We start from the raw sequence: 144,179 nt of genomic DNA on the forward strand, positions 1-144,179 counted from the left end.
TCTCAAAAAAAAAAAAAAAAGAGAATGGCATGAGAGGACCCAGCACTTTGGCAGGCTGAGGTGGGCGATTGCTTGAACCCAGGAGTTTGAAACCAGTCTGGGTAACATGGTGAAGTGAAACCCTGTCTCTACAAAAAAAAGAAAGAAAGAAAGAAAAGAACGAGAGAGAGAGAGAGAGAGAGAGAAAGAAAGAGAAAAGAAAAATTAGCTAGGCCTGGTGGTATGTGCCTGTGGTCCCAGTTATTTGGGAGGCTGAGGTGGGAGAGTCACTTGAGCCCAGGAGGTTGAGGCTGCAGTAAGCTGTAATCATGCTACTGCACTCCAACATGGATTACAGAGTGAGACTCCGTCTCAAAAAAGCAAAACAAAACACAAAAGAAATATTCAAAAAAAAAAAAAATTCAGAATGGATGCAAACCATGTCACATAGCAGGGGGGCCTGGAGGCCCCTGATGTGCCTGTTGTTGTTCCTGTAGTTAGTTGTTTGATGGTGGGGAGGCTAAGGAAGCTACTTAGGCATCAGGAGGGTGTTCCAGGAACTCACACTGGAGAATTTACCTGCAGTACAAGTATCTTTCAGTATTTAAAAAACAGTATATCAAGGATAGGTGCGGTGGCTCTCGCCTGTAATCCCAGCACTTTGGGAGGCCGAGACCGGTAGGTAGATAATAGGAGTTCGAGACTAGCTTGGCCAACATGGTGAAACCCTGCCTCTATTAAAAATACAAAAAGTAGCCGGGCGTGGTGGCTCGCACCTGTGGTCCCAGCTACTTGGGAAGGCTGAGGCAGGATAATCGCTTGAAACTGGGAGGTGGAGTTTTCAGTGAGCTGAGATCGCACCACTGCACTCTGGCCTGGGTGATAGAGCTAGACTTGGCGGGGGGGAGAGGGGAAGAAACTTCATAAAACCAGTATGTCATATTTGGGAGATCTCCGCAACCATACTTCCTGTCATGTTGTTATACTGCCTTTGTTATAATTTACTTTAAAATACCTACTTATAAACACTGTAATGTACTTGTGTGTAAATTAACTTTAATCTACACTTGAAGGGAGGTTAGTTATTATTAGAGTTACTCTATTAGGAATTCACACCCTGGGGCTGGTTGGTTATAGTTTGAAGTGCCCTAATCAGGAATCCGTACTCCCCAGGTGGCTACTTAGGCATTTCAAGGATTTTTATTAAAATTTATACCGGAAGGTTCAGTAATTAGCAAAAGGGATGTTAGAAATAATTTTTTTTTTTTTTTTTTTGAGACAGAGTTTTGCTCTTGTTGCCCAGGCTGGAGTGCAGTGGTGCAATATTGGCTCACTGCAATGTCCACCTCCCAGGTTCAAGCGATTCTCCTGCCTCAGCCTCCTGAGTAGCTGGGATTACAGGCATGCACCACCACTCCTGGTTAATTTTTGTAGAAATCCGTTTTCATTGGTGAAATGTATGGTGTTCCAGATATATGGGAGGGTAGAAAGATTTCACAGTCTGATAACTCTTGTGTGAAAGAGGTGTAAGAACATCTGCCCAGGCCGGGCATGGTGGCTCATGACTGTAATCGCAGCACTTTGGGAGGCCAAGGCGGGCAGATTACCTGAGGTCAGGAGTTCGAGATGAGGCTGGCCAACTTGTTGAGACCCTGTATCTACTAAAAATGCAAAATATTAGCTGGACATGGTGGTGCACGCCTGTAATCCCAGCTACTGAGGAGGCTGAGGCAGGAGGATCACTTGAACCCGGAAGGCAGAGGTTGCAGTGAGCTGAGATTGTGCCACTGCACTCTAGGCTGGGCAACCGAGTGAGACTCTGTCTCAAAAAAAAAAAAAAAAAAAACAAAAAAAAAAAAAACAACAGAACATCTGACCAGAGTATAAGTTTCACGAGAGCAGAGTTATTAATTGGCTTTATTCACACCTATATGCCCAGTGCTAAGAGCAGTGCCTCATACATAGTAGACACTCAGTATATTCAATATGTGGTGAATAAGCTGCTAGAAAACCCAGCAACCATCTACTTTCCAGGTCTAAGTTCTATTTGATTCTGTGTTGTTCATCCCTTCCCAATGCCTTCAATTCAATTTTTGGAAGCCTCTCCTGACAGATCTGAATAGAAGATTGGCTGATCCTGCTATTTGTATGGGAGTGAAGCTCCCATACAAGATGCTTTAGGCATGCTTGAAGACAGAGTGAGGATTTCCGCAAGCTTACATGAGCAGATGAGATGAGGTTTTTTGGGCCCACTTGCTAATATAAGTTTATACATTTAGAATAATTTGGACTAAGACTAACTTGCATGGTAATCTACTACCTGATATCAAGGTCGCAGGGGCAGACATGTTTAGCTTCCACTTACATAAATCAGTGGATGCTATTGATCTTTACCAAAATAATCTGACAGCTGCTGAAGGGCCACATAGGCTGAGGTTAATTTACAATACATGAGAGGGGCTGGGCACCATAGTTTACGCCTGTAATCCCAGCTGCTCGGGAGGCTGAGGCAGGAGAATTGCTTGAACCCCTGAGATGGAGCCTGCAGTGAGCCAAGATTGCACCCCTGCACTCCGGCCTGGGCGACAGAGTGAGATTCTGTCTCAAAAACAAACAAATAAATGAATAAATAAAAAATAAAATACATGAGAGGTGTCCAGGCCTCCTCATGTTATGTGAGACAGAAACACACACAATTTTGTATATTGGTCCCAGTATAAATTAAGGGTCCCGTATCTCAAGGAGGCATCAGTATTGTACAGCAGCAAGGAGAATGAATCTGGGAGGCTCTCAGCAGAGATCAGAATCATGAGAATGGATGTTCTTTACCAGGAAGACCTTGTAGAATAAGAAGAGAGTTGGGCCAAGTAGGTAGACTTGGAAATCAATACTTAAAAAGCAAGGAGATCAAGAAGAAACCATGAAAGCTATAGATAATCGAAATGAGTGTGGTATCAGAGAAATCAAGAGAAGAGTGGCAAGGAGGGAAAAGGAGAGGGGAAAATGTGGCAAAGCATGCAACACAGAAAAGACTTGATCATGCTCATGAATGGCAGAGAAGGAGCCAGTACAGGGGGCAGTGTTGAACACATAGTAGAGGAAATGAAAGATGTTGGGATCAAGATGCAGAGTAAAGGTTTGTTGAGTAAAGGCTAAGATGTCATTTTTTAAAAAAGGATCCTAGCTGGATGCAGTGGCTCACACCTATAATCCCAGCACTTTGGGAAGTCGAGGTGGGTGGATCACTTGAGATCAGGAGTTCAAGACCAGCCTGGCCAACATGGTGACACCCCCATCTCTACTAAAAATACAAAAAATTAGTTAGGCATGGTTGTGCGCACCTGTAGTCCCAGCTACTCAGGAGGCTGAGGCGGGAGAATCACTTGAACCAAGGAGGTGGAGGTTGCAGTGACCTGAGATTGAGCCACTGCACTCCAGCCTGGGTGACAGTGTGAGACTCCATCTCAAAACAAACAAACAAACAAGACCCTAAAATATAGTAGCTTAAATAAGATAGAGGTTTATTTTTCTCTGACATGTAACAGTCTAGCCACTAAACTGGCATGCAACTTTGCACCACTAGTCACTCAGGGACCCACCTTCCTTCCATATTGTTGCTTCACCAGCTCCGCATGTTGAAGGTGGGTCAATGACACAGTCCTGTTCCAGCACGTGGGAAAGGAAGTCAAGCCAGCATTACATCAGAAAGGGACCATACACAGAGATTACTGCTAATAAATTCTTCTACTGTCAATACCTCTATAACATCATGCTAGCTGGTATTTTGAATGTAAAAATGTGTTTTGTATTGGTGAAGCTAGTGATTTGTTAAATAGCATGATGAATATTAGAAACAGTGGAATTAGGCCAGGCACGGTGGCTCACACCTGTAATCGCAGCACTTTGGGAGGCTGAGCTGGGTGGATCAAATAGGTGAATTAGGCCAGGCATGGCGGCTCATGCTGTAATCCCAGCACTTTGGGAAGGCAAGCTGGGTGGATCACCTGAGGTCAGGAGTTTGAGAGTTCCAAACCAGCCTGGCCAACATGGTGAAACCCCGTCTCTACTAAAAATACAAAATTAGCCGGGTGTGATGGCACACCCCTGTAGTCCCAGCTACTCGGAAGACTGAGACAGGAGAATCACTTGAACCTGGGAGGTGTAGGCTGTAGTGAGCTGAGATCCTGCCACTGCACTCCAGCCTGGCGAGACAGTGTAAGACTCTGTCTCAAAGAAAAAAAAGAAAAAAAAAATAGTGGAATTAAAGGTATTCAAGGTATGAGGATTATCTATAACAGAAGACTTTCCTTATGTTTGCATGAACAGCAAATTTTGTTATCTGATATCTTAGGATGCTTTCTGATGCTTGATTCCTAAACTGTCCTGTGGTGGGATTTCTGTTTTTCTTTTTGAGACGGAGTCTTGCTCTGTTTCCCAGGCTGGAATGCAGTGGCACCATCATGGCTCACTGCAACCTTTGCCTCCCTGCTCAAGCGATCCTCCCACCTCAGCCTCCCGAGTAGCTGGGACTACAGGTGTGCACCACCACACCTGGCTAATTTTTATATTTTTTGTAGAAATGGGGTTTCACCATGTTGCCCAGGCTGATCTCAAACTCCTGAGCTCAAGTGACCACCCACTTCGGCCTCCCACAGTGCTGAGATTACAGGCATGAGCCACCGCACCCGACCCTATGTTGGGATTTCTAATTCCATGGTGGTGACTAGAGGGCACATGAGACTGCTCCTGAAATGTGTTTGTCTGTCTTGAGTGCATCTGTTATTCAGCAGCACCTAAAAAGACAAAGGAGACAGCTGAAATTCCACTGACGTTAAGGAATCGGTTATATTCACAATTCTTTGGTAACTACTGTTATCTACCTAAAAAATTCCACCAGTTAACTAAATATGCTTAGGTTAATTAACTGGGTGTAAGACAGCATAAAAGAGTCTGGGAAATGTGGTCTCCAGCTGCCATGTACCGAAGAAAAGTGTGATGGTTAATTTTATATATCAACCTTGAATGGACTAAGGGGTGCCCAGATAGCTGGTTAAACATTATTTCTGGCCAGGTGCAGTGGCTCACATCTGTAGTCCCAGCACTTTGGGAGGCTGAGGAGGAAGGGTCACCTAAGGTCAGGAGTTCGAGACCAGCCTGGCCAACATGGTGAAATCCCGTCTCTACTAAAAATACAAAAATTAGCTGGCTGTGGTGTGCACCTGTAATCCCAGCTACTCAGGAGGCTGAGGCAGGATAATTGCTTGAACCCAAGAGGCAGAGGTTGCAGTGAGCCGAGATTGTGCCATTGCATTTCAGCGTGGGCAACAGAATGAGACTCAAAAACAAACAAACAAAAAAATCCCAAAATATATTATTTCTGAGACTGTGAGGATGTTTCCAGAAGAGATTAGTGTTGGAATCTGTAAACTGAGTAAAGAAGATCAACACTCATAAACGTGGGTAAGCATTATCCAATTGATTGAGGATTCAATAGAACAAAAAGGCAGAGGAAGTCTGGGCACAGTGGCGTTTGCCTTTAATCCCTTTGGGAGGCTGAGGCGGGTGGATTACATGAGGTCGGGAGTTTGAAACCATCCTGGCCAACATGGTGAAACCCCATCTCTACTAAAAATGCAAAAATTAGCCGGGTGTGTTGGCATGCACCTGTAGCCTCAGCTACTGTGGAAGCTGAGGCAGAAGAATCGCTTGAACCCGGGAGGCAGAGATTGCAGTGAGCCGAGAATGTGCCACTACTTTCCAGTTTGGCCAACAGACTGAGTCTGTCTCAAAAACAAAAAACAAAAAACAAACAAACAAAAAAAAACGCAGAGGAAGGGTGAACTCTCTCTCTCTGTTCTTGAGGTGGGGACATGCATCTTCTCCTATGTTTGAAACCTCTGGTTTAGACTCTGGGACTTATACCAGTGACCCCATCCAAATCTCAGCCTTTGAACTTGGTCTGAATTACATAACCAACTTTTGTGGTTCTCCAGCTTGTAGACAGTAGGTTGTTGGACTTCTATGAGCGAATTTCCATAATAAGTAACATCTCCTATTGACCTTGTTTCCCTAAAAATCCCCAATACAAGAAGGCAAAAAACCATACATACATACATATGTAATCTTTTTATTTTTTTTTTTTAGGACACCTAAGAGTCTGTCATAGTATAAAGCTTTGCCTTTTTTTTTTTTTTTTGAGGTGGAGTCTCGCTCTGTCGCCCAAACTGGAGTGCAGTGGCTGGATCTCAGCTCACTGCAAGCTCCGCCTTTCGGGTTTAAGCCATTCTCCTGCCTCAGCCTCCTGAGTAGCTGGGACTACAGGCGCCCGCCACCTCACCCGGCTAGTTTTTTGTATTTTTTTAGTAGAGATGGGGTTTCACCGGGTTAGCCAGGATGATCTCGATCTCCTGACCTTGTGATCCGCCCATCTCGGCCTCCCAAAGTGCTGGGATTACAGGCTTGAGCCACCGCGCAGGGCCAGCTTTGCCTTTTATAGTGAAGGAAACAATAGGCAAGGACAGAGATGAGTTTATAGATAGTGGGGTGGGAACGACAGGAAATTGAAGGATTTTACTCCTGAGGGCCTCAGTTTTCCAGGAATTAAAAAAAAGCACATTTGTTTGTTTGCTTATTTTACCTGCATTAATTAGGATTTTTTTTTCTTTTTTTTGAGATGAAGTTTTTCTCTTGTTGCCCAGGCTGGAGTGCAATGGCACTTTTGGAGGCTGAGGCTGGTGGATCGCTTGAGCTCAAGAGTTCGAGACCAGCCTGGGCAACATGGCAAAACTCTTGTCTCCACAAAAAAATACAAAAATTAGCTTGAATGGTGGCATGTGCCTGTAGTCCCTGCTACTTGGGAGACAGGGGCAAGGATCACCTGGGTCCTGGGAGGTCAAGGCTGCAATCAGCCAAGATTGTACCACTGTACTCCAACCTGGGCGAAAAATCAAGACCCTGGGTCAAAAAAATAAAAAATAAAAGAGACAAACTGGATAAAAGATTTCTTTCTCCTTACAAAGTTTTCAGTCCACGGGGTGGATGGCATTGCAAAATGAGGTCATCTAGAGGTCCAGGTTTCTTTTGTGGTTCTGTCCTTCTCTAATGTGGTCATGGTATGCATGCCTGAGGCTGCTTCACCCTCACTATCAGGTCTGTGTCCCAGCCCATGAGCAGGAAGGAGATAGGAATCAGATACCTGCTGTGGTAGGGAGGAGGAAGGAGGATTAGCAGGTTCTGCAAAAACAGAAACAAAAGGCTGGGTGCAGTGGCTCACGCCTGTAATCCCAGCACTTTAGGAGGCTGAGATGGGCGGATCACCTGAGGTCAGGAGTTCGAGGCCAGCCTGGCCAACATGGTGAAACCCTGTCTCTACTAAAAATATGAAAAATTAGCTGGGTGTAGAGGTGCACACCTATAGTTCCAGCTACTTGGGAGGGTGAGGAAGGCGAATCCCTTGAACCCGGGAGGCGGAGGTTACAGTGAGCTGACATCACACCATTGCACTGCAGCCTAGGCTACAAAAGCTAAACTCCCATCTCAAAAAAAAAGAGAAAATTTACTTTAAAAAGTCATTTAGGTGGGGCCTGATGGCACATGCCTGTAATTCCAGCACTTTGGGAGGCCAAAGTGAGAGGACTGCTTGAGCCCAGGAGTTCGAGCCCAACCTGGGCAACATGACAGAACCCCATCTCTACAAAATATTTTTTAACATTAGCTGGCTGTGGTGGTGCATTCCTGTAGTTACAGCTACTCAGGAGGCTGCGGGGAGGATAGCTTGAGCCCCAGAGGTTGAGGTTGCAGTAAGTCTCTGCTCTCCAGTCCAAGCAATAGAGCCAGACCCTGTCTCAAAAAAAAAAAATATATATATATATATATATATATATATATATATATATATATATATTTAAGGATTATTTAAAGTAGTTTACCAAGATGTAGACATGACAGATATACAGGCAAATAAAGAAATAAGGGAGAAAGTGAAAAAGGAGGAAAAATAGGGATATGACTAAAGCTAGCAAGGAAAATAGCTGCCATACATACTTAAGAAAGGAGGGCTGGTTGCTTTATTTTGGCTTAAGACCAAGTTAATTTATCCAGACTGCTGATAGACTTCTTATTTTACATTTCACTTATTAAATATTAAGTTTAGGTTTTCCTTCCCTACCTTCCCAGGGATTTGATGAATAAAGTACTAACTGGTATTATGACTTGTATGTTATAAATAATCTGTCAATTTCAAATTTTTAAATAATCGAGAGTTTTGAACATTAAATGAAATTTTTTGGCAAGTCAGATATAAAATACACGAAAAGACAAAAAATGTGGCGGCTGTGCTATTCACCTTTCACATTTTGCCTATCTTTTTATCTGCAGTTTATAAAAAAGGCATTTTACTAAATTCAAAGTGAGAACTACTAATATCACACTTGCATATGACCTCCTTATTGTGGACGGGTGTCAGCCAAAGCAGTTAAGTTTCAAAATGGCTCTACTGATAGACTTTAACTCAAAAACTATAATCATTATTTGGTCACGTTTTGGTTGGATTACAATCTACAGAATGGGAAAACTTGCATCAGATTTCTAGTTCTTTCCAGCTTTAAGATACTATCATTTCCATCATCCTGTAAGACGTTATCTCTTTTTATGCATACTTTCTTTAAAGTCCAAGTCACTCAGAGAATGAGGTCATTATGCTGCTATTGATCTTGCTCACCATGGCAATATCAACACACAGAACCTAAATAAAGGGGCCTAAAATAAAAGTGCAAAATGGAACACAGCTGCCAATTTTAGAGAATTTTTCAGAAGTATCTCATTTGTAGTATAGCAGGAATCTCAGCTCCAGTCTAAGCTGGGTGTGTTGCTGGGCTCAAGCATGTCTGGGCATGTCTGGCAAACTGGCGAGGCAGGACTACAAGAAACCTGCTGCCATGGGGGCTGAAGCTGCTTCCTGGAACAGAACTCATTTTAGTGGAAGAGAGAATTAGAGGAGCCCTACAAGAAAGACTTAGTCATTGGATGGAGAGTAATAAATGCAGCGTGGGGTAGCTGTTACTCAAATCTGTCGCCAATCTAGGCCCATGAAAGCATGTCTGGATCCCTAAGAGAAACAGAGCTCTGAGTAAAAACATAAAGGGCTGTTTCACTGAAAACCATATGATATTGGGCACAAGCAGTCTGCTTCGGGGTTCCCCTAACACAATGATCTCCATTTCTTCTGACTGTACTATGACTTTGGCTGTTTGTTTGTATCCCAAATTTTGGCTGGGGCTGGTGGCTCATGCTTGTAATCCCAGCGTTTTGTTAGGCCAAGGTGGGCGGATTGCTTGAACTTGGGAGTTAGAAACCAGCCTGGGCAACGTGGAAAAATCCCATCTCTACAAAAAATGCAAACATTAGCCGGGCATGATGGCATGTGTCTGTAGTCCCAGCTACTCAGGGGGCTGATGTGGGAGGATGGCTTGAATCCAGAAGGTTGAGTCTACAGTGAGCTGTGATCACGTCACTGCACTCCAGCCTGGGCAATAGAGCAAGACCCTGTCTCAAAAAATCCGAAAGACTAAGTAAACACACACATACAAATCCTGATAGGTGTCTGCAGTACCTAGAATAGCAGAGCAGGAGAAGGGGTCTTGGGAGAGGAGGATTTGAGTTAGTGAGAGACCCTTGCCCTTGTGGGACTCCCAGAAGGCTGGAGGTGTCCTGACTACCTTAGTAGGCTTGGTAGGTAGAAGAACAAATGAAATTCAAATTATTGTTGCTAATTTGACCCCATTAGTGCTGTGGTTGATGAGTTTGAATATGACTCCTAATCAAATAGCTCTTATGCAATAGTGTGTTATTGGGCAACTTACAATTACCTATAGCATCCCACACTCACCAAGCTGGAAAAAAAGAACAGTAAAACAGTGATTCTTAACTTGTGAAAGACCAGTATTTAAAAAAAAAAAATTTCTGAACGGGCACAGTGGCCCACGCCTGTAAACTTGGGACTTTGGGAGGCTGAAGCGGGCAGATGATTTGAGTTCAGGAGTTCGAGATCAGCCTGGCCAACATGGTGAAACTTTGTCTCTACTAAAAATACAAAAAAAAGGAGCCAGGTGTGGTGGCGCATGCCTGTAATCCCAGCTACTTGGGAGGATGAGGAGGACAATCGCTTGAACCCAGGAGGCAGAGGTTGCAGTGAGCCAAGATCTCACCACTGCATGCCAGCCTGGGTAACAGAGTGAGACCCCATTTCCAAAAAAAAAAAAAAAAATTCTGGTGGACCGGTACTTTTGTAAAATACAGTAAAAATGAATTACCAGTGTAATAAAATAAAATAACTGATGACATAGAAACTATTAACTCTAAGGCCAGGCGCGGTGGCTGATGCCTGTAATCCTAGCACTTTGGGAGGCTGAGGCGGGTGGATCACGTGAGGTCAGGAGTTTGAGACCAGCCTGGCCAACATAACGAAACCCTGTCTCTATTAAAAATGCATAAATTAGCTGGGCGTGATGACGGGCGCCTGTAATCCCAGCTACTGGGGAGGCTGAGGCAGGAGAATCGCTTGAACCAAGGGTGGGAGGGGGTGAGGGGTGGCGGGCGGAGGTTGCAGTGAGTCAAGATCACGCCACTTTGCTCCAGCCTGGGCGAAAGAGTGAAACTCCGTCTTAAAAAAAAAAAAGTATAATCTCTAGTTTTTAAATATTTATTTATTTATTTATTTATTTATTTGTTTGTTTGTTTGTTTGTTTATTTGAGATGGAGTCTCGCTCTGTCGCCCAGGCTGCAGTGCAGTGGCGTGATCTCCACTCACTGCAAGCTCTGCCTCTTGTTGCCCAGGCTGGAGTGCAATGGTGTGCTCTTCACTCACCACAACCTCCACCTCCCGGGTTCAAGCGATTCTCCTGCCTCAGCCTCCCGAATAGCTGGGGTTACAGGCGTTTGCCACCATGCCTGGCTAATTTTATATTTTTAGCAGAGATGGGGTTTCTCCATGTTGGTCAGGCTGCTCTTGAACTCGCGACCTCAGGTGATCCACCCCGCCTTGGCCTCCCAAGGTGCTGGGATTATAGTCATGAGCCACCGTGCCCGGCCCTTAGATTAGTAATTTCATGCAGACATAAAACTACTCTGTCAAGTTGTTATAAAAGTTTATGAAAGCTACTTTTAGTACTTATCTCGCTACAAACCAGGAATGCACAGTTTATGAACGGGTACTGAGCTGAGGAGCGACTTTGGTCCTCTGGACCATCAAACCTGTCACCTGATGCTGCCAAAAGAAACTCTGTCACACAGAGGTTCTGCCTGTAGTTCAACACTTCAGTTACTTAAAATTTGAGAGTGAAATAATGACACCTTGTCACTGTGGTTATGGAGGAGAGTGGCCTTGTTCTAAGGAGATGCATGCAGAGCAGTGATGTCTGCAACTAAACCAAGAGGAAGACAGGGAAACAATCCAGTGACGGGAAACACAATTTTCTCCAAAATGCCAATTCCCAGATAGTTCATTTTCGTCTTCAAGTATAAATACCACAGCTAAAATATTCCTTTGTGGCTTTGATACTTGCCATTTCCATGTGTCTAATCTCCGTTTACTTTTCACTCTTTTTTTTCCTTAATAAATCCTTCACTAGAACTTTTTCACGCTTTTCAGCCTATCTCCTATACATTAGATTCTACAGCTGTACAATATAATCTAAGCATATCACACCTTTATTAAAATATCTCAGTACATACCTGTCAAAACTTTTTTTTTTTTTTTGGAGACAAGGTCTCACTCTGTCACCCAGACTGGAGTGCAGTGGTGCTTGGCTTACTGCAAGCCCGGACCTCCCCAGGCCCAGGTGATCCTCCCACCTCAGCCTTCCATAGCTGTGTGTGCCACCATGTCTGACTAATTTCTTTTTTTTTTTTTGAGACGGAGTCACACTCTGTCACCCAGGCTAGAGTGCAGTGGTGCAATTTTGGCTCACTGCAACCTGAGTCTCCCGGGTTCAAGCGATTCTCCTGTGCCTGGCCGATTTTGATATTTTTTATAGAGATAGGGTTTCGCCTTGTTGGCCAGGCTGGCCTTGAACTCATAACCTCAAGTGATCTGTCTGTCTCAGCCCTCCACAGTACTGGGATTACAGGCATGAGCCACTGTGCCTGGTCCCCAACATCAGCTTTTTATTCATGACCTTCTTCAATCTAATATTTAACTATTTTCAGCTTTCTTGCCATGATTTCTTATGGTTAATTAACCTTGTCATGAATAAATGTTGATGCTTTTCCAGGTATTGCTTCTCAGTTTGAGTTCCCCAACACTGAATTCTGTTCACTCTTCAAAATCCAGCTCAAATTAATGAAACCAGATATAGTTATTGTATGTCTTACTATACACTTCGTTGAAATCCTACATTTTTCATAAAGCTTTCCTTGATTAACTCGGCCAAACAGAAACCATAATTTCCAGGGCTTAACACAGTATCTGGCACATACCCTTGTTGGGGCTCAGAAAATGATACCCCAAAGTATGATGCTTTGGCATGCTGAGTTCTTTTGTCAGAGGTGTTCGAACCAGAGCGACTCCGTCTTGAATACAGGTAGGTAAAATAAGGCTGAAACCCACTGGCCTGCATTCCCGGGAGGTTAGGCATTCTGTCAGGGTGAGATAGGAGGTCAGCACAAGATACAGGTCACAAAGACCTTGCTGGTAAAAGGATATGGTTGACCAAAACCCACCAAAATCAAGATGCGATGAAAGTGACCTCTGGTCATTATCACTACTCATTATATGCTAATTATAATACATTAGCATGCTAAGAGACACTCCCACCAGTGCCATGACAGTTTACATAAGGCATGGCAACGTTGGGAAGTTACCCTGTGGTCTAAAAAATGGAGAAACCCTCATTTCCAGGAACTGCCCACCCTTTTCCTGGAAAACTCATGAATAATCTACCCCTTGTTTAGCATATAATCAGGAGGTGACGTAAAAGTGGCCAGCCAGAAGCCCTCAGGGCTGCTCTGTCTAGGGAGTAGCCATTCTTTTATTCCTTTACTTTCTTAATAAACTTGCTTTCACTTTACTCTATGAACTTACCCCAAATTGTTTCTCGTGTGAGGTCCGAGAACCCTCTCCCAGGGTTGGATTCAGGGCCCCCTTCTGGTAACACTTTGTGTTTTGTTTTCTTTGTTTCTTCTTCTTTTTTTTTCTTTTTTTTTGAGATAAGGTCTTACTCTATTGCCCAAACTGGAGTACAATGACTTGATCACTCACAGTTGACTGCAGCTGCAATCTCCTGGCTCAAGCTGTCTTCCCACCTCAGCCTCCCAAGTAGCTGGGACTACAGGTGCATACCACCACACCTGGCTAATTAACAAACAAACAAACAAAAAAATGTTTTGTAGGAATGGGGTTTCATCACATTGCCCAGGCTAGTCTCAGACTTCTGGGCTCAAGTGATCCCCCTGCTTCAGTTTCCCAAAGTGCTGGGATTACAGGAGTGAGCCGCTGCACCTGGCCCTCATGCCAAGTACTTTGAACTAAAGGAGGCTGGAAAGCCTGAGAAGCAAAGTATCTCACTGAACTCCTGTCCTGCTGTCTCCCATCCCTCTTACTCACCCTAAGCTAGTCATAGAAACCAGAACTCCTCTCCCCACAAAGCAAGCCATGAAACCAAGAAGGGTCACTCTCTCCCTTCTCATTTGAAGACTCTCATTCCAGAGAAGTCTGCTCTATACCTGGGTGGAAGGAATGTTACACAGAAAGGTGAAGAAGAATCTGAACAGACAGGCCTTGCTGGGTTTCCACACTCAGTCTATTACTATTAGTTCATTCTCTTTTTGTACACTCACATTTCTACATAGATGTCCACTCTTTGTTGAATCTAAGCATACAAATGGACAGCTTTCTCTGGGTCTTTATTTCTGAAGACTCCTGTGTCACATAAGACTGCCATTAAATTTATTTGTTACACTTTTCTCTTGTTAACCTGTCTTTGTTGTAGAAGTGTTGGCCATGACCCTTATGTTGGGTGAGGAAATGTAAATGATTACAGGTACAAGCCACCCTGCTGGGCTTCTGATAGTTTTAAATTTACAGTTTACAGTGTATTTCACTTTAATACATTCCTTATCTAAGATTGCCTTTGAGGTTTAAAACGTTCGAAGTTAATACCTTACATTGTACGTGCCTCTGAAGGTATCTGTAAATGATAATGTCCCATGTAATTTATTATTTTTGCATTCCCTTAGAGGCAACGTTTTATATAACAGCTGTCCAAAGGCCTAAGGCAGAGGATGTAATCCTGGGTCTCACGGTATATGAGGACTTCCTCAAATGGGAAATGAGCATGGAGGCTGTTTTCAGGCAGTCAGTTCTATCCTCATTTTCCTGGAGTAGAAGCATCCCTAAAATTGACCTGTCCGAAAAATGTATCCTTGGGTCAGGGTGTAATGTGGACTCTTTTCCAGTCTCCTTTATTCCAATGACCTCTACCCTACTTTACAAAAGAAAGGCATAATTCTTCCTTATGCTAAATCTTAGTAAGGTGCAATACCCGGGTATGCAAAAATCTCCAGGACACCAAAGAAAGGCACAATTGACTGGTGAATAAGAATGAGTAACACATCCTTTCACAAGTCAGGTGGTTTTCAGTTGCTTGCTTTCAACAAGTTGAAAGAGAACCTAATCAGAGTTGTCAGCTGACAGATCATTAAAAGTATTTTTTCTTTGTTAGATCTTTATGCGATTTTTGGGCATATAATTTGAAAGGCATTCAAAGAATCGTGTGGCATTACTATAACAAAACTCCATTCATTCTCATCTGCTTTTTTATGCTAACAAATTTTCTCAATACTTACATCCATGGAATTGAAAACTTGGAATAGAACTGATGCTGAACTGTTTCTCAAAAAAAATCCATCCATTGAAGGTCATAATGTATATTAGAAAAAAGTCCACCCAAGTTCATTTCTGCAAGATGCATTGCCAATAAAATTTTGCTTTTGTGTTTAGTACTTACAAACATTTGAAATAGATGTGTTTTGATCAGTTGAAATAAGAGCTGTATGATCACAGAAAATGTAAAAAACAACCCAGATACTTCAATTTATGTACACATTTTTATTACAAGGAAATGTAGTAAGACAACCAAAATAGAGTTCAAATATAAAATATATTATTAGGATAAAATTCTAGAGGGGATATGGAACGTCAATATGAGTTCCAGAAGACAATGTTTGGAAATTGTATTTTCCAAACTGCATTTTTAAAAAATGGATATTAGTGGGTATTAAATCCCTACGGTATTTAGAATCCATTGGCTATACAGTCTTTAAAAAATGCGACAGATGAAATATTTATAAGCCGGAAGAAATGTAGCTGTCATTTTAAACTGTTTAAGAACATACACGGCTTTACAAAATTGTTTTCGAAGGCTCATGAACTAAAAAGTTTGAGGACCTTGAACCAAGATGTTTGCTCTGGGTTCAGGATGTCAACATCCCCAGGGGTATTCAAACACAGGGTGTATTAAAACCTGTCGCCCTATGTTGCGCATATAAATTTAGTACCTTACACCCTAGTGTTTTTTGCCCATTTTAAACGGCTCTCTTCGTAGAATGTAGGCTCGTTCTATTCCTGGCTCAGCGCCTGTACAGAGGGGACACTCCCCAAACACCCCCGGAATGAATGAGTCTATCGTGAGAACTCGGAAGGCTGCTAAAATCCCCGGCCAGCGTTGGAGTTTTCAGTCCGCGTGTCCCTGGGCTTCGAAGCCCAGCACGGCGTGGGAAGGCCCCGAGGAAACGCTGAGCACTTGCCGGGGCCGGGCGGGGGCGGGGGCGGGGGCGGGCGCGGGGCAGCGGGGCGGGCTCCGGGCGGGGGCGCGGGCGCAGAACTCGCAGCCAGCTGAGGTGCCGCCTCGTGCCGCCGCGCAGGCGCGCAGCCGTCTCCGTGTGAGTGCGCGTAGTCGCGCGCCTGTCCCCGCGCGGGCTCCGTAGCGCGTGTGCAGGCTGACGCAGCTCGCGGGCCCTCCTCCTGCTCTGCAGCGGCGTCGGCGGAGTTTTGGGCGTTTGGGAGGGGGGCGAGAGAGCGAGAGTCGAGAGAGGGAGGCGGCGGCGGCGGCAGGGAGGAGGAGGAGGAGGAGCAGGCGCCGCCATGGCCGCCGCTATCACCGACATGGCCGACCTGGAGGAGCTCTCCCGCCTGAGCCCTCTGCCCCCCGGCAGCCCGGGTTCGGCGGCGCGGGGCCGGGCTGAGCCCCCCGAGGAGGAGGAGGAAGAGGAGGAGGAGGAAGAGGAGGCAGAGGCAGAGGCGGTGGCGGCGCTGCTGCTGAACGGCGGCAGCGGTGGGGGCGGCGGAGGCGGCGGCGGAGTGGGGGGCGGCGAGGCGGAGACGATGTCGGAGCCGAGCCCTGAGAGCGCCAGCCAGGCCGGGGAGGACGAAGACGAGGAGGACGACGACGAGGAGGAGGAAGATGAGAGCAGCAGCAGCGGCGGGGGTGAGGAGGAGAGTAGCGCCGAGAGCCTGGTGGGCAGCAGCGGCGGGAGCAGCAGTGATGAGACCCGGTCGCTGAGCCCCGGCGCCGCCAGCAGCAGCAGCGGGGATGGGGACGGCAAGGAGGGCCTGGAGGAGCCCAAGGGACCGCGGGGCAGCCAGGGCGGCGGCGGGGGCGGCAGCAGTAGCAGCAGCGTCGTCTCCAGCGGCGGCGACGAGGGCTACGGGACTGGGGGAGGCGGAAGCAGCGCGACCTCCGGGGGCCGGCGAGGCAGCTTGGAGATGTCGTCGGATGGGGAACCCCTGAGCCGCATGGACTCGGAGGACAGGTCAGTGCTCTGAAGCGTTTCCCTTTCCCTTCCTCCTCTTGAACTCCCGAGCCCCTCAAAGGGGGACCAAGGCGACTTTTTGCCGCGATCCCCCTGCTCCCCGAATCCTCGGCCCCTCCCCCAGGCTCTCAACTCGGAAATCTCTCGCCGCCGCCGCCGCGCCCCTCTCGCAGCGCATCGCGGCTTCCAACTCAAACCGTTCCCCCCCAACTCTCCTTTCCCCGCCCTCTTTCCCCTCGGCGCTTCGCTCCTCACGGACCTCAGGACGGCTCTAACTCGGAAACAGTCCCCAAACGGGCCCAGATCCTCTGGCGGAGCAGAAGAGGGCCTTGACGTACACACGTCGGTACTCAAGGTTAGCTTCATCCAACCGTGTTCGGGAACACTTGTCAGAACTGTAATTGACAAGTGTTTCCAATATGGCTGGTCTCGCCTGGATTTAACAGAACTTCCTTGTCCAGAGGGGAGACCCCAGCTATCACTTTTCTCTACTTAAACAAAAAAGGATTGTTCTTTTGTATTAAATCATTGCTTTCCAAATCCTTCATTTGTAGTCAGTCATGTGGTCTCCAACGTGATTTTAACAATCTTTTCTGTTTTGGGAGCATATCTGGGAAAAAGTTTTAAACACGTATAAATGGTTGTGGAAAAGAATAGTGAATTGATGGCCTTTTAAGATAACTTTGCGGAATCAGAGAGTTGGAATCGTAACAAAATACAGTCTGGAAGGTGCAACGTAGTTTGCGGCTTTATAGTAATGCTTCAATGTGAGAGTCATGATTTTACATGATAATATTTAAAGTCATATATTGGAGAGGTCTCGGAAGGAATGAGTATTATTTTTCTGACTAAAGCTTGTTAGAAGTAACTGGAGAGTGACAAAAATGCGCATTTTTTCAGAACATTTAAAAAGTGTGATAGTATACGTTTCAGTTGTCCTGTCATTACTTTTGGTCTGTTTGGGTTGGTTTTTAGTGTACTTTTAAAAAAACGAGAATCACATCATGCGTATTATGCCACTTCTAAAGTGTATTAGCATTTATTTTGACCATCTGCTTATGTTTTGACAATCAGTAAGATTTTTTTTTTTAAACATGCTCCCCAGAAAAGTATAGCAATGGAAAATTTAGTGGTCGGTAGTGATTTTCATTTAAGAGTTTAATATTCTGAAGTTCTAGGAATTCCGATTAATTGATTAAAAACGAACACCTTAGTATTTAATGCTACAAGTAAGACAGAGTCCTGGAGATTTTGAAAATCTAGCATTAGATTCTGTTTGACATTAACGTCTAGTTAAGAAAGTATCTTGGGGTAAAGTAGACTGTACAAACCTTAGGAAAATTGTGTTGAACTGTGTAGGCATGAGTAGGAAGGAGAATGTCTTCAAGAAAATTAAAAATTGATGTAAACTGCACAATGAAGCATGTGCTATTTTTACCATTTTATTCTCCTCTAATACCATTACATATCTGAAAGTTGACATTAGTTTATAAAATCAGTGTTTTTCATTTACCCAGTATACACGTATACTTGCCTACCACTGTACAAATTCGATGTCTTCCATTTCTTTCCCACAACTTTGGTGCAAGATAGGTATTATTTTGACTTCGGTTTAACAGATCAAGCAGCAAGTTGAGTGTCTTACTCAGGACAGTAAATACAGCATGGAAATGGTGGGCTGCATATGAACAAAGGTTCTCAAGTCCCCTGTTACTTCCACTTAAGAGTTAGAATAATTCACCTTAAATAAGTGGAGGCCGGGCGCGGTGGCTCACGCCTGTAACCCTGGCACTTTGGGAGGCCGAGGTGGGCGGATCACCTGAGTCGGGAGTTTGAGATCAGCCTGGCCAACACAGTGAAACCTTACCTACGTTACAAATACAAAAATTATCCGAGAGTGGTGGCATGCGTCTGTGGTCCCAGCTACTCGGGAGGCTGAGGCAGGAGAATCGCTGGAACCCGGGAGGCAGAGGTTGCAGTGAGCCTAGATGGTACCACTGCACTCCAGCCTGGGCGACAGAGCGAGACTCTGTCTCAAAAAAACGAAGTGATGATATGTGTCAGAGTTTTGTTTTTAGTTAGTTTCTATTTACTACATCACTTCAGGAGACAAATGAATTATTGGTTAAGTACATTTAGGAAGTGGAATTTTGGCTTTTATTTGACATTTGTGAGATATTTACTTGAGTATATAATTTTTATGTCTTATTTCAGAATAAGAAGTAAAATATGGCTGTCAAATCCAACTGAAGTTAAAACTTGATAACCAAGCAAACTTGGTTTTCTTAATGCTTAATTTTAGAGACTACAAAATACTGTTTTAATGTCACCGTTTCAGGGTAATAGATTTGTCACTTGTATGAAGAAGTCTTACTAGTGAAACTGACTTGTGGTCTTAATAATCTTAATTCTGAAACACCTCTTTGTTGCCTTTGAGATTTTTCTCCCAGTTATTTTGAGTTTGGAAAGGATCTATAATTATTATAAATTACATCAATCTGTGGATTTTATAGATGGATATCATGGTAAGAAAACTTCATTTTTGTAACTAATGGAAGGATAATCTTAGTTTTAAAGTGCTCTATAACATTTTTAGGCATTCCTATTACAAGGATTCCATTATCATAATGCCCATTTACCTTCCTATTGTTTTGATTACATTATACTTTTTAGTTTATCTGATATGCCATAGAATTTGTTGAACATCTTTGTTAAATATCTTTTTCTTTTTTTTTTTTTTTGAGACGGAGTCTCACTCTGTCACCCAGGCTGGAGTGCAGTGGCACAATCTCGGCTCACTGTAGCCTCTGCCTCGTGGGTTCAAGCGATTCTCCTACCTCAGCCTCCTGAGTAACTGGGATTACAGGTGAGTGCTACCACCTCTGGCTAATTTTTTATTTTTAGTAGAGATGAGGTTTCACCATGTTGGCCAGGCTGGTCTCGAACTCCTGACCACAGATGATCCTCCCACCTCGGACTTCCAAAGTGCTGGGATTACGGGAGTGAGCCACCACCACAGGCCATGTTAAATATCTTAAGTGTTACTTTTAAAAAGATAATTAGGCTGGACATGGTGGCTCACCCCTGTAATTCCAGCGCTTTGGGAGGCCGAGGCTGGTGGATCATTTGAGGTCAAGGAATTCCAAGACCAGCCTGGACAACATGGTGAAACCCCATCTCTACTAAAAATACAAATAAATAAGCCAGGCGTGGTGGTGCAGGCATGTAATCCCAGCTATTCAGGAGGCTGGGGCAGGAAAATTGCTTGAACCTGGGAGGCGGAGGTTACAGTGAACTGAGATTGTACCACTGTACTCCAGCCTGGGTGACAGAGCAAGACTCCATCTCAAAAAAAGATAATTAAATATAAAGACATAGATATTAGAGGTTGTGACCTGAGATGTCATTTATGGTATTGGAAGGTTTTGTGGTAAAAAGTGACTAATTTATGAAATGATTAAATACCACTTAGTACAAAAACTTGATTTTTCTCCCCCCAGGAGAAAGTTATTCAAAACCAGTGTAAGTTTATAGCGTGTTTATTATGGTAAATTTACAAAATCTTGAAATTTTATGTAATTTTATTTTTACTCTGATTATAAAGATAGGAGGGAGAAGTGTTTTGGTTTTAAAGATAGTAGGGAGAAGTATTTAGCTATGTGAAACTACTAAAACGTAGCTTTTTTTTTTTTTTTTTTTACTTTGAACTTTTTTTCTCTTCAGTGAAACTGAGGTACTTTTTAAAAAGTTACGCTCTTAGGTTAATTTCAGAGGCTATGGTAACTTAAAAACAAAAATAATAAAATTTTTAAACATAATTTTATTTTCATTCTTCCAACACAGTATCATGTAAAAATAGTTTAAAATATAGTTGAATGAATGAGTCATCCAACAAATGATCAAATGTCAACACTTGTTACTGAACGTGTATTTATGCTAAAAAAGTTAATGCCAAGAAAATAGAAGACAGTCTCAATTTCAGGTAGTAAATTAGCTTTTAAATGGAATTTTAATATTTAAAATGCCCGTGGAATTAGTTTACAAATTAATACTAGCTATTGAATCAGTTAATATATGAAAGTATATATTGTCCAGGCATGTGGCTCACACCTGTGATCCCAGCATTTCGGGAGGCCGAGGAGGGCAAATCACATGAGGTCAGGAGTTTGAGACCAGCCTGAGCATGAGCCACCACACCTGGCCTAAATCTTAATATTACTACCTATATTTCGATGTTTGAGTAGTATCTTTGAACTTTAGTTCCTCAACTACAAAACAGAGTTAGGTATTACTCTGAAGTGTTGTTTCGTGGTTTAAGTGAAATAATTTGTTAAAGAGTGCTGTGAACTGTTTTGAAGAATCCATCCACGTTGCTTGAATGTGTGCATCTTTTCTGTTGTAGAATGGTATTTTGGAGGGCAGGAACATTTTTGCTTTTTTAGGATCTTTGTAAGTACCTAACATGTCTTGGGTGTGGTGAATACTCCATTAATTACTAGCATTAAATTGAAAATACCAAAAGTAGTATGTATGTATGCATTTATTTGTTTATTTTGAGACAGAGTCTTGCTCTGTCACCCAGGCTGGAGTGCAGTGGCGCGATCTCAGCTCACTGCAACCTCTGCCTCGCAAGTGGCTGGGACCACAGGCACATGGCCCAACAGTAGTATTTATTTAACGTCTTGCTACTTCAGGTCTGTGAAAGGGGGACAATAATGGTTCCTATCCTGTATGATTGCTATGTGAATTACTTGTAGAGTATTTGGTACATATTTATTAAGTGTTTACTATGTGATGGGTATATTCTGCAGATGTATATGGAATCCCTGTTACGTGACAGGTGCTTTACTTGTTTTGATATAGGGTCTCACTCTCACCCAGGCTGGAGTGAAGTGATGCGATCTTGGCTCACTGCAGCCTGGGTGACAGCCCAATGCAGCCTCTGCCTCCCGGGTTCAAGCAGTTCTCCTGCCCAGCCTCCTGAGTAGCTGGATTACAGGCACATGCCACTATGCCCTGCTATTTTTTTTTTTTTTTTGTATTTTTAGTAGAGAGGGTTTCACCTTGTTGGCCAGGCTGATTTTGAACTCTTGACCTCAAATGATCCGCTTGCCTCGGCCTCCCAAAGTGCTGAGATTACAGGCGTGAGCCACCGTGCCCGGCCTCATGCCAGATACTCTTCTAGATGCTGGGGATGCAGCAGGGTATAAAACGAAGCCCTTACCTCATGAGCGGCAGAGAGAATCACTGCTCAAATGAATTGATAGTAGTTAGCAACGTCTATTATTATGAAGTGCTATATGATCTGGAATGCCCAAAAGTACTGTATCAATCAGGTGTTAGATGTATGGCAAGAGTCTGCAAATGAGTGTTGCAGAAATTTGCAAAAGGATATGGTAGACTAAAATATTTGATTACAGCATGTACATTTTAATCAGTTTTCTGTGACTGTTCTGTGGTGGGCCTAAAAGCCTTCATTTTAAATTGTTTTTAATATGTATGTGCAGCTAGTTATAAAAAAAGATAACTAGTTTTTTTTTTAGGCAATAACTAGCTGCACGTACATATTAAAAACAATTAGAAAATAAGTGGAATGCTTCATGAATTTGTGTGTCATCCTTGTGCAGGGCCATGCTAATTTTCTCTGTATTGTTCCAAGTTTATCATGTGTGCTGCTGAAATGAGCATGCCTGTTATCTATTGGTAAAAAGTTTTGGAATAAGTTTTCTAGTAATGGCAATGCATAGCAGTGGTCTAATCCATGATTAATTTATTTTTATGATGAATAGTTTGCATTTGTGAAAGTAATAATTATATTGGTCTTAAAAACTAAGACCCATTGCACCCCATTTAGTGATAAGAAATGTGATGGTATCTCCTCAGATATTTAGTGTTTAAAGAGCAGGCTAAAGAGATTATTGTATTCTGTTTTTTCTGTAAATTGCGACATGGTGCATTCAAATTAGAACTGGAGGCAGGTATGGTTACTCACACCTGTCATCCCTGCACTTTGGAAGGCTAAGGTGGGAGGATCCCTTGAGCCTAGGAGTTCGAGACCAGCCAGGACAACATAACAAGATCCTATCTACAGGCTGGGCATGGTGGCTCACGCCTGTAATCCCAGCGCTTTGGGAGTCCAAGGCAGGCAGATCACGAGGTCAGGAGATCAAGACCATCCTGGCTAACACGGTGAAACCCCGTCTCTACTAAAAATACAGAAAAAAATTAGCCGGGCATGGTGGCAGGCATCTGTAGTCCCAGCTACTTGGGAGGCTGAGGCAGGAGAATGGCGTGAACCCAGAAGGCGGAGCTGGCAGTGAGTGAGCAGAGTTCACACCACTGCACTTCAGCCTGGGTGACAGAGCGAGACTCCGTCCCAGCTACTTGAAAGGCTGAGGCAGGAGTATCACTTGGGCCCAGGAGTCTGAGGCTGCAAAGAGCTATGATCGTGCCACTGTAGTCAAACCTGGGTGACAGAGCAAGACTCTCTCAAGCACACACAAAAATAACAAAGCAAAAAAAGTAGAGTTGGAACGTGTTGTATAGTCAGTGACTAAGGATTTTGTGTGGGAAGGGGGCCAGATTTTAGGCTTGGGTAAATGATGAGAGAATTCTAGAAAGCCTAACTGAAACATATAGGCAGGAATGAGCATAGCATGTTCAGGAGAATAAAAATTCTTTTTATTCTCTTCACTTTCTGGCTGTATAACTCCCTAGTTCACATTCAAGTCTTACCTCGAACAGGCTGGTTCCTTGTTAGACGTATTGTCAACATTCCTAGTTCTTTATTACCCTCACCCCAATATGGGTAATTGTTTACCATTTATCTCCGCTGCTGGGTTGTGTGCTCCCTGAGAAGAAAAACCATGTCTGTCTTGATTGGCACTTTATCTGTAGCACCTGGCTATGTAAATGTTATTTATTTCTGAATACGTTTTCTTGAGGATTTAATTTGAACAATAGTTTGCATCGTTTTTCCAGACACAACTGTCACTAGAATAACTAAAGGAACATTGAGTAGTGAAAGAGCATGGATGTAATCTAACTTCTCAGAAGTTGCTTCTTTATCTGTAAAATAGGAGTAGTGCTAGGATTAAGTGAGATGACATGTAAAGGGGTTATGTATTTACTTCATAGAGTCATTTATATCCCCATTTCTCATGCAGAGAAGGTGCAGTGGAAAGAATACTCCAGCTGAGGATAAGTGATCAGTATTGTAGTCTTGACTTTATTGCCGTCAGGAAATGTGGCAAATCATTCATTTCTGTGAAGCTCAGATTGATTCTTTTTCTTAAAAATGAGGGTTTTTGACAAAACAGTATAAAGTAATTTGGAGCTCAAATGTGAGGGTACTGCTGTAGGGTTGGCAAGTACTTTAAATACAGTTAAACAAATAGGTAATGTATTATATTCTTTAGACAAACTCAGAATATTGCCGTGTGTGGCTTTGTTATTTCCAAGATCTCAAGGATATTTTAGGTAGGTTCTTTTGGGTTTAAAAGTCACCATATTTCTTAAAAAAAATTTTTTTTATTTTTGAAAATAGAGATTAGGTCTTGCTATGTTGCCAAGACTGATTTTCAACTCCTTGGCCTCCCAAAGTGCTGGGATTACAGGCGTGAGCAACCGTTCTTGGCCAGAAGTCATCATATTTCTACTTCATATTTATGGCGTTGTATTGAAATATCCATTTGTGTTTATTTCCTCTAGGCTATAACATTTTAAAAGTAAAGATCTGGCCGGACATGGTGGCTCACACCCATAATAAAAATACAAAAATTAGGCGCATGCCTGTAATCCCAGCTACTCGGGGGGCTGAGGCAGGAGAATAGCTTGAACCTGGGAGGTGGAGGTTGCAATGATCTGAGATCGTGCCATTGCACTCCAGCCTGGGCAACAGAGCAAGACTCCCATCTCAAAAAAAAAAAGTAAAGATGAGGTCTCATTTATACTTGCAGAACTTGCCTTCTGCACTCACTTAGTATGTTGTTGCCTGTATTCATTCTCAGTAATTGGTTGAATTCAACTGAATGTGGAAATACCTGATTACATATTTCTTTCTCAGTTTCATTAGTGTGGCTGATGAAAGAAAAAGAAAACAGTTGTTTTTGTTTTGTTTGTACTTCGAGACAGGGTCTTGCTCTGTCACTCATGCTGGAGTGCAGTGGTACCATCACAGCTCACTGCAGTCTTAAACTCCTGGACCCAAGTGACTCTCCTGCCTCAGCCTTCCAGATAGCTGGAGCTACAGGCATGCACTACCATGCCCAGCTAATTTTTTCATTTTTTGTATAGATGGGGTCTCCCTGTGTTGCCCAGGCTGGTCTCGAACCCCTGAGCTCAAGCAGTCCTCCCACCTTGGCCTCCCAAAGTGCAGGGATTACAGATGTGAGCCACCACACCTGGCTATCATTACTTTTCGTAAATATTTTTTAAAGTACAAAGAGTAGATGAATTGGCCATAGATTTTTTTAGTGTTTTAAATTAATCTCGGAAATTGTTACTTCAACATGTGTTTTGAGGTGTTGAGTCAAGAATGACAGTAGTCATTCTTGTCAGAAATGTATACTGAAGTTACCTGATGTTTTTCCTCAGAATTTCCTTAGTAAAGTTCTTTTTATGATTTAATACTAATTAAACCTTCAAATGTAATTGCTTCTTTATTAAATGAGTGTTCTTCATAGTGGATTCTTTTTTTAAACATACCATCTTTGTGTATATACATTTCTCTGGAAATGTTTGTAAAAAGGTAAAGATAACTTCCTTAGTGTAATTGTGTTGAAGTGGAATGTTTCTAGTGTTTGTAAAGATATCAATGGCTGGCTGATACTTTAAGCTGGATGAAAAATGTGGGTGAAGTAATCTTAAAGGGTGATAGATTTGATAGGACAAATTTAAAGTAATGTGCTCAGTGCATAGTGTGATAAAAGAATGTAGCCTACTTGTTTTCCATAGACTATATTTCATCATTGTTGCATAAAGTCCCTTTTGGCCAATTTAATGAATGCTGCTGGGTCTTCAGGAAAGAAAAAATCGTTTGTCTTTAACCAGAGAAATAATTGTGAGGATAGAAAGTAGTCTTTTTCTTGATGATAAAAATTCATTCTAGCTTTTTAAATTACAGTGATAATAGCTTGTAATAATAGTGATAATATCTTGGTTTTGGCTAATGATTTTTAGTGTGCTTCCAGTTAATTTTTTTTTTGAATTATTTTAGTGTGACAAAGCCATATATTTTACTTGCCTTAAAAAATACTACTTAAGTTTTTTGCTAAAAATGATGAGCATTTACTGTGTGCAAGGCGCTAACTAGGTTTGGGAGTTTACTCTGAATAGAAGTTTATAGGTGACAATACAAATTAACTGGATCATGTGGGAGCAGAATTCCTTCCACCTTAGATGAATAGGAAGGGCCTTAGGGAAATTTGACTTATTTGTAACACACACACGAAACACATGTAATAAAATAGGCACTTGTCTTTACTTTTTTTTTCCTATTTGTTTGAGTTTATAGACCAAAAAGCCTACAGCACCACCGCAGTTTTGAAAGCAAAATCAGGTGGCCTTATAGAATCTGTTGTGTCTAAATTCCTTAATCCTGTTTAAGACCAGTTTTATAATTTGCTCTTTGTCCTTCGTAAATAGAAAAAGTGACTACCCCATTGCCTTGGGAAGGAATGTTTGGAGTTGGATTTGATGTTGTCATTGTTAGGCTCAAATCTGTTTCAGTGACCTAAGTTCTAAATTTGGGACAATTTCTTTGTACCCTCAGTATTGCTTTCTATGACTGACCTTGAATTTTTATGACGTTAATTGACTTGTGGGAATCAAAATTTAATAGTTTATCTTGTTAGTAAAACTATCTGCCTGAATGGGTCAAATTTTATGTAGATGTTAAATATCTTTTGTATTATGCACTATGAATGTAGAAAACCAAAGAACTTTTGCTTGTGTGCTACACTAGATGAAAGTTTTGCATACTAGATGAAAATGTCAGCCTGGCACAGTGACTCATGCCTGTAATCTCAGCATTTTGGGAGGCTGAGGAGGGAGGATAGCTTCAACCCAGGAGTTTGAGACCGGCGTAAGCAACATAGTGAGATCCCATCTCTACGAAAAAAAAAAAAAAAAAAAAAAAAAGAAAGAAAACAGCCAGATATAGTGGTGCATACTTGTAGTCCCAGCTACTCAGGTGGGAGGATCACTTGAACCTGGGAAGTTGAGGCTCCAGTGAACTATGTTTGTGCCACTGTACAGAGTGACAGAGTGAGACACTGTCTAAAAAAAAGAAAATGAAAGAAAAGAAAAAATATGTCTTTTTTTTAGTTGCACTAAAGAAGTATTAGTGCCATTTTGATGTATACTATAGGCTGTATTTCAGTTATTTCTTCATTCAAGTTTCTCCTTTGAATGTATAGTAGTATGACAGTTTTTTTGGCATTACTGTTTTGCACTTGTTTGACTATGGGCAAATCTTAGTTTATCTGAAAGAAAAGGATATGAATAACAGTTTATTAGAGTTGTGAGCATTACAGAGTTAATACACATCGAACATTGTTCCAGTTATTTCGGCTGCCTGGCAGCCCTTTTCCAACATTTAGTGGTTTAAAACTACAGCATTTATTTAACTTACGAATCAGTGATTTGGGCCGGGTTCTGCAGGGTCAGCTCATTTCTGCTCTACTAGGTATCAGCTTGTGGAAGCAGCTTAAAGACTAGGGACTGGAATCAGAATGCCCACTGACTCATGTCATGTATCTGTCACATGTCTGGTGCCTGGGCTGGGAAGACTCAAAACAGCTGGGACTCAGAAACAGCTGGGGCTTCTCAGGCATCCCTCTCTAGCTCTGTGTATGTTCTTCACAGGATCTCTTCAACTTTGCGGCTTCAGGGGAGGCAGATTTCTTAAATGGTAGTTGAGGACCCCCAAGCTGAGTGTTCCAAGAGCGAGCCAGGCTGAAACTGTATTCCCTTTTGACTTAGCCTTGGAAGTCTGGCAACATCACTTCTGCAGAAGTCTTAGGCCTCACCAAATTCAAGGGGAGGTAATACAGACAACACCTATTAGTGCTGTGTAATAAGAAGAGGAATAAGGATGGGGTCTTTCAAAAGTGACCATCTTTTAATTTTTTTTTATTTTTGAGAGACAAGGTCTCGCCTGCTGGGTTGACCAGGCTGGAGTGCAGTAGCTATTCACAGGCACAATCATGGCATACTGCAATGTTGAGCTCTGATACTCAAGCCGTCCTACCACCTTAGCCTCCTGAGTAGCTGGGACTACAGTTGTGCCTCACTGCACCTGGCCTAAAAGTGGCCATCTTTTATTTTATTTATTTATTTTTGAGATAAATTCTTGCTCTGTCATCCAGATGGGAGTGCAGTGGCACAATCTTGGTTCACTGTACCTCCACCTCCCGGGTTTAAGCGATCCTCCCGTCTCAGCCTCCTAAGTAGCTGGGATTACAGGTATACTCCACCACACCCAGCTAATTTTTGTATTTTTAGTAGAGGTAGGGTTTCACCATGTTGACCAGGCTGGTCTCGAACTCCTGATCTCAGGTGATCCACCCACCTCAGACTCCCAAAGTGCTGGGATTTTTGTTTTTTATTGAGATGGAGTTTCACCATATTACCCAGACTGGTCTTGAACTCCTGGGTTCAAGTGATGTGTCTGCCTCAACCTCCCATAGTGCTGGGATTACAGGCAAGAGCCACTGCTGCTGGCCAAAAGTGGCCATCTTTAAAAAAATACAATCTGAGGCCAGGCGCGGTGGCTCACGCCTGTAATCCCAGCACTTTGGGAGGTCGAGATGGGCGGATCACGAGGTCAGGAGATCGAGACCATCCTGGCTAACACGGTGAAACCCCGTCTCTACTAAAAATACAAAAAATTAGCCGGGCGTGGTGGCAGGCGCCTGTAGTCCCAGCTACTCGGGAGGCTGAGGCAGGAGAATGGCATGAACCCGGGCGGCAGAGCTTGCAGTGAGCCGAGATTGCGCCACTGCACTCCAGCCTGGGCAACAGAGCAAGACTCTGTCTCAAAAAACAAACAAACAAACAAAAAAAACAACAATCTGACACAAGCACATAGAACAATTCAGGATATATAGCAAATGCTCAGTGTTAGCTGTTAATATAAAAAGTGGAAACACGATTTAGAGTGCCTTTTGCTATTTTATATAGTAGGTTACATAACTGTTTTTTTTCGTTAATAGTCATAACTTGTAAGAGGCAAGGTTGTTCACGGTTTTCTTTTTCTTTTTTTTTGTTGTTGTTCATGGTCTTCTTGAAGTACATGTTTGTTTCATTTGGTTGTTTTAGCTTTTAATCCCTTTGTCAAGCTTAGAATAAATATTAGGGCAAATAATTATAATCTGTTTCAATGAATGGAGATGAGAAATGGTAACTCAAGTAAAGAATTTTTACTCTTAGAATTGTGCATTAGGTGTACAATTTCAGAGTTCTTAAGATATAGGGGATTCTTAAATGTTTTTGCAATGTTTTGAATTTTACCCTTTAAGAAATTGATTATAAGGGCGGGAGAGACATAGTGTAATTTTTCTAGTATAAGTGGCAGTTTTATAGATGAAAGGAATATCACCTGTTAGCTGAATGATAGTTTACCTGTTAATATGATTAGAATAGGATTTCCTTTGTATTGTTGTAATGTTTACCTAGTTGGATAAATAGGTTTTGAAAAACTATATAGACTTAACGTTCCTTTTTTAAAGTTTTTTTGTAGAGATGGGGGTCTTGTCATGTTGCCCAGTCTGGTCTCGAACTTGTGACCTCAAGCAGTCCTCTCACCTTGGCCTCCCAGCGTGTTGGGATTATAGGCATGAGCCACTGTGCCTGATCTATATATATCTATATATATATATAGATATATATATATATAAAAATATATATAGATATATATATTTTTTTTTTGAGGAGTCTTGCTCTTTTTCTCAGGCTGAGTGCAGTGGCTCGATCAGTCTCAGCTCACTGCAACCTCCGCTTCCTGGGTTCAAATGATTCTTCTGCCTCAGCCTCCTGAGTAGCTGGGATTACAGGCACATGACACCATGCCCGGCTAATTTTTATATTTTAGTAGAGATGGGGTTTTGCCATGTTGGCCAGGCTGGTCTCAAACTCCTGACCTCAGGTGATCCACCCGCCTTGGCCTCTCAAAGTGCTGGGATTATAGGCGTGAGCCACCTCACCCGAACAAATGAATTTAAATTTGAAGTGGATGTTTGTGGATGATACATGTTTATGTCAGTTTTAGCATCCAATTTCTTTCTTTCTTTGTTTTTTGAGACAGTCTTGCTCTGTCACCGGGGCTGGAGTGCGGTGGAGGTGGGATCACAGCTCACTGCAAACTGCACCTCCGTGGCTCCAGTGATTTACCCCACCTCAGCCTCCCAAGGTGCTGGGATTACAGTCTTGATCCACCGTGCCTGGCCCCCAATTTATATTTTTATTCTGTTTTGGCTGCTTGGTCCTGCAAATCTGATTTGGAGATGTGGACAGTCTCCATGTGTATCTTAGTTTGTTCTTTTTAAAAAATAGGGGTGGGGTCTCGTCATGTTGCCAGGCTGATCTCCAATTCCTGAGCTCAATTCGTTTGCCGCCTCTGCCTCTCAAAGTGCTGGGATTAACAGGTGCGAGCAACTGCGCTGACCACATTAGTTCTACTGATTTAGGAACAGGGATTAGTAGTAAGGACATTTTATTTGGAAGACAACATTGCTTAATGACCTTAATTGTTTTTACTTCCTGTCACAAATGCAAAAGTGACTAGAACCTCACACTGAGACTCTTAATACTGTTTTATGTCAACTTGTAATTGTTACCCCCCACACACACACACTTGTCTAGACCTGTAAGTGAAGGGACGATTCACAAAGTAATTGTGGGGAAAGGCCTTTAATTGGTTAAGGTATAAGGTATATGATTTGCAGGCATGATTTTATGTAAATGAAGAAGTGAAGGCGTAAATTAGGGTGGTAGAAACACCAGTGCAGCAGAGCCGTAGCCTTTTTATTCAGTGATGTAGAAAATTCTGAAATTCGTAGATTTTAGTTTTTTTGAATGTCAATAAATTATGCTTGATTTCAGGTTATACACTCTCAATCCTTCAAGTCCTTGTCCTCTACCTTCCTTTAAAGTTAGACATTTCAGTGTTTGCTTTGGTGGCACGTATACTAAAAAAAATAAAGTTGGACATTTCAGTAGGCTAGACCTCACTAAAGGTATGACAGGTGGGTGGAGGGGGGAGAATGACCCAAAATTACCAAGGAAAATTTACAACACAAATAAATTTGCTCATAGAACTGAAAAGAGGACTGCCAATAAGGCTTGCCCCTATCCATTTGACCTCAGACTGAATTTCAAATTCAGCAGTTAACCTCAGAATAAAATAAAAGTATTCCTGTTTAGAAACATATTCTTTTGATCTGTTTTAGGGAGATGCTCAAGCTTTGGTGGTTCTCAGATTTTTGTTGTTTTTTTTTTTTTGAGATAGAATCTTGCTCTGTCATCCAGGCGGGAATGCAGTGGCACAATCATAGCTCCCTGCGGCCTCGGACTTCTAGCAATCCTCCCACCTTAGCCTCCTGTGTAGCCGGGATTACAGGCACGTACCAACATGCCCAGCTAATTTTTCCTTTTTTTTTTTAGAGACAGGCTCTTGTTATGTTGCCCAGGTTGCTCTTGAAGTTCCAGCCTCTAGAAATCCTTCCACCCCAACCTCCCAAGTTGCTGGGATTGTAGGCATGAGCCACTGCGCCTGGCAGAAGTCGTATTTCAATAGCCCTTTAAGAAAATGTGTTGCTGTTTGGTAATGAGACAACACTTGGGAAGCGGTAGTTTCTTAAAGATTATTTGCAGTGTGTATTCAGAAACCATATTAGTGAACTTTTCTCAGTTACTTTAAGATCATAGTTTTGTCCTTCTCAGCCATGGTAACATAAGCATCCATGTATTGTTTCCTATGCTCATGCTCCTTAGCATTTAGCAAACTGATCTTTATAACTTTCTCAATATTGGCAACATTCAGAATCAGCCCTGGTCACGTCCACCAAGCAGATACTTGCCTGGAAGTAATTTGAGTCTCAAAGATGGGGCTGTTCTGGATGTATGAGTGAGACAGTCTTCGACTTTCCAAAGGAAACTGTTTTTATAAAATCATGCAGTTGGTTGCTCTAGCTGTTGGGTGGAAAACTGGTCTGCTAGATAGTTTCTAAACTAAGGGAAAAGAGGAAAAGAGAATGTTGTTGACGTTGAAAATATCTCAGGTTGCTCCCTAAATATTCTACTGGCATCTCTAACAACGTGTGTGTACGTGTTTTTTAAACTTAAAAATTCGGTTTACCATTTTACCGTATGAAACAATTTCTTAGATGGTTTGGTCAGTTTCAGTTGGGTAACGACACTAGTCAAAGAGATTTTTTTTTTTTTCTCATTAAACTTTTTTAATGGGTCTCAAAATTCCATGACAAATTTTTGGTCAAGTTGTTTCCATTAAAAGGTACTGATTTTAAAAACTAATAACTTAAAACTGCCACTTGCAAAAAAGAAAACCAAAGTGGTCCACAAAACATTCTCCTTTCCTCTGAAGGTTTTACGATGCATTGTTATAACCAGTCTTTTACTACTAAACTTAAATGGCCAATTGAAACAAAACAGTTCTGGGACTGTTCTTCCACCACTGATTAAGACCAGGGTGGCAGATATTAGGGATAATATTCATTTAACCTTTTGAGCTTTCTGGGCAGATTTGGTGACCTTGCCAGCTCCAGCAGCCTTCTTGTTCACTGCTTTGATGACATCTACCACAACAGTCTGTCTCATACCACGAACAGCAAAGTGACCCAGAGGTGGATAGTCTGAGAAGCACTCAACATACGTGGGCTTGCCAGGAACCATATCAACAATGGCAGCATCACCAGAGTTCAAGAAGTTAGGGCCATCTTCCAGCTTTTCACCAGAACGGCGATCAATCTTTTCCTTCAGCTCGGCAAACTTGCATGCAGTGTGAGCCGTGTGGCAATCCAGTACAGGGGCATAGCCAGCACTTATTTGGCCTGGATGGTTCAGGTTAATCCCCTGAGCAGGGAAGCCAGCTGCTTCCATTGGTGGGTCGTTTTTGCTGTCACCAGCATCGTTGCTGTGATGAACATCCTTGACAGACACATTCTTGACATTGAAGCCCACATTGTCCCCAGGAAGAGCTTTCCTCAAAGCTTCATGGTGCATTTCGACAGATTTTACTTCAGTTGTAACAATGACTGGAGCAAAGGTGACCACCATACCAGGTTTGAGAACACCAGTCTGCACTCAGCCAACAGGAACAGTACCAATACCACCACTTTCTGTAGACATCCTGGAGAGGCAGGCGAAGGGGCTTGTTAGTTGGACAAGTTGGTGGTAGGATGCAGTCCAGAGTGTCAAGCAGCGTGGTTCTACTGGTATTGCCATCCTTACGAGTGGTTTTCCATCCCTTGAACCAAGGCATGTTAGCATTTGGCTCCCACATGTTGTCACCATTCCAGCCAGAAATTGGCACAAATGCTGCTGTGTTGGGGTTGTAGCCAGTTTTCTTAATGTAAGTGCTGACTTCCTTAACAGCTTCCTCATATCTCTTCTGGCTGTAGGGTGGCTCAGTGGAATCCATTTTGTTAACACTAACAATGAGTTGTTTCACCCCCAGTGTGTAAGCTAGAAGGGCATGCTCCTAGGTCTGTCCATTCTTGGAGATACCGGCTGCAAATCACCAACACCAGCAGCAGTAATCAGGACAGCACGGTCAGCCTGAGATGTCCCTGTAATCATGTTTTTGATGAAGTCTCTGTTCTGGGGCATCGGTGATAGTCACGTAGTACTTGCTGGTCTCAAATTTCCGCAGGGAGATATCAATGGTGATACCACATTCACACTCAGCTTTGAGTTTATCCAAGACCCAGGCCTACTTGAAAGAGCACTTTCCCATCTCAGCAGCCTCCTTCTCAAATTTTTCAGTGCTGCTTTTGTCGATGCTACCACATTTGTAGTTCAGATGGCGAGTAGTGGTGAACTTGTCCGAATCTGCGTGTCCAATGAAATCAATGTTGATATGAGTCTTTTCCCGTTTTGGCTTTTAGGGGTAGTTATCACGACACCTGTGTTCTGGCGGCAACCCCATTGCGGAAAAAAAAAAAAGCTAGTCAAAGAGATCTTTTCAGTTCCTGCTACTCAAAATGTCACAGCAGCATCAAGCGGGCACTTGTTAGACATGCTTTATCTCAGGACCTACCCTAAACCTACTGAATCAGAATCTGCAGTTAATAAGGGCCCTTTTGATTTATATATACATGAAAGTTTGAGAAATACTGCTTCAGATTAAGCTATCTGCATAGTGTGAGTGTATTGTCTGGCTTAGGTATTCTTCCAAATATCAGGCTGTATAGGTCTTCACGTTTCATGAAATCAGTAGATGTTCATTGAAAAGGAGAATTAACTATGTGAAAAAATTTAACATCTATATGGTCCTAGAAATACTGTAAATTTAGGTGAGTTGTCTCTTGTTATGTAACGTATTATAGGAGGAAAGGCACTGCTTTCTGTGAAATCCCTATCTACCTCAGGGTCCTGTCACAATCAGAAGTTACCTGTCGTTTGTGTTTTCTGTCCTCTACTGTTGCATCAGGTCTATTGCCTTCATCATGAGAATGGAGAGGACCACTGGTGGCAGCATGGGGGGGGGGGCAAAAGGGAGCCTGGAGTTTTAGGATTGGATATTTTGTAGAAGTGGGAGGAGCCTAAGAGGGGTTGTGAAGCAGAACTTCTGTTGGCCCTTATCAGCTTGAGGGAGACTCTGTGTGTGGGATGTCTTGAGTGTCCCAGGACCTGCCTCTCACCTTGTCTACCATTGTATTCACAGCTTAGTCCCCAGTGGTAGGCAAAGCTCATGTTCTTAACATTTGTATTATGCTGTCTTTATCAGGAGCTACATGCACATGAAGTACTGTTTCAAGTATGTGATATCACGCATAGACTCAACAATGCTTACTCTTCCCAGATTTTGGACTTTTTTTTACGGTTCCTTTTCTTTGGTAAAGGTAATGAGCAAAAGTACATGAAGTACTATGTAGATAGATTCCATAATGATGTTTCACAGATGTTAAGAGATGTTATACATCTCTCTTAACCTTACTTTGTCCAGTTAAAAAAATTGATTTGGTTTTCAACTAATTTTGGACTTTTTAATAAAAGCAGTATAGGTACAACATGGTTAAAATGGTATAAAAAGGGTGTATACAGTGAAAGATAAGTTTCTCTCCCACTCATCCCTTCTCCCATATATTCACTAGGTTTCATTTATCTTTCTGTGCCCTTGGAGACTAGCTATATCTCTGTCTCCCTCCCCCACTTAGGTATGCAAATTGGAACATTACTACCCTTCACTTGTGTTTGTTTTACTTAACTATACCTTGCAGATTGTTCCATGGTAGTTCATTGAGTTTTTATTACTTTTCCTGAGATTGTTTATAAATTGGTTATGATTGGTTGTTCACTTAGAATTATTAGTATTTGCCTTAGAGTTAAATTAGTATGGTTTATGTAAGTATGTGCTTTATAGTTGAATGTTTTAAAATATATAAAGCAAGCGGTAGGGAAAATAGGTAACCATTTCAGGATTAAGGGCCTCATGAAACTTGAAATTTTCTCACTCTGTCGCCCAGGCTGGAGTGTAGTGGTGCTTTCTTGGCTCACTGCAAGCTCCGCCTTCTGGGTTCACACCATTCTCCTGCCTCAGCCTCCGGAGTAGCTGGGAGTACAGGCGCCCGCCACCACGCCCGGCTAATTTTTTGTATTTTTAGTAGAGATGGGGTTTTACCGTGTCAGTCAGGATCGTCTTGATCTCCTGACCTCGTCATCCACCCTCCTTGGCCTCCCACAGTGCTGAGGTTACAGGTGTGAGCCACCGCCTGGCCAGGGGAAACTTGAAATTTCTAGGGTTTAAATAAAATTTGTATTTCGGTGTAGAAAACCACCATACCCAAGGTTACTCCTGCAACAACAAACAATATATGCATATTCAGATATTCAAGAACTGATTCACATTTGAGAGTTTTACAGAGATTACAGAGTTTTAGAATGAAGCCTTAGAGATGCAATTTAGAATCTTATGTTGACTAGGCAGGTAAATATATATTTATTGCATTTAACTAACTAGGTAGATAGTTAGATGAGCTTAGATACTAGAATATCCTTTAAAGGAAAACCCAAGACATTTTTCATATCTGAAGCATCCTACAAAAATATCTGCTTTTAAAAATGGATATGTTTCTAGCGTGGGCTACAATACAAGACTCCGCCTCTACAAAAAAAAAAAAAAAATTAGCTGGGTGCAGTGGGTTATGCCTGTAGTCCTAGTACTTTGAGAGGCCAAGGCAGGAGGATTGCTTGAGCCCAGCCTGGGCAACATAAAGAGACCTCGTGTTTACAGAAATTTAAAAAATTTAGTCGACCATAGTGGTGCACACCTGTAGGCCCGGCTACTCAGGAGGCTGAGGTAGGAGGATCACTTGAGCCTGGTAGGTCAAGGCTGCAATGAGCCGTGTTAGCACCCCTGCACTATAGGCGTGGCAACGGGGTGAGGATCCTGCCTTAACATCCCCCTAATCCCCCACAGTGGGTATGTTTGATGTTAGACACAGATCATTATAAAGCTTACTTAAGCTAACAAAATCCATGTAAATTTTCTCCGGTGTGAGTGAATAGGTTGTATTGGTATATAGGTGAATGTTCTTTTTAGTTTTTGAGACGGAGTCTCGCTGTGTCACCCAGGCTGGAGTGCAGTGGTATTATCTTGGCTCACTGCAACCTCCTCCTTCCAGGTTCAAGCAATTCTCTGCCTCAGCCTCCTGAGTAGCTGGGATTACAGGCATGCGCCACCACGCCCTGCTAATTTTTGTATTTTTAGTAGAGATGTGGTTTCACCATCTTGACCAGGCTGGTCTTGAACTCCTGATCTTGTGATTCACCCACCTCAGCCTCCCAGAGTGCTGGGATTATAGGCGTGAGCCCCCGCACCTGGCCTGAATGTTCTTTTTTTGTTGTTTTTTTGAGATGGAGTCTAGCTGTGTCGCCCAGGCTGGAGTGCAGTGGCACGATCTCTGCTCACTACAATCTCCGCCTCCTGGGTTCACGCCATTCTCCTGCCTCAGCCTCTGGAGTAGCTGGGACTGCAGGCACATACCACCATGCCTGGCTAATTTTTTGTATTTTTAGTAGAGACGGGGTTTCACCATGTTAGCTAGGATGATCTCAATCTCCTGATCTTGTGATCTGTCCGTTGCAGTCTCCCAAAGTGCTGGGATTATAGGCATGAGCCACTGTGACCTGCCTGAATGTTCTTTTTTTTAAGAAGGTATGTGCTGTGATTGACTGTCATGATGCCTGCAACTTTGAAATGATTCAGAGAAACAGATTACAGATAGCAAATACGGTAAAAATGTTAATTGAATTCAGATTTAGCTATATTTTGTGTCTTTGAAATTTTCCATGATAAAAACTTGGCAGGAGGGAAGCATACCTCTTTAAAGTTAATACAATTTTCACAACTTGACTTGTGTTATTTCTTAAATTGCAAGCAGATACATACCTTTTCACAGATTTAGTCTGAAAACGTTCTTCCTCTTGACCCTTATGATTGAAGTGACTTTCATGTAATTTATTTATTGAGAAGATTGTGAAAAAAGAAAATAAGTGAATTGCTTTTAAAATTAAGGAAAAAGTGAGGTACATTTTATTAAGCTGTGAATTTTTGAGCATTTTGACCACTAATAATATAATTTTTTTAAATAAAAGAGTTACTACTATATAATACTTTATTTTATTTTTTGAGACAGAGTTTTGCTCTTGTTGACCAGGCTGGAGTGCAATGGCGTGATCTTTCATTTAATTTAATTTAATTTTATTTTATTTTATTTTTTGAGACAGAGTTTTGCTCTTGTTGACCAGGCTGGAGTACAGTGGTGCGATCTCCACTCACTCCAACCTCTACCTCCCGGGTTCAAGAGATTCTCCTGCCTCAGCCTCCCGAGTAGCTGGGATTACAGGCACCTGCCACCACACCCAGCTAATATTTTGTATTTTTAGTAGCAATAGGGTTTCACCATGTTGAGCAGGCTGGTTTCGAACTCCTGGCCTCAGGTAATCTACCCGCCTCGGCCTCCCAAAGTGCTGGGATTGCAGGAGTGATCCACCACGTCCAGCCATATGTAATACTTTAGTAAATAAAAATTAAAAGGAATTGATTGACATTTTCAGTCTTGTTTTTATGGCTAGAGATGAGTTAAAAAAATAAAATAAAATTTTAGGGTCAGGAAAAGATTTTTTATTTGGACTTTAGAAAAATCAGAGACCAGTTTTCTCTCTTCTGCTTTTTTATTTAGCAGGGAAAATACTGCAAAATCTCCCCAATTCTTTGATATGAAAAGGGAGTAGGATGTGGCAGCAGTTATATTTTCAGATTAATGATTAGAAGAGATTTCAGGTCAACAAGTGATTTGCAGAGCCATAAAGATAATGCTTTGATTATGTATTATTTACAGCTGGAAACTCTTACTTTCTCTTGCTGCTTTGAACTGTGGAAGGGATGAGATGTGATAAGCTGTGTGTGGGTGTGGGTGTGGTTTGTTTTCTGTAAGATATAGTATTGAGTTCATGCCTGCCAAAAGTTGCTTAAATTATTCCATATCTGATTTTGAGGTACTGTCATGTTTCTGTCTTGATTTGTACTTCATTGCCAACTAATTAATATCAAAGCATTGTTGTTTTCTAATGGAGAATATGGTTACTATGCTTTGCTCACATGGAGCAGAATGTCAATGGTAATCTTAATTAAGTATTTATAAGATCATATTCATGTTAGTATATTTCTAGGAATAACACAGCCTTTTTTCTTCTTTTGTAGCATAAGCAGTACTATAATGGATGTAGACAGCACAATTTCCAGTGGGCGTTCAACTCCAGCAATGATGAATGGACAAGGAAGCACTACTTCTTCAAGCAAAAATATTGCCTATAATTGTTGTTGGGACCAGTGCCAGGCTTGCTTCAACTCTAGCCCAGATCTGGCAGATCACATCCGTTCCATACATGTAGATGGTCAGCGAGGAGGGGTTGGTTTTGTCATTTCTTTTTTTCACTCCCTGTTTTCGTTAGTTTTATTATAATTGCTAGTTAGGCTTTTTTGCTGAAAGTAATTTGGGATTATTTTTACACAGGCTTAATTTTTTCAAGTGAATTTTTAATAATTATTTCCCATATACTTGATAGAATCAAATAAAAATAGGATATGTGTTGGATTTTAGTTTGCTTTTAGATACGTTATTTTGAAGAAATTAGACTTTTAAAAATATAGTAGGTGACAGTATTATAAATGAATACAGTGTATTCCAGGGTTCTGATGTTTTGAGTTGAGAACATTTAGAATTAGCACTGTCTTGGTTTTCCTTTGTTAGAGGATCCTAAATTATTCCTGATGCTTAAATTAACTGGGGAGACTATTGGTACCAGGATTAGTATATGCAATTCTATTAAATGACAACCTGAACTCATTATTTGTGAGTGAGAGTTGATAATCTTTCCCAGGTCTTGACAGAACTGATTTAGATGGAAAGTTCTGATTCGTCAGTATTGACCTGTATCCTTTCAGGAATACATTTAATTGTGTCAGTTCATGTAACTTCTATTAGGTACTGAATAAAGAGCTAAGCAAATGGGTAAGCCAAAAGTAATGTGCCAGAACATTAATTTATACATTGTTTCAGCTTTACCTAGATTTTTGTTGAATAGTTATCACACTTAGTGCATTTTTCAGAAATTAATGTCACAGTGTAAGGGCAGGTAATTTATTAGTATTAGGCCACACATTTCTTATCAGCCTGCCATCACTATTGAAGAACAGATAACTAACATAGTAAAAACCATCATGGTTTAAGTTAGTGGATAACTGTTTCCAAGGTTCTGTTGATACTTAGAGTATAGTACTGATCTTTTTTTTTTAAACATCCAGCCAAGTCAACATTTCTAACATTTTAAGCAGTGATATCATACTTGAATTTTTTTTTTTTTTTTTTTTTTGAGATGGAGTCTTGCTCTGTTGCCCAGGCTGGAGTGCAGTGGCGTGATCTTGGCTCACCACAGCCTCTGCCTCCTGGGTTCAAGTGATTCTCCTGCCTCAACCTCCTGAGTAGCTGGGATTACAGGTGCTTGCCACCATGCCTGGCTAATTTTTGTTTGTATTTTTAGTAGAGATGGGGTTTTGCCGTGTTGGCTAGGCTGGTCTCGAACTCGTGAACTCAAGTGATCCGCCCACCTTGGCCTCCCAGAGTGCTGGGATTATAGGCATGAGTCACCGTATGTGGCCGAAATTTCATATTCTTCCCTGTCACAATATATTATAATGTGTCAGCAGTCTTTTGATTACTCAAACTTAATAAGTAAACACTTGTACATTTGTCTTCTTGTTAGAGTTAATAGGTATGATGTCTGAGTAACCAGTAAAATGTTATACTTAGCTATGATTTGTTAATTAACTGTGTCCATCATACGGTATTTTCAGTGTAAAACCCAGCTCAGTGGTTAGGCTACTTTGGTAACCCAGTCTTCTCCCCCAAGCCGTATGTCAGATACTTAGAGTGAAATATCTTAGCAAGTTGGTTTTCTGGCTTTTGTAGATCTGCTTTTTGTAAGCCAGTGCTTGATGTCTCTTGGTATATACCATTTTTGAGCATCATGGCATGATGCTTTTTTGTCACTTGACTTAGCAACTGTATATAGAATCATGAGCTATTTGGAAGATCACTGGGCTTCTCTTGATGTGGGAGATGTGGGAGCGGTAGATGTGGGAGCGGGAGAATTTCACATTTCTGAGTCTTGGAATCCCGCAAGTCGAGTTGGCATACAACCTGATGAGAATTTCACCCCTTTCCAGATTTTTAGAAAAAATGCAATTACAGTCTGATTTTTATTTTTTTTTAAATTAATTTTTTTTTTTTTTTTTTTGGAGACAGAGTTTGGTTCTCGTTGCCCAGTCTGTAGTGCAATGGTGTGGTCTCAGCTCACTACAACCTCTGCCTCCTGGGTTCAGGTGATTCTCCTGCCTCAGCCTCCCGAGTAGCTGGGATTACAGGCGTGAGCCACCATGCCTGGCTAATTTTTTTTGTATTTTTGGTAGAGACGGGATTTCACCATGTTAGCCAGGCTGGTCTCGAGCTCCTGACCTCAGGTGGTCCACCCGCCTCAGCCTCCCAAAATGCTGGGATTACAAGTGTGAGCCACCGCACCTGGCCAAGACTGATTTTTAAAATAAATACATCATGTAATCACAGTAACTATATACATGTACATTGCTGATATTATAGAATTAGACATGAAATGTTGGCATTTGTCCCGTAAGTGTAATATTGAAATGAAAAATCTCCCATGTCATTTCTTGAACCCTTATTCAAAATATCACTTGATTACCAATAATAAGATTCTGTAGCTGATTTTAAGAGTAATGCTGTTTGGCCAGGCGCGGTGGCTCGTGCCTGTAATCTCAGCTCTTTGAGAGGCTGAGGCAGGCGGATCACGAGGTCAGGAGTTTGAGACCAGCCTGGCCAATATGGTGAAACCCCATCTCTACTAAAAATACAAAAATTAGCTGGGTATGTTTGTGTGCCCCTATAGTCCCAGCTACTGGGGAGGCTGAGGCAGAAGAACTGCTTGAACCCGGGAGGCGGAGGTTGCAGTGAGCTGAGATCGCACTACTTCACTCCAGCCTGGGTGACAGAATGAGACTCTCTCAAAAAATAAAATAAAAAAGAGTAATGCTATTTTGACCGAAGATAGGAGTCCTGATCTTTGAAGGACATTATTTGCTAAACTATAAATGTGAAGGATCAAATAATGTAGAAAATGCATCCCAGTTTTTTCCTACACACCAGTCATTAGGATATAGACTATGGTTTGTTTGTTTGTTTGTAGAGATGAGGTTTCACCATGTTGCCCAGGCTGGTCTCCAACTCCTGGACTCTAGCGATCTGCCTGTCTTGGTCTCTGAAAGTGCTGAGATTACAATAGACTATGTGTTTTGAATGATAAAATATGAATGAGAATTTGAAAACTTGGTACTATTATAAAAGACAAGAAAACTCGATCTGATTTTGTGCTTTGAGATTGACTTTTGTGTTTGTTTTTTCTTTTCTTTTCTTTTTTTGAGATGGAATCTCTGTTGCCCCGGCTGGAGTGCAGTGGCACGACCTCAGCTCACTACAACCTCTGCCTGTTGGGTTCAAGCAGTTCTCCTGCCTCAGCATCTCAAGTAGCTGGGATTACAAGTGTGCACCACCACGCCCAGCCAATTTTTGTATTTTTAGTATGGATGGGGTTTCACCATGTTGGCCAGGCTGGTCTTGAACTCCTGACCTAAGGAGTTCCTGAGGAGGACCTGATCATCCTCCTCAGCCTCCCAAGGTGCTGGAATTACAGGCGTGAGCCACCATGCCTAGCAGGTTTTGTGTTTTGAAGAGTAATTGTTGGTTGGAACATCAGATTTTTTTTCTTTGAAATGAACTTTAAGAAAACAAAAACATTTTCGGCTGGGCACAGTAATCCCAGCACTTTGGAAAGCTGAGACAGGTAGATCGCTTGAGCTCAGGAGTTTTCAGGCCAGCCTGGGCAACATGACAAAATCCTGTCTTTACAAAAATTAGCTGGGTGTGGTGGCACACGCCTGTGGTCTTAGCCACTCAGGGGGATGAGGTGGGAGAATTGCTTGAGCCTAGGAGGTTGAGGTGCTGTGAGATCGCGCCACTGCACTCCAGCCTGGATGACAGAGTGAGATCCTGTCTCAAAAAAAAGAACAAAAAACAATTTTAATGTACAGTTCAGGGGCTTTAAGTACATTCACCTTATTGTGTAATCATCACCCATTGTCTCCAGAACTTGTAAATTATCATCCCAAATTGAAATGTATATCCATTAAACAAACTTACTGTCTGCTCCCACTAGCTCCTGGTAACCACAGTTCTACTTTCTATCTCTTTGTGTTTGACTGTTGTAGGTATCTAATACAAGTAGAAAACACCTGATTTTGTTGGCCTAATTATTTTTTTAGATTTCTTATTTCTTCTTTCTCTCTTAAGTGTTAAAGTGTCATCATGGAACAGAAACAGATGAGGAAAAAATTGGTAACCCTAGAAGATTTTATGCTTCTGATTATTGAAAGATGACAATTTTACTGGAGCAGTAAGTTAGCAAGATCTAAACTATATTAATTTATGTTCTTTTTCTCATTCCACTATAATCTTTGCCCTGGGGAGAAAAGCAAAACCATTATATAACCACTTAGCATTGTTTTTTTCCCCCTTTTAAGCTGTTTATGTTGCTATGTTCATGTGGACTTCTTTGGAGGCTGAAGTCAAGTGGAGTTTAGATTTTCCTGGCCTGATTTCTACATTAAAATCAAACTAATCATTTAAACACCAAATTATGAATACACTTTTTTTTTCTTAGAGATGAGGTCTCACTGTGTTGCCCATGCTGGTCTTGCCTTGGCTTCCCAAAGTGCTAGGATTATAGGCGTGAGCCACCATGGCCCGACCAGTACACCTTTTTTAAAAAAAAATCATGAGAGTGCTTTCTACAGTTTCAAAAATAAAAACAAAACAGGCAAAAAGAGAATCAAACTTATCTTTAGTGTTAAAGATGATAGAATTTTGTTACTGTTGCCCAGGCTGGAGTGCAGTGGTGCAATCTCCGCTCACTGCAACCTCCACCTCCCAGGTTTGAGTGATTCTCCTATGTCAGCCTCCTAAGTTGCTGGGACTACAGGTATGCTCCACCACACCTGACTGACTTTTGTATTTTTAGTAGAGATGGGGTTTCACCATGTTGGCCAGCCTAGTCTCGAACTCCTGACCTCAGGTGATCCACCTGCCTCTGGCTCCCAAAGTGCTGGGATTACAGGCCTGAGCCACCGTGCCTGGCCTAGGTCCGTTCTTCTGTGTGTGACTGATTTCTGAAGATTAGGCTCTGAGTTATCTTACTAATCAAATTTCAAATCCCAGTGTCCTCTTAATGTACACCTAAGTCTTGGAAAGAGGGGAACTTATAGGACTTTAGAGGCTCAGTGTAAAATATATTACTGCTCTTTCTTTCTCAGCTATTTCTCACATAAAAACAATTTCTGGAAAGCTGTTTAGATTTCTTGATACAGGATTTATTTTCTGTGTCATTTCAGGTTTACTTTTGCATATATTCTTTGGTGTGTTTTTTTGCTGAGAGGCAAAGCGAGGCGATTTTGGGCAAGGGAGGAATATGATACGATGTTATTGGAAGACTTAAATGAGTCCAGTTAACTATAGCGCTCAGGAAGTCAAGGTTGCAGTGAGCTATGATTGTGCCTCTGCCTTACAGCCTGGATGATAGAGCAAGATTCTGTCTCATTTAAAAAAAAAAAAAAGAAAAGAAAAATAAGGCTTGACGGTATCATGGAATCATCCGTCCACCCCCTCTGCCTGACTTTTGTGGTTTTTTTTGTTAATGAGACAGAGTCTTACTATGTTTTCCAACTCCTGGGCTTAAGCAGTGCTCCCACCTCAGCTTCTTGAGTTCCTGGGATTCCAGGCAAGTACCACCACACTCAGCTGGCCTACCTGACTTTAGATGGTGTCGCTCTTTTCTTTTTGTGTCATTTTACTGAAAACAAGATCATTTACTCAGTGTAATTAGGCCTTTATTTTGGCATGTAGATTATTCCGTTAACTTGCTCTGTGTTTAGAATATATTTGGCTGATTTTAATTTACTGGTAATAACTGAATTTCCTTGTGCATACTTACTCAGGCAGGGTAACATTGCATTTTTTTGCAGTGGATTTTTCATTTATTTACAGAAAGATTTCATGGATTCATTTGTGCTCTTCAGGTGCATAGGTGTTTGTGCGTTTGTCTGTACTATCATACAAGCCATTTTAAGTATAGGCCATTCAAATACATTCAGATACATACACTGGTACAAGGATGCACTGGTTCATACACTGGTTCAAGGATATTGACCAAAGTGAAGGAGACTCAGACAACTCTTGGCTCCTAGGTTTGTACCGTCCTTACTCACTTTGGGCGTTTTGGAGAAGATTCCTGAAGGTAAAACCTATTCTGATAGAAACTCAGTACTTTGTAGAGTTCTTAACAGAAAGCCGAAACTTCCCTGTAACACTGAAATTTTAGACATCTACATCTCATGTGTGAGGCCCTTGTAAACTTGAAGATTTCTTTGGCAGTCCAAAATATATATGTATGTTTTTTGAGATGGAGTCTCTTTCTGTCACCCAGGCTGGGGTGTAGTGGGGCCATCTCAGCTCACTGCAACTTCCGCCTCCTAGGTTCAAGCAGTCCTCCTGCCTCAGTCTCCCAAGTAGCTGGGATTACAGGCATGTGTCATCACACCTGGTTAAGTTTTTGTATTTTTAGTAGAGGTGGGATTTCACCATGTTGGTCAGGCTGATCTTGAACTCCTGACCTCAAGTGATCCACTCACCTCGGCCTCTCAGAGTGCTGGGATTATAGGTGTGAGCCACTACACCTGGCCCAAAGATACTCTTTTAATGGCTGTGTGAGTTTAAAATTTTTTTTCTTGGACATTCTGGCAGGAAAACCTGATGGCAGTTATTTTGAGAAGGAACCTTCGGTGTCTAATATAAACCCAGTTATTTCATTGACTGATCTTTCTGAGATAATATAACTTCTATTTTCATAGTGTTTTGGACTTACCAAATGTGTGCTCAGAGTATTTCTGATGAAAAAGGAAGTAGATGATTCTTCCAAGATTACATAGCTGCAAAGTGAAAGAGCTGGACTGAATTCAGTTTATCTTCTTTCAAAAAAATATTTATCTAGGATCCCACTGTTGGCTCCAGTCGGAGTGCAGTGGCATGATCTTAGCTCACGTAGCCTCAAACTCCTGGACTCAGGCAGACCTTTTACCTCAGTGTAGTAGCTGGGACTATAGGCATGCATCACTATGTCTGGCTACTTTAAATGTTTTCAGAGTTGGGATCTTGCTGTGTTGCCCATACTGGTCTGAAAATCTGTCTTGTAGCCATCATCTTGCCTCAGCCGCCGGAGCAGCTGGGATTCTAGGCACGAGTCACTATGCTCAGCAGGTTGTTTTCTATTTCTGTTATGTCTAATACAGCCTAATACGACACAATTTGCTGTATCATGAGAGACTAGACTTTGGACCCCTGTGTCTTACTCTGTTAAAATAGCCAGACCTTAATTCATTTCAAAATAGAACCATGGCAAATTATATTCTTGAACATACTCCTTCCAAATTTGGATATAATTGGAATCCTATGGTATTTGATTTTTCAGAGTTAATCTTAACAGTAGGAGAGTTTCTAAAAATAGTATAAAAATATTTTTCACATGTTATACATCTAAAAAGTCTCAGGTTTGAAGAAGACCCTTTCGTCAGATTTGGGAATATTTTTATCAAAATGTCATCCTAATACAGGTTAGGAAAGGAAATAATAGCCTCGAACAGTTTTGTGTTGTTTTTATTGTGGATCTTTCTTTTTTCTTTTTTAAGATGGAGTTTTGCTCGTTTCCCAGGTTTGAGTGCAATGGTGCAATCTCAGCTCACTGTCACCTCTGCCTCCCGGGTTCCAGCAATTCTCCTTCCTCAGCCTCCTGAGTAGCTGGGATTACAGGCGTGTTCCACCACACTCGGCTAATTTTGTATATTTACTAGAGACATGGTTTTACCGTGTTGGTCAGGCCAGTCTCGAACTCCTGGCCTCAAGTGATTCACCCACCTCGGCCTCCCAAAGTGTTGGGATTACAGGCGTGAGCCATTACACCAGGCCTTTTTTGGATCTTTCTAAACATTTCACCCCCAATATAGCTAAACACAGTTAACTTTGATCTCTTTACACCTACTTCATTTGGTATAAAATTCACTAGGTTGAAGATTTTGGTTTTTCTTTGAATCTGAAGGTGTTGTCTTAATTGTGTTACTAGAGATTATTCCATGTAGAGTCTAGACCATAGTTACTAACCAAGGCCGTATCAGATGTAATTTCAGACCTGCCATTATCTCTATAGTCATGTTTGCTCATAGGAAAAAAAAATAGAAGCCGGATACTACTGTTTTCACGAAATTTAGTGATTGAGTATTGATAGGTAGAGGCAGTGCTTATTTCGAAGGAACTAAATTCTATCTTTAAGAGTATTGCAGAGTGGGGCGGGGAGGGGTCACTTAAGAATCCTTTTAACGTTAAGGAGAGTCCTTCTGTCACAAAAGTTGTTATAGGAATGATGTTGATATTGTTCCCAAATACTTTCTTTAAGGCATTTCTGTTTATGTATTAGGTTGGTGCACAAGTAATTGCCTTTTTTTCAGTTACATTAATGGCAAAAACAGCAATTACTTGCACACCAAACTAATAGTATGATTTCTGAGAGAATTTTAAACCAACCCCTGATTCCTCCTCTTTATTACTTGGATTGAAAAATAAGACTTTGAGTCTAGTGGTAGTTTTGTTTTTTTTTTTTTTTTTGAGACAGGATCTATCTCTTACTGCCCAGGCTGGAGTGCAATGGCATAATCATAGCAGCTCACTGTAGCTTTGCCCTCTCTGGCTCAAGCAATTCTCCCACCTCAGCCTTCTAAGTAGCTGGGACTACAGGTGGACACCACCATGCCTGGTTAATTTTTGTATATTTTGTATAGACAGGGTTATGGCATGTTGCCCAGGCTGGCCTCATTCCTGGGCTCAAGCAGTCCTCCTGCTTTGGCCTTCCAAAGTGCTGGGGTTAGAGGTGTGAGCCACTGTGCATGGTGAGTCTAGTAGTCTTGATTTCAAAAATTGATAGCATTAATTACCCATGTGTGATTATTAAACAATATTGAATTAATTTCTATAGCATTTAAGTTTTTTGTTTTTTGTTTTTTGCTTTTTTTTTTTGTTTTGGGAGAGAAGATCTCACTCTGTCACCTACACTGGAGTGCAGTAGTGCCATCATGGCTCACTGCAGCCTTCATCTCTTGGGCTTGATCAATCATCCTGCCTCAGCTACCGCACCCCCCGCCTACCGCCCCTGAGTAGCTGGGACTACAGGTGCATATGCCATTATGCCTAGCCAATTTTTTTTGTTACTTTTGCAGAGACAGGGTTTTGCCATGTTGCCCAGGCTGGTCTCGAACTCCTGAGCTCAAGCCCTCCCCATCGGCCTCCCAGAGTGCTGAAATTGCCGGTGTGAGCCACCACATCGGGTGCATATAAGTATTGCTTTGTATTTTTTTCTGTTCCTAGATTTATTTTTAAAAGTTACTTTTAACTCTGAGAACCTTGGCCATTAGTTTATAAACATGTTCTAGGGTTGGGAATTTTGAGTTTAAAGGAGGTAATGTTATGAGTTCCTTTATCTCATACTTAAAGAAACTAGCAAATTCGTTGTGGAGTCAGGATGTAGTAACTTCTCTAAACAGTCTTGTCAAATGGCAGTGTTGGTATTACCTTGTTATACCTATTTGACATAAGATGATATTGTTTTTGAGTAAAAATTGACCTCAATTATTTGTTTATAGACTGTCAGTTTTTCTAGTCTATTAAAAATTTTTATTTTAGGCTGGCTGAAGAAAGATTGTATATCTGTCTTGTGTTCTATATGTATGTAGTGTATTACAGTCTTCAAAGTGTGACTCTGTGATTGTTCTTACCTTAGAAAAGAACAGAGCCTTTAAATGGTTCTTTCAAGATAATGATTGTGGTAGACTCTTTTTTTCCTGATGTTGGGAAGCAGTTTTCAGTGTTTGGTTTGATGGCAATATCATCAGTTAGGAAACTGACATGTCACTGGTAGGAAGATGATAAAGATTAGTTTGTTAGTTTTGGTGCTTTCCACACCTAGTTATACTTAGTACCCTGAACCTAGAATGTGGATCTGTGATGAAAGTATGGTAGCTCATGTCTGTTGTTTTTATTACTATATTAACTTAATATTTTGTATTCAATTTGTTTCATAACAAAATTTCATATTTCAGACAGGGTCTCGAATATGTCTCTATGTCATAATCGAGATAGAAATAATTCTTCATGATTACAACAATATAAGAACAAATATTGTTAGTATGCTTGTGAGACCAGGATATCACCAGTAAAAAATTGTAATTTGATAATTTTCATTCATTCTTTGAAGTTGAAAATACCAGTGTCTTCTAATTAATATTTATTGGTCATTTCATTAATTTTTTATGCCTTTATATTTTCCTGCTATTTAAAATTAATAGATGTTTGTTCTTTTGTGCAGTAAATACAAAAATGTAAATAATGGCCCATGGTCTCAGTTCCGAGGGATATATTGCTAATGTTATATATGTTTCCTTCTGAATGGTATTCTGTGATGTGTTCCTATTCCTTACTGAAGGTGTGGTCAGTAGCATTAAGGGTGGCTCATACTAGGATGTTTTGACAGTTTATATTAAGCATTTTGATTGGCTTGTACATTCTATAGCTCTTGTCAGTTGAAGACTTGTAACATGTTAATTTGAATGTATGAGGAATCAAACTCTTCTTGAGATAAGTCATGAAAATTAATATGGCTTTGTTTTTCTTAACAGGTATTTGTTTGCCTATGGAAAGGTTGTAAAGTATATAACACTCCATCTACCAGTCAAAGTTGGTTACAAAGGCATATGCTGACACACAGTGGAGACAAACCTTTCAAGGTAAGGATGTATGTGTATAAATTTTATTTATTTGTTTATTTATTTATGACACAGAGTCTCACTCTGTTGCCCAGGCTGGAGTGCAGTGGTGCCATCTTGGCTCCCTGCAGCCTCCACCTGTTGTGTTCAAGCGATTTTCCTGCCTCATCCTCCTGAGTAGCTGGGACTACAGGCGTATGCCACCACACCTGGCTAATTTTTGTACTTTTAGTAGAGATGGTGTTTCACCATGTTGGCCAGGCTGGTCTCAAACCCTTGACCTCAGGTGATTCTCCCGCCTCAGCCACCCAAAGTGGTGGGATTACAGGCGTGAGCCACTGTGCCTGGCTGGCTTTTTTTTTTTTTTTTGAGAGAGTCTCGCTCTGTTGCCAGGCTGGAGGGCGGTGGTGCGATCTCAGCTCGCTGCAAGCTCCGCCTCCCAGGTTCACACCATTCTTCTGCCTCAGCCTCCCGAGTAGCTGGGACTACAGGTGCCCGCCACCACACCCGCCTAATTTTTTGTATTTTAGTAGAGACAGGGTTTCATCATGTTGGCCAGGATGGTTTCAATCTCCTGACCTCGTGATCCGTCTGCCTCGGCCTCCCAAAGTGCTGGGATTACAGGCATGAGCCACCGCGCCCGGCCTGTTGTTTTCTTTTAAATGTTAGCTTAAGCTGACATGTTTCCTAATAGGCATAATTTTGCTCCTCTAAATTTTTTTAAAAACAACCATTTGTTTTAACATTCTTGTACATACATTGAATTTCAAAAGTAGATGGAGATTAAGCCCGTTTGATCTGTTTTTTTCTATTTGAAGTACAGAAGTGTTGCTGTTGGATTAGGGTCTTGAAAATAGCTAGTGGTAGACTAATGAATGGAAGCCATGTTGGTTTTTTTTAATACTTGGTGGTCTGGTTATGTTTTCTTACTGTCAAAGGTTTTGACATTTTCATTAGCAAACAACATTGACTATTATATAAAATAAATAAGTTGTAGGACATTAAAGGACTTGATTCCTTTCACTCAGTTTTGAGGTCACACTACTGAGTTTAGTTGTAATTAGTTGTAAATCACTTTTGTCAAATTAGATGTATTCTGGGAAATCTTTATAAAGAGCAAGTTTCTGCAAAAATCTTTTCCATTTATCTTTATGAAAAATATTTTGGTTTCTATTTATGGAAAGTAGCATATACCATAGAGATTAAAAGTTTGTGTTTAAAGGAGTTTAATAGTTATTAAAACCACATTTACTGGAATGAATACTGTGCCAGTAACTTCCCTTGGGTTTTGTAGAGAGTGAGGTAATTCTTGTGGAGTTGCTTTTAAAAACAACTTTTTTGGAAAAAACAATCAACAAAACATTATAACAAAAGTTTACAGTAAGAATTATTTGTCTCTCTCTTGTTCCTGTTTCCCTCCTTCCTCCCAAATATGTAATTATTATTTGTTTCTTGTGATTTTTTCTAGTACTTCCTTATGCATCCACAAGCAGATAAATACGTAGTCTCATTCTCCTTTCTTACCCAAAGTCTAGTAAATTACTGTCTGTACCTTGCTTTAAAAAGAAACAAACTTAATTTTAGAGCAGCTTTAAATACACAGATTACTTGTTTTTCTATAAACCAAGTTTCTTCCATTCTTGAAATATTATATGGTATATATGTACCTTGCTTTTTTGTTTTAATTTGAATAGTCTTCCCCCCCACCACAAGATGGAGTCTTGCTCTGTCGCTCAGGCTGGAGTGCAGTGGCATGATCTTGGCTCACTGCAACCTCCCCCTCTTGGGTTCAAGCGATTCTCCTGCCTCAGCCTCCCGAGTAGCTGGGATTACAGGCACATGCCATCACGCCCAGAAAATTTTTGTATTCTTAGTAGAGATGGGGTTTCACCATGTTGGCCAGGCTGATCTTGAACTCTTGACCTCGTGATCCGCCTACCTCGGCCTCCCAAAGTGCTGGGATTAACCACATCTGGCCCTAATTTGAATAGTTTTTGGGTAGCAGGTGGTTTTTGGTTACATTGAATAAATTCCTTAGTGGTGATTTCTGAGATTTTGGTGCACCTGTCACCTGAGCTGCGTACACTGTACCCAGTGTGTAGTCTTTTATACCTAACCACCCCCACCCTTCCCTCCTAGTCCCCAAAGTCTATTATATCATTCTTATGCCTACTCACAGCTTAGCTCCTAATTACAAATGAGAACAAAATGATACTTGGTTTTCCTTTCCTGAATTACTTCATTTAGACTAATGGTCTCCAACTCCATCCAGGTTTCTGTGAAAGCCATATTTTGTTCCTTTTTATGGCTTGAATAGTATTCCATGGGGTGTGTGTGTGTGTGTGTGTGTGTGTGTGTATCTATATCACATTTTCTTTATCCACTTATTGATTGAAGGACATTTACACTGGGTCCAGTTTTGCAGTTGCAAGTTGTGCTGCTATAAACATGTGTGCAAGTGTCTTTTTCATATAATGACTTTTTTCCCTCTGGATAGGTACCCAGTGGTGGGATTGCAGGATCAAATGGTAGTTCTACTTTTAGGTATTTAAGAAATCTCTGTACGGTTTTCTATGGTGGTTGTATTAGTTTATATTTTCACCAGCAGTGTAAAAGTGTTCCCTTTTCACCATATCCATGCCAACATCCATTGTTTTTTGCCTTTTAAATTGTGGCCATTCTTCCAGCAATAAGGTGGTATTGTGTTGTATATCTTCTTTTGAGAAATGCTTATTCATGTCATTTGCCCACTTTTCGATGGGATTATTATTCTTTTTTTCTTCTTGATTTGTTTTTAGTTCCTTATTGATTCTGGACACTAGTCTTTTGTTGGATGCATAGTTTGCAAATATTTTCTCCCATTCTGTGGGTCGTCTGTTTATTCTGCTGATTATTTCTTTTTATGTGCAGAAGCTTTAGTTTAATTAGGTTTCATCTGTTTATTTTTGTTCTTGTTGCATTTGCTTTAGGGTTCTTGGTCATAAACACTGTGCCTAAGCCAATGTCTGGAAGAGTTTTTCCAATGTTATCTTCCAGAATTTTTATGGTTTAAGGTGTTAGATTTAAGTCTTTGCTCCATCTTGAGTTGATTTTTGTGTAAGGTGAGAAATGAGGATCCAGTTTCATTCTTCTGCATGTGGCTTGGCAGTTATCCCAGCAGCATTTGTTGCAAAGGGTATCCTTTCCCCACTTTATGGTTTTTTGTGTTTATTTTTTAGAGACTCAGTCTCACTCTGTCACCCAGACCAGAGTGCAGTGGCGTGATCTTGTCTCACTGCAACCTCTGCCTCCCAAGTTCAAGCAATTCTCCCGCCTCAGACTCCTGAGTAGCTGGGATTACAAGTGCCTGCCACCATGTCTAGCTAATTTTTGTATTTTTAGTAGAAACAGGGTTTTACCCTGTTGGTCAGGCTGGTCTCGAACTCCTGACCTGAAGTGGTCTGCCTGCTTAGGCCTCCCAAAATGCTGGGATTACACGCGTGAGTCACCAATATTTGACTTTAATTTTTGGGATCTCTATTATGTTGGTCTGTGTGTCTATTTTATTCCAGGACCGTGTTGTTTTGGTAACCATAGCCTTGCAGTATAGAAAGTCAGATAATGTGATGCCTCCAGATTTATTCTTTTTGCTTAGTCTTGCTTTGTCTATCTGGGCTCTCTTCCGGTTCCATATGAATTTTAGGATTGTTTCTAGTTCTGTGAAGATTGATGATAGTACTTTGATGGGAACTGCATTGAATCTGTAGATTGCTTTTGGCAGTATTGTCATTTTTGCAATATTAATTCTACCCATCCCTGAGCATGGGATGTGTTTTCATTTGTTGGTGGTGTTGATGATTTCTTTCAGCAGTGTTTTGTAGTTTTGTTTGTAGACATCTTTCACCTCCTTGGTTAGGTGTATTCCTAAGTATTTTATTTTTTTGTAGGTGTTGTAATAGGGGTTAAATTCTTGATTTTTTCTCAACTTCGTCATTGTTGGTGTAGAGCAGTGCTACTAATTTACATTGGTTTTGTATCCTGAAAGATTACTGAATTTGTTTATCAGACTACAAGCTTTTTGGATGAGTCTTTAGGGTTTTCTAGATATACGATCATATCATCAGCAAACAGCGACAGTTTGACTTCCTCTTTACCTATTTGGATGTCCTTTATTTCTTTTCTCTGATTGCTCTGGCTAGGACATCCAGTACTTACGCTGAATGGAAGTGGTAAGAGTGGACATCCTTGTCTTCTCATTTCTCACGGTGAATGCTTTCAACTTTTTCCTGTTCAGTAGAATATGGGCTGTGGGTTTGTAATATATGCATTTTATTACGTTAAGGTATGTTACTTCTATGCCAGTTTTGCTGAGGGTTTTAATCATAAAGGGATGCTGGATTTTTTTGTTATATGCTTTTTCTGCATCTGTTGAGATCACATGATTTTTTAAAAAATTCTTTTTATGTGATACATCACATTTACTGACTTGTGGATGTTAAACCATCCCTGCATCCATGGTATGAAACCCGCTGATTTTTGATAGGCTGTTGGATTCGGTTAGCTAGTATTTTGTTGAGGATTTTTGCATCTATGTTATCGGGGATGTTGGTCTGTAGATTTATTTTTTTGTTATGTCCTTTCCTGATTTTGGTATTAGGGTGATACTGGCTTCATAGAATGATTTAGGGGAGGATTCCTTCTTTCTCTGTCTTTTGGAATAGTTTCATTAAGAATGGCACCAAGTCTTTTTGAATGTCTGATAGAATTCATCTGTGAATCCAACTGGTCCCAGACTTTGTGTTGACAATTTATTATACTGTTTCAATCTCTCTACTTGTTATTGGTCTGTTCAGAGTTTTTATTTCTTCTGATGTAATCTAGGAGGGTTGTATATTTCCCAGAGTTTATTCTCTCCTTTAGATTTTCTAGTTTGTGCATGTAAAGGTATTCATAGTAGCCTTGAATCATCTTTGTATTTCTGTGGTATCGGTTGTAATATCTTTCATTTTGTTTCTAATTGAGCTTATTTAGGTATCTTTCTTCTTTTCTTGGTTAGTCTCATTAATGGTTTATCAATTTTATCTTTTCAAAGAACCAGCTTGTTCATTTATCTTTTGTATTTTTGTTGTTCTTTTGGTTTCATTTAGCACTGTTCTAATCTTTGTTATTTATTTATTTTCTTCTGCTGGGTTTGGGTTTTGTTTGTTCTTTCTTGTTTCTGTAGTTCCTTGAGGTATGACCTTAGATTGCCTATTTGTGACCTTTCAGACTTTTCTTTTTCTTTTTTTCTTTTTTTTGAGACAGAGTCTCACTCTATCGTCCAGGCTGGAGTGCAGTGGCATGATCTCAGCTCACTGCAACCTCTGCTTCCTAGGTTCAAGTGAGTCTCCTGTCTCAGCCTCCCAGGTAAGCTGAGATTACAGGTGTGGGCTACCATACCCAGCTAAGTTTAGTATTTTTACAGGGTTTCACCATGTGGCCTAGATTGGTCTCAAACTCCTGACCTCAGGTGATCCACCTGCCTAGGCCTCCTAAAGTGCTGGGATTACAGGCGTGAACCACCTTGTCTGGCATTTGATGTAGGCATTTAATGCTTGAACTTGTCCTCTTAGCACCGCTTTTGCTGTATCCCAGTGGTTTTGATAAGTTGTGACATTATATTATTGTTCAAATAATTTTTTAATTTCCACCTTGATTTCATTGTTGACTCAAGGATTATTCCAGAGCAGATTATTTAATTTCCATGTATTTGTATAGTTTTCAGGGTTCCTTTTGGAGTTAATTTCCAGTTTCATTCCACTGTGGTCTGATAGGATACTTGATATAATTTAGATTTTCTTAAATTTATAGAGACTTGTTTTGTGACCTGTCATATGGTCTGTCTTGGTCTATCCATGTCCTGATGAAAATAATGTATATCCTGGCCAGGCATGGTAGGTCTCACACTTTGGGAGGCCAAAGCAGGTGGATGGCTTTAGCTCAGGAGTTTGAGACCAGCCTGGGCAACATGGTGAAACCTTGTCTCAACAAAAAACAAAGGATTAGCTGAACATGGTGGTGCATACTTGTAGTTCCAGCTACTCGGGAGGCTGAGGTGGGAGGATTGACTGAGCCTGGGAGGCAGAGATTGCAGTGAGCCAAGATTGCGCCACTGCACTTTAGTCTGGGTGACAGGCCTCAAAAAAAAAAAAAGTATATTCTACAGTTTTTGGATAGAATGTTCTGTAAATACTTGTTAAGTTCATTTGTTACAAGGTGTAGTTTAAAATCCATTATTTCTTTGTTTACTTTTGGTCTTGATGACCTGTCTAATGCTGTCAGTGGAGTATTGAAGTCTCCCGCTATTACTTGGAAAACTTACTTGAGGGGAATAACTGAGGAAAACTTACCCTGGCCTTGCTAGAGATGTAGACATCCAAATATAAGAAGCTCAAAGAACAGCTGAGAAATTTATCGCAAAAAGATCATCACCTAGGCACACAGTCATCAGGTTATCTAAAGTCAAGATACAATTATTATTACATTATTATGTTGCTAGGATTGTTATTTGCTGTGTTTATTGTGTTGCTGTCTGTCTTATTTCTTAGGTCTAGTAATTTTATGAATTTGGGAGCTCCAGTTGGATGCATATATATTTAGGATTGTTATTTTCCTATTGGACTAATTCTTTTATTATTTAATGTCCCTCTTTGTGTGTGTGTGTGGTTTTTTTTTGTTTTTTTTACTATTGTTGCTTTCAAGTCTGTTTTGTCTGATACAATAATAGCTACGTCTGCTTGCTTTTGGTTTCTATTTGCATGGAGTATCTTTTTCCACCCCTTTACTTTAAGTTTATGTGAGTCCTTATGTGTTAGGTGAGTCTCTTGAAGACAGCAGATACTTAGTTGGTGGAATTTTATCCATTCTCCCATTCTCTATCTTTTAAATGTAGCATTTAGGCTATTTACATTCGGCATTAGGATTGAGATATGAAGCACTGTTGTATTCATCATGCTTGTTGTTGCCTTAATAGCTGTTTTTTTTTTTTTCCTTCATTGTGTTATTGTTTTATAAGTCCTGTGAGATTTATGCTTTAAGGAGATTCTTTTTTGTCTTGTTTTTGTCATGGAGTCTTGCTCTGTTGCCCAGACTGGAATGCAGTGATGCAATCTTGGCTCTCTGCAACCTCAGCCTCTCGGGTTCAAGCAATTCTGTCTGCCTCACCCTCCCAAGTAGCTGGGATTATAGGTGCCTACCACCACACCTGGCTCATTTTTGTATTTTTTAGTAGGGACAGGGTTTTGCCATGTTGGCCAGGGTGGTCTTGAACTCCTGACCTCAGGTGATCTGCCCACTTCGGCCTCCCAAAGTGCGGGGATTACAGGCATGAGCCACTGCGCCCAGCCGAGGAGGTTCTGTTTTGGTGTGTTTTGAGCTTTTATTTCAAGATTTAGAACTTCTTTTAGCATTTCTTGTAGTGCTGGCTTGGTAGTGGCAAATTCTCTTAGCCTTTGTTTGTCTGAAAAAGACTTGATTTCTCCTTCATTTATGAAGCTTAGTTTTGCTGGATACAGTATTCTTGGCTGATAATTATTTTGTTTCAGGCAGCTGAAGATGGGACCCCAGTCTCTTCTGGCTTGTAAGGTTTCTGCTGAGAAATCTGCTGTTAATCTGATAGGTTTTTCTTTATAGGTTATCTGATGCTTTTGTCCCATAGCTCTTAATATTCTTTACTGCATCTTGACTTCAGATAACCTGATGACTGTGTGCCTAGGTGATGATCTTTTTGCGATGAATTTCTCAGCAGTTCTTTGAGCTTCTTGTATTTGGATGTCTACATCTTTAGCAAGGCCAGGGAAGTTTTCCTCAGTTATTCCCCTCAAGTAAGTTTTCCAAACTTGTAGATTTCTCTTCTTTTTCAGAAACACCAGTTATTCTTAGGTTTGGTTGTTTGATGTAATCCCACATTTCGTGGATACTTTGTTAATTTTTTTTAAAATTATCTTTTCTTTGTCTTTGTCTTTGATTGGGTTATTTTGAAAGCCTTGTCTTTGAGCTCTGAAATTCTTTCTTCTACTTGTTCTAGCCTGTTGTTGAAACTTTCCAGTGCATCTTTTTTTTTTTTTTTTTGAGACGGAGTCTCGCTCTGTCGCCCAGGCTGGAGTGCAGTGGCCGGATCTCAGCTCACTGCAAGCTCCGCCTCCCGGGTTCACACCGTTCTCCTGCCTCAGCCTCCCGAGTAGCTGGGACTACAGGCGCCCACCACCACACCTGGATAGTTTTTTGTATTTTTTAGTAGAGACGGGCTTTCACTGTGTTAGCCAGGATGGTCTCGATCTCCTGACCTCGTGATTCGCCTGTCTCGGCCTCCCAAAGTGCTGGGATTACAGGCTTGAGCCACCGCGCCTGGCCCCCATCTTTTTTTTTTGGGGGGAGACCAAGTCTCACTCTGTTGCCCAGGCTGGAGTGCGGTGGTGCTATCTCCACTCACTGCAGCCTCCGCCTCCCAGGTTCAAGTGATACTCTTGCGTCATCCTCCCGAGTAACTGGGATTACAGGTGCCCACCACCACGCCCAGCTAATTTTTGTATTTTTTTTTTTAGTAGAGACAGGGTTTCATCATCTTGGCCAGGCTGGTCTTGAACTCCTGACTTCACGTGATCCACCCGCCTCTGCCTCCCAAAGTGCTGGAATTACAGGCATGAGCCACCATGCCTGGCCTCCAGTGCATTTTCTGTTTCTCTAAGTGTGCCTTTTATTTCTAGAAGTTGCAAGTTGTGATTGTCCTTCCTTCCTTCCTTTCTTCCGTCCGTCCGTCCTTTTTTTTATTTTTTTTATTTTTTGAGGCAGAGTCTCATTCTGTCACCTAGACTGGAGTGCAGTGGCACAATCTTGGCTTATGGCAACCTGCAACCTCCACTTCCTGGGTTCAAGTGATTCTTGTGCCTCATCCTCCTGAGTAGCTGGGGTTACCGGTGCACCCCAACATCGCTGGCTAATTTTTGTACTTTTAGTAGAGATGGGGTTTCACCATGGTGGCAAGGCTAGCCTTGAACTCCCGACCTCAGGTGATCTGCCCGCCACAGCCTCCCGCAGTGCTGGGATTACAGGCATGAGCTATGGTGCCCAGCCTCCAGTGCATTTTCTGTTTCTCTAAGTGTGTCTTTTATTTCTAGCCGTTGTGATTGCTGTTTCTTTATGATGTCTTTTTCTCTGGAGAATTTTTTGTGCATATCCTGTACTGTTGTCTTTAATTTAGTTTTCACCTTTCTCTCATATTTCCTTGAGTAGCTTAATAATCAACCTTCTGAATTCTTTATCTGGAAATTCAGAAATTTCTTCTTGGTTTGGATACATTGCTGGGGTTATAGAACCCTGTTTTGTTGTATTACCAGAATTACTTTTCTGGTTCCTTCTCATTTGTTTAGAGTATTTCAGTGGAAAAGACCGGATCTCAGGGCTTGCTGTCTCCCACTTCCTCTAGGGATGGGGCTTCCTGAGAGCTGGACTGCGGTGATTGTTATTCCTCTTCTGGGTATAGCCATCCAGCAGCAGGGCTACCAGGCTCTGGGATGGTGCTGGGGAATGCCTACAAGGAGACTGGTGATGTGATTCATCTTCAGGTCTCCAAGCTTGTGGATACCAGCACCTGCTCTGGTGGAGGTGGCACAGGGGAGTGAAGTGGACTCTTTGATAGTCTTCGGTTGTAGATATGTTTAGTGTACTTGCTTTCTTGAATACTGGTTATGCTAGCAGTGAGCTTGTAATGTGGACACACTCAGGACCTCTGGCTGGCCAGGATGTTGCAGGCAGTGGAATTAGCTGCTGTTTTCCCCTTCTTGGGATCTGGGTTATTCTGTCCTGAGTTGCTCTAATGGCCTCAGTTGGTTGGCCTCCAGCCAGGAGGTGACACTTTGAAGAGAGCACTAGCTGCAGTAGTAGTAAATAGGGAGATTGCCTGCCCTAAGTTGGTCTGGGCAAGTATTTTGGTTTCTTGGGAGATGGGTGGGGCTGTGTTTCCTGTTCAGCTAAAGGGGCAGGTAGAGAAATACCATCAGGTGGGAGCAGGGTTAGGTGGAATTAGGCTCAGACTCACTTTCCTTGGGTTCTGCTTGCCACAGCCACTGTGGGAGATAGGGTGTTGGTTCTCAGGCCAGTCGGGTTATGTTCCACAGGGGATTTTCGCTGCCTCTGCTGTGTCATATAGTTTACCAGCGAAATGGGGGATTGTGAGAGACCTGGTTGCGAGAGACCTCATTCAGCTCCCACGCAGTGGGTGAAGCCACTCTCACTCCCTTGGTTTCCCGCTCAGACCTTGCCCCAGGCTTCCCTGCTGAGAAAGCAAGGCCTTCAGACCTCACCCCTTCCCATCCGCCTACTCTGTGAGCAGCTCTGCACTGGTAACTGTTCCCACCCACCTCCCTTTTTTGCTCAAGAAAATCCATGTCCAGCTGAAATGGTTACTAATCTCATTTGAAGTTTCTTTTGCCCTGTGACCCTTCCCTAATTCTACTGGCTGTCTTCTGCTAGTACCCTTGTGAGATACAGTCAGGGATGGCTTCCCTGGGCTCTAGCTAGAGGCTGGGAATGCTTACAAGGCATTTCCCACTGCTGCTTCTACTTTTGTATTTTGCACGGTTCCCTTAAATCTATTTCAGCCCTAGGTAAGGTTGAATCCTTCTCCCATGATCTGGATTTTCAGATTCCCCAGTGGGGATGTGTGTTTGGAGGCAGGTTTTCCTTCTCTTACGTTTTGGGGACTCACAATTTTTTACCTGTCTCATGAAATTTGCAGCAGTGTACCGCTTCTTTCAAAGGATCTGTGAATTTTTTCAGTTTGCCTGATATATTCCTGGGGTGGTTCTTGAAGCAAAAGTTCACGGTGTGCGTCTCTACGTGGTGTTCTCTCTGCCAGAGTGGGAGCTGCATGGTAGACCTTTCTTCTAAATCCATCTTCCTCCTCCCGATTGTTTGTATCTTGCTTTTTGAATGTACTTTATGCTAGGATCTTTTCGTATCAGTTCATAGTGAATAGTCTCATTTTTTCAGCTGGAAAAGGCGACGAGCCTTCCATTGTGTGATTTTAGGACTGTACCCAAACTTTGTAGATACACTTGGGTTGCTTCTTTTCTTGCTGTTGGAAATAGTGCTATAGTGATGAATCCTGAATATGTGTCATTTTGTACATGTATAATTATGTATGTAGGAAATATCCCCTAAAATGATGTGAGTAGGTGGATCAAAGGTTAATGTAAACATTGGCAATTTTGATAACTTGCCAAATTGTCATTCCCTAGAGCTAGTGCCATCATCAGTAAAGTTAGAGTGTCTGCCTAATGTTGGAGTGTCTCCAAGGCTTTGCTGAGAGGGGATTGTCAAACTTTGGGATTTTTGCTAATCTCATGGGTGAGACATTATATCTTTTTTTTGTTGGTTTGTTTTTTGTTTTTTGTTGGGATACAGAATTTGGCTCTGTTGCCCAGGCTAGATGGAGCGCAGTGGCACGATGTTGGCTCACTGTAACATCCATCTCCTCAGTTCAGTTGATTCTCATGCTTCAGCCTCTGGAGTAGCTGGGATTACAGGCAGGCGCCACAATGCCCAACCAATTTTGTTTTTTTTTTTTGGTATTTTTAGTAGAGATGGTGTTTCACTACGTTGGCCAGACTGGTCTTGGACTTCTGGCCTCCAGTGATCCGCGCCCCCCTTGGTGTCAGAGAAATTACATCTTAATTGGTTTTTTTTTTTTTTTTTTTTTTTTTTTTTTTTTTGAGACGGAGTCTCACTCTGTTGCCAGGCTGGAGTGCAGTGGTGTGATTTCGGCTCACTGCAACCTCCGCCTCCCGGGTTCAAGTGATTCTCCTGCCTCAGCCTCCCGAGTAGCTGGGACTGCAGGTACCCACCATCACGCCCAACTAATTTTTGTATTTTTAGTGGAAACGGGGTTTCACCTTGTTGGCCAGGATGGTCGTGATCTCTTGATCTCGTGATCTGCACGCCTTGGCCTCCCAAAGTGCTGGGGATTACAGGTGTGAGCCACCATGCCTGGCCCATCTTAATAGTTTTAATTAGTATTTCTTTCATTATGGGTTAGGTTGAACATCTTTTCATATGTTTAACCATTCAGATTTTTTTTCTTAATTTATTTTTTTAAAATAAGTGGTCTTTGAAGAAAAAAATGAAGCAGGTAGTAAATGAATGAATGAATAAATAAGTAAATAAATGGTCTAATTAATTTTCTGGGGCACAGGTCCTATTACTTTAACACCCCAGTGTTTCTTGTAGTCATACTACAGATCTTGGCCATGACATTTGCTAGAAATGTGACTGCGAACTGCTTTCTTAACTTCCTGTCTAATGTGTAGTTGGTAGTACTGTTTACCTCATGAAGTTCTTGTTCAGTGTGTGCACAATAAATATGAGGTTATTTATTAAAGTAAAATAATCTTTTAAATCATTTACATCTTCAGTGTATTTCCATGTGTGTATGTGTGTGTAAGTATATTTTAAGGCAGCCATTCTGCTAGTTGATGATGATGTATATGCAGGTTAATTTCAAAGCCTGTACAAATGTTTTTTGTTTTTTGTTTTTTCCAAATCCTCTTCTTAGAAACCGTAGATGTTTCCTATTGCAGAGGGGAAAGAAATTGTCTTTGAAAGAAAAAAAGTTAAGGTATATGATTTAGTGAGGTATTGTTCCATACATGAATCATAGGAATTATTTAAATCAACGAAACATTGATGTATAAAGTACATGGCACTATGCTGGGCATTATGGAAATGAGGTAATGAGAAAAACAGAGTAGGCAGGGTGCCATGGCTCATGCCTGTAATCCCAGCACTTTGCGGGGCTGACACAAGCAGATTGCTTAAGCCCAGGGGTTTGAGACCAGCCTGGGCAAAGTGACGAAACCTTGTCTGTACAAAAAAAAAAAAAATACAAAAATTAGCCACGTGTGTTGGCGTGTACCTGTAGACCCACCTACTCAGGAGACTGAGGTGGAAGGATCACTTGAGTCCGGGTGATTGGGGCTGCAGTGAGCTTAGACTGCACTCCAGCCTGGGTGACAGAGACAGACCCTGCCTCAAAAAAAAAAAAAAAAAAGGGCAGGCCTCTATACTCAGGGAACTTGTAGTCTCTGGGTTTATACAGATCTAAAGAAACTTAAATAATGAAATGTAAGTTATTTAATAGCCACCTATGAAAGATTCTCTGGGGGCTGGGCGCGGTGGCTCAAGCCTGTAATCCCAGCACTTTGGGAGGCCGAGATGGGCGGATCACAAGGTCAGGAGATCAAGACCATCCTGGCTAACATGGTGAAACCCCGTCTCTACTAAAAAATACAAAAATCTAGCCAGGCGAGGTGGCGGGCGCCTGTAGTCCCAGCTACTCGGGAGGCTGAGGCAGGAGAATGGCGTAAACCTGGGAGGCGGAGCTTGCAGTGAGCTGAGATCCGGCCACTGCACTCCAGCCTGGGCGACAGAGGGAGACTCCGCCTCAAAAAAAAAAAAAAAAAAAAAAAAAAAAAAAGAAAGATTCTCTGGGTTAGGGATCAATTAAATTATAACAGGGGCTGGGAAAGGATAGTAGAAGATGAGTGGCAGGTGACTATAGAGAGTGGAAGTGATAAGGTGATGTTTGAGGTGAGTCTCTGTTTTTTTTTTTTTTCATTTTGTTTAAAGATATGTTATAATGTATAGTTGTGTCTAATGCACACTTGTTTAACAGTTTTAACGATTTGTTTCTTATGTTTGTGTGCACATTTGTAACTACCATCCTGATGGAGAATATTTCAGTAAGACAAGATTTCTAAGGTCCTTTGCTGCTCTCTCTCTTCTGCCCTCCACCCATCTGCGCAGACTATATTCTAATTTCTTTCATACTTACTTTATGAACTCAGTCGTGTGAACTCTTGTATCTGGCTTTTTGTTCAGTCAACAAAATATCAGTGAGATTTGTACAGATTTTATGAAGAAGTCATTTAAAAACATTGCTCTGTAGTATTCCACTGTACAGATAAATCCATTCACTTGCTGTTGGGCATTTGGATTGTTTCCAATCATTGGTTGCTTTTTTTTTTTTTTTTTGAGATGGGGTCTCCCTCTGTCACCAAGTTTGGAGTGTAGTGGCTTGATCTCTACTGACTGCAGCCTCTATCTCCCTGGCTCAGATGTTACTCACACCACAGTCTCCCAAGTAGCTGGGATTACAGACGTGTGCTACCACATCCAGCTAGTTTTTTGTAGAGACGGGATTTTGCCTTGTTGCCCAGGCTGGTTTCGGACTCGCAGGCCCGAGCGATTCTCCCGCTGTGACCTCCCAAAATGCTGGGATTACAGGCATGAGGCACCATGCTCGACCATCTTTGGCTACTATTAACCAAGTTGCCCCATGGACATTCGTTTTTAAATGTCGTCTGATTACACACACATATTCATTCCTCTTAACTATATAGTATCTTAATACTACCAGTCCTTTATTTTCTTTCTTTCTTTCTTTTTTTTTTTGAGATAAAGTTTCTGTAACCCAGGCTGGAGTGCAGTGGTGCGATCTCAGTTCATGTAACCCACACCTCCCAGCCTCAAGCGATCTACCTGCCCTGGCCTTTCAAGGTGCTGGGATTACAGGCATCTACTGATCCTTTTAATTTTGGCCATTCTAGTGGATGAATAGTGGCATCTCATTGTGGCTTTAATTTTTGTTTCATCATTTTGCAGTGATGTTGACCACATTTTGTGCTATGGGTATCTGAATATTCTATTTTGGGTGAAGTGCCTATTCAAGTCTTTGCCAATTGTGTTAATTGGTTGGTTTGTCTTTTAATATTGACTTAATAGAAATTCTTCAGAAATTTTGAATATGTCTTTTGTTAGATATATGTATTGTAAATAACCTTCTCCTAGTCTTTGGTTATCCTCTTCCCTGTTTCTAATGGAGTCTATTGTGTTACGGTGACAAGGGGGATCATTTCAGGTATTTTTTTTTAAGTACATAATTTATACACATAAAATTTAACATTTTTAAGGTTACTACAGTTCAGTGATTATTTAGTATACTCACAGTTTTGTAAAATTATTACCACTGTCTGGTTATAGAAAGTATGTAGACTTTTGAAAGAGAAAAAAGGGACCAGGCACAGTGGTTCACGCCTGTTATCCGAGCACTTTGGGAGGCCAAGGCGGGTGGATCATTGAGGTCAGGAGTTCGAGACCAGTCTGACCAACACGGTGAAATCCTGTTTTTTCTAAAAATATAAAAATTAGCTGAATGTGGTAGCACGCACCTGTAATCTCAGGCATTTGGGAGGCTGAGGCAGGAGAATAACTTGAAGCTGGGAGGCAGAGGTTGTGGTGAACTGAGGTCACGCCACGACACTGGTCTGGGTGAGAGAGCGAGACCCCACCTCAAAAAACATAAAAAATAGCAAAAAAGGGAGCATTTAAAAAAGTGAACTATTTAGGGAAGAGCATGTAGTTTCATATATATAAGCGATTATGGTAGCAGTTTGAAAATATTTAAAAACAAATATTTCTGATTAGTGAGCTTTGACTCTCTAGAAGTTAAATGTTAATGCAATTGGTGAAAAAATTTCTCATGTTTGTTTTGTGGTGAGCAAGATGAAGAAAGGGTCAGAAAGAATTATAGCAAATGATTGATGCATTGCAGAGCCTTTGACATTGCATATGTATATTATTATATTACATATTTTAACTAAATGAATTCTTACAGTAATTCTTTGAGTTAATTACTCTTGTTGCCCTCATTTTATAGATATGGAACTGAGGCAAGAACAGATTAAATTTTTTTTTTTTTTTGAGGCATAGTTTTGTTCTGTTGCCCAGGCTAGAGTGCAGTGATGCAATCTCAGCTCACTGCAACCTCTGGCTCCTGGGCTCAGGTGATCCTCCCACCTCAGTCTCCATAGTAGCTGGGACCACAGGCACATGCTACACGTCTGGCTAATTTTTGTAGTTTGTATATGTGTGTGTGTGTGTGTGTGTGTGTGTGTATATATATATATATATTTTTTTTTTGTAAAGACAGGGTTTCGCTATGTTGGCTAGGCTGGTCTCGAACTCCTGGGCTTAATCTTAAGATCCACTCACCTAGGCCTGCCAAAGTGTTGGAATTATAGGCGTGAGCCATCGCGCCTAGCCATATTAAATATTGTTTGTGGTCATGGTCAGTGGCAGATTCCGAATTTCAGAGGCAGAATCTGGGGTTGTTAATTATGTTACTCTGGTGTATTTGTCGAAACCAATAAATCAACATTTCTATTTGGAATTTTTTCTTCCTTTGATCACCTCATTATCTGTAAAACTGGTGCTTTCCGATTTGTGTTCTGATAGCCCCTTGTTGATCTTCCTAGGACTTCTGGGAATATGAATACGATGATCTTAGTACTAACAAAGACAGTCTTAGGATTGCTTCATCCAAATAAATTTGTTTGGAAAAAGAAAAAACCAATTCAGTAATTCTGTGTTTCAAATTTTAGAAAAGCTGCTTGGCCACTAACATATTTTTTTGTTGTTGTTTGAGACGGACTCTTGACTCACCACAACCTCCGCCTCCCAGGTTCAAACTGTTCTCCTGCTGCAGCCTCAAGGTTGCTGGGATTGCAGTCACCTGCCACCACGCCCAGCTAATTTTTGTATTTTTAGTAGAGACATGGTTTCATCAAGTTGGCCAAGCTAGTCTCGAACTCCTAACCTCAGGTGATCCACCTGCCTCGGCCTCCCAAAGTGCTGGGATTACAGGTGTGAGCCACCATGCCCGGCCAACGTGCATAAATATATAGGGTATTTCAGTGGGAGATCACATTTAAAACAGTCAATGTTTGTATTAGTCTGTTTTTCGCACTGCTATAAAGATACTACCTGAGACTTAGTAATTTGTAAACAAAAGAGGTTTAATTGACTCAGTTCTGCATGGCTGGGGAGACCTCAGGAAAATTACAATCATGGTGGCAGTAAAGGGAAAGCAGTACCTCTTCTTCACAAGGTGATGGCAGAGAGAGTGCAGGGGAACCTGCCATTTTTTAAAACCGTCAGATCTCGTGAGAACTCTCACACTATGACAAGAACAGCATCGGGGAAACCACCCCCCATGATCCAGTCACCTGGGAGGTTTCCCACTCAACACATGGGGATTATAATTCAAGATGAGATTTGGGTGGGGACACAGAGCCAGACCATATCAGTGTTCAACAACCAGCTTTTCCCTCATCATTGAAATAGGTTTCTTTTTCATCATAACACCATGTGTAGTGGCTTGAGTTCAGTGATAATTGATATATTTATGAGTGAAAATATAAAACATATTTGAAAACTAAAACCATACTCAGCAACATGAAATGCTCATGTAAAGAGGATGGTACTAGACTATTTGAAGCAACAGCAGATTTGTCTCTGCCTCATATTCTGTAGCATGTTGATTAATTGATGCCTAAAATTATTTTTTCCTTTAGCAGAGAAGAGTTTGTATTTAAGTGAAATATGTGTGATTCTATTACATTTTTCTTTAATATAAGCACTCTTTAGTTCTAAATTTTACTTCTTTTTAAAAATGATTTTTGATTGATAAATGACCAAAATAAAAGATAAAACAATTTTCTGTTAGAATTCTCATTACTGATTTCATTTCCAGGGACTGAATGATTGATGATTAAAATAAACTTTTTTTTTTTTTCTGTTGGGGGAAGGTTAGAGATGGAGTCTCCCTTTGTTGCCCAGGCTAGTCTCAAACTCCTGGGCTCCAAGTGATTTTCCCACCTTGGCCTCCCAGAGTGTTGGGATTGTGTGTGCACTTGGACTAAAACTCTTGATGATTACTCTCTGAGTTCTAGGTGCTACTAGGGCCTATTCTTTGGTGTCTGGAAGGATGCTGGGACAAAATGACTCTAAGACCCTATGGGGACCATATACAGATAATCCTGAGTGGAGTCATCGCAGAATCCCTCTGAATAGTATACTGGAGGGTTTAAGTCTGAACTGTTGTTACCTTGGCCTTAATTGTAGTCAGCCATTCTAATATTGGAAATGTAGAGTTTTTTCAACAGATTTAGTTGAATAAACCAATACTAAACTAGGAACCCGGTTGCAAAGATTTTCTTATATTAATGTACAATTATACAATAGGAGATAGAAAATACAGGCATAATAACTTTTAAAACAGTGAAGTGAGGAAAGTGAGTATTTTATGGCTTATTCTGTGGTAGCACTGGGTAATAGAAATATATGTGAACCACATGTCGTTTTAAATTTCCTAATGCCACATTAAAATAAAAAAACAGGTGAAAATAATTATCTTTGGTTTTACCTAATATATTATTATTTCAGCTTTATCAATTTACAAAATCAGTAAATTGTACTTTTTGATGCTAAATCTTACAGATATGGTGTGTATTTGAGACTTATAACATTTCTCGATTCAGACTAGCCACGTTTCAAATGCTCGGAAGTTACATGTATCTAATGGATATATGTATTGGATGGTACAAAACTAACCCATCAGGGTAAATAAACACTCTCAATTCAAGTATCAAGCAATTTTGAGTATCAGGTTTTATGTATTTATTTTTTACTTTTTTTTTTTTTTAAATTGTGACTGAGTCTCACTCTGTTGCCCAGGCTGGCGTGCAGTGGCACGATCTTGGCTCGCTACTCTGCGTCCCAGGCTGAAGTGATTCTTGTGCCTCAGCTTCCTGAGTATCTGGGTTACAGGCTTGCGCCACCATGCCCATCCCAGCTAATTTTTTTTTTTTTTTTTTGAGACAGAGTCTCACTCTTTTACCCAGGCTGGAGTGCAGTGGCATGATCTCAGCTCACTGCAGCCTCCCCGGCTAATTTTTATATTTTTATTAGAGATGGGATTTCACCATGTTGACCAGACTGGTCTTGAACTCCTGGCCTCAAGTGATCCACCCACCTCAACCTCCCAAAGTATTGGGATTACAGGCGTGAGCCACTGTGCTCGGCTCAGGCTTTAAATTAAAAGTTAAATTGATCATTACAGAAATGCAGTTGAAAACCACAAAAAACCAACACCGCATGTTCTCACTCATAGGTGGGAACTGAACAATGAGATCACTTGGACTCGGGAAGGGGAACATCACACACTGGGGCCTATCATGGGGAGGGGGGATAGGGGAGGGATTGCATTGGGAGTTATACCTGATGTAAATGACGAGTTGATGGGTGCTGACGAGTTGATGGGTGCAGCACACCAACATGGCACAAGTATACATATGTAACAAACCTGCACGTTATGCACATGTACCCTAGAACTTAAAGTATAATAATAAAAAAATAAAAATAAAAAAAAAGAAAACCACAAGATACCACTTCACACTCACTAGGATGAATTTAATAAAAAAATGAAAATAGTGTTGGCGAGAATGTGGAGCTGGTGATTATACAACATCGTGAATACACTAAATTCCACTGAATTGTACACTTTCAAATGGTTAATTTTATGTAATGTGAATTTCACTTGGATGACTAATATTAATTTAAATGAAATAAAGTTAAAAATTCATTTACTCAGTAACAGTAACAATATTTAAAGTGTTGAGTAGCAGATATTTGGCTAGTGGTTCGTAGGGTTGCAGTGACCTTGGCAGTGGACCATGTAGTTCTGTGGCAACGTTGGTATTCCACAGAAGAGATGGCGACTCTAAAAAGCGTTATTATTTCTTGGTACTCAAAATATGTGGTAAAATTTTAAATTTTATATATAGAAATCATTAAATGCTGACTTCTCATGGTCAGAATCCGTAGGTGAAAATTCTTGTTGCAGCCTATTTGAGGACCATGCCATTCATCAGGTTGTTGTATGAATTAAATACTAATTTCAGAGCAATGAATATGGCTAATTGCCTCTATTCAGGGGTTCCCATAGCCCTGTGCTTTAATTAGGCCTTACTGTACTCCTTTGAAGTTACTGCTTTATATGTATGTTTTGCTGAACATATAGAAGCTCCTTTAGTATAGTAACTATATCATACTCATCCTTATACTTCTAGCATATTGTGTAATACTGGACGTAGATAAGTATTTGAACTAAAGTCTTGAATCATTTCTATCTCTTTTTTAACTTAGTATGCACCATAGAGTAAGTAAACATTTTTCATAGAGATGCTGAGGGCCATAAGGAGCCCGCAGAATATATTTTGTATGTCAAAATAAAGAGAGTAATTATTAATGGATACCATTTAAGAAGAATGATTTTTTTTTTTATCAGCATCAGTAAACATATAGCTGTTTAGTTCTGCTAATATACTTAGTAATATCTATGATTTGCAAGATGCTTCTGGAAATATAAATATTCATAAATATACATCTCTGTGTTCAAAATGGAAAGTGTGAGTTGGGATAAGCATATAGATATGCAGTTAAGTGTGAGGGCAGCCTCAAGGGAGAATTAGCCCTTGTCCATTTGGGGCAGATTTAGAGAGACTTTATGAGGAAAGTTACAGTTTTTACAAATAAAGGGCTGTGTTGTGATTTTAGCAGCTTACAATTGGTAGAGGTACCTCAATTAAAGGAAAGAGCCTGAGGCATCCGATTTTTTTTAATGCTGTTATCTACATGAACTCTTACAAGATAAACCGCCTGGGGATAACATGATGAATATATTTGTTTTTTAACATGACAAATTTATATGCTTAGAGTTTGGTAAGTCAGAAACTAAGTAAATTGGTTAAATGACTAATAGAAAAGTCGTCATCCATCCATCTGTGGACGTTTCTGTTTTGTTTTGTTTTAATTACCAGGGTTCATTTGTTAGAAGACCTGCAAATTTTTTTTTTTTTTTTTTTTTTTGAGACGGAGTCTCGCTGTGCTCCCAGGCTGGAGTGCAGTGGCGTGATCTCGGCTCACTGCAAGCTCCGCCTCCCGGGTTCACGCCATTCTCCCGCCTCAGCCTCCCAAGTAGCTGAGACTACAGGCGCCCGCTACCACGCCCGGCTAGTTTTTTGTATTTTTAGTAGAGACGGGGTTTCACCATGTTAGCCAGGATAGTCTCGATCTCCTGACCTCGTGATCCACCCGCCTCGGCCTCCCAAAGTGCTGGGATTACAGGCTTGAGCCACCGCGCCCGGCCAAGACCTGCAAATTTTTTTCCCCCAAGATATAATTAGAAATCACACACTTACACCGTGGTTAATTTGTATATATTAATTCTGGTGCTACCTGAACATTTTGCATTCTTTGGCAAAATAGCACATCTGTCAGGTGACTCGGGTAGTTAACCTTTTGATTTCTTAATATTGCAAGTACAGAAGGCTAAAGAGGCAGTATTTGAAGGATATTGTAGAGCACTGCATATGACCAACACTGAGCATGTCTTTTCTAAGAGAAAGGCTGGATCTAATTGTTTAACAAATTAATTTTATTTATTTTAAAAATATTAAATGTAGTCCGTATGGGTTTTCATCTGAAGCTTAAGAAATTTGTAAGAAAGTAATTTACAAAGACAAGGCAGGTGTGGTGGAGCACACCTCCTAGCTCTGTGGGAGGCCAAGGCAAGTGGATGGTTTGAGCCCAGGAGTTCAGGACCAGCTTACCCAACATAGTGAAACCCCCTCTTTACAAAAAATGCAACAACAACAAAATATTAGTTGAGCGTGGTGGCATGTGCCAATAGTACCGCAACCTGGAAGGCTGAGGTGGGAGGATTGCTTGAGCCTGGGAGGTCGAGGCTGCAGTGAGCCGAGATCATGCCACTGCACTTCAGCCTGGGTGACAGACTGAGACCCTGTCTCAAAAAAAAAGAAAAAATACATTAAAAAGTCAATATTGAACTTTTCTGTCACCTGTTTTAATAGTGTATAACGCTAGGAAGTCGACTGAAGGTTTTGAAGTAACACGTATCATAAGAAAAATACTTCAGAAATCCAGGAATCCAGCTTGGCATGGTGGCTCACACCTGTAATCCCAGCACTTTGGGAGGCCGAGGCAGACAGATCACATGAGACCGGGAGTTTGAGACCAGCCTGGCCAACGTGGCGAAACCATATCTCTACTGAAAATACAAAAATTAGTCAGGCATGGTAGCACACACCTGTAATCCTAGCTACACAGGAGGCTGAGGCACAAGAATCACTTGAACCCAGGAGGCAGAGGTTGCAGTGAGCGGAGATCGCACCACTGCACCCCAGCCTGGGCAACAGCAAGACTGCATCTCAAAAAAATAAAAATAAAATTCAGGAATCCAGTCATCGTCAGGATATCTAATTCTTTGTTGCAAACACAGCTTAGTGCTCCTGCTATAAAAATGATTAATTCAAAACCAGATTTTTCTGGGAAGAAGATCCCACTATTTTTGTATTGCGTATAGTGGAAATAGCAGTAAACTGGGAGGTTGTGAAACTTGTTGCATTTTCAAGCTTTGTCTAATGTATGTCATCTTACTTGGCAACTTCATAAAGTGAAAAGACTACTAGTCCCTTATGCTTCCTTTCTGGAATTAGTTCTATTGTACTAATTTACTTCTGAAAATACTAGATACTCATTTAGATTTTTCTCATGCCCTACACAGTATGCCTGACATTATTTCTGTTTTATATTCTTTTAGTGTGTTGTTGGTGGCTGCAATGCCAGCTTTGCTTCTCAGGGAGGGCTAGCTCGTCATGTACCCACACACTTCAGTCAGCAGAACTCCTCAAAAGTTTCGAGCCAGCCAAAGGCCAAAGAAGAATCTCCTTCTAAAGCTGGAATGAACAAAAGGAGGAAATTAAAGAACAAAAGACGACGCTCATTACGTAAGTGTTACATTAAGAAAATCTGATGTATTTGATGGTTTTAAAAGATATCTTGGGCTTTTGTGCAAATCCACTTGGAACTTCAACTCCTCTTCTATTAAAAGTAATAAACAGGTAGGATGCCCATCTGTCAGTGTGAGGGAGAATTCAGTGGCACATGTTTATAGTAGCTAACGGAGTATATGTGGCCTTCAAATATAAACTGTGGCCTTCAAATATAAACTGTATAGATTTGGGGGCTTCTCTGATTCTCTTCTAAAATAACATTTAAAATATGGTAACATTGGTATTTCTAGAAATATTTTAGAAAATTTGAACATGTTAAAAGTAAATATCAAGTAAAAGTTAAGTAACCTGTCTACTCCAAAGTAGTGTGCGTACCTGAGCTATGAGGTAGAGGCTGCAGTGAGCCGTGATCACGCCACCACACTTGAACCTGGTAGACAGAGTGAGACCCTGTCTCAAAAAACCAACAACACAAAAACCACAACAAAGCAATGTGTGTGGATAACAAAGCAGTATTTTTTTTTTTTTTCCCTGAGATGGAGTCTCATTCTGTCATCAGGCTAGAGTGCAGTGGTGTGAGACAGGGTTTCACTATGTTGGACAGCCTGGTCTCAAACTCCTGATCTCAGGTGATTACCTGTCTCGGCCTCCCAGAATACTGGGATTACAGGCGTGAGCCACCGCACCCAGCCCGTAGCAAAACAATTTGAATGTAATGTGTGTCATAGTACCTAGTCTGTTGTAACATATATGTACAATGTTTATGTGCTTATTTGCCAAAATGTGTCCTTGATGTTTAGGATAGAAAATAATTAGATGTTAAGGCTTGTAAATGCTGGGAGCAGGAACAGACTTTGAAACCTCGGAGTGTAGCTGGTCACTGCTTCTTTGCATCAGCTGGTTAGTTTGTGGCCTTTTTTTGGATGGAGTCTTGCACTGTCGCCCATGCTGGAGTGCAGTGGTGTGATCTCGGCGCTCTGCAACCTCTGCCTCCCGGGTTCAAGGAATTCTCTGTCTCAGCCTTCAGAGCAGCTGGGATTACAGGCACCCGCCACTACGCCCGGCTAATTATTGTATTTTTAGTAGAGGCGGGGTTTCACCATGTTGGCCAGGCTGGTCTTGAACCCCTGACCTTGTGATCCACCCGCTTTGGCCTCCCAAAGTGCTGGGATTGCAGGTGTGAGCCACTGTGCTCGACCAGCTGGTTAATTTTAACTATATATCCTCAATGAAGAACTACCAATGGGTGAATGAGTGAATGAAGCTGTCATTGAAAGGAAGTCCACTCCAGGGGTGAATTAGAAAGAAAAAATAGATTGTACTTTACCCTTTCTCTGGGGATTGATTAGTATAGACAAGACTCCAGACACTAATTCCTGACTGTGAAATTAGTCTGTAAAATACTGAAAATCTTTTTGTTACTATAGAATTATAGTGGACAAATGAACAGACCAGAAAACTGTTTTTTTTTTTTTTTTCCTACCTCATTAACTGAGAAAAGCAAACTTTCCTAAAACTCTTAGTTTCATTCTTGCTTTTTTTTTTTTTTTTGGATGCAGGATCTTACTCTTGCCCAGGCTGGAGTGCAGTAGTAAGATCATGGCTTACTGCAGCTTCAGACTCCTGGGCTCAAGCAGTTCTCCCACCTCAGCCTCCAAGTAGCTGGGACTACAGGCCTGAGACACCATACCTGGCTAGTTTTTATTTTTTGAAGGGATGGGGATCTCTCTGTGTTCTCCAGGCTGGTCTTGAACTCCTGGGCTCAAGTGATCTTCCCACTTCAGCCTCCCAAAGTGCTAGGATTACAGGCATGAGCCACCACACCTGGCCTTAAGTTTCTTTTTTGTTTAAGTAATCATGTTTATTTTTAATCAATGTTGGCTATTTATGGTACCATTTTCATTTTGACCTCCTTTATAAAAACAGAAATTTAACATTGTAATTTTACTTGTGTTAATATCGAGTATCTTGCAGTTGCACACAGAAAATTGCTAAATATATATTATGGTACTCAAAAACCAGATAACTTCTCCACCAGTTTCACCTAACCTCATTATTATTTTAGTCTCAGTGTATACACAGTAATCATTTAAATTTTCTGACTTTTCACATTATATACTTGGCAATATCTATGCAATTTGCTACGCTTTGTCTTGTAAAGAGAAGACAGATTCAGTTAAATACCCAGTTCTTGCTTAGAAACAAAGTACTAGTGCCAGCTTAAGTATATGTTTCTTTTGACGGTGGTGTTTTTCCTCATACTAACTTAGCTTGTAAGGCAGGCTGCATAGGGAGAGTTGGCAGAGAGAGGTGGTGGATGAAAATACCTTTTTGTCGTCTGTTTTACTGAGGAGAATGGGGTTAGTCCTGAATATATTACTTTATGAACTTTAAAAAGGATCCAAGGCGTTTTCACTGTGGGGAGCCATTGTTAAGACAGTGCTGTGATTTGAATTAGCATGGTTGTAGCTGCTGCAGTTCACTCTTTCTTTAAAAGTATACATATCTGTAGCGGTTAACTTTACCTAGTATCTTCCTCATGTAATTCAAGAAGATAGTTTTTATGTAACTGTGAAAAATATACCTTATAAATTGCAGCACTGTAGCAAATGTAATTTTCTGTTTGATAAAAATTTTTTTTTAACCTTTTTTTTTTTTTTTTTTTCTTTAGACAGAGTCTCACTCTGTCACCCAGGCTGGAATGCAGTGGTGTAGTCATGACTCACTGCAGCCTTGACCTCCTGGGCTCAGGTGATCCTCCCACCTCAGCCTCCCAGGTAGCTTGGGCTACAGGCACACACCACCACACCCAACTAATTTTTGTATTTCATTTTTGGTAGAAATGGGGTTTTGTCTTGTTGACCAGAGCTCTTGAGCTCACATGGTCCACCCGTCTCAGCCTTCCAAAGTGCTGGGATTACAGGTGTGAGTCACTGCACCCGGTCTGATAAAATTTAAATATATATATATATATATTTTTTTTTTTTTAATTTTTATGTATTTTTTCATTATTTTAAAACATCTTTAAAAAGCATTTTTAATGCTTTTCAAAATATACTTTAAAATGGAAAGAATAGTATAATAAATACTTGTATTTCTCTTCACTTAGAGATTTACCAATATGGTACATTTGTTTTATCTTCCTACCTATATACTTTTTTGGTCATGGACCCAAAATTCTTAAGATGCATCTCCCAAGCATAAAGATATTTTTCTACATAACCACGTCATCATCATTGCACCTAAGGAGAAGATAAATCATACAATATATGTAATTTTGAACCACGGGAAAATAGAGTTTCTATTTTTGTCGTTTCCAAAGTTTTTCTTTGAGGCAGAGTCTCACACTTACTGCCCAGGCTGGAGTGCAGCGGTGTGATCTTGACTCACAGCAACCTGTAATGTTAGGTTGTCAGTTTGTGATCTTTCAACCTTTTTGTTTCGTTTTTGTTGTTGTTTTTTTGAGACAGGGTCTCACTTTATTGCCCAGGCTGGAGTGCAGTGGTACAATCTTGGTTCACTGCAACCAGTGCCTCCCAGGTGCAATCAGTTCTCGTGTGTCAGCCTCCTCAGTAGCTGGGACTACAGGCACACACTACCATGCCCAGCTAATTTTTGTATTTTTAGTAGAGATGGGGTTTTACCATGTTGGCCACCAAGTCTCAAACTCCTGGCATCAAGTGATCTGCCTGCCTCGGCCTCCCAAAATGCTGAGATTACAGGCATGAGCCACTGTGTACAGCATCAAAGGTTTTAAATTACATATCTTATTAGTTAAAAAAATACTGAGCACACAGTCTTAACATATGTAATTTATACATTGTATACGGGTAATACTACTAATGTGCGTTATGCAAAATTGCCAAGAAGGAATATTGAAAAAGAATGAGATGAAGAAATTAACAATGGTGTTATATTCTTTAGTTACTCTGATGGATCATGACACACACCTACTTTGGAGACTACTGTTCTAGTTTGGTATTCTTGATATATACATTGCAGATAGTGTGGTTAAGGTCTGAATGCACAGGCTGAAGATTGAGGGCTCCTTTCATTATTGTGAATTTAAGTGATGGCTTCAGTGTTTAAATTTGAGTGAGGAGTGGTCAATTTGAGTGATTTAGAGTGATGAGTTATTATTTTCCCCAAGTGTTTATTCTTCTTAGGAAAAAGCATGTATTTGGAGAGCTTGGAGAAAGTACACATTTTTTTTTTTGAGTAGCCCACTGATCTAACAGGAAAGTGATGTATTTCTCAGAACTCTCTCCTGCCCAGCCCTGCAAATGTCAAGTACTTTTTTCTTTCTGATTTCCCATTGTCACTGCATTCTTAGTCTTTTGGGTTCTGCTCATTTTTTTCTTTCTTTCTTTTTTTCTTTTTGAGACGGAGTCTCACACTTTTGCGCAGGCTGGAGTGCAGTGGCGCGATCTCAGCTCACTGCGAGCTCTGCCTCCTGGGTTCACGCCATTCTCCTGCCTCAGCCTCCCGAGTAGCTGGGACTACAGGGACCCGCCACCACGCCCGGCTAATTTTTTGTATTTTTAGTAGAGATGGGGTTTCACCGCGTTAGCCAGGATGGTCTCCATCTCCTGACCTTGTGATCCGCCCGCATCAGCCTCCCAAAGTGCTGGGTTTACAGGCGTGAGCCACCGCGCCCGCTGGGTTCTGCTCATTTATTACTAGTTGGTGTTTTGTTTTCTCTTGAGGAAATATCCAGAGAAAAGAGCTGTTTGTTTAGGTATGTTCTATTTAATGTGCCAACTGGTGAAAATATTCCCCCATAAAAGCTGTGGTGAATTTGTGTAGATGTTTTGAGAACTCTTTGAATAGCCATAGTGTGGGAAATCAGCATATATGTAATTCACAATATGCTGTACCAGGGAATCAAGCCAACCCTTTTATTAGTAAAATTGAATTTTCAATTACAGATCTTGAAAAATTACATGTATTAGTAGGCTCCACAAATGTAAAATAATCAACGTATGTATTTTGAGCAACTTTCTTATTAGGAATAAGAATAGAACAATGTATAATAATAATTAGTGGGATGAAAGTTGAAATTTGAAAAATGTTCTTACCAAATTAAATCTTCAGTGTATAATTTTTTTGATTACACTAAAATATTGCCTACTGTGTATTTGTGAAACAATTTATTCTTTAAAAAAAATTCCATGGTGGAACATGCCTGTAGTCCTAGCTACTCAAGAGGCTAAGACAGGAGGATCACTTGAGCCCAGAAGTTAGAGACTGCAGTGAGCCATGATCACACCACTGGTCTCTAGCACCTTGGGCAGCAGAATGAGACTGTGTCTAAAAGAAAAAGAAAAACACCAGTGATATAAACTTATTAATATAAATGGCCTTATTATTTACAAGGCATTTTTATATGCATTTGTTTTATTTAATTACAATTGAAAATTGTTAACGATAATTTACATTTTACAAATAATGCACAGTGTAATGCAGGTTAAGTAGTTTGCCTGCAGTCACACAGCTGATAACTGGTGGAGTTGATTGGCAGCTTTGGTGGACTGATTGGTGTCTGAAAATTTTGTTTGTAATTTTATTAGATCATTGTTCGAATAGTTGTTCATAATCAAGAAAATACTTGTCAAAAACCTCAAAATAGGCTGAGTGCAGTGGCTCATGCCTGTATACCCAGCACTTTTGGAGGCCAAGGTAGGCAGATGACATGAGGCCAGGAGTTCAAGACCAGCCCAGCCAACATGGTGAAAACCCAGCTCTACTAAAAATACAAAAATCAGCCGGGCTTGGTGGTGTGCGCCTGTAGTCCCAGCTACTCAGGAGGTTGAGGCATGAGAATTGCTTGAACCTGGGAGGCAGAGGTTGTAGTGAGCTGAGATGGCGCCACTGCACTTCAGTCTGGGTGAAGGAGTGAGACTCTGTCTTTAAAAAAAAAAAAACCTCAAAATAATATTATTGTCTTGTCAGATTTGTACAACTTGAAATTACATGGTAATACAGAATGTTCATGAAATTTATTTTGTATGTTTGGCAGTGGTGAGTTTGAGATCCTGATACGTAGATGATGTTCCTTAGATTGCTGAAAATACAGACCTTATGCTGAGGAGAGATGTTGGGGAGATGTTTATCTTTATCTACTAAAGATAAAGTTTTATGAAAAATGAAGTAGCTGAGATGTGGAATCATGAGGTTTAAGGTTAGAACTTAACTCACCAAGGGTCAGAATTAACCCACATTCACTCATTAGTTGAAATAATGCTTTTGCGTATTAGTCTTCTTATCTAGAGTCCATGTTTTGTCAGCAAATAATATCTTGCATTTAAATACTATTGATAGGTACATATTTGTTAATTGTGTCAGTCTTTATTATTACTGTTATGTTTTTCTAAATATTCTTTACTTTTTTTTATGTTGACTTTTAGCACGGCCACATGATTTCTTCGATGCACAAACACTGGATGCGATAAGACATCGAGCCATATGCTTTAACCTCTCAGCTCATATAGAAAGTTTAGGGAAGGGACACAGTGTTGTTTTTCATAGTACTGTAAGTATTCTTTTATTTTTTCAAATTAAATATAAAGCTTTGCAAATTATATTTCCACAGTCATTTCTAAATCTCTCAAAATCTAAGAAAATACAATTTAACAAAAATCACAAAACCTTTTGTTTTATCAGTATTTAAAGTATTGTATTATTGGTTATAAAGCACACATTTCCTGTAATTTTACATATTTGTGATTAAACCGAATGTGTTAGCCTTTAGTTTGAGCTACTTAGGAATAATGGGGTGACACATAGTGCTACTAGGCATTACTGGACTCTGACATTAGGTAAACCAGGTGTCTTTTCTCACCTGGTTTCCTCATTTGCAAAATTAGAACATGAGACTCCTTTTACCTCTAAAAAGTTTCATTCACATTTCTGTGTACTGCATGGAGCCACCCCTTACCCCACGCACCCATCCAAAGTTTATGTTAAAGAGAAAATAAGATTATATTTGCTATCAGAGCTTCCTGAGGGAAGGGATTTTAGTCTCTTTTGTTCCACTGATCTAGCCCAAGTGCCTAGAAGTTTGCCTGGCACATGATAGGCACTCAATATAGTTATTGAATGACTTATGTTGTCAACATAGAAGAAGAAAAGTACCAAATTTGAAGAAGAATAAATGCAGTTTATTTTTTGTTTTATTAGAAGTTGTAATAGAGAATTGTTCTTTCTTCCATGCCTCTTTTCATTTTGTTTTTCAGTCATTTTTAAATTGGTGTAGTTTGGTGTAATTAAGTTAATAAATGTACATTGTAGATCATACTTTTGGTGATTTGAATCTCTGAAAAGTATGTGTTTAATTTTGGCTGACAAAATACAGGCTGGGCTTGGTGACTCACACCTGTAATCCCAGCATTTTGGGAGGCCTAGGCAGGCGGATCACCTGAGGCCAGGAGTTCGAGACCAGCCTGGCCAACATGGCAAAACCCTGTCTCTACTAAAAATACAAAAAATTACCCAGGTGTGGTGGGCACCTGTAATCCCAGTTACTCGGAAGGCTGAGGCAGGAGAATTGCTTGAGCCCAGGAGGCGGAGGCCGCGGTGAGCCGAAATCACGCCACTGCACTCACAATTGGCCTGGGCAGCAAGAGCGAAACTCCTTCTCAAAACAAACAAACAAATACAACCAGGCTTGGTGGCTCACACCTATAATCCGAGTACTTTGGGAGGCTAAGGCAGGCAGTTTGCTTGAACCTAGGAATTCAGTACCAGCCTGGGTATTGGCAAATCCCTGTCTCTACAAAAATATGCAGAAAATTAGCCAGGCATAGTGGTGTGCACCTGTAGTCCCAGCTACCCGGGAGACTGAGGTGGGAGGATTGGCTGAGCCCGGGAGGTCAAGGGTGCAGTGAGCTGTGATCGCGGCACTGTACTGCAGCCTGGGCTACAAAGTGAGACCCTGTCTGAAAAAAAAAAATTGTAAATACACTAAATTTGGGTTACTTTTATTTTTTATATTTCAATTGAAAAATGCATGAGAATTGAAATACAAAAGGTCCTTGTTGATATCAGTATCTTGTTTGGTTTGAATCTCTGTTTCCTTCATCTCCTATAATAAAGAGTTTTCTTTTCTTTTCTTTTTTTATTCTTTTTCTTTTTTTTTTTTGCATTTTTATGTTTTCTTCTACATGCAGTCATCCCTCCGTATCCATAAGTTCTGCGACCATGGTTCCAACCAACCACGGATTGATAATATTTGCGGGGACAAGAACCACAATAAAAATCATACAAATTAAGAAGTACAATGTAACAACTATTTATATAGTATTGACTTAATTATATGGGAGATTTTGCATAGATCATATGCAACACCATGTTATTTTATATAAAAACCTTTTAGAGCATCCTTGGATTTCACTATTCAAGGCAGTTGGAGATGTCCTTGCTAACTTCCCAATTATATATAGCTTTCCTGTTATTTCTACCTACTTGTTTTTCTTTTGAGACAGAGTCTTGCTCTGTTGCCCAGGTTGGAGTACAGTGGCATGATCTAGGCTCACTGCAACCTCCACCCCCTAGGTTCAAGCGATCCCCCTCCGTCAGCCTCCCAAGTAGCCAGATTACAGGTATATGCCACCACGCCCAGCTTCTTTTTGTATTTTTATTAGAGATGGGGTTTTGCCATGTTGGCCAGGCTGGTATTGAACTCCTGACCTCAAATGATCTGCCTGCCTTGGCCTCCCAAAGTGCTGGGATTACAGGCATGAGCCACCATGCTCGACCCATCTTGAGTTAATTTTTTATATGGTGAGAGCTCAGGTAGAGGTCCAGTTTCATTCTCTGGCATATGGTTAGCCAATTTCTCCAGTGCCATTTATTAGGGAGTCCTTTCCTCACTGTTTATTTGTGTCAACTTTTTTGAAGATCAGTTGGTTGTAGGTATGCAGTTTTATTTCAGGGGCTTCTATCCTATTCCATTGGTCTGTTTGTCTATTCTTTTTTTTTTTTTTTTTGAGATGTACTTTTGCTCTTGTTACCCAGGCTGGAGTGCAATGGCATGATCTTGGCTCACTGCAACCTCTGCCTCCTGAATTCAAGCGATTCTTGTGCCTCAGCCTCCTGAGTAGCTGGAATTACAGGCGTGTACCACCACGCCTGGCTACTTTTGTATTTTTAGTAGAGACAGGGTTTCTCCATGTTGGTCAGGGTGGTCTCGAACTCCCAACCTCAGGTGATCTGCCCACTTCGGCCTCCCAAAGTGCTGGGATTAACAGGCATGAGCCACCACGCCTGGCTGTTTGTCTGTTTTTGTACCAGTATTACACTGTTTTGGTTACTGTAGCCTTATAGTGTAGTTTGAAGGCTGGTAAAGTGGCGTCTCTGGCTTTGTTCTTTTTGCTTAGAATTGCCTTGGCTCTTTGGGCTCCTTTTCATTCCATGTGAATTTTAGGATACTTTTTTCTAATTCCATTAAAAAAATATTGGTAGCTTGATAGGAATAGCATTGAATCTGTAAATTCCTTTGTGCGTTGTCACCATTTTAATGATACTGATTCTTCCAGTCTGTGAGCATGGCATGTTTTTCTATTTTATGTCATCTATGATTTCTTTTAACAGCCTTTTGTAGTTCTCCTTGTAGAGATTGTTTACCTCCTTGGTTAGATGTATTCCTTGGGGGGTGTGTGTGTGTTATGGTAAATGGGATTGCATTCTTGATTTGGTTGTCAGCTTGAGTGTTATTGGTGTATAGAAATGCTACTGATTTTTGTACGGTGATTTTTTTTTTTTGTATCCTGAGACTTTGCCAAAGTTATCAGGTTTATGAGCTTTTTGGAGAAATCTTCAGGTTTTTCTAGGTGTAGAATCATATTGTCAGTGAAGAAAGTAAATTTGATTTTCTCTTTTCCTATTTGGATGCCTTTTATTGATCTTACCTGATTGATTGCTCTGGCTAGGACTTCCAGTACTATGTTGAATAGGAATGGTGAGAGGGGACATCCTTGGGGGTTTGTTTTTTTTTTTTTTTAAACATTTATTTTTATAGAGACAGGATCTTGCTGTGTTGCCCAGGCTAGTCTTGAACTCTTTGCCTCAAGCGGTCCTCCTGTCCTAGCCTCCCAAAATGTCAAGATTACAGGTGTGAGCCACCATGCCCTGCTAATATCCTTTGTCTTTCTTCCCCTTTCCAAGACAGGGTCTTACTCTGTCACCCAGGCTGGAGTGCAGTGGCACAAATATGGCTCACTGTAGCCTCAATCTCCTGTGTTCAAGAGAGCCTCTCACCTCAGTCTTCTGAGTAGCTGGGACCACAGGCAGGAGCTACCACACCTGGCTAATTTTTTTTATTTTTGGTAGAGGCAGGGTCTCACCATGTTGCCCAGGCTAACCTTGTCTTGTTTATGGACTAAATTTAAATGGAGGCATGCTTGACATAATGTAGGTTATTAAATGTATCTTGTAAATTAATTTATGTTTTTAGTTACCACATAACCAGTGTTGTCCCCTAACTTGAATTTTTCAGATAATGAAACTAGGGACTAAAAAGGTTGTATTACCTTTCCTAGTGTGATCTAGTATAGTTGTGTATTGTTGTTTGTTTGTTTGTTTGAGACGGAGTCTCGCTCTGTCGCCCAAGCTGGAGTGCAGTGGTGCGATCTCGGCTCACTGCAAGCTCCGCCTCCCGGGTTCATGCCATTCTCCTGCCTCAGTCTCCCAAGTAGCTGGGAATACAGGTGCCCGCCACCATGCCCAGCTAAATTTTTTTGTATTTTTTTTAGTAGAGACAGGATTTCACCGTGTTAGCCAGGATGGTCTCGATCTCCTGACCTCGTGATCCGCCCGCCCCAGTCTCCCAAAGTGCTGGGATTACAAGCGTGAGCCACTGTGCCCGACCAGTTGTATATTGTTAATACACAGGGTTTATGGACCTTTACCCCCACGCCATTCTTGGATTCTAGGATGAGAACTCTTGTGGTATTTAGATTGATATGTGTGATACTACAGGGAAGATAGGTCCTGCTTGATGCTTGCATGGGAGCCTTGTTAGGAGCTCACCCTTTCGTTCCTCCTGTGTTGTCAATTTATTGACAGCAAATATACCAATTAAATGGACACTATTAAATAACTTTAAAAAAAAGGCAAGATAGAAAATGGAGCAATAGTTAGGTATCAGTACAACAAGTTTTAGAATATTTAAGGGTAGAATTGTATATTTTGGAAATTAGATAAGGATATAAAGGAGAGAGTGATACAACAAAATTTGGAGTGAAAGGCAAGAAAGTGGAAAATTAAATGCAAAGGAAAGGAAACTTTCTGAGATTGGGAGACACGAGAGACATGAATTTGAGGAAAGGTATCCTTATTCTCTTTTAAAGAACATAGGAAATACATTTATCTAAACAAGGATGAAAGAGTTGAGGGGGGGAAATACAGGATTTGGAGACCAGAAACAGTTATTATGGCTGCTCTGGGGATTTTGTGGGGATTCAGCAAGGTTAGGGCCTTGCTCAGCAAGGCTGGTTGAAATCCTCCTTTGAAATTCGGGAACATAGTTTTATGATATGGTAGGTCTGTAATTAGATTTTTTTTTTTTTTTTAAGAGGTCAGTAAGATGTCACCATGTCCAGAGTGTGGCATTAGAGCTAGTTCATTCACTTATTAAGTGTTTTAAATATTAAGGTGCTCATTAAAAATTGAGCACCTACTGTGAGCCAGGTACTAATGACATAGCAGTGAACAAAACAGATTAAAATCAAACAGCCAAACAAAAAAATACCATGCAGTTACTCTAATGGAAGAGACATGATAAAACAAGGTAAATTAGTAAAATTGTAAAAACTTGTAATGAGAGCATGAACCATTCAGTTATTAGTGGGGGATAAGTACTTTAGCCAGAGGGAAGATGAGGCGTAACCTCCTGAAGTGGGACTATGTCAGGTATATTAGAACAACAGTGAGTAGGCAGAGTAGGCAGTGTAGCTGGAGGGAACAAGGGAAGAAGAGAGAGTAGGAGTTAAGTTTGAGAGGTATTAGGGAGAACCTTGGTGGACTAAGACCTTAGCTTTTATTTTGTGTGAGATGGGAAGCCATTGAAGGGGTTTGAATAGGCATGGTCTGATTTTGTTTGTTTGTTTTATTTTTTTGAGTCAGAGTTTTGCTCTGTCTCCCAGAGTGGAATGTGGTGGTATGATCATGGCTCACTGTTGCCTCAAACTCCTGGGCTCAAGCAGTCCTCCCTCCTCAGTCTCCCAAGTAGTTTGGTCTGTAGGAGCACACCACCACGCCCGGCTAATTTTTTGATTTATTTTTTTTTATAGAAACGACGTCTTGCTAGGTTGCCCAGGCTGGTCTCAAACTCCTGGGCTCAAGTGATCCTCCTGGCTTTGCCTCCCAGAGTGCTGGAGTGAGCCACCGTGCCTGGCCTGGTTTTTAAAATAATATATATAATGTTTTTTTGAGACAGAGCCTTGCTGTGTCGCCCAGGCTGGAGTGCAGTGATACAATGCCGTCTCACTGCAACCTCTGCCTCCCAGGTTCCAGCGATTCTTGTGCTGCAGCTTCTTGAGTAGCTGGGACTGCTACTAAATTAGCATCCCCATGCCCAGCTAATTTTTGTATTTTCAGTAGAGACAGGATTTCGCCATGTTGGCCAGGCTGGTATCGAACTCCTGACCTCTAGTGATCCACTCGCCTTGGCCTCCTAAAGTGCTAGGATTACAGGCATGAGCCACCGTGCCTGGCCCTTTTATTTTTCTCTTAGTAAAGAAACTTGCTGTCAATAATTTTTATTGAGGTATAATTTATATATAATAAACTGTACCCATTGAAAGTATACATTTCTATGAGTTTTGAAAGTTGTACTCACTGAGGCAAGCACCATCACAGTTAATAGAATAGTCCGGCACTCTGAAGTTTTCTGGTGTAGCTTTGTAGTACATTCCTACTTCCACCTCCTGCCCTAGAAAACCTACTGTTGTTCCTTTCCCTCATGCAGGCTTTAACATGTTCTCTTTGATTTCTGTGTTGAGAACAAATTGTTAGAAAGTCAAGGGTGAGAGTAAAGGGGAATTTGTCTTTTCAGTATTTCAAGAGAGAATGATAGTGGCTTAGACTGGGATGTTTGCAGTGGAGATAAGGGTTGGATTCTGTTTATCTTTTGGAGTTAGTGTGGACAAGAATTATGGATGGATGAGATATTGGATTTTAGAATAAGAGGCGATAGAAAATATGGGAATTTTTAGTGTATTTGTGGTATTTATAGGTATTAGACTGGGTGAGATTACCTAGGAAATAAGTGTAAATAAAGAGAAAGCATAAGGATTGAAGTGTTTGGGGCTCACCAAACATTTAATGATTTAAAGGGCAATAGATTTGGTAAACTGGTGATCTGGTAATGAACTAGTGTCTCTACAGATAAGGGAGTAGTGATGTAAAAGGGAAGCACTAACTTGCATACGCTTTCATTAGAGCAGCTCCTTTTGATGAAATCCTTAGCCTCACCGTGTAGGAATAGAGATGGCTCCAAAAAAAGGAAAATGAAGGAACCAAAAATAGTGGTAATAATATTAGAAGTCTAGAAAGAAAATAAAAAATTTGCTCAGAGTTAAAGTAGTCCATGAAAATGAAAAGTTTTTGAGCTATAGAAAACATCTGAGAGGACTTAAGAACATTGAAACTTACATATATTGTAAGCTTAAAAACCTAGGAATGAGCGATGTGCACCCTTAAGTCACAGTGAGGAGGCAGAGGCACCTTAACTGAGGAAAAGTCACAAAGGTGGAATGTAATCTGAAGAATGATATTTTTCCTGGGGAAGGAAAGTGGAAGGAAGAGACATCCATAATGAGATAAGGTCTTCATTGGACACAATAGAAAGGAAGGGAGCTAGATGAGCAAATTCTCCGAAGTTCTATAACTGGGAAGGTTTTGATGGAGGCAGTACATGTTAAACAGAATCAATTCTGTTAGTAGTAAAAAACATTCAGTACTAACTGCAAATTTAAGTTACTTTGTTATCAAATTAACTTTTATAGAAAAGAATACAAATAATGAAACAATTGGGTAAAAGAAGGATGTGAGGTACTATACTGTTTGGTTTGCCTAATTAGCCTTATTTCATTAATTCTTTTGAGCCTTCTCCAGAAGAGGTCAGCAAAATCCTAGTTACCAATCAGTTGGCTTGCTGTGCTTGGTTGGCTTGCATTGTTTTTATGTATTATTTCATTGTAGAGGTATTTTGTTTTAACAGCTCTAGACCTGTGTTTGGGCTTTTTAATGTTGTTGCCAAGTGTAAAATCAGAGTATTGATTTGACTACAGACTTTTTTTTTTGTTTTTTAAAAAAACATATTTAAAAAAATAAAAAATAGAATCAGGGATTCATCATGTTGTCCAGACTGGCCTCAAACTCCTGGACTCAAGCAGTCCTCCTGCCTCAGCCTCCTAGAGTGCTAGGATCATAGGTGTGAGCCACTGCACCTGGCCTGACCACAGGTTTTTATATAGTGGAGACAGTGTTTTATTTTTGCTTAAAGCTCTGCTTTCACTCAGTCCTAATATGTTTTCAGGATGACATTATAACATTATTTTGTTTGGGTGGTTGGAACTTGATTTAAAAAAATTGAGATTGAGATCATTAAAACACTAAAGTTCTAATTTTCTTTATATGGAAATTTTAAGTGTTTGACATTATTGTTTTGCCTGATTTTATTTTATTTAAGCATTACCTTAATTTTCAGAATTTGGTAATGAAAGGAAAGTATTGCTTTTCTTATACTTTTTTAGGTCTTTTTGTTCAGATTGATGTTAATTTGCATAGATTCCTTAAGCTTAAACCTAGACTGATTGGCCTACCTTTCATTTAAAATAAAACCAGCTACAACAAAAAACTTCAGAAGATAACACGTGCCTTAAGTCGTAAATTAGAGACTTTTCCCTCTCATTAGTATTTTTTCTTTACTGTTTATTCATTTGAAAATATTTCAAAGACTTTCTTCTTTCTCTTCTGGGATGTTGTCTGCAGGCACTCAGAATGGTCCAGCCTTTGACATAATGTCGTAGGGTTTTTTACAATACAGCCTCTAACAAAACAAGGCTGTCCCGGACCCTTGGTAATAGAGTTGTTTACCTTTTTATTAAGAACGTTGGGAAAGCACCAAAATCTGCATGTGGCATGTGCCCAGACAGACATTGAGGGGTTCGTGCTGTAAGAGCTAAAGTTCTCCATGAGATTGTCCAAAACAAAGAACATGTCAGCAGGGCCTGTGGTGGTTCCATGTGTGCTAAATGTGTTCGTGACAGGATCAAGCATGCTTTCCTTATTGAGGAGCAGAAAATTGGTGTGTAAGTGTTGAAGGCACAAGCACAGAGTCAGCTAAATTAAAAAATGCAACTTTTTTGAGTAATAGAAATGAAAAGACTTAAAAAAATTTCATCCACTATGAATGCTTTTGATTGGCTGAGCTAAGCCACATACTTAGATAGTAAAACAAATGGCATTGTCATCCCCTTAATTAATAATAACATGGCTTTGGCTTGATTATTTAAAGCTTCTTTAATTATTTAAGCTCCTTTAGTTCACATGTGTTTCTGAAAATATATGATTAAAAGTGAAGTTGAGGCTAGGTGCTGTGACTCACACCTGTAATCTCAGCACTTGAGAGGGAGGCTGAGGTGGGCAGATCACCTGAGCTCAGGAGTTTGATACTAGCCTGGGCAAAATGGTGAAACCCTATCTCTGGAAAAAATAAAAAAGACATAGCTAGACCTAGTGGCCGTGTCTGTGGTTCTGGCTACTCAGAAGGCTGAGGCAGGAAGAACGCTCAAGCCTAGGAGACCGAGGTTGCAGTGAACCGAGATTATGTTACTGCACTGCCTGGGTGACAGAGTGAGACTTCATCTTGAAAAATAAAAGTGAAATTGAGACAAGGTTGTTGAAAAACCTTTTACTTTGATAATATCAGTACCATTGCTACTTTGTTTTTTTGAGACGGAGTCTAACTCACTTTGTTGCTTGGACTGGAGTGCAGTGGCATGATCTCAGCTCACTGCAGCTTCCGCTGCCCTGGTTTAAGCAATTCTCCTGCCTCAGCCTCCCGAGTAGCTGGGATTACTGACGTGCACCATGACGCCTGACTAATTTTTATATTTTTAGTGAAGGTAGGGTTTCACCGTGTTGGCCAGGCTGGTCACAGATTTCTAACCTCAAGTGTTCTGCCTACCTGTTACTTGTTTTTATTAGTGTGTGTGTAAACCCAATGTTAAATGACTGCATAGTATTCCATTATATTGCATTGCATTCTCCATTTATTGGAAATGTTTGGGTTAGTACCTAGGGTAGAAACTGAATTGTCTACCATATTCTACACTCCACACTTGGCGAGGGAAGGTAGGCACATAAAGCAATGACAATATGGTGTGATACATGCTAATGTAGAGTAAGCACTCAGCATTTTGAAGACATGGACTAGAGACTTTTCACCCATTATTGAAGTTGTCGGGGAGGGGCAACGCGGAAAAGGTGATAACGCATGTGTCCTAAAAAGGAGATGTGTAATTGTGTATGCGCATGGGCAAACACGGCATATGCCAGGCAAGAAAGTGTTGGGATTGTGGGAGTAAAAATTTGGTACAAATTTTATTCGACTTAACCGAGACCTATATTTGCCTAGGTCTAATTGCCTGAGTTAAAATGAGTAATCAAAAAATGAAGCATACATAACTTAAATATTTTTGCTGAATATATAAATGAATGTTCAGTAATTTGTTTTATATAGAGCCAAAGTCATACTTTGGAGTCTAGATACGTTAATTGGGGTTTCTGGTCACATTTCTTGAATAAACCACATTTAAACGTGTACGTAATCTAATGGTTTGCAGCTTTTATTTATTTAAAGCAGAGCCAGAACTTGTAGACAATTGAAAAGCTATTAGAGATACCCTAATGAGACATGTTACCGTTTTTGTTCTCAATTTTTACTGTAATTCTGCAGTACATTGCTTTTTAAGGAAGTGACTTTTTTTTTTTTTTTTTTTTTTTTTTTTTGAGACCGGGCCTCACTCTGTTGCTCAGCCTGGAGTGCATTGGCACAGTCACAGCTCCTGGGCAGGTGATCTTGTCACCTCAGCCTCTCAAGTAGCTGGGACCACAGGCAAGCACCGCCATACCTGGCTAATTTTTTGTATTGAGACAGAATCTCCCTATGTTGCCTAGGCTGGTCTAGAACTCCTGGGCTCAGGTGATCCTCCCACCTTGGCCTCCCAAAGTACTGGGATTGCAGGCGTGAGCCACTGAGGAAATGACCTGTAGTAAGCCTTCCAAAAGCTGTGAGCTCCGATTTTCATTTAAATAAGTGTGTAGTTTTAGTAGGGTGGGATTTGTTTTGTTTTACTGTTGTGTGCCCAGCACTCTAAAACGATATGTGAATATGATAACTGTTCTTTTGTAAGACATTAATGCTGCTGGTGCACAGAAAGCCCCAGAGAGTTGGTTGTTTAAGTTAGAGATCAGGACAATATTTCTATTATATGTTCCATAGTTTGGGAAACTGTTCTAAATATAATGCTAAAGGAGTTCAAGGCAGAAAACCATGAAATAGCTGAGGCCTAGAGAGGCCAGATCCTGAAGAGTTTTCTGCACCATACTAAGAGTTACCCTTTCCTAAGTGCTAGGGGGAACTGTTGAAGAGTTTGTCGGGAAAGTGATACTACCGAATTTGTCCTTTGGATAAAGCCTTCTGCGTACTGAGTGGAAAGTAGCTTTGATGACCTGAGGAGGTCCAGAAAAATGGAGACCTGAACTTGGGTTATGGCAACTTGGATGGAGAGAATAGGTATTAATGAGTACAGTTCCTAGATCTTAGTGTTGGAATATTTGCTGTCCCCTTTTTGGGCCTGTAGTGCTCAGAGGTGTTCACTGTAACACAAACATCCTTGGCCACAGAGCTTTTACTGAATCTAGGTTTATTTTTTTTTTAGGATAGATTTCCAAACATTTAATTAATTCATTTTATAATAAACACTACTATAGGTGGTATGACACAAAGGTTCATGGGGTAAGAAATATTCCTATGTCATTGAGTTTTCAGTCTTGTGGGAAAGACAGAGGTTTGAGTGCTACAAAGCAGGGAAGAACTACAAAGCAGACAGGATATAGTGGTGGTACTGTCTCTTCCAGGGTATGAACACTTAAGTTCTTGATTAGAGGTAAAAGTTTTTTTGTTTCGTTTTTTTTTTTTGAGATGGAGTCTTGCTCTATCGCCCAGGCTGGAGTGCAGTGGTGTGATCTTGGCTCACTATAGCTTCCACCTCCTGGGTTCAAGTGATTCTCCTGCTTCAGTCTGCTGAGTAGCTGGGACTACAGACACCCGCCACCACACCCCAGCTAATTTTTGTGTTTTTAGTAGAGACAGGGTTTCACCATATTGACCAGGCTGGTCTCAAACTCCTGACCTTGTGATCCACCTGCCTTGGCCTCCCAAAGTGCTGGGATTACAGGCGTGAGCCACCGCACCTGGCCCCAAAAGTATTTTTTAACAATACATGAAAAATGTTTTACACATTGTTTTTATGATTTCTTTTCATGTCATTATCAGGTAATAGCTAAGAGAAAAGAAGATTCTGGGAAGATCAAACTTTTGCTTCATTGGATGCCTGAAGACATGTGAGTATTTGAAATACTATGCGTAAGTAATAAGTTCATGTTTTAGTTTTGTTAAAATCTTATGCACAAAAATTATTTGTTAAATTCAAATAAAAAGAAATTACATTGTACAACGTTTTGAGGTTGTCAGGATTGAAGAGATAATCTGAAAGGTCTTAGACTATCTGGCTTATGTATATTACGCTTCAAAACTTAAGCCTTTTTTATTTTTATTTTTAGTTTTATTTATTTATTTTTTGCTGGAGGCAGTGGCTCAAACGCCTGTAATCCCAACACTTTGGGATTATAGCACTTTGGGATCAGAAAGTTGGGAGGCTGGGAGAGGCCGGGAGAGGCCGCCAGTTTGAGACCAGCCTGGCCAACATGGTGAAACCCCGTCTCTACTAAAAATACAAAAATTAGCTGAGTTGAGTGTGGTGGTGCGCACCCATAATCCCAGCTGCTCGGGAGGCTGAGGCACGAATCACTTGGCAAAGGTTGCAGTGAGCCAAGATCATGCCACTGCACTCTAGCCTGGGCAACAGAGCCAGACTCCGTCTCAAAAACAAAAACAACAAAACAAAAATCTTAAGCTTTTTAAATCTTGTGTGGTGTTTTTTTGTTTGTTTGTTTTTTTGAGACAGGGTCTCAACCTGGGCATCAGTGAGACTCTGTCTCAAAAATGAAAAAGTATAGAAATTTTAAATCATTTTTAGCATTTTTAGTGACCTCCAAACAGTATGCAAGCAGCCATAGCTGTGCCTTTGTTTGAATCTTTTATTTAAAAAATTTGTAAATGTTCTCTAGTGCATAGTGAATGGTATTTTATAGAAAAAGCAATTGACTAATTTTCTAGCAGTGATTACATTTTTCTTTAAGCTTTTGTGCCCATTTAGAGCACTTCTGACCTAGATGTTCCTTAGTTCAGATATTTCATGTAATTTTCTTTTTTTATTAAAATTTTCTTTTTATTAAAATTTTCTTTTTATAAAAGGAAATGAGGATATGTTATAGAAATATTGGACAAAATTTATAAGCATCAAGAATATAATAAATTTCGTTGAAAGAGATTTTATTATGTATGCCTAATTCACATATGTGGCCAATGGCTGGGCACAGTGGTTTATGCTGGTAATCCCAGTGCTTTGTGAGGCTGAGGCAGAAGGATTGCTTTTAAGGCAGGCGTTTGAGATCAGCCTGGGCAGCATAGTGAATCCTTGTCTCTACAGGAAAACAAAAAACAAAAAAATTAGCTGGTTGTGATGGTGTCACCTGTAGTCCCAGATACTCAGGAGACTGAGGTGGGAAGATCAATTGAGCCCAGGAGGTTGAAGCTGCAGTGAGCCATGATTGCACCACTGCAACTCAAGCTTGAGGGACAGAGTGAGACCCTGTTCAAAAAAATCAAGTACAAATGTGTATATTCCTAATGTTCTGGAAATGGATTAATCCAAATATCAAAATACATTCATTTGAATTTTATTGTAGAGTTGAATTTCTTTGAATTCAGTGTTAATGGCCACATGCATTTTTTTTTTTTTAATGGAGTTTAATCTTATAGGGGTTTTATTTATTTTGTTTAATGGACTTTAATCTTACAGGTTTTTTGTTTTGTTTTGTTTTTAAGAAACAGTCTTGCTCTGCCGCCCACGCTGCAGTGCAGTGGTGCACTCTCGGCTCACTGCAACCTCTGCCTCCTGGGTTCAAGTGATTCATGTGCCACCATGCCCAGCTAATTTTTGTATTTTTAGTACAGATGGGGTTTCACTATGTTGGCCAGTGTGGTCTTGAATTCCTGGGCTTAAGTTATCTTCCCCCCTTGGCCTCCCAAAGTGCTGGAATTAGAGGAATGAGCCACTGCACTGGGCCCTTTTATTTCTCTATTAGTAAAGAAACTTGCTGTCAGATTTCCAACAAGTCAAAATCAAGTATGAATTTCACTAATTGAGTTAAAAGCTAGCCAGTGTGTTCTGACAGATTTCTAATTTGATAAGATGTTGCCACTGAAAATGTTTAATTTATTCCTGAATTCATGTTTAAAATTTAACACTGCCATTTCTTATGTGGAACTCCACGTCCTACTATTAAGATTGATAGCTGAACTTCCCTGGCTTCTGGGAAACTTGTTCACTTAACGTGGACTGAGCAGAGTAGCAGAAAATGCCAGAATGTGAAGGCACATGAAGTGTAAATCTAAAATTAATGTTATTTTATTATTGACTTGTTTTTTAATTCATAGTCTGCCTGATGTGTGGGTGAATGAAAGTGAACGACATCAGTTAAAAACTAAAGTAGTTCATTTATCAAAGCTACCCAAAGATACTGCCTTGCTTTTGGACCCAAACATATACAGGTAATTTAATGCTTGCCTTTATGTTTTACTTTTTGATTTATAATTTTCTCTCCCCAAATTTTGGATAAATTAGGACTTAGTTTTAAGTGCTGAATTTTGATACCAAGTATATCTCATTACTTCCTGGCTTGTTTTTTGTATGTGGACTCACAAAGAGTTAAAAATTGTGGAATCCAGGAAAACAGTATTTTGCTAATAAAGTTTATATGCTTAATCCCAGATTTATCTTAAGTATGTTAGATTGTAATATACTTAGTAATTTGAAAGTAAGTGCCCTTTAACAAAGTAATTCTTTTTGTAATAACAGACTTTTGTGGACCTAAGAATATGTTGCATGAGTCTGAAACACCAAAATTGTTTGATTTTTTTTTTAACTTACCCTTTCTCCAAACTTTCCAAAAGAGCAATTCAAATATTACTTGTTTTTTAAGACATAGCTTAGAGTGTTCACATTTCTAGTAATTTTATGTTTTGAGCTTTTTTTAGTGTGCTGTGCTTATGAAGGTATGTGGGGGAAGGAGAAGAGACCAACATTTCTCTTCTATGCGCTGAGTCACTTTGCTAGGTGCTTTGCATATCCGTCATCCTCACGGCTGCTCTGTGAAGTAGGTTTTACTGTCTCTGCTTTACAGATTGGAAAACTGAGGCAAGAGGTTAAATAGTTAATCCGCCCAAGTTTCCACAGAATGTGGTTGAACTCCATAGTGCCTCTATCCAAATGATGTACACGAGAGTGATTAAAAAAGTGGTGGAAATGCTTAAAACCAGCTTTTAAAAGGCACTCTTACGGAAAGGACTTTATATCTTTTTTCAATGAAACTTTGTAAATTTTAGCTATCATAAAGATAGCTAATTTTACATTAATTAAATACTTTGAAGGACATATTCATTCCACGATGCACCGTTTTGGGGTGCTATTCACCTGGAGATTTCCTGTAATTTGGGACATTATTCTGTGAGTAAAATTCTAACATAATGGGCATTGCCATCTAGAAGCATAGTTTTCCCTATTACAAAAGAGGTGGTTTTTTTTGGCTGTTCCCAGTGGCTCATGCCTATAATCACAGCATTTTGGGAGGCTGAGGTGGGCAGTTCGCTGAAGTCTTAGACCAGCCTGAGCAACATAGTGAGACCCTGTCTCTACAAAAAATACACAAATTAGTCAGGCATGGTGGCACATGCCTGTGGTCCCAGCTACTCAGGAGGCTGAGGTAGGAGGATTGTTTGAGCTGGGAGTTCGAGGCTGCAGTAAGCCAAGATTGCACCACTGTACTCCAGCGTGGCTAACAGAGTGAGACCCTGTTTCAAAAAAATTTTTTTCTTCTCAAACATCTTTTGGTGAAAGTGCTAATTAATACAATAAAACTTGTTCTTTGTGGAATGAACTAGATCATCAAGGAGAAGATTGAGAGTAATCTACTACCAAAAATTTGGGAAGGTTGCAAGTTATCTCTCTCTTTATAAAGAAAAATAATTGAGTGTTCTTGATTTACTTGTACCTAATTTAGAGTTATTTAAGTTTACTCTTTGGAGAGATGAATTAAAATTAGCATCCTAAAAGAGTGATATTTTGGGAGAGCCACTCTGCCTTTTAGAACTAGTTGTAAACCTCTCTTAGAGATCTTAAATTAAGATTAATCTGGTTTTCTGCCTGCATCCTGTTTCCTTCTTTCCAACAGTTTTGCTTTCTCACCACATCAGCTTGTTTTTTTTCTGTTTCTGTGCTATATAGGAAGCAATTTAGATATTTTAATGAAAGTGACTTAAAATTTAAGCTTAGAACTAATGTTCTGAAGTGCATAGGAACAGTGTTGCATATTCTCAAATTTATATGTGTGATTCCACAATTCTTGCTGATTTTATTCTTTGAAATGAGGATGTTCTTAAGATATATTAGGTGCTTCTGTGGATTTGATTTTCCCTACCTGTGTCAAAAATGCCATCTTGGCCTGGTGAGGTGGCTCACGCCCGTAATCCCAGCACTTTGGGAGGCCGAGGTGGGTGGATCACTTGAGGCCAGGAGTTCGAGACCAGCCTGGCCAACATGATGAAACCCTGTTTCAACTAAAAATGCAAAAATCAGTCGGATGTAGTGGTGCACGCCTGTAATCTCAGCTAGTTGGAAGGCTGAGGCATGAGAATCACTTGAACCCAGGAGGAGGAGGTTGCAGTGAGCCGAGATCACGTCCTACACTCCAGCCTTGGCTACAGAGCAAGACTCTGTCCAAAAGAAAAAAAAAAAAAAAAAAAAAGGCCATCTTGAAACTTATTGGCCGGGCACGGTGACTCAAGCCTGTAATCCCAGCACTTTGGGAGGCTGAGACGGGCAGATCACGAGGTCAGGAGATCGAGACCATCCTGGCTAACCCGGTGAAACCCCGTCTCTACTAAAAAAAAAAAATACAAAAAACTAGCCGGGTGAGGTGGCGGGTGCCTGTAGTCCCAGCTACTCGGGAGGCTGAGGCAGGAGAATGGCATAAACCCGGGAGGCGGAGCTTGCAGTGAGCTGAGATCCGGCCACTGCACTCCAGCCTGGGCGACAGAGCGAGACTCCGTTCCCCCCCAAAAAAACAATTTTGACTCTAAACCTCTGTGCTTTCACTATTCTGGAAATCAGAATTGAGTGTACTGTAGAGTGGTATAGAGTCATAGAAGCCCCTACATTTGTCCTAGTATAGCAGTCTTTTCTTAAATTGCTGGATTTTGACTGGGAAAACTTGTGAAATTAATTAAAAGAAGAAAAACAATTATTCTTACTTGTTTTTAGGAGAAATAACTTCCTGCTTGTGCATATGTCATAATGAAAGTATGGCAAACCTTCTGCAAAATAAACATATTCCTTCAACATGAGACTGAAAGGAATATACAGTTGGCCCTCTGTATCCGCAACTTCCACATCCATGGATTCAACCAACTGTGTATCAAAGCTGTTTAGGGGGAAAAGATAGCAATACAACAATAAAAAATAATACAAATAAGACCAATATAGTGTAACAATGATTTACATAGCATTTACCTTATATTAAATATTATAAGTAATCTAGAGATGATTTAAAGCATACAGAAGGATGTATGTAGGTTATTTGCAAATCCTGCTATTTCCTTGGATTTTGGAATCTGCGGGAGATTCTGGGGATCCCCTACTCCCACTGTGCATGCTGAGAGACAACTGTATTTATTTGGGATTTAAGCATTGGGGTTTGTTGTTGTTTTTGAGACCACTTCTCTCTATGTTCCCAGGCTCATCTTGAACTCCTGGGCTCAAGCAGTCTTTCTGCCTTGGCTTCCCAAAGTGCTGGGAGAATTACAGGCATGAGCCTCTGGGACCCAGCCAAGCATCAGTTTTAAAGTATTAATTGGCTAAAATATATGTATTACACATGGAATTCTGTCTTAGAAATGCACTAGCAGGCTAAATTTAAAACTTTTATTAAAAACAACTGTATTACGTAACTAAGTATAGCTCCATATGTGTAAATGTTTTGGAAATACATTTTTATTATAATCTATGGTCATCACATTGCCTGTATCTTAATATTTTCAATGTCTCTTGAAGCACTCAAATGTGTTTGATTCAGTTGAATAAAAGAATTTCTTTTTCTCTTTTTCTAGAACAATGCCGCAGAAGAGGTTGAAGAGGTAAAAAATAAATAAATACATAAAAAGCAAACAAGCGGGGACACCTGCAGTCTTAGTCACTGACAATGGGTTTAGGAAAAGTTGCACATTAGAGTCAACCCCTTCCTTTTTTTTTTTTTTTTTTTTTAATCCAGTATTTAGGATAATATTTATGCTTAGTGTAAACATTCTGTGAATGAAGTAGACTCTTCGGTGGAATATATTAATATATTACTGTATATCCACGTTTTCATGGAATGGTACTGTGGGAGACTGAGCAAACACTCTTTTGGCAACTTAGTAGAACAGCTTCTTAAAGGCTTTGCATGCTTGCTGCTTTAAGCTGCTTTTTTTTTTTTTTCTTCCCTTTAGTGATTTCAGTAGTTTATATTGGAAAGAAAAACAATTACAACATGTGCCCTTACAAATACCAAAAGCACTGTAAGGATATTTGTCTTGACAGTGTTTATTGATTTGAAGTCATATTAGGAAATATTTAGACAATGAAAATTATCAAGAGATAATTTACCTTTCAATTATGATAAATAGATGTGATTGGTTGCCATTTGTGTTCTTTTGCAGAACTCTGATAAGAAAAGTGTTCAATTTGTATTTAAGCAAACAGTGAACGACGTTTGCAATCAACTAAAAATTCGTCTATCGAATTAGGGCTGAAAATTACTGTTAAAGAGTGTTGCAGTATGTCTGGTGGCTCCCTTTTCAGGACTAGGGCTTTCTCATGGAGTACAGTATGTTAATATTTACCTATATAACTAATCTGTTAACGGTTTTTGAAAAACCTTTCAAATTATTTGAATAATCTTCATATTTTCATTTAACCTATATGACTCTAATTTTTTTTCTGAGGAAATCATTTGGTTTTTGAGTTGTTTTTTCTTAATGTAAGAAAAATTGTATTTTTTTTACAAGTATCTTCAAACTGAATCTTTTATGCACCAAAGTTGGTTTTGAAAAGGAAAATAAAATCACTTTCTTGCTTGGTAAGCAAGAAGCCATATCGATTTTTTTTAACTTACAGAAATGGAAATATGTGTAACTTGTTAGTATTGTATTAAACAAATGTTGCATAGAGATAATAGAACATTGCTTGTAAATAATTCAGCAGATTTGTAATATATTTTTATATTTTGAAATGTACTGTAGATGTTTTTCTAGAGGCATGAAAGTTAAATGTATATATTATGGTAGAAATAATATTGAAGGATATTGTAATTCACTAGTGCTGCCAGAGGAATTGTTAATAAAAGCACCTTCTTTAACAATAAATGTCTTTCACAGACTTAAGGGACTATGTACTACTGTTAATATCTATAAGAACAAAACACATTGAACATCCTTCCAGAAAGTCTTTGAGGGAGGACCTATACCCATAATAGAATTATGGCACTCTTTTCTGATAGTGATCAAGAAATCAATTACTTCCTTACTGTTGGAAGGACATTGTAAAGTATGTGGTTATATGCAGTGAAACTGCAGAAAATACTCCTGATTGAGGAGTTTTCACTTTACTACAGTGATATAAAAACCAGCAGTTTTTACACTAAATTTTTTAAAGAAATATAGACAAAAATATAGAATTAAACCTTTGGTTCCAAAATGGGAAAGGTTCCATGATGCATAAATCATTTCTCATTTGCTTTAAAAAAAATTAAAAATGTAAAAATTATGAGAGACTTTATTCGTTAACAATGGGGTAAAGAGCTATATACATGAAATGAGTCTTATAAAATTAAGTGAAGTGCAAATAAAAGCACTGCTACTATAAGACATTCTGGAATGGTTGTTTAATAAGGGTATTATCCATTTGATCTATAGCAATGTGATTTTATTTTTAAAAAGAAAAGCAGTGTGTTTTCTTTTTTTGTTGTTTTCTTTTGCTTAAGCACTTCATCAATTGCTTTCTTCTGTATCTGCGAAGTAATCTGCAATCTCTGTTGTTCTTTTTAAAATTTGATTTGTTATAAAATTGCCAAATAGAAGTGTTTCAGATACATAGTTTGTACCTGTATTTTTATTTTATTGCCTCATGTTCTTGTAAGTCATTCTTAATTGACCAATGATTGTAGACCTTGCTTGAGTATTTTTTCTAATAAAACAAAGCAAATCACATTTAGCTTCAAATTGTAACAATTCAATTAAATTTTCAAATTACACCTGAAAAGATACATCTGATATTTTCTATGTAGAGCACAGTAAATAAGTTTTTTCGTTGTGTAGAAATAATTAGATGTGAAAACCAGATTTCGTGATCGTTGATTAACTTCTGAGTACTCAATCAATCATAATCCTTTTGCTGCTTATCTGATGTTGGTTTGATACTGTTGATTAACACACCAAAAAGAATATGGAATTGAAATGAGCTAGCTTTATAACTTGTATGTATACATATATACACATAGCATCCAGTTATGACTGGGTAATAAGTGTGAAAATTTTAATTTGTGGTTTTCATTTATTAATGTCTACCCATCTGTATTGTTGCTCCTACCTTCAAATATGACATACTTGTAATATGACACCTGAAATAAGTCTGTTGTTCAGAATTTATGTATTGTTCAGCATCAAGCAAACTGCAGCTCACAAGCATACCCATTTATATGTTGTCTGTGCCTGCTTTCTCCTGCAGTGGCAGAATTGAGTGGTGAGACCTTAGGTCCTGCAAGCCCCCAATTTTTACTACAGGTTGGCAATCCCTAATCCAAAAATCTGAAATAAAAAATGCTCCAAAGTCCAAAACTGAGTGCTGACATCATGCCACAAGTGGAAAATTCCACGCCTGACCTCATGTGACTGGTCATAGTCAAAACAATTAAGACTTTGTTTCATGCACAAAATTATTAAAACTGTTGTGTAAAATTACCTTCAGTCTCTGTATATAAGGTGTATGTGAGATATAAATGAACTTTATGTTTAGTCTTGGATCTCATTTCTGAGTCTCATGTATATGCAGATACTAAAAAATCTGAAAAAATCAAAAATCTGAAATACTTCTGGTCCCACGCATTTCGGATAAGGGATACTCAGCCTGTCTCTGGTCCTTTAAGAAAAAGTTTTTGGTTCCTTTGTCTAGTTGACAAAAAGTTTGGAAACATAAACTTAGACCACACAACTTGCATTTTAATATGATAATGTTGATCTTGGTAATAAGCCAGTACATTAAATTTTAGTGAAAGCTGTTTCATGTATTTTACAGTAAATATCGCCATATTAGGTACCTACAACAAATGGTGGTTTTTGGAAACTTTTACGTTGGGTTTTTTAAGTTATTAGTAGTCCATCATTTCATCATTTGTGTTTCTGTGTTTATTTTACTAAGAACTAAGTAAGATTTTGTACATCAGATTGTGTTGGAACCATAAGGCACATCTGCTTTATCTAGAAGAATCTTAAGGTGAAAAATAGTGTAAAATTTAAAAATTTTTATATTTCTAATAAACTTTTTATATATAAATGTTACCTAAAGTGGACACATGTTACTTGTGAATTTCACGTAAGATGGACAGTAATTATCTCTCAATGAATATTTTAAGATTTGTTTTACTAATTGAAAACATTAATATGTCAGTAAATCTTTGGCCTTAATGCTTTTCTCCCCTTTTACACATTAATAAAATGTTTTAAATATGGTATTACTCTTAAAAAGGTAGAAATTGCCAGTTGTTTAAAGCATTTTTATTTTTTCTTTGAATTCTTAATTCATGATGAACAGATGTTGGATTATTCAAATATAAAAATGGGAAAATATGTATTAAGAATACTTGATGGAGGGTTTTCTCTTTAGTCACAACTTAAAAAAAAGAAAACTTTAATACCTCTGCATAAGTTCTCTAAAAGAACTTAACTTCTTAGTTTATATGAAAACTGATATGTATGTCTGTTTAACAAAGCCTGTTGGGTACAGGTCTATAAGGAGATACTTCATTTCTAAAAAAGGAGTTAAATCGTGTCATTTGAAAAATTTTTTTTGAGATAAGTGGACATTTTGGGAATTTTGGTTAAAACATATTTATTCTAAAAAATAATAGGATATGTATTCATAAAAGGGAAGAAATTGTTAGAAAATTTCCTGTGTACGTGGTTTGTTTTAAGAATCTTGGGACCTGGTGTAGGACATTTAGCAGTTCTAACACTGCAGTTTTAATATATTTGCTGTTTTTTTTTTTTTTAAAGATTAGAATATGTTTAAAATTTAATGGTTATGAGGCTCTGTAGCCTTAAAATGTATTATAGTAGTAAAATGTGTTCTTATTTTTATCTTAAAAAACCTAAATATTTACATTGCATAATTTATTGATTCAAGTTTGCGTGGTCTCACACATGGTTCTGTTAATCTAAAAATTAAAAAGGATTTGTAAGCAGGTTAGAGCAGGAATTGCAACCCAGGTGTTTTTTTTCTAGGTCAGAATTCTTTTCACTGTACCACACTGCTGCTCTCAGTGTGAGAACGTGAATGTACATTGTGATACCACTGTGAAGTTGTGTCCGGTGTTTCTGCCACAGCCAGTCCCTAGCATGATCATTCGTGGCACAAAATAGTCTGTAAAATTTGTTGAATGAGTATTATAGGTGAGTAATTTTTATAGTAGAATACTTTGGAGAATTAATAGTGATAAAACAGTAGTAGGGTTGAAGTGACCTGGCTTAAGCCACATCCTGTGATAATATTAGATATGTTTTCACAAGAACCTTATATACTGGATATAGTGGCTCATGCCTGTAATTCCAGCTACTTGGGAGGGTAAGAAGGGAGGATTGCTTGAGGCCAGGAGTGCCACGCTACCATGAGCTATGATCAGAGCACTGCACTCCAGTCTGTGTGACACAGCGAGACCCCACCTCTTTATTTTTTGCTAGGGAGTCTTGCTCTGTTGCTGAGACTGGAGTGCAGTGGTATGATCTCAGCTCACTGCAACCTCTGCTTCCGGGTTCAAGTGGTTCTTGTGGCTCAGCCTCCCAAGTAGCTGGGACTACAGGTGCATGCCACCATGCCCGGATACTTTTTGTATTTTTTAGTAGAGACGCGGTTTTGCCATGTTGGCCAGGCTGGGCTTGAACTCCTTACTGCAGGTGACTCTCCCACCTCTGCCTCCCAAAGTGCTAGGATTACAGGCATGAGCCACTGTGCTTGGCCCCTGCCTCTTTAAACAACAACAAAAATCCTTATAAAAGGAACTATGCTTCAGTTTGTTTAAACATTCTTAGTGTAAAGGGTTATTGATGTTATGTTTTTATATACTTGGATGTAATATTTTGGCTTATTTGATTTTATTTAAAAATGTTTCTTTTTGTCAGAGTCATGTTTTATGATATAAATAACTTTTTTTTTTTTTTTTTGGAGACAGATTCTTATTCTGTTGCCCAGGCTGTAGTGCAGTGGTGGAATTGTAGCTCAGTGCAGCTTCAAACACCTTGGGCTCAAGTGACCCTGTCGCCTTGGCCTCCCAAGCAGCTAGGCCTCCAGGCATGCGCCACGACACTGGCTTTTTTAATGTATTGCCCAGGCTGGTCTTCAACTCCTGGTATTACAGATGTGAGCCACTGCACCTGGCCCAACATTTTTTTTAAACACTATTTTGAAGGAGCTACCCAGTATTTGGTTTCTTGTTTTTTGAGATGGAGTTTCTGTTACTCAGGCTGGGGTGCAGTGGCGTGATCTCTGCTCACTGCAGCCTCCGCCTCCCAGATACAAGCGATTCTCTTGCCTCAGTCTCAAGCGATTGCCCGGCTAATTTTTGTCTTTTAGTAGAGACAGGGTTTCACCATGTTTGCCAGGTTAGTCTCGAACTCCTGACCTTGTGATCCATCCATCTCGGCCTCCCAAAGTGCTGGGATTACAGGCATGAGCCACCACGTCTGGCCAGTTTCTTTCTTTCTCTTCTTTTTCTTTCTTTCTTTCCTTCCCTCCCTTCCTCTTTTCTTTCTTTCCTTTCTTTTCTCTTTTTTCTTTCTCTCTCTTTCTTTCTTTTTCTTTCTCCCCCCATGGTTTTTTTTTTTTTTTTTTTTTGGACAGAATCTCACTCTTTTGACCAGGCTGGAGTGCAGTAGCACAATCTTGGCTCACTGCAACCTCTGCTTCCCAGGTTCAAGCAATTCTGCCTCCACCTCCGAGTAGCTTGGAGTACAGGCACGTGCTGCCATGCCAGGCTAATTTTTGTATTTTTAGTAGAGACTGGGTTTTGCCAGGATGGTCTTGAACTCCTTACCTCAGGTGGTTTGCGCCACTCTGCCTCCTGGAGTGCTGGGATTACAGGTGTGAGCCACCGTGCCTGGCCTGGTTTCTTTATTTGAATGTTTTGTCTCGATCCCAGAGTGTTGCTGGTTTCAGATTACCTTTTTTCCTCTTCAGTGTTCAGATGCTTTTGCTGAAGAATACCTACGTTTAACTAGTTTTTAAGTTTATTATGAAATTGCAATGGACTTACATATATCTGTTGAAAACGGAATTTATATTTGGATGCCTAATGCATCTTGTGTATACATAAGATTATTATATTTTGGGGCCTTTTTTGTTAGAAAAACTGTTTTTAGAGGAAGGTGTGTAGCTAGGTAATAGTAATAGATTTAAAACCGTGATAGCTTATTCTTGAGAGCTGGGCTCAGTGCAAATAATTTAGTGTAGACATCATCGAGCATTGCAGGAGAGTGGGTCATAAGGTTCCCAGCTTCTGTCCCCTTGAATTTCATAAATGAAAAGAGAGCCTAGTTATTTTTTTAATGCCAGCATAGTAAATGTCAATCCAAATTTGTAGAAGTTAGCTTATTTAAATTTCAGACTTCTATCTTCTTATGTGGCCACCCCAAATCTGAAAGATCTGATTTCCTTTTAAATGTAATTTCAGAAGTCCGCAGTTTTTTCAGAATTTGTCCTAAGGATCAACAGTATTTTTTAAAGTAACTTTTTATATTAAGTTATAATGACCAAATTGAAATTATAAATGTAGAAAATAGGAACAAAATGGAAGTCTTTACTTTCAATTAGCCACACCTTCCTGGTCTCCTGATTAATATTTTTCTTTTGTCCTTTTTAAAATCATTACATACTCAGTTCTATAATTTGGCCCTTTGTTTGGTCTTTTTTTTTTTTCTTTTTTTCTTTTTTTTTTTTTGAGACAGTCTTGCTCTGTTTCCCTGTCTGACTTGAGTGTGGCGTGATCTTGGCTCACTGTACCCTCCGCCTCCTGGGTTCACAAAATTCTCATACCTCAGCCTCCCGAGTAGCTGGGACTACAGGCACGGCTTACTCAGGGCATTGGTATAGATCTTTCTTCCTTTCCCTTTCCCTTTCCTTTTCCTTTTCTTCCTCCCCTCCACTCCCCTCCCCTGCCATCCTTTCCTTTCCTTTTTTTTTTTTTTTAAGATACTGTCACCCAGACTGGAGTGCAGTGGTGTGAATATGACTCATTGCAACCTCCACCTCCCTCATTTAAGTGATTCTCGTGCTTCAGCCTCCTGTGCCTCAGCTGGGATTACAGGCATGTGTCACCATGCCCAGCTAATTTTTGTATTTCTGGTAGAGATGAGGTTTCATTGTGTTGGCCAGGCTGGACTTGAACTCCTGACCTCAGATGATGTGACCGCCTTGGCCTCCCAAAGTGCTGGGATTATAGGGGAGACACTGTTAACTGACTTAAAGAGTTTTGTTCATTATAAGTTGTGAGTTGATACATTATAATTTTGGTATTGCGTAAATGTTTTCCTTAAAAGGTGGTACCAGCATAAACTTCCATCAACTGAGTGTGAGTAAATATTGCTGCTCATGCTGTGTTAATATTACTGTAGTCAGTCTAAGGTGGACAGATGACATCAGTATCTTTCAGTCCATTTAAGTTGTACAGTTAGATAAGTTTTGACAGATGTATATGTAATCACCAAACAAGATATATAGAACATTTCCATCACCTTGCATAGGTTCCCCCATGCTTCCTTCCTTCCATCCTCAGCCCCAGGCAACCACTGATCTACTCTGTGGCACTATAGATTGGTTGCATTTTCTAGAATTTTATATAAATGGAATAATACAGTGTATACTCTTTTGTGTATGTTTTCCAGCATAAATGATTTTGAAATGCATCAATAATACTGTAAAAAAACTTGCATTTTTTATTTCTCCAGTGACATTGAACATATTTTTTCTGTAGCTTTTAGTTATTTATACTTCAAGTAGATACTGGAGACACTAAACATTATCTAAACTCTTCTGACTTCAGATTGCCCTTTAAGATTTACTAAATAAATAAAAAAGACTTCTTGTTCTGGAGTATGGCTGGGTAGCATTAAAGACATTAAGGCAGCTTAAAAAATGAATTTTTGTCTGTTTAATCAGTTTCAATTTATTGTCAGTTTTTAAGGTATTTGTGTGGCTTATGATGGTCTTTACATGCTGGAGATGTTAAAACAAGTATAATTTGTTAACTGTTGTACCAGCAATGTTATTAAGTCAACTTTTAGCCTACAAAATAAAAATCGTATTAATACAAAGAAAAATCTTATAGGACTTAGAAATACATTTGAAGACTTTCCAGAAAGATAATCCTCAAACTACCCAAATGGTATAAATTGAAATATACGTAGAAAAATGTACCCATTCAATATCAAGCATCTGCAAATTGCAAGGCACTGCTCTAGATGCTACAGATTCAGCAGTTGCATCAAGAAATAAACATTCTTGATCTCATGGACCTTAGAATTGTGTGTATGGGAGATGGCAGACAATATGCAAGTGAGTGAAACATACATGGTGTAAATGCTATGAAGAAAAAATGGGGACAGCGATAGGGGAAGTGAATTTGTGATAGATTTTTAAGTAGGGTACTTGGTAAGGCCTTACTGAGCAAAGCACTGAAGGAGCCGAGTGAGAGTAAATGCAGGTATCTGAGTAGAGAACCCTCAGCTAAGAGAACAGCAACTATAAAGCCCCTTGAAGCAAGAACATTTATTAAAATGCTTTATGCTTGCTGTTCTCTTGTACTGTCCCAAGCATGATTACAGGTACTGGAGATGCTGCACTGAACAAAACGTTAAAAAATAATTCCACCTTTTTGGAGCTTAACATTTCATCATGCTTGATGTGTTTGGTAAAGCTGAGGTTGATGTGAAGAGACTTTGAGGAGATGGAAAGCCTTAGGAGAGTTTTGAGGAGAGAAAGGTTATGATCTGAATTATATCTTAAAAGGATCACTGATTACTCTGAAGAATTAACTAATAATGGGAGCAAAGGCAGAAACAGGAAGAGCAGTAAAAAGGCTCTTAAAAAAAAAATCAGTGGCTTGAACCAGAATGGATGGTGGTAAATAGTGGTTGGTTTTGCTGTGAACGTAAAACTGCTGTAAAGAACAAAAAAAGCGGTTGGGATTTGGATTTTCATTTGAAGGTAGATTTGTTGATAGTGTGGTTATAGTATGAGAGAGTCAGGGTGGACTCCAGCGTTTTTGGCTGTAACTAACTGGTAGGATGGAACTGCTGTGAGATAGTGATGGGAAGGACTGCAGTGTGGAGCAGGTTTGGGGAGGGATGAGTTTCGGAATTAAGCTTTGAATGTTTTGTGATTGGGGTGCTTATTAGACATCCAAGTGGGGAGTATCATGAGTCAGAGATATATAATGGAAATGATGTCAGGAAGGCTGAGGATGTAATTTATATATATATTTGAAATCTGTGGTAAGTCATTACACATGCATAAAGGTAAGTTTATCATTTCAGCTCCAGTGAACAGTTTTAACTGCTTGGGAGTCAGCTTGAGCAAGAGCAGGACGCTGGACACTTGAGTTGCAAGCAGTAGGGGTTTAACCTAAGACCTAGGAGAAATATACTTTTGATAAGCTTATCAACTGCCAAGTGGTGGTCAGGAATGATTGATCCATGGTTCAAGTTGCTGGTGATTAAAAAAAAAAATTAGGAATGGAAAGAAAACTGCTGAGCTTTTATTTCCTGTGTACTGAATGCCAATTTAAATCAGCCATTCTGCCAGGCGCAGTGGCTCATGCCTGTAATCCCAACACTTTGGGAGGCCGAGATGGGTGGATCACTTGAGATCAGGAGTTGGAGACCAGCCTGGCCAACATGGTGAAACCCCGTCTCTCCTAAAAAATACAAAAATTAAACTGGGTGTGGTGGCTCAAGCCTGTTAATCCCAGCACTTTGAGAGGCTGGGGCGGGTGGATCCGTACTTTGGGTAGTTTACAGGCGCCTGCCGCCATGCCTGGCTAATTTTTTGTATTTCTATTTTTATTTATTTATTTATTTTTTGAGACAGAATCTCACTCTGTCTTCCAGGCTAGAGTGCAGTGGCACGATCTTGGCTGACTGCAACCTCCGCTTCCCGGGTTCAAGTGATTCTCCTGCTTCAGGCTCCCGAGTAGCTGGGATTGCAGGCATGCGCCACCATGCTCAGCTAATTTTGTATTTTTAGTAGAGACAGGGTTTCTCCATGTTGGTCAGGCTGGTTTCGAACTCCCAATCTCAGGTTATTGGCCTGCCTTGGACTCCCAAAGTGCTGGGATTACAGGCGTGAGCCACCGGCCCGGCTAGCAGGAAGTGATTTTTCAAAAGATATAGGAAGAATAAAGTGAAATTTGCAAGAGGAAACAGCAAGTGTAAAAAAATACAAAAAGTTTACTACAATTTTATGAAATTTTAGTACTCAGCATATACTTGGTTCTTGGGATATAAATGAGTAAGGTGTTTTGTTCACACTTTGCAGATGTGGGCATAGGAAGAGCATAGTGACGTTAGCTTAATTTTTATACAGTGTGAAGTGCCCTGTTGGAGGTACGCCTGGAGTAATGTGGAAGCACAGAGAGCACTTGACCCAGCTCTAGAGCATTCAGGCAGGCTCCCCTCAGGTTACCTTTGAAGTAATACCTGGGACTCAGTGATGGAGAATGGAGGGGAAGATGGAGGCATTTAAGATGGGGGTTTCTGTGTACTGTAGAGTGGAACAACAGCTTTGTGTCTAGGTAACGGCCAGGAGTGGTGGGAGCTAGGTCTGAAGAGGTAGAGAGGACCAGTTGTTGAGGGCCTTGTGTTCCATAAACTAGAGCTTGGGCTTTATGTGAAAGATTTACTGGTAAGGTAACTGTTTTGATGTACCTACATGAGTGGTGATGGGGAAACTGGCCCAAAGGCTGCTGTTCTGCCCTGCTCCCCAGTGAGGGAGAAACATAAATCACTTTTCGAAAACATTCAAGACTTACTGAAGAGCAAGATTTGAAAATATTAGAATTCATTACTGTAGGAATTCATTTTTTTTTAACAGTGCTTAATAAAATATGTTACCTATGAAATCAATTCCGACTTCCTTGGGTATGGTGGGGGGTACCTTAACTTACTCATGAAGGTGGTAGCCTTTCTAGCTATGTATTGGTCCTATAGTACCCATATATGTGTTCTTTTTATGTGGGATGTAAAAGTACTAGAATAAAGTACTAGAATAAATTCCCCATTATCTCTGTGAGAAGTAATAAAACACCAAAAACATCCCTAAAACACTAAAAAATACAAAAATTATGGTATGCCATTGTGGTATGTCATATTCAAACTGGTAGAGAAGTCCAGCCTACACCTATTTCCAAACTGGGGGGAATCAGGCTCATTAACATGGGACTGAGCCAACAATTATTTTTTTTTCCGCCAGCATGATGGATGGTTTATTTTGTGACGTAGTGCAGATATTGCATAGGAACTTAGCAACATAGGAGATATTTCCTGAAATAGAGAATGACTTTTGGCATAGAGAGTTAGTTGATATTTACTGTTTATAAGGAAATTTGAACATTAGACATATATTCCAAGCAGATTTTACAAATAGGAAATAATTGATTTTTTTTTTTTTTGGTCAGAAAAGGGAAAAAGTGAAAGTACAGAAATGAATCATACAACAAATATGTGTGTACCAGGCACTTCCTGTGGCTGGGAATATGGACTAGCAGGCCTGCATTGGATACTTGATTATGAAGATTAGATGTTGAGATACTTCTAGAAGCCTCTTTCTGGGATTCTTTCATCCAGCTCTTGGAGAAAATTTAAAACATTAATTTGGTATCTTACCTTTTAATCTTCTCCCACCCCTAATTCAAAAAGGCTTCATGATACAGCAAGATAACAATTTAAAAAATGAAATAAAAGAAGAAAAAATTTAAGGCACAGCTGGAGTGATCTCCACGAAATGCATGCTCTTAAATTTTATATGCTTCTCAGAGGTTGGCCATAAACTTGTTAGCTTTAAGCTAATTTATGGAGGAGTGCAAGAGGATGTTGCAAGATTCATGGTATTTATAACTGTAGTAAGCATTTAGAATTAGCTGGACAGTGGGCTAGGGGAATTTGTTTAGCCTTCACGTTTAGTCTTTACAGTTAATGTATGAAATGTGGGTTTTATTTTTTTGGTTTTACAAATGAGTTACTTGGGTAACTTGTCTAAGACATACAGCCAGCACGTGACTGAGCCCGGAGTTTGAACAAGTTCTGCTTGACTATAAATCCAGAAATCTTACTATTGTGCCTCTTTGATAAATAGTTAATTATTTGAATGTATTTTGCAAGGCTGTGTTAAAAGAATAAGCAACTTTGAAAGAAAATATATTAATCAGTGCCATATACATTTTAACCAAGCTTTGCTCATCTCTCTGTATGTTTGAAACTTTCCAATTGTTATGCAACTGATTGCCTAGAGATTGAAATGACTTTTAGTTGATGACAAGATAAATATGTTGCAAAATCATTAAAAATACTTCCCTTTCACTGATTCCTTCTCTACTGCTCTTTTTTCCTTTATACAGACCTGAGTTTCTCACCTGTATCATTATCCTTCTCTCTGAGATACATCTTTTAATATTTGTTGCATGGCATGTCTACCGGCAACATATTCCCTCAAATTTTGTTTGAGAAGGTCTTTATTTCTCCATAATTTTTGAAGGATAATGTCACGAGATACAGGATTCTAGATTGGTGGGGTTTTTTCCCCCTCTCTCAACACTTTAAGCATCTCAGTCTCCTTGCTTACATGTTTTCTGAAAAGGATGATGTTGTTCTTATCCCTGGTGCTCTATAGATAAGGTGGATTTTTTCCTCTAGCTTTTTCCGAGATTTTTCTTTATCTTTGATTTTCTGCAGTTTGGAGATGAAATACCTACTTGCAAGTTTTTGGCGTTTATCCTGCTTGGTGTTCTCTGAGCTTCCTAGATTTGTGGTTTGTTGTCTGATATTAATTTTAGGAAATTATCAGTTATTATTGCTTCATGTATTTCCTCTGTTCCTCTGTCTCCTTGTATTCCCATTACATGTATTTTACACTTTTTAAATTAGGTTGGTGCAAAAGGAATTGCGGATTTTGCCATTACTTTGAATAGTTGTCCCACGTCTTGGATATTCTGTTTCCTTTTCCTTTTCCCCTTTCCATTCCTCCCCACCGCCCCGCCACTTTCTTTTTCTTTTCAGTTTTGGAAGTTTCTTTTGGCATAACCTCCAGTTCAGAGATATTTTCCTCACCTGTGTCCAGTCTCCTAATGAGCCCATGAAAGGCATTCTTTATTTCTATTATAGCGTTCTTGCTTTCTAGCATTTTTTATTCTTTCTTAGAATTTCCATTTTTCTGCTTATATTACCCATCTCTTCTTGCACATTGTTCACTTTCTCCATTAGCGCCCTTAACATATTAATTATAATTATTTTAAATTCTTATCTGATAATTCCAACGTCTCTGCTATATCTGAGTCTGGTTCTGGTGCTTGTTGTGTTTCTTAAAAATTTGTGGTTTTGGCTAGATGTGGTAGCTCACACCTGTAATTCCAGCACTTTGGTAGATCGAGGCAGGTGGATCACCTGAGGTCAGGAGTTCAAGACCAGCCTGACCACCATGGTGAACCCCGTTTCTACAAAAATACAAAAATTAGACAGGCATGATGGCGGGTGCCTGTAATCCCACCTACTTGGGAGACTGACGCAGGAGAATTGTTTGAACCCAGGAGGCAGAGGTGGCAGTGAGCCGAGATCCTGCCATTGCACTCCATTCTGGGCAACAGAGCGACACTCTGCCAAAAAAAAAAAAAAAAAAAAGTTTTTGCCTTTTGGTTTGCCTTGTACTTTTTTATTGAAAGGTGGACATTTGTTGAAAGGTGGTCATAAATAGGCCTTTAAGGTGGGGAAGTGTTGGGGGTGAGGAAGCATTCTATAGTCCTATGATTATGTCTCAGTCTTTTAGTGAACTTGTGCCCCTGGGCTGTGACCTTTACAAGTGCTTTTCAGTTTTTCCCCCTCTTTAATTGGGATAGGATGACTCGAGGGGGCTGCGGTTTAGATGGCCAAGTTTCAGTGTTCCCATCTGCAGGACTTTTCCCAAGTTGGTTGGTCTAACGTTAGTAAGTTAGGCTCTGGTTAAATAGTTTCCCTTAAAATTAAAGAATTTTTTTTTCTTTGAGGGCAGGCCTTATTAAGAACAGAATGCTCTGGGTATATTCCAAATGGCTGGTTTTCCCATCCCTCTGCTGAAAATGTGTGAGGTTTTTTTTCTGTCTTCACTGTGAGAACCTGGTAGAATTTCTGGAGATGAACTCACAAAAGTATGTGGGCAGAGGGGGATGGTAGGCTCTAAGACTGGGCCCTTTGGGTTTTTAAACTTTTTAGACTTGTCCACATTGAGCCTCCAGCAATTTGACAGATTTAAGAAGAATTGTTGCTGGATGTGGTGGTTCATGCATGTAATCCCCAGCACTTTGGGAGGCAGAGGTGGGTGGGTTGCTTGAGTTCACGAGTTCCAGAGCAGCCTGGGCAACATGGTGAAACCCTGTGTCTACAAAAAAATAGAAGAATTAGCCAGGTGTGGTGTCATGCGCCTGTAGTCCCAGCTATTCAGGAGGCCGAGGTGGGAGGATGGCTTGAGCCTGGGAGGTAGAAGTTGCAGTGAGCCAAGATTGCGCCACTGTGCTCCAGCCTGGGCAATAGAGCCAGGCCTTGTCTCAAAAAACACAAAAAGAGTTGTTGATTTTCGGTTCAGTTTTTTACTTGTCGGGATAGATTGATGACTTCCAAGCTCCTTACGTGCTGGACTGGGTGCTGGAAGTTCACACCATTAGAAAGAAACAGTAGTCTGTTAACATCCATTAGTGTGGCTTCACTAGTGTGAATGAGAGTTAAGCAGATACAAGGATCAGGGATGTATTTTCAGACTGTATGTTACGCAATTTATATCAGCTTAGATTAAGCATTCTCAGGCAAAATTAAAGTACAGTATTTCGGTTTTTGTGATTGTTTTCTTTTCCACTCTTTAAAATACAGGAACTCGAAGAAGAAGGAGGAATCAAATGAGGAAAAAGGAGAAGTCAAATTATCTTAGGTAGTTTGAGCTGCCATAACAAAGTAGCATAGACTGGGTGGCTTATAAACAACAGAAATGTATTTCTCAGTTCTGTAGATTGAAACTCTGAGATCAGGGTGTCAGTATGCCCGGGTTCCAGAGAATGCCCTCTTCCAGGCTGTCTTCAGACTGCTATCTTGTAGTCTCACATTCTAGAAAGCTTATGGGAGGAGAGCTCTCCGGGGTGTCTTTCATGTCGCTAATCCTATTCATGAGGGCTTTACCCTCATGACGCCTCCCAAAGGCCCCAGGAGGGCCTGCCTATCTTACTACTGTTACATTGTGGGTTAGGATTGCAACATGGCTTTTGGGGAACACAAACAGTCTATAATATCCCACCCCCCCATTCATGTTCTTGTGTGCAAAATACATGAATTCCGCCCAGCAACCTCAAATGTCTTAACTCATTCCAGCATCAGTTCTAAAGTCTAAAATCCAAAATCTCATCTAAATTAGATGGTAATCAGGTGGTAATGTCGGAGCAGGGACCTGAAGAGCATGAGGGAGCTAGGCCTGGGCTACATGCCAGAGTGAGTTCCAGGCAGGTGGTGCGAGCGCAAAGGCCTGAAGCGTGGGGGTGGGGGCAGGGGCGGTGGCTGGTGGTGTGGCTGGAACACAGCCAGTGAGGCACGACTAGGGGCACACCATAAAGGGCAGGCGTTGGCGAAACTTCTCTGCAAACTTTTTTTTGTAAAAATGCATTTTTTTTTTTGCCAGGTATGGCTGGCAGGTAGATTGTAAAAGGGGTCTGTCTCCAGTACTCATTTCTGTCGTAGTGGAAAAGCAGCTATAAATGTTATATAGAAAAATGAACATGGCTGCATTCCAGTAAAACTTATATTTACAGAAGTAGAGAGTGAGCTAGATTTGGCACATTGGCCATGGTTATCTGCTTGCTGATTATAGGGGCTCATAAGCCATTGGGAAGCACCTTGAATTTTATTCTAAATATGATTGAGGTTTTTGGAGGGTTATGAACAAGTGAGTGAAATGACAGGATTTGTTTTGAAAGGATTGGCCAGGCACAGTGGCTCACACCTGTAATTTCAGTGCTTCGGGAGGCCGAGGCAGGAGGATCACCTGACGCCAGGAGGGTTTCTTTTTTTCTTTTTTTTTTTGAGATGGAGACTCACTCTGTCCTTCAGGCTGGAGTGCAATGGTGCAATCTCAGTTCACTGCAACCTCCGCCTCCTGGGTTCAAGCAATTCTCCTGCCTGAGCCTCCTGAGTAGCTGGGATTACAGGTGCGTACCACCACGCCTGGCTAATTTTTGTATCTTTTTTTTTTTTTTTTAATACGGGGTTTTGCCATGTTGGCCAGCTGGTCTTGAACTCCTGATCTCAGGTGATCCACCTGCCTCAGCCTCCCAAAGGGCTGGGATTACAGACATGAGCCACCGTGCCCTGCCAAGGCTAGGAGTTTGAGACTGCCGTGGGCCATGATTGTGCCACTGGACTCCAGCCTGGGTGACAGCGAGACCCTGTCTCAAAACAAACAAAAAACACCAAAAACCCCCAAACCAACAAAGGATTGCAGGTTGCTTTGTGGAGAACAGAACATATCCTCCACACAAATGGAAAGAGGAAAAGCCGTTTGAGGTTTCATATGAATCTAGGAAAAAGACCATGGTGACTTGGACTCGGGTAGTAGCAATGGAGTTGGCAAGAATGGGTAACAGTAGATGTATTTGAGATGAAGTGTTTGTGTATGGGCTAGCTAAATATGATGCTAACATTAGTGCAACTGAGCGAAAGATGGTGCATCTTACTAGTTTAGAAAAGACTTTACAAGAACGAGCTGTGGTGGAGAAATTAAGTTTGGTTAAGTTCGAGATGCCTATTAAGCATCTAAGTGACAAAAGGGAGCATGCAGTTGGGTGTATTCCAGTCTCCTCTCTTTCAAAGAAAGAGGAGAAGGTATGAAAAAGAATGATCTGGAAGAGTGAATGGAATAAGGAAATCTAATTGAAATATTGGACAGTTCTGAACTAACACATGAGGTTTGCTGTCAAATTTAGAATGAGAGTAAATACCATTGTATGTTTTTCCCCTAGTTATAATGAGCTGTGTCGGTACAAGTATGGAGTAGGTGGAGAGCTGGGTTTAACTGGAACTGAGGTTTTATTAGGCAGATACAGTGAAGGGAAAGAGGTCCTAGGAAAATATGTGCATTGTACCAATTTGGATGAGGAAGGAAGTGAGGTCATGATAGTGAGACTGAAAGAATGAGAGATATTACGTACTGATGGGGTTGAAGAATTGCTGGACTTACTAGAGGAAGTGAAATGGAAAGTCAGAATTTTGGTCAGAGATGCTTAGAATTAAGATTTTGCTCATGATACATCAATTGCCAGCACAAAGATCCAACATATGACCGTGAGAATGGGTGATGGTGGGGGCTGAGCCTGTGATCAATGGATTTAAGGGAGTTGAGTAACTGAGAGGTCAGAGTGTGGCATTAATCCCCTTAATGTGCATTTCAGAATCAGCAGAAATGATTGTAAGAGTTGTAGAGATCAACACACAAAGCTTGGAAGCAAGTGTAAAATCTTCAGTGAATATGAATGATCGGGAGTGAGCAGGAAGATGGTTGTAAATGCTAATTCCAAGCAGCCTTGTGACTTTAGGCCAAGTCACTTAACCACTCAGGTGTCTGTTTCCTTGTGTGTATAAATGATGAGTGAAGACCCATTTTTTTTAAACCTGAAAACCTGGACTGTAGTATGTATTGGAGGAAGCAAGAGTGGCTTGGGAAGGGAAAGACGGGGGATTTTCTTCGAGTGCTGTGATTAACTCTGCGTATTCTTTACCTCTGGCATCAGTTTAATAAACCCTGATCCACGATGTTCTTCAGTGGCACAGTCACAAAGTTATCACCAAAGTCAAAAGACCACTTGCCAAAATCATGAATACTTTTCTGTTATAACCAGCTATGTTAAATTTGTCTATATTATTTGGTCTTTACTGTTATATTTTAGCAGATCTTTACTAAATTAAGTGACTGTAAAAGACTTCCTAAAATAGCTGTTTTTAGGAATGAATTGATCACCCTTTATGCAAATATGGCATGATGAAAGTAGAAAGTAGTGGTAGTAATTCTGCATATTAAGCTTAAAGCGTGGGGCATTTACTATATTTTTTATGCAAATCTAATGGTTATAAAGTCTTTCAGTTGTTAAGGATATTGTAATCGATTCATCAAGCAGTGTGTGTTTTAGCTGAGATTTATTTATAACAGGATATGATAGTAGGAAAATGAATCCATTTCTGATGAGATTTTTGCAATTTGTCCTTCACTCTTTAGAAAATATCGCAATCTCAGATATAAAGTATTTCTTCCTTTAAGTAGCTTCTAAAAAGTGATTTCTACTGGGCATGGTGACTCATGCCTGTAATCCCAGCACTTTGGGAGGCTGAGGCAGGTGGATCACCTGAGGTTGGGAGTTCGAGACCAGCCTGGCCAACATGGTGAGACCCCATCTTGGGTGTTCTTGGGGGGGTGTCGCTTGAGCCCAGAAAGTCAAGAATGCAGTGAGCCATGATCACGTCACTGACCTGCAGCCTGGTCAATGGAGTGAGACCCTGTCTCAAAAAAGAAAAAAAAAACTATAAAAGTAACAAAAGTTAGACAAATGCCGTTTGCAACATATGACAGAAAAAAAGGATTAATGCACTTACATAGGGCCAGGCACGGTGGTTCATGCCTGTAATCCCAGCGCTTTGGGAGGCCAAGGCGGGTGGATCACCTGAGGTCAGGAGTTTGAGACCAGTCTGACCAACATGGTGAAACCCAGTCTGTACTAGAAATACAAAAATTAGCTGGGCGTGGTGGCGGGCACCTGTAATCCCAGCTACTCAGGAGGCTGAGGCAGGAGAATTGTTTGAACACGGGAAGCAGAGGTTGCAGTGAGCTGAGATCGTGCCATTGTACTTCAGCCTGGGCAACAGAGCAAGACTCTGTCTCAAAAAAGAAAAAAAAAAAAAAGAAAAGAAATACACTTACATAGATGAATAGTAAAACCAAGCACTGTGGTTCATGCCTGTAGTCTTAGCACTTTGGGAGGCTGAGGCAGGAGGATGACTAGAGCTCGAGCATTCATGACCAGCCTGGGCAACATAATGAGATCTTGTCTCTACAAAAAAAAACTTTAAAAGTTAGCCATATGTGGTGGCACGCACCTGTAATCCCAGCTACTCGAGAGGTTGAAGTGGAAGGATTGCTTAAGCCCAGTGGGTAGAGGCAGCAGTGAATATATATATATATACACACACACACACACACACACACACATATATGCCAATAAACAATATATCCAGCCTTTGTTGTAATAAAATAAATATGAATTTAAAAAATGAACTGCACTTTTTACCTGTCAATTTTTCTTTTTAATGGTAATATTCAGGGTTGGAAATGGGACTTAAAACAATGCCACATAACATTTCTAGAAAGGAAATAACAAAAGACACTAAAGACTAAAAAATGTTTCTCCTTTTTGAGTAAATATTTTTCACTGTAGGAAAGCAAATAAATACAAATACAAGGATGTTTATTAAATCTTTATTGATACTGGGAGACACTGGAAACTATAATATTCAACAATAGATAACTGGCTAACTATAGCACACACACACAATGGAACACCTCATGGATATCAGGAGTCCAGTGACGTGCGGATGCTCAACACATACATTATGTGTTATGAACCCAATTGGGGAGAAAAAATCTTGTCTGTACATGAAAGGAAATATCCTAATATATCACATACTAATATATTAATATGTATTATTAAGACATGATTATGATTATATATATTTTTTGAGACAGAGTCTTGCTCTGTTGCCCAGGCTGGGGTGCACCATCAGACAGCAGGCACCATCTGCTGTCTGAAACCTCCGCCTCCTAAAGTGCTAGGATTACAGGCGTGAGCCACCGTACCTGGCCATCTTTATGTGTTTCTATGTATAGAGTTTTGTTTGTTTGTTTATAAACAGGGTCTCACTCTGTCACACAGACTAGAGTGCAGTGGTACAAACAGCTCACTGCCTCCTCTACCTCCTGGGCTTAAGTGGTCCTCCTGCCTCAGCCTCCAGTGTTGCTGGGACCACAGGCATGCACCACCACACTTGGCTAATTTTTTTATAATTTTAAAGACAGGGTCTTATTTTGTTGCCCAAGCAGGTCTCGAACTCCTAGGATCAAGCAATCCTTCCACCTCCCAAAGTGTTGGGATTGCAGACGTGGGCCACTGAGCCCAGCCTATAGAGAGATTTTGAAGAATACATTTTAAAAGTGGGATTCCTGGGTCAAAATTGATACATACAGTGCTGGCAAGTTACCCTCCCAAAGGGCAATACCCATTTGTAGTCTCAGGAAAGGGAATATTTATTTTTTTACACTTTCATCAATCTTGGATATTATCGGTCTTTAAAAAAAATTTTTTTTGTTAAATATGAAGGTCAGAGATTTTTACTTCCTAAAGTCTATGAAAAGAAAAACCTTAAAAACAGTCACCACGGGTAGGCGGATTGTAATAATCAGCTGTGATCCTTACTGTAGCTGCTTGATGTTTTTAAAATGAATTCTGTTACAGTCATCTCCAAGCATTTTTCCAGTTAGATAGGCTATGCATTTATCTCTTTTCCCCATATCCCTCCCCAAAATTAGAGATTCATATCATTTCGCTTCATCTGGGGAGTGTCAATTATCCCGTTAGACTTTCATTCATTCCCATGATGAATACGTCAGCCAGCTCAGTGCTGCTTTGCAGGAGGAGGACTTGAACGGGATTTTGGCCTCTTCCCCATTTAGGCTAGGCCTGCAGTCAAATTCAAAGTACAACTGACAGAAATTTCTTGCGTATTTAAATTCCAGGCCTTGTGCTAGACATTAGGGTTATGGAAGTAAACAAGACACACCATACTGTCTTCATTGGAGTTATAGTCTTGTCAGGAAGGCATACATATTGAAGTAATTAAAGTCGGGTGAGTATGAACAAAAGGGAAGTTAGCAAAAACAACTATGGAGTTACAAAGCAAGGACAATAACCTAGTCTCTGATGAAGGGATTAGCCAGGCGGAAAAACAGTGTGTGCGAAAGATGGGAGTGACCATGGCAAGAGTGAGAGTGGCACAAAGCCTGGCTGGAAAGTTAGGTGCTAGATCATGCAGGGCCTTAGAGGTCACAGGATTTCAGCCTGAGACAGCCATTGCAGGGCATTTAGTATGGTGGGGCATGATCAGATGTTACTTTACAATGTTATGAGAATAGATAGGAGGAAGTGTGTGGATACAAGGAGGCCTGTGGGATGGCCATTGCCATGGGCCAGGTGAGGGAAGATGTTAACTTAGACTGGTAGCAGTAATGATGAAAAGAAATGAATGGATTTAGGAAATACTTGGGAAATATATCACTAGGATTAGGTGAGGTTTCTGGCTTGAGCAACTGCATGACTTGGTCCCATTGTATTGAGATAGGGAAGCAAGCTCTGGAGGACTAATCCCTAGGTTTGGCCTACATTGATTGTTTGTAAACAGCAACCAAGAGACAGACTAGTTGGAGGATTTTTTCCATTGTCCCTTTGTTCTCTACTTAAGGCAGAGAACCTTAATCACCAATCAGATATTACCTGACCTGCTTTTCAGCTCTCTGACAAAGATGTATGTGAATTACAGAGTGGGTGGTTTTTTTTGTCCCATTTGTTTTTTCTTTCTCTCTGACTCAGTTCCCCTCATTATAAAAAAAAAACTCTGATTGATACTTAATAATTGTACATATTTGTGAGGTATAATGTGATGTTTTGATATATGTATACATTGTGTCATGAACAAATCAGGGTAATTAGCATATCCCTCATCTTAAACATTTATTTCTTTGTAAACATTTGAATAGCTGTCTTCTAGCTGTTTTGAAATATATCATGCATTATTGTTAACTCTAGTTATTCTGTCGTGCAATAAAACTCCAGAACTTATTCCTCCTATCTTACTATAGCTTTATACCAGTGGACTAACCTTCCCCGCACCTCCGTATCTTCTGGTAACCACTATTTTACTCTGTACTTCTGTGAGAACAACTTTTAAGATTCCACACATGAGTGAGATTATACAGTATTTGCCTTTCTGTGCCTGACTTATTTCACTTAATGTAGTGTCCTCCAGATTCATTCCTGTTGTCACAAATGACAAGATTTCGTTCATTTTTTTTATGGCTAAATTGTATTCCATTGTTATTTTCTTCATCCATGTATCCCTTAATAGACATTTAGTCCTGAATTAATATCTTGGCTATTGTGAATAGTGCTGCAGTAAACATAGGAATGCAGATATCTGCATACTAATTTCATTTCCTTTGGCTATTTACCCAATAGTGGGATTGCTGGATCATGTGGTAATTCTAAGTTTTTGAAGAATCTTCATCTTGTTTTCCATAATAGCTGTATTAATTTACATTCCCACTAGCAGTGTGTAAGTGTTCCGTTTCTTCATGTCCTCACCAGCACTTGTTATAGTTCATCTTTTTGATAGTAGCTGTTCTAACTGGAGTGAGGTAATATCTCAGTTGTAGTTTTGATTTGCATTTCCCTGGTGATTAGCAATATGAGCATTTTTTCACATATCTGTTAGCCATTTATATATCTTTTGAGAAAAGTCTATTCAAGTCTTCTGCCCAATTTTAAATCAGGTTATATATTTTTTGTTGCTGAGATGTTTGAGTTCCTTATATATTTTGAATAATTAACCCCTTATCAGGTGTATAGTTTGCCAATATATTCTCCCATACTGTAGGTTGCCCCTTTACTCTGTTGATTGCTTCCTTTAATGTATAGAAACTTTTTTTTTTTTTTTTTGAGACAGAGTCTTGCACTGTCGCCCAGGCTGGAGTGCAGTGTCGCGATCTCAGCTCACTGCAAGCTCCGCCTCCCGGGTTCACACCATTCTCCTGACTCAGCCTCCTGAGTAGCTGGGACTACAGGCGCCCGCCACCACGCCCGGCTAATTTTTTGTATTTTTAGTAGAGACGGGGTTTCACTGTGGTCTTGATCTCCTGACCTTGTGATCTGCCCACCTCGGCCTCCCAAAGTGCTGGGATTACAGGCGTGAGCCACCGCGCCCGGCCAAGAAACTTTTTAGTTTGATGTAATCCCACTTATCTATATTTGCTTTTGTTACCTATGCCTTTGAGGTTTTATTTAAAAAAATCTTTTGGCCGGGCGCGGTGGCTCAAGCCTGTAATCCCAGCACTTTGGGAGGCCGAGACGGGTGGATCACGAGGTCAGGAGATCGAGACCATCCTGGCTAACACAGTGAAACCCCGTCTCTACTAAAAATACAAAAAACTAGCCGGGCGAGGTGGCGGGCGCCTGTAATCCCAGCTACTCCGGAGGCTGAGGCAGGAGAATGGCGAGAACCCGGGAGGCGGAGCTTGCAGTGAGCTGAGATCCGGCCACTGCACTCCAGCCCGGGCTACAGAGCAAAACTCCGTCTCAAAAAAAAAAAAAAAAAAAAATCTTTTATGCAAATGGACTAAAAAATAAAAATAAAAATAAACCCTTGCCTTGGTCAATGTGATGGAGCTTTCCCTTTATGTTTTCTTCTAGTAGTTTTATTGTTTTAGGTCTTACATTTACTTAAATCCATTTTGAGTTAATGTTTTTGTTTTTTTTTTTGAGATGACGTCTCGCTCTGTCACCCAGGCTGGAAGATCTGGGCTCACTGCAAGTTCCTCCTTCTGGGTTTATGCCATTTTTCTGCCTCAGCCTCCTGAGTAGCTGGTACTACAGGCACCCGCCACCACGCCTGGCTAACTTTTTTGTATATTTAGTAGAGATGGGGTTTCACTGTGTTAGCCAGGATGGTCTCGATCTCCTGACCTTGTGATCCACCCGCCTCGGCCTCCCAAAGTGCTGGGATTACAGGCGTGAGCCACCGCACCCGAAGGAGTTAATGTTTTTTAGTATGGTGAGAGATTGGGGTCTAATTCCATTCTTCTGCGTGCCCTCCCACATATTTTGTTGAATAATTTGAGTGTTAGTTGTAGATATCACTCCTAAATGCTCCAGTTTGTATCTTGTAAGATACAATTATCACATTCACAAAATTTAATGTGAATACCACACATATCTAGTGAGTAGCTCATGTTCAAATTTCCCTTTCTCATCCTAATGACCTTTATAGCTGTTTCCCCCTTTATTTTTTTGAGACAGGGTCTCACTGTGTCGTGATCTTGGCTCACTGTAACCTCCACCTCCTAGGTTCCACTGATTCTTGTGGCTCAGTCTCCCAAGTAGCTGGGACTACAGGTGCGTGCCATCACTCTCAGCTAATTTTTGTATTTTCAATAGAGAAGGGTTTCACCATGTTGCCCAGGCTGGTCTTGAACTGACCTCAAGTGATCCGTCCACCTTGGCCTCCCAGAGTTCTGGGATTATAGGCATGAGCCATTGCCTCTGGCTTATAGCTGTTTACAAAATGAGGACCCAATCAAGGAGGAAGTGGTATATTTACTTACTGTATCTCTTTAAATCTCTTTTGATTTATCTAGGACAGTTCATTAAACTAATTATTTGTCTTTTATGACACTGATAGTTTTTGAAGTATCCAGGCCAGTTGTTTTATGGAATATCCCTCAATTTAGTTTTGTCCAACAGCTTTCTCATGATTCAGCTAGTAGTACATAGGCGATATTTTAGCCATTTCGGTGTAATGCAAGAAGAGGCACATGATGTCAAGTTTGCCCAGTTATTGTTGCTGCTAGTTTGATGATTTGGTAAGCTGTTTTCTGCCATGATTCTCTACATCCTGTTCTCCATCAAACTTAAATCCAATGGTTTTAGTGTCCATTTATAATTATAGCCTGAATCAGTTATTATTTTTGTGATTATAAATGGTGATTTTCTATTTCTATCATCTTTCTATACTTATTTGTTGGCGTGCTTTCATCTTCCTTTCCCCCTTTCTGACATATCCCCATTAGTTTTTTGAGCACTTCCTTTGTGGCACAGTTTTTCTAGGCTTACTGTCTACTTTCCCTCTTCATTTTTATGCTTTCTCTGATGATTTCCAAGGAGGAGTCTTGACCTCTTCTTAAGTGAGAAGAGTATTTAGAAGCCAGTGTTTAGGTCTGGGTGTAGAACATTTCCATCATTCCAAAAAGTGTTCTTATCTCCCAGTCTATCCCTCACCCCTAATCCCCAACAACATCTTATCTCCTGTCACCATAAACTCATTTCTAGAGTTTTGTGTAATTGGGATCAGGTATTGTGTACTCTTTTGTGTCAGACTTCTTTTGTTCAGCATGTTCTGATATTCATCTATGTTGTTTTCATCAATATTGCTGCATAGTATTCTGTTGTCTGGATAAACACAATTCACATGTAGTGGACATTTGGGTTTTCAGTTTTTGGCTATTATGAATAAAGCTACCATGAACATTTGTGTATAAGTCTTTGTGTGGACATATGTTTTCATTTCTGTGGGGTAAATACCTACGTGTGGAATTGCTGGGTCATATGGTGAGTGTAAGTATTTTGTTGTTATTGTTTATTTGTTTGTTTGTTTTTGAGATAAGTTCTTGCTCTGTCACCCAGGCTGGAGTAAAGTGGTGCAATCCTAGCTCACTGCAGTCTTGAACTCCGGGGCTCAATCAATCCTTCCGCCTTAGTTCACTGAGTAGCGGGGCCAACAGGCACATGCCACTACCCCTGGCTAAGCAAAAAGAAATTTTATTTTTGCAAATACGGAGTCTCACTGTGTTACTTCGGCTGGTCTTGAACTCCTGGGCTCAAGTGATTCTCCTGCTTTGGCCTCCCAAAGTGTTGGGGTTACAGGCATGAACCACCATGTCTGGCTGGCCTGCATTTTTTATTTAACCATTCTAACTGTGTAGTGTTGTCTCATTGTGAATTTATTTTGTATTTCCCCAATGACTAATGAGGTAGTGCATCTTTTTACATGTTCATTGGCCATTAGCATGTCTTTCTGAAGTTGACGTTCAAATCTTTTGCTGTTTTAAAATTAGCTTTTAAAAAGTTATATTGTAAAAGTTTACTGTATGTATTCTGGATACACTTTCTTTTTGGTCAGATCTATCTATATATGTTTGTCTGTCTGTCGGTCTGTCGGTCTGTCTGTCTTATCTGTCTGTCTGTCTGTCTGTCTTATCTATCTGTCTATCTTGAGTTTAGTTTTTCATTTTCTTTACAGTGTCTTGAAAGGCAGAACTTTTCAATTCTTTTGAAGTCTGGCTTTTTCTTCATGATGTGTATTTTTTGTGTCTTGTCTAAAAATATTTTTGCCTACCTCAGCATCATAAAGATTTTCTTTTATATTTTCTTGTAAAGTTTTATAATTTCAGCTTTTGTATTTAGGTCTTTGATCCATTTCAAGTTAACTTTTGTGTGTGGCATAAGGTAAAGATTGAGGTTTCTACATTCTTTTCTTTTTTTTCTTTTTGAAACCAGGTATCACTTTGTTGCCCAGGCTGTAGGGCAGTGGTGCAATCATGGCTTACTGTAGCTTCTACTTCCTGGGCTTAGGCGGTCCTCTTGCTTCAGCCTTTTGAGTAGCTGGGACTACAGGTGTGCGCCACTACACCTGGCTAATTTAAAAAAATTATTTGTAGAGACAGGATTCCCCTGTTTTGCCCAGGCTGGTCTTGAACTCCTGGGCTCAAGCAGTCCTCCCGTGTTGGTCTCCCAGAGTCCTAAAGTGCTGGGATTACATGCATGAGCCACCATGCCCAGCCTTTAAATTTTATTTTTATTTTTATTTTTTGGTTTATTTTTTCTATTTGTCTACCCAATTGTTCTAGCACCATTAGTTGTAAAGGCTATCCTTTCTCCATTGAATTACCTTAACACCTTTGTCAAAAATCAATTGATCATATATTCAGATGCTTCTTGACATGATGGGATTATTTTCCACTGTAGGTTGAAAATATTGTGAATTGAAAATGCATTTAATACACCTAACTTGCTGCACATCAGAGTTTAGCCTAGCCTACCTTAAATATGCTTAGGACACTTATAGTAGCCTACAGCTGGGCAAAATTATCTAACACAAAGCCTATTTTATAATAAGGTTTTGAGTATCTTGTGTCATTTGTTGAATACTATACTAAAAGTGAAAAACAGAATGGCTGTATGGATGCTCAAAGTACAGTTTCTCCAAAATGTGTATAGATTTTGCACCATCATAAATGTGAAAAATTGTAAGTTGAACCAGTGTAAGTTGGGGACCATCTGTATGTGGATCTCTTTCTATATAGTCTATTCTGTTCAGTGATCTCCATGCCTATCTCTTTTCCAATACTGCAGGTTTTGGTTACTGAAATTTTCAAGTAAGTCCTGAAATCAGGTGATAAGTCCTCCAACTTTGTTACTCTTGTTTAAAGATTGTTTTTGGCTCTTGTTCCTTTGCATTTCCATATACATTTTAGAATCAGCTTGTCAGTTTCTATAAATAGACACTGAGCGTTGGATTGAAGTTGTCCTGAATCTGTAGGTTAATTTGGAGAAAGTTGTCAGTTAACGCTATTGGCTTCCAATCCATGTATATACCATATCTCTCCATTTATTTAGGTGTTTAAAATTTCTCTCAGCTATACTTTATAGTTTCTTCTGACAGGTCATGCAAGTATTTGGCTAAATGTATCCCTAGGCATTTCCTAGTGCTATTGTTAGTGATATTTTTAAAAATTCACTAAAATTTTAAAATTTTTAAAAATATTTTTAAAAATTCTGGCCAGCTGCGGTGGCTCATGCCTGTAATCCCAGCACTTTGGGAGGCTGAGGTGGGAGAATTGCTTGAGATCTGGAGTTCGAGACCAGCCTAGACAACATGGTGAGACCCCATTTCTACAAAAAAATACAAAAATTCGTCAGGTGCAGTGGCTCACCTGTTATCTCAGCACTTTGGGAGGCTGAGGCAGGTGGATCACAAGGTCAGGAGATTGAGACCATCCTGGCTAACACGGTGAAACCCTATCTCTACTAAAAATACAAAAAAATTAGCCAGGCATGGTGGCGGGCGCCTGTAGTCCCAGCTACTTGGGAGGCTGAGGCAGGAGAATCGCTTGAACTGGAGAGGCAGAGGTTGCAGTGAGCTGAAATCGCACCACTGCACTCCAGGTTGGGCGACAGAGCAAGACTCCGTCTCCAAAAAAAAAAAAAAAAAAAGCTGGGTGTGGTGGCGTGAGCCTGTAGTTCCAGCTACTCAGAGGCTGAGGTGGGAGGATTGCTTGAGTCTGGGAGGCAGAGGTTGCAGTGAGCCGAGATTGCACCACTGCACTCCACCATGAGTGAGAACTTGTCTCAAAAATAAATAAATAAATAAATAATTCAGTTTCCAGTTGTGTGGGTTTTAAAAGAACCTACTTTTATTTAATTTGGAATATATAAAATTTAACATTGTTCAGTCAAAACTAATATTTTAAAAAGTAGTAATTGGTCCCATTTCATTCTTTTTCTTTCTACCTCTTTCCCATCCATTGCCTATATGTAATAATCTTTGAAGGTAGACTTACTTTGAAAGTTTAAACACACTAGAAACTCTTGGTCTCGCATGGCTCACTTGATTTTGAAGGGTAGACAGTTTGGACTCAACATGTAGCTCTTTGGAAAAAAAAACATTGGGAGGGTTTGGTACCTTTTCTGTCTCCTTTGAGGTAGAGGTGATGACCCAATACGACAGGTTCAAATAATAGGCTTTTAAAAGTATACATATACATATACAGGAGGTGAGCATAATTTCTGGACAGAGAGATTTCTTACAGGAGTTTTGGATGCATTTTGTTTTCGTCTTTGTGGCAAATATATATATAATATAAATTGTATATTATATATAATAGATTTTATATATAGATTTATAAATTTGCTATATAATATACAATTATATTTATGTAACTATAAATTATATATTATATAATAAAATATATAATTACATAATTTTATAATATAATATATAATTATATACATTATATATTATATATTATAATTATATTATTATATTTTATTATATAATAATATATAATAATATAATTATTTAATAAAATAAATAATAAATAAAATAAATAATAATATATATAATATATAATTTAATCCTCACAAAATATATAATTATATAATTTATAATATATAATTATATAAAATATATAGCATACATATTATATATAATTTATATATTATATATTTTTAGTATTTTATATATCTATTTTGTATATTATATATTATATATAATTTTTATATAATATATAACATATAAATAACATACAAATATATAATATATGATATATAATATATATCATATATTATATATATGTATGAATTATATATATATATGAAGACATACTTGCTTCCTTTTCACCTTCCACCATGATTGTAAGTTTCCTGAGGCTTTCTAGCCATGCTTCCTGTACAGCCTGTGGAACTGAGTCAATTAAACGTCTTTTCTTCATAAATTACCCAGTCTCAGTTAGTTCTTTATAGCAATGTGAGAGTGGACTAATACAGTCAGCAAAATATGAGTGGAGGGACATATACTTTCAGATGGAAACATTTAAGAACTGGTGGAAATTTTTCCTTTCTTTCACTACATCTCATTTTCACTGCTGCTATGACTAATACTATTCCAAATGGCAGAGACTCTGTCAGCCTGGGGTCCTAATTGAGGAGACATGGAGCAGAGGCCTCACTAGCATGCAAAGGATATATAAGTTGAGTAAGAAATAAATCCTATTGTCTTAAGCAATTGACAGTTAAGGGTTATTTGTTGCTGTAGCATAACCTAAAGAAAAATTGAACCAAGAATCTCAGAACAGTGGTATGGAGATCTTGAGTTCAGTTTTGGATAGTAACCATTAAGTAGCAACAGTCTGTCTAAAAGGTGAAAATTGTATGTATTTAAAATATAGGTTTATTATTCTAGAAATATAAATGAGCCTAAAGTTTAGTTTCTCATGCTGGTAAGGAGTGAATGGAGAGGAAAAGATTGAGATGGAGTCTCTCTCTCTGTCACCCAGGCTGGAGTGCAGTGACACGATCTTGGCTCAGTGCAACCTCTGCCTCCTGGGTTCAAGCGATTCTCTTGCCTCAACCTCCTGAGTAGCTGGGGACTACAGGTGTGCACCACCATGCCCGGCTCATTTTTTATATTTTTTAGTAGAGACAGGGTTTTACTTTATCGGCCAGGTTGGTCTCGAACTCCTGACCTCAAGTGGTCCACCTGCCTTGGCCTCCCAAAGTGCTGGGATTACAGGCATGAGCTACCACATCTGGCCAGAAATTCTTGGTGAATTCACTTTTCTCTTAGAAACTGGAGATTAGGTCATCTACTGAGATTGAAGATGGAGGTGAAGTGGAAATAGCTTTTCCAAAACTCATCCATCCTCATCCTCAAAACCTCTTCAAATTGAAAAAAAAGAAAAAACACAAACATATTTGACAAGGGCAATGAACATATTCTCAAACTTACGTAAAGTACAAATGAAGATGCCTTTCAAAGGCATTATTTTAGTTGGTCTGTAACATACAATCTCTGTACAAATCGTGTGATTCCTGTGCAAACTCTGCTCAAGATAATTCTTTTAGCCTCTCCATCATTCACATTGGTGGTCATAAGTCCCTCTTATGACCACATTTCTGAGCTATTACTAGTGGAGAAGGTGTGAAGATTTGGAGAGATTGCGAGTGAGCGCTAACCAGGAAAAGCCAGGGTTCTCCTCACACACACAAGGCTTCTCAGCCCCTTCCTTTAAAGTTCTCTCCCTAGAAGTTTTTATAAGGTTGCCCATGTTGATAAGAAAAGTCACTCTCAGAAACATCTTTTTATTCCTGGTTAATCAAAGCTTCCCTCTCTCGGCATAAAAATTTGTGGTTTTTAAGTGCCTATGTTTTCTTCCTTCCTTTCTTCTCTTTTCACAGTTGAACGTATTTCATTTTTTTTAATTTGGTTTTTTGCCGGGCGCGGTGGCTCAAGCCTGTAATCCCAGCACTTTGGGAGGCCGAGACGGGCGGATCACGAGGTCAGGAGATCGAGACCATCCTGGCTAACATGGTGAAACCCCGTCTCTATTAAGAAATACAAAAAACTAGCCGGGCGAGGTGGCGGGCGTCTGTAGTCCCAGCTACTCAGGAGGCTGAGGCCGGAGAATGGCGTGAACCCGGGAGGCGGAGCTTGCAGTGAGCTGAGATCCGGCCACTGCACTCCAGCCCGGGCGACAGAGCGAGACTCCGTCTCAAAAAAAAAAAAAAAAAAAAAAAACAAATAATTTGGTTTTTTATCTCCTGCCTCAGTGGTTATTTCTTTAGAAACACAGGATGGCCCACTTTCTGCTAACTAAATGGATCTTATGTGTCTATTAAGGAAGTGAACATAGAAGGAGAATTTTGGCTCCAGCAATATGACATATTAGGCCATCCTGCATGTCCTTCTTAGCATAAGTTGATGTTGCCCTGGAGAATGACAGTGGTGATGGTTTCCGTGGCTGTGTGTATGCTTGTCTGTGTGTTTGTGTGAGGGTGGAGTGCAATGGGATGGTGAGTCAGTCTTGATGATTTGAACAGAAGTCTTATCTTAGTTTCTTTTTTCTCTTTTTCTTTTCTTTTCTTTTCTTTCTTTTTCTTTGAGACAGTCTTGCCCTGTAGCCCAGGCTGGAGTGCAGTGGCATGATCTCAGCTCACTGCAACTTCCGCCTCCCGGGTTCAAGCAGTTCTCCTGTCTCAACCTCCTGAGTAGCTGGGATTACAGACACACGCCACCAAGCCCAGCTAATTTTTGTATTTTTAGTAGAGACAGGGTTTCACCACGTTGTCCAGGCTGGTCTTGAACTCCCGACCTCATGATCCGCCTGCCTCGGACTTCCAAAGTGCTGGGATTACAGGCGTGAGCCACCGCGCCTGGCCAGAAGTCTTAGTTTCTACCATCCTTTGAGGGCATAGGAGATCAAGAAAGCCTAGATGAGTTTGGGAATTAGAAATGAGACCCTTGCATCCAGGTAGAACTCCTGAAGGGAGTTGGATGAGACTCATAGGATTAATTCAGTCAGCTTACATGTGGCATGAATGGGAAGAATGAATACAAATAGGCATGGAGAGCCACGATGGAGAGGGAATGAAAACGAGTTAATGTTTATATTGAACTAGTATGTGACCATATGTTTGTGGAAATAGTTTTTGGTTTATGGAGAAATTTTTCTGTAAAGAGATGTTGGAAATACCTCTGTCACAGCTGTGAATTATTAAGGAAATTAAGAAAATAAGTAACTGACATTTAAAATTTTAATTTTGCTGCTTTGTTTCTACCTAGGAAGCAGAATGCATCTCCTGTTACCATTCTTATCCCTAAGGAAGGGCACAGCATTGTGTCTTAAAGGTTTGAGTAGTTGTACAACCTGTTTTTACCTCAGTCCCAATGGAAAAAGTGTTGGGTTTTGTATTTCAAGCCCACTGATGTGGTCCAAAGTGATGACTCAGAGAATAAGAGGATGGAGGCAGGGCTGGTTGAAGGCTTATTCTAGGAAGACACTCCCTTGATGTTGGGAAGGGTGGTGAAAACCTGTAACCATTGGCCTGTGGCCCCCATGATTGTGTGTGTAAGAATGACTGTAGGAAGCCTGTGGAGGCTAGACATGGTGGGCCTTGGTTTTGAGGATGTTTCTGAATATCTCTCTATAGAGCCTGAGAGAAGAGGAAAGGACAGCTGGGACTACATCTCAGAGGCCCCTGACGTGATGGTGGGCAGTGCTTTTAGTATCTTCAGGTGCAGGAGAAACAGTGGTAACCATGACAAGCACCACAGTCCCCTATTTTCCAAGCATGATGAACTCCCCGAATTCTTATATGATCCTGGACAGATTGAATGACCTTACTCCAAATAACAAGAGAGAGAACCCCTCCTTCTACACCATGTTAAACTGAGTTTTCCATTAGCCCTACTAGCTAAGGGTAGATTGGGACCAAAGTTAATTTGACTAATAAAAATACAGAAATGAAACATTGTCTTATTACCAAATATCATGAAGCAAATTCATACCTACTCACCTTTTTATAATTAAAACCTACGGGAGTCAAATGAAAACTGCTTTGCAAATGATGCTTTGCAAAGCACTTTGCTTTTGAAGTATTTTTTTAAATGATTAATTTCTCTCATTCCTTCTCTAATTAAGAAAAAAAATCCCACCCTCAAATATATAACATGTTCATTAATTTTCAGCCTTAGAGTGAAACCAGATTATTCTGGTCTCTTTTTGGAAATATATCTTTTTTTTTTTTTTTTGAGATAGAATCTCACTTTGTCGCCCAGGCTGGAGTGCAGTGGCACTGTCTCAGTGCACTGCAGCCTCTGCCTTCTATGTTCAAGCGATCATCCCGCCTCAGCCCCCCAAGTAGCTGGGATTACAAGTGCGCACCACCATGCCTGGCTCATTTTGATATTTTTAGTAGAGACGGGGTTTCATCCTGTTGGTCAGGCTGGTCTCAAACTCCTGTCCTCATGTGATTCGTCCACCTCAGCCTCCCAAAGTGTTGGGATTACAGGCGTTAGCCACCGCGCCAGGCCAGAAATCCAACTTTTGATAGAGGGGCTGTCTGTCATATTCATTTGCCAGGTGATGGCAAGTGTTCCTGGCTGAATGATGCCTGCCAGAAATGTATTTAGGCATTTATTTGTTTACTTATTTGCACTTTTATAGCACTTGTTACGCTCCTTATAAAGTTGAAAATCTTCATCTATCTGGGCATATGGGTTATGTGGGGATTCTTGCTTCCTCCTTTTGTCCTCCCTATATGAGTATTTAGCTAGTGGAGAGAAGCCATATTGGATTTGTTTCTGTTCTTCCAGCATTTTCTACCCTTCTGCCTTTTTTTTTTTTTTTTTAATTTTTAAGAAAATACAATGATATTTGTTGATGGTAAATACATTGTTATGCTTCTGCAGCTTTGAGCATGCTCTTCCTTCTGCCACTCTCCACAGCCTTTCCTTCTGGAAACCTGGCCTTGATCATTCATCCTTCTGATCTTGGCTTGAGTGTCGCTTCTTCAGAACAGCCTTCCTTGGTGTCCTTTTGTCTGGGTTAGTCCCCCTGTTTTAGGTTAATGTCTTGTGGCACCCACCATATTTGTTTCTATCTGTGTCAGCAGTCTGAGTGGAAGAGAAAGCCCCCTTGGGCAGAAACGTACAACCATGGCTCTTTCCGGGCAATGTGGAGGGCGCTGGGCTTTGGGCCAACATCCTGGCATGGCACAGTGAGCACGGCCTCTTCCCTAGACCGTAAGTTCCATGAAGCCAAGGGCCTATTTCTCTTGTCCTCCCCTCCCCTTTCCAGCACTCAGTTGGCATAAAACAAACTGAAGTGAAGTTGCCAATAAATGTTATTTTCACCGGTATTCTTGCCTTTTATTATGGAGACCTTCAAAACTCAGTTTTCAGTTACCACAATGGCAGATAGTTTTTGACCCATAAGACAAAGGTGGAGATGGGTGTGACCTGGGCCTTGTTCACAAGCGTGGGATGTGATTTGATTGTGAGCTCATTGCAGGTGGTAAGTTCATTGATGAGGTTATTGGAGCTCAACTCCCTGATCACTTGAGCAAAGATAACACTGTTGAGAATCTGTTATTAGTTGCTGTGGTGAGAAAAACCAATCGTGTCTAACCAGTATTCTGGTTTTACTAGGGCAGGATATATTTTGGTGTCTCCTGAGTATCTGAAGAACTGGTCTATTTCTCGATAATGGGATCATCTAGGAATTTAGTCAAAGTATGGTCAGCATGGTCTGGGAGCTTATTAGAAATGCAGAATCTCAGACCCCACCTCAGACTTCCTGACCCAGAATATGCTTTGTGTTTGTTTGTTTTTGGTTTTAGACAGGGACTAACTCTGTTGCCTAGGCTGGAGTGCAATGGCACGATCATCGCTCACTTCAGCCTCAATCTCCCAGGCTCAAGTGATACTCCCACCTCAGCCTCCTGAATAGCTGGGACTACAGGCATGCTCTACTGCGACCAGTTAATTTTTTAAAAAGTTTTTAGTAGAGATGAAATCTTCCTATGTTGCCCAGGCGAATTCCTGGCCTCAAGTGCTCCTCCCACCTTGCCCACAGAATGTGCATTTTAACAAGATTTCCAAGTGATTAATGTGTCCCTTAAAGTTTTTAGTATATTGATTATATTTCACAGGCAATTGAGGGTCCCCAAGGAGAAATGTTTGTAAACATTCATTCATTCATCCACAAAGCAAATATCTTTTTAAGCATGTAATTTTTATTAGGCATTAGTAGTACTGGTCATAATAATAATAATACAAGGAGAGTGATATAATGAGCCAGGCATTTTACGCAGTATATTATTTCTAATTGTCACACCAACCTTGAAAAGAAGATGATATTAATTTTATTTTACGGTGAAGTTCCTGGGGGTTAAGTATGCATGCCCATAACTCAGCAAGTGCATGATGGAGCCATGATTTCAGCCCAGTCCCATCTCACATGACCCCTGTCTTTCTACCAGTTCTGTCCTAGAAACAGAGGTTGTGAGATCTTATGCTGTGAATTCCTTCATAAGCACACAGCTCATTTTTGGTATGTGTGTATACCATGTTCACAAAGATGAAACATGATCTGTTTACTTATGTTCCGGGCTAAGGCTTCAAATAGAAAGGAAGTAGAGAGGAGAAAACAAACTCCTATGTAAAAATGTTAACACTTCTGTGTCCATACCAGATGTAATAAATGGCACAAAATACCCATTTGCCTCACAATCTTCTTGTGGAGGAGTAAAGTATTTCAAAACATTGCATCTGAAAAGTCCCTAGAGAACTTTGCATTTCTCAACGTTTTGCAGAAAATCCTTTGTTTGACCTTAAAATCTCAGTGGTAATTTCAGGTGAAAATCAGAACAGAGAGCAATGTGATACGTGATATATTCATCTGCATGACTATGAGCTGGTCGCTGATTTCTCTGGCTCTCGGCGCATATCATTCACTAGGAGGTAAATAGAGAACACTGCTCTGGATGCATCTCCGTGAAGTGAGACAAGATTATACTTTTTATTACCAGTCACAAATCAACTTGCTTCACATCCTCAGAATGCTGCCTGAGGTCCTGCTCTGTGTCTTCATCTCCTTGTTTGCCTGCAGAGATTCCAGCTACAGGCCATTCACGCAATGAAATGCCTTTGATTTCTATTCCAGAGTATTGGGACATGCATGTTTGCTGGACAGTAAGCATAGTTTTCACAGTTATAGTCACATTTGCCAATGCTACAAGAGAGACCATTTATGGTTTTAGCACCAAATACCCAAGAAGATTGTTTTCTTATTAGCCTTATTAGCAAAAAGAAAAAAAAAGAAAGAAAAGAAAAAACCATTACAAAATATTGGCTAGTTCAGGTGAAGATGTTTGAGGTAAAATAATTCTAATTGTTTTAAAGCTAAAGCTGAGGAATTGGGCTATGTAAACGTAGCGTTAGGATTGCCGTCGGTTGCACGAGGTTGCTTTCTGTTTGCGAAGGAAAACTTGCGTGTTGAAGAAATGCGGCACACAAGCTGTAATATAACAGGAAAGGAAGGCTTTTTGTGCCAAGAAATCACTCACGTGAGCTGGGATCCCTTTAACAAATCTGGTGGCAAGCTCTTTCTGAAAGCTTGAATGAAGAAGGAGATAATCTAAAATTGTGTTCATGGCAACCACCCCTCAGCCTTTCATGTGGAGTTCGCAGAGCCTGTCTAAAGCACTAATTCAGCCCTTGCCGTTCTGCTTTTGTGCAGCCAAATGATGGTACAAAGACCATCTGGCTAATTGGAATAGCTTCCAGTGGGTGGTGATGGTTTTGACATTTATAGCAAGTTCTAGATCTGACTAGAGATACAGCACGCCCCCCAAAATGTGCCGTCAGTACTTCTGGGGTGGAGTTAACAACCAGTGCCTCTCAGAGTCAGGTTCAAGTTCAGACCTGCAAGAGCATGTAGTTCAAGGAGGGGAACAAGCTCCCTCAGAGTTGTTTCTTCCCCCTCCAACCAAGGACTGAACTTTTTCCTTTATCACATTTGGCTCCAGACCTTTTTCTTAAGTAGTGGCCGCATTTGCAAATAATGTTTTACTTAGGATATTTTTACGTTGCTGGAAACTCAAAAGCTTGCAGCCTTTAACTCCCTGAGCCTGGGTAAACCTCCACCCTTCTTCATATTTGCAAGTCTGTTTTCTCATCCTGTTAACATTCCTCTTTGAAAGGGAAACACACTGTTTCCCTCTCAGCCCTGCATACTTGACCTTCCGTATCACTGATGATTTGAGAAATAAAAAAGGAATTGCTGCTCCTGCATTCTTTTCCCAATTCCAGTCCTTTCTCAGTGAGGTCCCTTTGACCTTGACCTCTGGAGAGAATTCAACAAAGGCAAGAACTGGGCCAAGCATTAAGTTGGATCAGACTTCTGAACGGTGTCCAAAACACTATACTGGGGCTTCTATCATCCTGAATAAGGACCAAAATGACCCCTAAAATTTACTGTCCTCAGCAGCACAAGCATGATAGGAAATATGGGGGGGGGGTGTTACTACTTTTTTCTTCCTTTTAAATAAGTATAATATCCCAGGGTAAAAAAAAGTATTATTTTGTTCATATAGAAAGTGGTAGAGATAAATCCTCCATTTCTGCCTGCCTGCCTGCCTGCCTTCCTTCCTTCCTTCCTTCCTTCCTTCTTCCCTCCCTCCCTCCCTCCCTTCTTTCTCCCTTTTTTCCTGGAGCAACAGAACAGTTTTGTTTGAAGTTTGCTTTTGCCATCATGAAAGGCAGATTTTAACTCTTCATCTGAATAAATAATACATAATTTTAGATTTATGATAAATTCTAGACCTGTCTAGGATGAAAAATGTATTTTTATTTAAATATGAAAGGCAATCTCTTGAGAGCATTATGTGGGAACCATGCTATTTAAATATCTTTATGCTGGAAAGAATGTCTTCTTAAATAATTCCAAGCTTCCAACCCTGGAGAGTGAAGCCTTGTCACAGGGTCAGGAGAAAAGTACTAAACTAGAAATCAGGAGCTGTAAAAGTCCTAGCCTCAATCTCAATGGCAAATTTTCTTTCTTTTTTCTTTTCTTTTCTTTTCTCTTTTCTTTTCTTTTCTTTTTCTTTCTGTTTCTTTCTTTCTTTGTTTCTCCCTTCCTTCCTTCCTTCCTTCCTTCCTTCCTTCCTTCCTTCCTTCCTTCCTTCCTTCCTTCCTNTTCCTTCCTTCCTTCCTTCCTTCCTTCCTTCCTTCCTTCCTTCCTTCCTTCCTTCCTCCCTCCCTCCCTCCCTCCCTACCTCCCTCCCTCCTTCCCTTCCTCCCTTCCTCCCTCCCTCCCTCCCTTCCTCTCTCTCTCTCTCTTTTTCTCTCTCTTTCTTTTTTTTCCCAAGTCTCACTCTGTCACCCAGGCTGGAGTGCAGTTACATTATCTCAGCTCACGGCAACCTCTGCTTCCCGGGTTCAAGTGATTCTCCTGCCTCAGCCTCCCAAGTAGCTGGGAGTACAGGCATGCACCACCATGCCCAGCTAATTTTTGTTTGTAGTAGAGATGGGGTTTTACCATGTTGGCCAGGCTAGTCTCAAAATCCTGACCTCAAACAATCTGCCTGCCTAGGCCTCCTAAAGTGTTGAGATTACAGATGTGAGCCACCACAAATTTTCTTTGTGGTCTTGGGCAAGTCATTTTCTCTCCCTTTACACCTTAGTGAACTAATAGGTAAAATGAGGTGGTGTAACTAAGGCAGTGAATTTATTTATTTATTTTGAAATTTCCATTTTTATTTTAGATTCAGAAGGTGCATGTGCAGGTCTGTTACATGGGCATATTGTGTGATGCTGTGGTTTGAACTTCTTATTATTATTATTATACTTTAAGTTCTAGGGTACATGTGCACAACGTGCAGGTTAGTTACATTTGTATACATGTGCCATGTTGGTGTGCTGCACCCATTAACTCGTCATTTACATTAGGTATATCTCCTAATGCTATCCCTCCGCCCTCTCCCTTCCCCACAATAGGACCTGGTGTGTCATGTTCCCCTTCCTGTGTCCAAGTGATCTCATTGTTCAATTCCCACCTATGAGTGAGAACATGCGGTGTTTGGTTTTCTGTTCTTGCAATAGTTTGCTGAGAATGATGGTTTCCAGCTGCATCCATGTCCCTGCAAAGGACACAAACTCATCCTTTTTTATGGCTGCATAGTATTCCATGGTGTATATGTGCCACATTTTCTTAATCCAGTCTGTCACTGATGGACATTTGGGTTGATTCCAAGTCTTTGCTATTGTGAATGGTGCTGCAATAAACATACGTGTACATGTGTCTTTAAAGCAGCATGATTTATAATCCTTTGGGTATATACCCAGTAATGGGATGGCTGGGTGAAATGATATATACTTTAAGTTCTAGGGTACATGTGCACAACATGCAGGTTTGTTACGTATGTATACATGTGCTATGTTGGTGTGCTGCACCCGTAACTCGTCATTTACATTAAGTATTTTTCCTAATGCTATCACTCCCCCTTCCCCCCACCCCACGACAGGCCCCAGTGTATGATGTTTCCCACCCTGTGTCCAAGTGATCTCATTGTTCAGTTCCCACCTATGAGTGAGAACATGCGGGGTTTGGTTTTTTATCCTTGTGATAGTTTGCTGAGAATGATGGTTTCCAGCTTCAACCATGTCCCTACAAAGGGGATGAACTCATCCTTTTTTATGGCTGCATAGTATTCCATGGTGTATATGTGCCATATTTTCTTAATCCAGTCTATCATTGATGGACATTTGGGTTGGTTCCAAGTCTTTGCTATTGTGAATAGTGCCACAGTAAAATAGTGTGCATGTGTCTTTATAGCAGCATGGTTTATAATCCTTCGGGTATATGCCCAGTAATGGGATGGCTGGGTCAAATGGTATTTCTAGTTCTAGATCCTTGAGGAATCGCCACACTGTCTTCCACAATGGTTGAACTAGTTCACAATCCCACCAACAGTGTAAAAGCATTCCTGTTTCCCCACATCCTCTCCAGTACCTGTTGTTTCCTGACTTTTTAATGATCGCCATTCTAACTGGTGTGAGATGGTATCTCATTGTGGGTTTTGATTTGCATTTCTCTGATGGCCAGTGATGATGAGCATTTTTTCATGTGTCTGTTGGCTGCATAAATGTCTTCTTTTGAGAAGTGTCTGTTCATAACCTTTGCCCACATTTTGATGGGGTTGTTTGCTTTTTTTCTTGTAAATTTGTTTAAGTTCTTTGTAGATTCTGGATATTAGCCCTTTGTCAGATGGGTAGATTGTAAAAATTTTCTCCCATTCTGTAGGTTGCCTGTTCACTCTGATGGTAGTTTCTTTTGCTGTGCAGAAGCTCCTTAGTTTAATTAGATCCCATTTGTCAATTTTGGCTTCTGTTGTCATTGCTTTTGGGGTTTTAGTCATGAAGTCCTTGCACATTCCTATGGCCTGAATGGTATTGCCTAGGCTTTCTTCTAGGGTTTTTATGGTTTTAGGTCTAACATTTAAGTCTTTAATCCATCTTGAATTGATTTTTGTATAAGGTGTAAGGAAGGGATCCAGTTTCAGCTTTCTACATATGGCCAGCCAGTTTTCCCAGCACCATTTATGAAATAGGGAATCCTTTCCCCATTTCTTGTTTTTGTCAAGTTTGTCAAAGATCAGATGGTTGTAGATGTGTGGTATTATTTAAGAGGGCTCTATTCTGTTCCCTTGGTCTATAGCTCTGTTTTGGTACCAGTACCATGCTGTTTTGGTTACTGTAGCCTGGCAGTATAGTTTGAAGTCAGGTAGTGTGATGCCTCCAGCTTTGTTCTTTTGGCTTAGGATTGTCTTGGCAATGCGGGCTCTTTGTTTTGGTTACATATGAACTTTAAAGTAGTTTTTTCCAATTCTGTGAAGAAAGTCCTTGGTAGCTTGATGGGGATAGCATTGAATCTATAAATTACCTTGGGCAGTATGGCCATTTTCACAATATTGATTCTTCCCATCCATGAACATGGAATGTTCTTCCATTTGTTTGTGTCCTCTTTTATTTTGTTATTTCATTGAGCAGTGGTTTGTAGTTCTCCTTGAAGAGGTCCTTCACATCCCTTGCAAATTGGATTCCTTGGTATTTTATTCTCTTTGAAGCAGTTGTGAATGGGAGTTCACTCATGATTTGGTGCTCTGTCTGTTATTGGTGTATAGAAATGCTTGTGATTTTTGCACATTGATTTTGTATCCTGAGACTTTGCTGAAGTTGCTTATCAGCTTAAGGAGATTTGGGGCTGAAACAATGGGGTTTTCTAAATATACAATCATGTCATCTGCAAACAGGGACAATTTGACTTCCTCTTTTCCTAATTGAATACCTTTTATTTCTTTCTCCTGACTGATTGCCCTGGCCAGAATGTCCAACACTATGTTGAATAGGAGCAGTGAGAGAGGGCATCCCTGTCTTGTGCCAGTTTTCATAGGGAATGCTTCCAGTTTTTGCCCATTCAGTATGATATTGGCTGTGGGTTTGTCATAAATAGCTCTTATTATTTTGAGATACATCCCATCAATACCTAGTTTATTGAGAGTTTTTAGTATGAAGGGCTGTTGATTTTCATTGAAGGACTTTTCTGCATCTATTGAGATAATCGTGTGTTTTTTCTCTTTGGTTCTGTTTATTTGATGGCTTAAGTGTATTGATTTGCATATGTTGAACCAGCCTTGCATCCCAGGGATGAAGCCAACTTGATCGTGGCGGATAAGCTTTTTGATGTGCTGCTGGATTTGGTTTGCCAGTATTTTATTGAGGATTTTTGCATCGATGTTCATCAGGGATATTGGTCTAAAATTCTCTTTTTTTTGTTGTGTCTCTGCCAGGTTTTGGTATGAGGATGATGTTGACCTCATAAAATGAGTTAGGGAGGATTCCCTCTTTTTCTATTGATTGGAATAGTTTCAGAAGGAATGGTACAAGCTTCTCTTTGTACCTCTGGTAGAATTTGGCTGTGAATCTGTCTGATCCTGGACTTTTTTTGGTTGGTAGGCTATTAATTATTGCCTCAATTTCAGAACATGTTATCGGTCTATTCAGGGATTCAACTTCTTCCTGGTTTAGTCTTGGGAGGGTGTAAGTGTCCAGGAATTTATCCATTTCTTCTAGATTTTCTAGTTTATTTGCATAGAGATGTTTATAGTATTCTCTGATGGTAGTTTCTATTTCTGTGGTATCTGTGATGATATCCCCTTTATCATTTTTTTATTGTGTCTATTTGATTCTTCTCTCTTTTCTTCTTTATTGGTCTTGCTAGTGGTCTTTCAATTTTGTTGATCTTTTCAAAAAACCAGCTCCTGAATTCATTGACTTTTTGAAGGGATTTTTGTCTCTGTCTCCTTCAGTTCTGATCTGATCTTAGTTATTTCTTGCCTTCTGCTAACTTTTGAATGTGTTTGCTCTTGCTTCTCTAGTTCTTTTAATTGTGATGCTAGGGTGTCAATTTTAGATCTTTCCTGCTTTCTCTTGTGGGCATTTAGTGCTGTAAATTTCCCTCTACACACTGCTTTAAATGTGTCCCAGAGATTCTGGTATGTTGTGTCTTTGTTCTCATTGGTTTCAAAGAACATCTTTATTTCTGCTTCATTTCATTATGTACCCAGTAGTCATTCAGGAGCAGGTTGTTCAGTTTCCATGTAGTTGAGTGGTTTTGAGTAAGTTTCTTAATCCTGAGTTCTAGTTTGATTGCACCGTGGTCTGAGAGACAGTTTGTTGTAATTTCTGTTCTTTCACATTTGCTGAGGAGAGCTTTACTTCCAACTATGTGGTCAATTTTGGAATAAGTGCGATGTGGTGCTGAGAAGAATGTATATTCTGTTGATTTGGGGTGTACAGTTCTGTAGATGTCTATTAGGTCCGCTTGGTGCATAGTTGAGTTCAATTCCTGGATATCCTTGTTAACTTTCTGTCTCGTTGGTCTGCCTAATGTTGACAGTGGGATGTTAAAGTCTCCCATTATTATTGTGTGGGAGTTTAAGTCTCTTTGTAGGTCTCTAAGGACTTGCTTTATGAACCTGGGTGCTCCTGTATTGGGTGCAAATATATTTAGGATAATTAGCTCTTCTTGTTGAATTGATCCCTTTACCATTATCTAATGGCCTTCTTCGTCTCTTGATCTTTGTTGGTTTAAAGTCTGTTTTATCAGAGACTAGGATTGTAACCCCTGCTTCTTTTTGTTTTCCATTTGCTTGGTAGATCTTCCTCCATCCCTTTATTTTGAGCCTGTGTGTGTCTCTGCATGTGAGTTGGGTCTCCTGAATACAGCACACTGATGGTATTCAGTCAGCATGCTGACTCTTTATCCAGTTTGCCAGTCTGTGTCTTTTAATTGGAGCATTTAACCCATTTACGTTTAAGGTTAATATTGTTATGTCTGAATTTGATCCTGTCATTATGATGTTGGCTGGTTATTTTGCTCATTAGTTGATGCAGTTTCTTCCTAGCATTGATGGTCTTTACAATTTGTCATGTTTTTGCAATGGCTGGTACTGGCTGTTCCTTTCCATGTTTAGTGCTTCCTTCAGGAGCTCTTGTAAGGCAGGCCTGGTGGTGACAGAATCTCTCAGCATTTGTTTGTCTGTAAGGATTTTATTTTTCCTTCACTTATGAAGCTTAGTTTGGCTGGGTATGAAATTCTCAAAAGAAGACATGCATACAGTCAACAGACACATGAAAAAATGCTCATAATCACTGACCATCAGAGAAATGCAAATCAAAACCACAATGAGATACCATCTCACACCAGTTAGAATGGCAATCATTAAAAAGTCAGGAAACAACAGGTACTGGAGAGGATGTGGAGAAACAGGAACACTTTTACACTGTTGGTGGGATTGTAAACTGGTTCAACCATTGTGGAAAACAGTATGGCGATTCCTCAAGGATCTAGAACTAGAAACACCATATGACCCAGCCATCCCATTCCTGGGTGTATACCCAAAGGATTATAAATCATGCTGCTTTAAAGACACATGCACACATATGTTTATTGCGGCACTATTCACAATAGCAAAGACTTGGAATCAACCCAAATGTCCATCAGTGACAGACTGGATTAAGAAAATGTGGCACATATACACCATGGAATACTATGCAGCCATAAAAAAGGATGAGTTTGTGTCCTTTGCAGGGACATGGATGCAGCTGGAAACCATCATTCTCAGCAAACTATTGCAAGAACAGAAAACCAAACCCCACATGTTCTCACTCATAGGTGGGAAATGAACAATGAGATCACTTGGACTCTGGAAGGGGAACATCACACACCGGGGCCTATTATGGGGGGGGGGGGGGGGGGGGGGGAGGGATAGCATTGTTATACCTGATGTAAATGATGAGTTGATGGGTGCTGACGAGTTGATGGGTGCAGCACACCAACATGACACAAGTATACGTATGTAACAAACCTGCACATTGTTCACATGTACCCTAGAACTTAAAGTATAATAAAAAATAAAATAAAATAAATTAAAAAAAAATTCTTTTTTTTTTTTTTTTTTTTTGAGACAGAGTCTTGCTCTGTGGCCCAGGCTGGAGTGCAGTGGCCAGATCTCAGCTCACTGCAAGCTCCGCCTCCCGGATTCATGCCATTCTCCTGCCTCAGCCTCCCGAGTAGCTGGGACTACAGGTGCCCGCCACCTCGCCTGGCTAGTTTTTTGTATTTTTTAGTAGAGACGGGGTTTCACCGTGTCAGCCAGGATGGTCTCAATCTCCTGACCTCGTGATCCGCCTGTCTCGGCCTCCCAAAGTGCTGGGATTACAGGCTTGAGCCACCGCGCCCGGCCTAAAAAAAAAATTCTTTAAGAACGTTGAACATTGGCCCCCACTCTCTTCTGGCTTGTAGAGTTTCTGCCGAGAGATCCGCTGTTAGTCTGATGGGCTTCCCTTTGTGGGTAACCTGACCTTTCTCTCTGGCTGCCCTTAACATTTTTCCTTCATTTCAACTTTGCTGAATCTGACAATTATATGTCTTGGAATTGCTCTTCTTGAGGAGTATCTTTGTGGCGTTCTCTGTATTTCCTGAATTTGAATGTTGGCCTGCCTTGCTAGGCTGGGGAAGTTCTCCTGGATAATATCCTGAAGAGTGTTTTCCAACTTGGTTCCATTCTCCCCATCAGTTTCAGGTACACCAATCAGATGTAGATTTGGTCTTTTCACATAGTCCCATGTTTTTTGGAGGGTTTGTTAGTTTCTTTTTTTTCTTTTTTTTGAGACGGAATCTTGCTCTGTCGCCCAGGCTGGAGTGCAGTGGCCGAATCTCGGCTCACTGCAAGCTTCGCCTCCTGGGTTTACGCCATTCTCCTGCCTCAGCCTCCCAAGTAGCTGGGACTACAGGCGCCCGCCACCTCGCCTGGCTAGTTTTTTGTATTTTTTAGTAGAGACGGGGTTTCACCGTGTTAGCCAGGATGGTCTCGATCTCCTGACCTCGTGATCCGCCTGTCTCGGCCTCCCAAAGTGCTGAGATTACAGGCTTGAGCAACCGCGCCCGGCTTGTTAGTTTCTTTTTACTCCTTTTTCTCTAAACTTCTCTTCTCGCTTCATTTCATTCATTTGATCTTCAATCACTGATACCCTTTCTTCCAGTTGACCAAATCGGCTGCTGAAGCTTGTGCATGCGTCACATAGTTCTCGTGCCATGGTTTTCAGCTCCATCAGGTCATTTAAGGACTTCTCTACACTGTTGATTCTGGGTAGCCATTCATCTAATCTTTTTTCAAGGTTTTTAGCTTCTTTGCGATGGGTTCAAACGTCCTCCTTTGGCTCGGCAAAGTTTGGTGTTACCAATCAGCTGAAGCCTTCTTCTCTCAATTCGTCAAAGTCATTCTCTGTCCAACTTTGTTCCGTTGCTGGCAAGGAGCTGTGTTCCTTTGGAGGAGAAGAGGCTCTCTGATTTTTGGAATTTTCAGCTTTTCTGCTCTGGTTTCTCCCCATCTTTGTGGTTTTGTCTGCCTTTGGTCTTTGATGATGGTAATGTATATATGGGGTTTTGGTGTGGATGTCCTTTCTGTTTGTTAGTTTTCCTTCTAACAGTTAAGACCCTCAGCTGCAGTTCTGTTAGAGTTTGCTGGAGGTCCACCCTGGACCCTGTTTGCCTGGGTATCACCAGTGGAGGCTGCAGAACAGCAAATATTGCAGAATGGCAGATGTTGCTGCCTGATCCTTCCTCTGGAAGCTTCGTCTCAGAGGGGCACCTGTCTGTATGAGGTGTCAGTTGGCCCCTACTGGGAGGTGTCTCCTAGTTAGGCTACTTGGGAGTCAGGGACCCACTTGAGGAGGCAGTCTGTTCGTTCTCAGATCTCAAACTCCATGCTGGGAGAACCACTACTGTCTTCAAAGATATCAGACAGGGACATTTAAGTCTGCAGAAGCTTCTGCTGCCTTTTGTTCAGCTATGCCCTGCCCCCAGAGGTGGAGTCTACAAAAGCAGGCAGGCCTCTTTGAGTTGCAGCTGGCTCCACCCAGTTCGAGCTTCCCCACCCCTTTGTTTACCTACTCAAGCCTCAGCCATGGTGGATGTCCCTCCCCCAGCCTCACTGCCACCTTGCAGTTCAATCTCAGACTGCTGTGCTAGCAGTGAGCGAGGCTCTGTGGGCGTGGGACCCTCCAAGTCAGGCATGGCATATAATCTCCTGGTGTACCATTTGCTAAGGCCATTGGAAAAGTGCAGTATTAGGGTGGGAGTGTCCTGATTTTCCAGGTACCATCTGTCACGGCTTCCCTTTCTAGGAAAGGGAATTTCCCGACCCCTTGCACTTCCCGGATGAGGTGATGCCCCACCCTGCTCTGTGGGCTATCTGACAAGCCCCAGTGGGATGAACCTGGTACCTCAGTTGGAAATGCAGAAATCACACATCTTCTGCATCACTCACACTGGGAACTGCAGACTGGAGCTGTTCCTATTTGGCCAACTTGGAACCTCTGTGGTTTGAACTTGTATTGA

The 144,179-nt window shown here is 40.4% G+C and overlaps 1 protein-coding gene, 1 non-coding gene and 2 pseudogenes across 3 annotated transcripts; 2 read left to right on the forward strand and 2 right to left on the reverse strand.

Moving 5' to 3' along the window:
- The first annotated feature begins 16,097 nt into the window (after positions 1–16,097).
- AEBP2 (AE binding protein 2) lies at positions 16,098–99,768 on the forward strand. Of its 2 annotated transcripts, XM_025402956.1 has the most exons (9): positions 16,098–16,785; positions 38,732–38,939; positions 49,430–49,537; positions 72,051–72,237; positions 78,651–78,775; positions 90,809–90,876; positions 93,095–93,208; positions 96,821–96,847; positions 97,409–99,768. In XM_025402956.1, the coding sequence occupies exons 1-9, from the start codon at positions 16,118–16,120 to the stop codon at positions 97,452–97,454; spliced, it is 1,551 nt and encodes a 516-aa protein (XP_025258741.1). In that variant the 5' UTR covers positions 16,098–16,117; the 3' UTR covers positions 97,455–99,768. The 2 variants fall into 2 exon arrangements, with proteins under 2 accessions (XP_025258741.1, XP_025258742.1); XM_025402957.1 differs by lacking the exon at positions 93,095–93,208.
- LOC112635603 lies at positions 22,368–22,473 on the reverse strand. The gene has a single exon (XR_003121950.1). It is a non-coding gene; the product is annotated as a U6 spliceosomal RNA (small nuclear RNA).
- On the reverse strand, positions 32,518–33,775 carry LOC112635083 (annotated as a pseudogene).
- LOC112634188 lies at positions 87,247–87,597 on the forward strand (annotated as a pseudogene).
- Positions 99,769–144,179: the final 44,411 nt, after the last annotated feature.

Source organism: Theropithecus gelada, chromosome 11, assembly GCF_003255815.1.
Source record: "Theropithecus gelada isolate Dixy chromosome 11, Tgel_1.0, whole genome shotgun sequence".
Taxonomy (NCBI): domain Eukaryota; kingdom Metazoa; phylum Chordata; class Mammalia; order Primates; family Cercopithecidae; genus Theropithecus; species Theropithecus gelada.

Excerpts from the sequence above, each read along its gene's own strand:
- AEBP2 (XM_025402956.1), top strand. The coding sequence starts at position 16,118 with ATGGCCGCCGCTATCACCGACATGGCCGACCTGGAGGAGCTCTCCCGC. Across the intron at positions 16,786-38,731 it reads CGCATGGACTCGGAGGACAG|CATAAGCAGTACTATAATGG; the intron begins GTCAGTGCTCTG and ends CTTCTTTTGTAG. Across the intron at positions 93,209-96,820 it reads TTGGACCCAAACATATACAG|AACAATGCCGCAGAAGAGGT; the intron begins GTAATTTAATGC and ends CTCTTTTTCTAG.